Source organism: Podarcis tiliguerta, assembly GCF_965153285.1.
Source record: "Podarcis tiliguerta genome assembly, chromosome: 4".
Taxonomy (NCBI): domain Eukaryota; kingdom Metazoa; phylum Chordata; class Lepidosauria; order Squamata; family Lacertidae; genus Podarcis; species Podarcis tiliguerta.
The window spans coordinates 11,477,425-11,620,605 of record NC_139537.1 but is presented as its reverse complement, the minus strand read 5'-3'; the positions used below and the strand labels follow the sequence as shown (position 1 = coordinate 11,620,605).

General features: G+C 45.2%; 4 protein-coding genes across 7 annotated transcripts in view; 2 read left to right on the top strand and 2 right to left on the bottom strand.

Moving 5' to 3' along the window:
• The window catches only part of PCF11 (PCF11 cleavage and polyadenylation factor subunit), a 20,989-nt gene extending 3,358 nt beyond the window's left edge, over positions 1 to 17,631 (bottom strand). Inside the window, exons 1-12 of one of the 2 annotated variants that reach the window (XM_083438842.1) lie at positions 16,965 to 17,631; positions 12,320 to 12,445; positions 10,442 to 10,630; positions 9,926 to 10,135; positions 7,396 to 8,453; positions 7,029 to 7,221; positions 6,491 to 6,941; positions 4,532 to 6,249; positions 3,423 to 3,531; positions 2,324 to 2,443; positions 1,351 to 1,465; positions 450 to 633 (exon numbers count right to left, since the gene is read on the bottom strand). In XM_083438842.1, the coding sequence (XP_083294968.1) occupies positions 450 to 633; positions 1,351 to 1,465; positions 2,324 to 2,443; positions 3,423 to 3,531; positions 4,532 to 6,249; positions 6,491 to 6,941; positions 7,029 to 7,221; positions 7,396 to 8,453; positions 9,926 to 10,135; positions 10,442 to 10,630; positions 12,320 to 12,445; positions 16,965 to 17,204 (4,713 nt within the window). In that variant the 5' untranslated portion in view covers positions 17,205 to 17,631. Of the gene's footprint in view, positions 1 to 449; positions 634 to 1,350; positions 1,466 to 2,323; positions 2,444 to 3,407; positions 3,532 to 4,531; positions 6,250 to 6,490; positions 6,942 to 7,028; positions 7,222 to 7,395; positions 8,454 to 9,925; positions 10,136 to 10,441; positions 10,631 to 12,319; positions 12,446 to 16,964 lie in introns of both variants that reach the window. The other variant, XM_083438841.1, reaches the window with a different exon arrangement.
• A 26,104-nt stretch (positions 17,632 to 43,735) lies between these two features.
• On the top strand, positions 43,736 to 86,675 carry RAB30 (RAB30, member RAS oncogene family). The gene is made up of 5 exons (XM_083436910.1): positions 43,736 to 44,554; positions 76,251 to 76,351; positions 79,160 to 79,243; positions 81,506 to 81,689; positions 84,159 to 86,675. The coding sequence occupies exons 2-5, from the start codon at positions 76,259 to 76,261 to the stop codon at positions 84,407 to 84,409; spliced, it is 612 nt and encodes a 203-aa protein (XP_083293036.1). The 5' UTR covers positions 43,736 to 44,554; positions 76,251 to 76,258; the 3' UTR covers positions 84,410 to 86,675.
• DDIAS (DNA damage induced apoptosis suppressor) lies at positions 85,763 to 105,460 on the bottom strand. Of its 3 annotated transcripts, none has more exons than XM_083436254.1 (7): positions 105,135 to 105,460; positions 99,822 to 99,956; positions 98,192 to 98,317; positions 96,479 to 96,640; positions 94,236 to 94,353; positions 88,948 to 91,492; positions 85,763 to 86,350 (listed from the first exon to the last, which is right to left on the bottom strand). In XM_083436254.1, the coding sequence occupies exons 3-6, from the start codon at positions 98,299 to 98,301 to the stop codon at positions 89,006 to 89,008; spliced, it is 2,877 nt and encodes a 958-aa protein (XP_083292380.1). In that variant the 5' UTR covers positions 98,302 to 98,317; positions 99,822 to 99,956; positions 105,135 to 105,460; the 3' UTR covers positions 85,763 to 86,350; positions 88,948 to 89,005. The 3 variants fall into 3 exon arrangements, with proteins under 3 accessions (XP_083292380.1, XP_083292381.1, XP_083292382.1); XM_083436255.1 differs by having other exon boundaries at positions 88,952 to 91,492; XM_083436256.1 differs by lacking the exon at positions 99,822 to 99,956.
• A 138-nt stretch (positions 105,461 to 105,598) lies between these two features.
• Positions 105,599 to 133,954, top strand: PRCP (prolylcarboxypeptidase). The gene is made up of 9 exons (XM_083436592.1): positions 105,599 to 105,892; positions 121,895 to 122,035; positions 123,230 to 123,331; positions 124,009 to 124,190; positions 125,099 to 125,256; positions 126,681 to 126,853; positions 129,298 to 129,462; positions 131,631 to 131,818; positions 132,564 to 133,954. The coding sequence occupies exons 1-9, from the start codon at positions 105,731 to 105,733 to the stop codon at positions 132,772 to 132,774; spliced, it is 1,482 nt and encodes a 493-aa protein (XP_083292718.1). The 5' UTR covers positions 105,599 to 105,730; the 3' UTR covers positions 132,775 to 133,954.
• Positions 133,955 to 143,181: the final 9,227 nt, after the last annotated feature.

Sequence of the window (143,181 nt, the reverse complement as noted above, 5' to 3'; positions counted from 1 at the left end):
ACACTTTAAGAAGCAGACACTGTGACATCTGACCACCAGAGGGCAAACTTGTGACGCTGCTCCCACACTAGCCAATATAGGGAAAAAAGTGTGTGAAGCCAAGCAGGAAGCTACAGAGGCAGAACACAGGCAGCCAACTATTATAAAACAGGAAGTAGGTGCCCTCAAGGATCTAAGAGGGGAAGGTTTATAAAAAGGATCGAAATAGATCTGGTGACATTTTGAGGCAGAGGCACTGCCCAAATGGAACTTGGTGCCTCCAGAAAGCTGAGCTTTCAGAAGCAGAAAAGTAATTTAAGATGGTGTTTGAAGGCTCATGCTGTTTTAAGTGCATATTATCTTGGTAGTTTGTTTTACTGTTATGTACCTGAATCCTTTGGAACAGGGCAGGCAATAAATTTAACATTAATTCTCTACCCTGAGGTGAAACAGACTGAGCCGCCACTTACCGTTAAGCTGTAGTACCATCTTCTGTGAGTGACTTTCCGGCTGACATCCTTTTCCGTGCGGTTCTGACGATAGTGCCAATCCAAATGGTCTGCATACACATCTGTCTGTGAAGTTGTGAACCTCATCCCACAAGAGTAACACTGAATGCCAGTATAGAGCCGGTTTATAATGCTATCGTATCGCCTGAAAACAAGTCGGAAACTAGTTAGCAGCAGATTATGGCAATTAGTTTATGGAGAAAAAGCCATGCAAGCTTCAAATAATTCTGTTAAGCAAATACAAGACAAAACACGTTTCAAGTTGGAAGATTGCTAAAATAATTTCTAGTTTAACAAGCACCAATCAGTAACTTGCACTCTAAGGAACAGGCTCTAGGGCAGGAGGACTAGAACTCTGCCACCTAAGAAAAAACTGGGGACACCTTTCCCATCCAAGAATTAGAGGTCTTGTTCATTTAGCTGGGGCAGGGAGGCTCATGAATACAAGGCAGGTTATGCACGCCCATGAATGAGAGAATAAATGTGCCAGGAAGAAGCCAGCCAGCACTTTCAGTATATGGAACTGCATTGGGAATCAAGACACTGTCACATAACTTTAAAAAAGCCCACAATAATCCATGAAACGTTTTTATCTAGATCAGAGACCTATAAATCCCAAGATACTATCAGTGGTTAATTCTGAATTCTTTGCTTGACGTACCAAAGTGATATTTAATACTTATCACACACATAAATATAGCACTCTCACTGTCCTTAAAACAGCAATTATTTGACTTTCACAGTTAAATTCAAGTTTAGATCAACAGTTTTTGATCTAAAACTGTTAAATGGCTTACTTAAGTCAACATGACATGCCTAGGTACATTCTGTGTTACCCACCCGCCCCAACAAATATACTTACTGTTTTAGTTCTTCTATAACGAAGTTAGTTAGGTCTGGGACATCTTGATCCTCAGTCTGGTCTTGATCCTCCTCTTCCTCCTCTGCAGCTGGTTGGGCAGTAACTTCACTGACTTCTAAACAAATGAGGTACGTTATTAGTGTCCTTTCAAAACTGCATCATTGTCAAATTAAAGCAGGCAGGTCTAAAACACAACAGTACTCCTCTGTCCCTAGTGATTACTGTATTGTTAACAGGGGAGGAGGACGTGCAAAGTCCCACAGAAAACAACTATCAACTGACCTAACCAGACCCGCAAGTCAGAGGTTCTCCATCCCTGTATTATAGCAAGGTTCAGAGTCTCCACCCCCATCACTCAGCCCAGACACTGAGATCCAGCTCTGACGGCCTTCTGGCAGTTCCCACACTGCAAGAAGTGAAGCTACAGGGAATCAGGCAGAGAGCCATCTCAATAGTGGTGCCCACCCTGTGGAATGCCTTCCCATCAGATGTTAAGGAGATGAGTAATTATATAAAATTTAGGAAACCTCTGAAGGCAGGGAAGATTTTCAAGGTTTAATGTTTTACTATGCATTTATATATGCTGGACGCTGCCCAGAGTGGCTGGGACAACCCAGTCTGATGTGCGGGGTACAAATAAATTATTATTTTTATTAGTAACACACATCGCAAACTTCTTTCAATTCCTCCAACTTTGTATCTTGACTTTAGAAAGCAAAACACAAAAGCTATTCCCACTTATATGCCTTTAAAACAGGATACACTGGATCTATTTCTCAATCTAGCCAGTTCTGAATAGCAAAGGAGGAGGTCAATACTGCTGATTTTGAACAGCAGCTGCTATTAAACCCATTAACTGTTGCAAAATGCTTAGACAAAACATATGTAGTATCATACATACCAGCTTCTGTCATAACAGCCTTTAACATTTTAACTATTCCTCACAGAACAAAAAGGTAAAAGTTATACTTACGAGCTGAAGTTGAATCAGTCTGTAAAACTTTGAGAATCCCTGTAGAAAGTAGTTTTGAGAATAATTCATTTACATCAAGTTGTCCAAGATGATTATCAGGATAGGAAAGCGGAGCGTTCCCTAAAAATGGGGCAAAAAATGACACTACTTTCAAATAGCTCTAAGACTTAAACAAGATCATATGGTTCACAGTCCAAAACATTTTACGTTCCCTTTCCTTATCTTCACTCTTCCTTTATTCTAAACCTCATTTTCAATTTCAGTTGCTTCTATCCTGCTCACAGTTCTCTGTACAGTGGTACCTCTACCCTGACCACTAGGTCCAGTCGCGGACAACTCTGGGATTGTGGTGCTCATCTCGCTCTAGAGGAGCCAGCATTTGTCCACAAACAGCTTCTGAGTCATGTGGCAGCGCACGGAAACGCTGTTTACCTTCCAGCCGGAGCAATGTCTATTTATGTACTTGCACTTTTGACGTGCTTTCGAACTGCTAGGTGGGCAGGAGCTGGGAACGAGCAACAGGAGCTCACCCCATCACAGGGATTTGAACCACCGACCTTCTGATCGGCAAGCCGTAGGCTCAGTGGTTTAGACCACAGCGCCACCCACGTCAAATTGTTGTTTTATAGCAACAATTAAAAGAGTTCTTTTCTTGCTAAATGGGAGTGCATAATTTTTGCTTGAGGGTTTTTGCTTGCATATCCATTATTTCAGGATATAGCTCATGAGATACAGTAGATAACAGTCCCTGCCCAAGTGGCAACTGTTCTGCACCTGGCTCCTCTTCCTCAACTCCAACCATTATTTTGACATGGCTCCAGTTGGGTAACTTTGGGGTTATAGTAAAGAGGGAAGTAGCTCTGGCAAATCTGATGTTTGTTCAGTATTGATGCAAAATCTCCTTTATTTGGCTCTCCAGATATTGGTGGACTACAGCATTCATTAGCCCCGGCAAGCATGGCCAATGGTCAGGAATGATGGGAGTTGTAGCTCAGGAACATCTGGAATGTCAAAGGTTCTTCATAGCTGCCTCGCTGGCATCTGATAAAACGTTTTAGTAAAAGGACAAAAAACAACAACACGCCCTTTAAATACTGACCTGGTTGATTTTGGACAAAGCTTCCAGGATTTTGTGCATGAGCTGCTAAGAGAGGCTGCCCTGGATTGTAAGGTACAGGTTGAGTAGATGCTACCGACATAACAGGAACCTGCCGAAAGGCAAATGCTGTCTTAGTCAGAATGTTCAGCTATTTCACTGTTAAATTCCAAATCAATAAATGGTGTTTGGTTTTGCATTCAGTTACAACTCAGCACGACTCAATTTTACAGAAGTAAAATATCAATGAAGTGAACAGTATAAAAATAAAACTTTAAGCATTAACACTAAAACCAGATTAAATCAACCCACTTTCTGGGACAAAGTGCTCCATCTATATTAATATTATGTATTTCTTTCAAAACTGCTTGTTTTATCTTTATCTGGTTAATTTTAGTACATCTACTTATTTTTAAAGTTTGATTTGACCTGTATTTTTAATTAAAACTTTGTATTATTTTATATAAACCATTTAACAGTTTTTTCTATTAAGTGGTATATTCTATTATATACATATATTGTATATGTTATTATATACATATTGTTAAATATCTTATCAAAATATTGGCTTTCGTTGTGCTTCCAAGAAGTACCTCAAATTCCAAGAGCATGCTGGTGCTCAAGAGTGTTGGACTAGGGCCTGGGAGACCATGATTCAAATTCCCAGTCTACTATGAAGATCACTGGGCGACTTAGGTTAAGCTGAGCGTAAGTGTCAGGCCCATCCCACAAAAGTTGCTTGTGAGGATAAAATGGCAAGGGGGATTATGCCACCCATAGCTCCTTAGAGAAACTGTAAGGTATACATGTAATAATAACTAATTTGTCTATCATTATTTGATTCCCCCTTACACACACACTCTCAAAAACTTCGGCCAAAAACAACAAAAACTCAACTCCCCCCCCCAACCCCCCCCCAACTTTTGAGTCCACATTTTCACTTTCTAAAATATGGCAACCCTAACTTAGCCCTACCTGCCATGAACAAATATCTATATCTACACACACATATACACGAGACACTCTCCTGTTGCTGAGAATGCAGAAAAGAACAAGAATATGATTATATATGAACAAGTATATCATCAATTTAAGTCTTGAAAGCCCCTTACCTGCTGAGGCTGCTGAACATTTCCCGTCATACCACTGAAGTTTCCATACTGAAGATTCTTGTCATCATAGTAAGGTCCAGGTGCCCTGTTAATAGTGTTAGGAAAGTTCTGTGCTCCAGAACCAGGTGGCCCATTGAAGTTTGGTCCTTGTGGGTTATCAAATATTTGCTCAGTTCTCTGGAATTGCATTCCTTGTGATGGCGCATTATAGGGTGGCTGATTGGGAGGTTCATTGTAAGGGCCAGTTTGTCCATAAGGTGGTGTTTCGAGTCTTGAGGCAGGATGATTAGCTACATTTTCAATTCTTGGACCTTGATGACCAAGAGGCATATCAAATCGTGTTGCCTGCTGGTGTTTAGGATCTTCAAACCGTTGAGGTATTGGTGCATCAAATCTTGGGGGTATCTGCTGACCCGGAGGACCATCAAACCGAGGTTGTGTCTGCTGAGCAGGTCCCATTTCAAACCTTGGACCAGGTTGCACATGTAATCCATCCAGTCTTTGCATAAGTGATGGCTGACCAGGTTGACCATCAAATCTTGAATGACAGCCATCAAACCTTGGCCCTGTTTGGTTAATAGGTCCTTCAAACCTAAGTCCACCTCCAGCCTGGCCTGAAGGCCCCTCAAACCTGGGACCAATCCCAGACTGACCATGAGGCCCCTCAAATCTGGGACCAACACCTGGTTGACCATGTGGCCCTAAAGGCTGCCCATGTGGCCCCATAGGCTGTCCATGAGGACCTTCAAATCTTGCTGGCTGCCCATGCGGACCCATAGGCTGTCCATGTGGACCTTCAAAGCGCAAATTGCCTCCTGGCTGGCCAAGAGGTCCCATTGGCTGCATATGAGGTCCTTCAAATCGCATGCCAGCTGCTGGCTGACCATGAGGCCCCATAGGTTGGCCATGGGGGCCTTCAAACCTCATTCCACCTCCTGGGGGACCATGAGGCCCCACAGGACGGTCATGAGGCCCTTCAAACCTTATCCCACTTGAAGGTTGGCCATGTGGACCTTCAAACCTCATTCCACCAGAAGGCTGGCCATCAAACCTCATAGTACCTGAAGGCTGATCGTGTGGTCCCTCGAACCTGATCCCAGATGACTGTCCATGTGGTCCCTCAAACCTAATCCCAGCAGATTGCTGACCATGAGGTCCTTCAAACCTTATCCCACCTGAGGGCTGACCATGGTTCCCTTCAAATCTTATACCACTCATGGACTGGCCTGCGGGCCCCTCAAATCTCAATGCTCCCCCTGGCTGTCCCATAGGATTCTCAAACCGTATAGCAGTCCCTGCACCAACTTGCCCTGAGGGCCCTTCAAACCTCAAGGGACCACCACCCATCTGTGCTGGTCCATCGAACAGAGAACCTTTCCCTCCAGATTGTCCTGGGGGCCCGTCAAACTGAGATGCTGGCTGGCCTAGGGACCCCTCAAACCTTAAATTAGTCTGTGGTTGTGGTCCTTCAATTCTAGAACTTGCATTAGCCAGCCCTTCAAAGTGAGTTCCTTGTCCGTCTCCACCTGCCCTTGTTCCAGGATGTCTAGGGGAGTCCTCAAAATGAGATCTTTCCTCCATCAGTGAACTAAATCTTTGCTTTCCATCCGAAACCCCAAATCGTGATCCTGTATTCTCAGTAAATTGTTTCTCTGGTTCTTCGTATCTTGCTCTCTTATAATGTTCATTGAACGGAGACCTCCGCTCATCTCGAATACCTTTAAAACAAAACAAAACAGCACTGTTACTGCCTGAAGACAGTAGTATAGTATAGAAAGCGTAGTATACAAAGCAAATCTACAGCACTGTGAGAAGTATTTCCCCAAAATTATCAAACCTGAAAACTCCAGTATATTTTTGCTGCACTTCTACTGATAACCAAGAAAATATTTACAGTCTCTTGATTTTCCCTAACTATAATACAAATAATGGAGGTATTTTCCCCAAAGCTCCTTGTACCTTTGGAGGAGTTGGACTCATCGTGTCTTCTCCGGCTGTCATGAGGTGAATTTTCAGAATATGGTCTGTTACTACCAACAGGGGAATGCCGCCTTGATCTTTCACTGAATTGACTCCCCGATTTGCTTTTTGTTTGTTCGCAATCCATTCCAGAAAGAAATGTCTCATTCAAGTGTCTCTCGAGTAAAATATCTTCAGGATCCATCATGTTGAGTCTCTGAAATGAATGCTGAACTTGCGTTCTTTTTAGCTTAGCTTTATGCTCATGATATATTAAATCCGCATCAGACAACAGGGGCTTCTTTTTCGAAATTCCCTTTTCGCCTGTGGGACTATCCCACACATTGCACCTGTGTTTTCCTTCCTGATACTGGATAATTTGGCGAATCTGATGGCACAGAACAAGAAACTCATCTTGCGTTATTTCTCCAGATGACAGTTGTTCATTAGCCTGTGACAAGAGAAAACGTTAAAGAGTTAAATTTGGAAGGCTGTTAGGAAAGAATATGTGAATCTATAAAAAGTTAATACATGTTACCTTCTTAAGTAACTCTCTCTTGTTCGCCAAGTCCAGTTCTTTCGGAATCTGCAAATTCGCATCCACACTTAATCTATGTTGCTGCTTTGGTGTGCGAGGTGATGTAACTCCTTTACTACTGGTTGCCCAGGTGTCCCTGTGCCTCTGATGAGGCAGTTTAGAAAGTCCTTGGTGTTCTTCAGTCGGCTGGGGGCTGAAATCCACAGAAGCAAGAATGTTAACTTGACACAATCTCCCAACATAGTGTGATAAAAACAACTATTTCACTTTTGCTTTAGCATCATACCAACACGGTTATTCTTTGGCAGCAACTTCAGATCTATATCTACAATGGCAAATTAAATTTGCCTCATAAATGCCAACTTACTTTTTATTTTCTTGCCAACCAGATTTCCACCTTTTATTTGACTTGGAACTTGACCAGTTCTCCACATTCTCCTTAGGTTCCGAGTTTGCTTTTGAAGAATGCAAGTTCATTCCTTCCTGCGGTCGGTCTTCATGAGTTTTCTTCGGCCTCCTTGAATCTCTCACTTCCTGCTTCCTTTTGTTAGAGCTCCTTTCTTCCCGTATTCCCTGCCCAAAGTCCTCTGCGTGGGATTGCTTTGGTCCTGACACACGAGACTTTGCAGTTTTAGGTCCAGGAGAGAGACTTCTGAGCCGTCGTTTGGGTGACCTCCTGTCTCTTCGTTTTGGAGAATGGGAAGATGGTGACCGAGATCTAGGGGAACGTGACCTTTTCCTGGTACCCGACCTTCCTAGCTTTCCAACCTGTTTCTCTGACTCTTCAGTATTGGGATCTTGCTTTTGGACAATGCCATTAATTATTTTGGTTCTTCCACTGACTGGTCTATGCTCTTCTTTGTCTTTTCTCTCCATGCATCTCCTCTTTTCTTTCAGATCATCATCTTTACCATCTGGCTTCTCTAGAAGATGTTTTTTCAATCTTGGATCTCTCTTGCTTATTTCAGATACCCTGGTGTTCTCACTTTCTTGGTTTCTAGTATCTTTAGCATGAAGCAGCTTGTTCTGCAAGGGAGATGGAGACTTCAATTTTGAATCAAATTGATCAAACTCTTTCTTTTGAGATTTCTCATTCTGCTTTTGTCTTTCTTGCTTTGATGTACTTTGTTTTTCAGCCTGTAGTGTTTTGCTGACCTTTGGATCAGCCTGATTGACTGGACTAACTGTAAAGTCTTTCCTATGACTTTGATCTTTAGAATGGGAAGAATGTTGACTTGTTCTATTAAGACGAGGATCTCGGTTGGCCGTTTTGACATCATGGAGTGGAGAGAGACGGGTTTTTTCAGGTGGCAGACAAACTTGATGAGGAGCTTTAACTGGCATGTGAGATGGTTGTGGAACATGTGGCTTCACAGATGCTTGACTCAAGCTGGATCCACTTTGCTGACCACTAAGAGAAACCGCCTGAAACAAAAGGTAATAAAAAGCAAGTATTTAACAACACTAGCACTTTAAAAACCTTAAGTGTTTCTCTTACCTATTTTACAGCATAAAAATTGAAGGATAGGTTTGAAAGTATGGACTAATTCTTGAGTTCAAATTATATATAAGAATCCACCTACATATTAGAAAAGAGAACTTGCAATAAAAGGCATATAAGTTACTAGCTTTTTGGATAAGCCTCTCTATTTTAGAATTTTCTTGGAATACTCATGATGTCTGTGAATGTGTCAAAGAATATATTAATCATTTCCTATCTCAGATTGTAAGGGAATTTTAGGTTCCTTTACTGAAGGTCAATAATTACAAGGTATGTCAATAAACGTTCATTGCCTTATAAGATCATGGAAAATTATGCAGTATTTCCAATATACGTATTTTTGTAAACCATTTTAGTTTTTTGATAAATTATACTTACAGGGCATAAATGGTATTTCTGTAGCCGACATAAACATAGTATAGAAACCTCTTGACGACATTAGAACATGCTCTGCAATCCTGTCTTCAAAACAGGGATGGCAGGGAACATGTGGCCCTCCAGATATTGAGACTACAACTCCTAACATTCCTGAGCATTGGCCATGCTGGCTTGAGGCTGATGAGACTTGGAGTCCAACAACATCTGGAGGGCTGCAGGTTTACACCACAAGCAAACCATGAAAGATTAACACATCACAAAATATGACACCACACACAAATTGATTCCGGAAGAAAACCCTTTGTGGTTACTTGTGAGCTAGTCTATACATGACACTTGCTATGGTAATAAATACCTGTGGGGTATCAAACCTCTCCCTTGGTCATGTATTTGATGTCAATGCCTTTCACTTGCATGGAAGAAAACTCACAATGTGATGGTCCCAATCTCAAGCCCTGGGTTCTACTAAACAACAGCCAGGGGTGTGGAATTTGCTATACATGGATGTGCGATTCACGGACCAAGTGCAACATATAGGTTTTACCATGACACTAGAGGTAGTAAACATTGTGCCCTCAAGGTTGAATGGCTATCTGTCATGGATGCTTTAACTGAGATTCCTGAATTGCAGGGAGTTGGACTAGATGACCCTTGGGTACCTTCCAACCCTTATGATTCCATGAAGGTGTTGCTACACTACAACTCTTAGCCTCCCTTGCCATTGGCTATGCTGGCTGGGACTGATGTGAATTTTGTGGAGGGCGCTAAACCATGTGTCCAAATTAATGATAACCTCAAAACATGGTAGAAAAACCTATTCCTATTTTTATTAACTTGTTGAGCGTATGAAAGAAAGGTTACAATCTGTATTGCGGCTTGCCCCACCGGTCAATCAAATTTAATAGTCTTAACAAAGGCTCCACCAAATAAAGACAACGGAAATGGGCTAGTGACAAACACTGGTCATGTTTTGCTTTGCTTGCCGACATGCTACAGCAGTCATTTCTATCCTACTCACCAGCTGTGCTTTAGTCTGCTCTAGTTCCAGTTCTAATTTTTTCTGTTGAAGTTCTAACAACTGTTTTTGTTTTGCTAGTAGCTGTTGTCTTATTAGCTGCTCTTGAGTCAAATTCTTTTGTATTTCAGGAACAACTGGAGTAGAGGACACAGCAGAACAGGACACAGGAGGAGGACAGACTGCAGGGCTAGGTGCAGGTGGTTCCTCAGGCTACCAAGAAAATGGTAAAGAACACGATTCTTATTTGTGGGGCAAAGCAACCAGCAGTTAACTCAAAGCTAAAAATGTTCCATTGTTTTAAAATTCTTCATTTTTGTACATTTAAATTAGAATGCATAAGCAACGTCAGACTTTTAACATAAGTTTAATGCTTTCACCTCATTTATGTTTTGAAAGTACAATCCCTATTATAACTACCAGTCCTTTCTTGTCACCTCAAAGCATGCGAAATTCAAAGGCCTGAACACAAACTCATATAAACATAGTTTAAAGCAGCATTTAGTTGTCGAAACTTACCGATTTATTTAAAAACTTAGGATTCACATGGATGCTAGAAGTATTCACATTAGGGGGTAGCGGTTTAATTGGCCAAGCAGGGTCTACTGAATTCACCCGGACATCAAGGGCATAGAGTTTCTTCAAAGGGAAAATTTCATCCCACGTGGAACGCAATTTAAATAAACTTTTCCTAGTATTTTCATCCACCTAAGAAGAACAGAACAATTCTATGGCTTGTTAAGTTAATAAAACATTTGTTATGCTTCTTTCTACAACTCAAGGCCAGATACTGTGTTCTAAAGCTGTACTTCTGCTCATTTGTGTGTACTGAAGTGCCACTGAAATTAGTAGAAATCAGGTGCACACAGCTGAACGATGGACTGTGGGCCTCCATGTAACGGGATGGATTGAGAGATAAGCACACATAACAGAACTAGCAGCAGCCGATTTCCCTAAAATGCTATGGGTTAGGGAATCACGCTGAATGAGGTGGGCTTCACCATATTTCTTCAATCCCCTGTGCACAACCTATCCCATTCAGCAGGGTTCCTTGACCCTCATTGGAGTATTTTCTCGACATAGAAGTCAGCTTCTGCCAGTACCGTGATGTACTTGCCCCCAGGTCCAACATATTGTGATTTGCACAGTACCATATACATTTTAAAACAGTAAACCCTCCACATGTGTTATAGACACAGCCATGGTATCTTTTTATTTTTACATTTTATATTATCCCAACTCAACCATCAAGGCAGTTCACAGAACAAGTTCAATATCGTAATATGCAGATAATTTTCATTTCCCAATGTTTTCATACTGCATCTACTATTCCTGGTAAAGATATAAACCCAATACAGGCAATTCAGTGACTATTGCATTGATACTACAATCTTATGCACTTACTCCCAAGCAAATCCTGAAGCTGAGATATACTGAGCAAAAATGCCTAAGATTAGGCTGTTAAATAGCTCAATCTCGTCTCAAAATATATTAATTCTTCTCCAGCTAAAGCTCCATACTACCAGTCAGAAAGTATGTATGGCTTAAACAGGCTCACAAGGGTTTGTCTCAATTTTTATTAATATCATTAAGAGATGTAAGATTAAACAAAACTTGATAAAGGGAAGCAAGCACTAATTCAATTGTTTTGAGCAATTCCAACCCTTTATTAAACAGCACTGGGGAACGCTAATTAATTCAAGTAGCATATTCTTATTTCCTTTAATGATTTATGTAAAACTGTTCACATAAAAATTATAAATATGCATTCTGGGTTTTTGTTTTTAAAAAACACCCCAATCCTCTGGCCAACCCAGTTTGAGAAATCCCAGCCACAAGCAATTGCTCAGAAATTAAAGTGAAACATAAAAAGACTGCAGAAGTGAAAAGGTTGGGAGTCAGATAATGAAAGGTGCTCATTATCAAAATATAAACTTTCAGAATTCTTGGCAGGCAGGTTCCATTTAGGTATCTAATGTTTGCATACACTACTATAAATGAATGAAAGCACAACTTATTGTATAATCAAAACGAGAAGTGTTAAGAGTGTATGCAAACACACACAAGGTCACTGATTTCTCTGCAAGGCTAAAATATCTTATGCATGAAAAGTTCAGCATTATAATAAATGGCAAAGCTAAAGATCAAACAGTTTTCTAATACAGGCCTTCTCACTCTGGATATGCTCTACACATTTCCAACTATGTACTGCTACACTTTTTAAAATCCTCGTTTTCTTAATATAACTGAAGTGTGAATACAGTCTAAATATGAAAGATCCTACTGCATTCTTTGCACTTAGTACCCAAGAAAACCCAAGACTGAGTGTCAAGTTATTTATTTATACAGCAACAAGTTTGAAAACGACTGTGAAAGCACATATATATGTATATATACCTTTTCAAACACATTAACAAATGTTGCAACTAGGTTTTTAGTAAACGCAGCAAGATATTCTCTCCCAACATTCTTGACAATGGAGTCCATTAGGTACATTACAGGAAGTTTCTCATTAGAAGGAGCCTGGAGTAATAAGAAGAAAACTTGAGACTTTTAGTTATAACAAAAACATGTTGATTTCTCTTTTAATTTAGAAGTTACCATTCCCCAACCCACCATCTCTTTATTTTGGAACAATTATTATGTAAAAGGTTGTTTTCGTACGCTAACAAGCTCAACACCGCCCACCCCCAAAGAGTTTAGGTCTATTTGGTAGAGTGTTTTTCTTTAAGAGGGGGGGATACTCAACCTCTGCAATGGCAGAAAGAACTGGCCCATGTTATGGTTAGGGGTGTCCAAACCAACCACACTATTTAAACACACACTAGCTTCTGCTGGGATCTCTAGAAGAAAGGACATGGGACAACTTAAAAGATTTGCAAGTCCCATAAAATAAGAGGGGGGATTCCAAGTGCATGGACCAATGGTGAATACCGATGTCTGAGTGCGCCATATTTGGAAGAGTTACTTTGCTGCAATCCAGAAAAAATGCTATGTCACCAAGTCTGACCAGTTGAAGCAATTCGACTCAGATGCTCTCAAAGCTATATTCAAACCATCCAACCCGAGCCAAAAAAAGAAGAGTATAAATCCATAATGAAGCTATGGTGTTGAATAGTCGAGATTATAACTGGAACCAAAGACTGGCACGGAAGGCAGTCTTCAAGTCTGGACACTCTTCAATGCCCAAGGAGCAAAGTTGGATTTTTTTCGCCATACATAAGACGGGCCCCAAGTCCGTGCAGCGCAAACTGTGTGCCGTTGTGGCTGCATGTCCAAAGAAAATGGAAGCCTTCTCAAGTTCTGTTCAAAATGAATGTTAATGTCTCATCCATATCAGGAAATGGCAGCAAGCTTCCAGAAAGCATCAACGTGTATTTATAAAGACTTGTTGGGAAGGATAATTGCTTATTAACTGTCTTCCGTTTCAAAAGGGGTTAACTTAATTCCCATTTACCACCCAACAACTCTTAAGAAAAAAAAAGCTAGTATTTCTGTGCAGTTTAACATCTGGCAACTCACAGGGTCTGCAATAACTGTAAAAATTCCGTTGTCCAAATGATATTGTCCTTGACTGTCCTTAAAACTAGTATTTTCCCCACTAAATTGTGAAGAAATTTGCAGAAAACTCTGGCAACTTATTTTTTAAATTGTGAGAAAACCTGAACCACCCTTGATTTATCTGCACCCTTAAAATGTGTGGCTTTGAGTTTTTTCTGCACAAAGATATGCAAACCATTTCATCTGAAATTTGCTTCAAGGGAGAATTATACCAGTAAGTCTTCAACCAGGTGGGGCCTCTACCAAATTGCATATAGTGACAAAATAATAATGGAGGGAAGTATGCCTTCATATGAAACACAAGACCACCAGACAAGGCATACAGGGCATGTAAGGATTAACTCCCCAACAGCTTGGAAATGAAAACTGGGCTATGTACATAGAGATCTGATTTTACGCGCTACAATAGGGCTTGGGAAAGCACATGGGACAGCTGTATCCTTTTTTAAACCCCGTATGTGTTATCCTCAGACTTCCAAGGACAGCTGGCAAGGAAACACAGCTGGCTTTAAAGTTCTTATTCCCAAAAGTTATGTTCTATTTTCCATCTTTAAATATGAACAGCAAAACTGCTGCATCTGTATAATATGTCATCATATGCTCACACGTGGTGTGAAAACAACATGTGAAGCTATAGTGAAATAAGGCAGCAAGCCTGTAACAGGATCTGGTTTTAGGAATTAGGAAGCAACCCCCACCTTTTAACGAATTGAATACCACTTTTGCGAACCATACTTCAGTTACCATACTTCCCCATTAGTCTCTAAAAGAAAGGACAGTGGGATGTTGGAGGTCCACCCCTCAAGTAGAGACAAACCCAAGTTAGAGATTATCCAGCAGTTGCAGAAGGCAGGAAGGCAACACAAACCACTAAGAAACTGAAGGTAAATTAACCTCAAGCCTATCTGCAGTGAAACCATGCCCAGAGTTTGCAACAGAATGCTTGCTGCACTCCTCCAAACGTCATAAATGAGTGTTGATAATGTGTGGGTCTGTGTATTTTTGATGGACTTCACCAAAGGTTGAGCCTTCCTCATAACTCCATTGTACCCAGGCCGTGGAATAATTTAACACTTGGAAACAGATTCTGCACTACACCCGGTAAATAAAAAGACAAATACATATTTCATACATTTTATTTACATTTTAGGAATACCAGTCACACATTTCAAAATCATTTATTTAAAAATGTAATAAAAACCACTCTGGTTTACACTAAATAGAAACTGTCCCCAGACAACACTTTCCTTCAAAAGTGGTTTTCAGAGAACTCAAATCTCTTGTTTCATCCTGGCCACTAATGACAGCTAGGCAAATCTAATTAGAAGCACAGGTTGTAGATATCTTTAAATACACTTAAGGGGTATATAACCACCCTCACCCCACTCTAAGATAACAGTACTGGAATTGATAGTGTGTTACGTAGTTCCAGTCATGAACAGAGAAACTGAAAACATTAAGAATAAGTATGGGAAAGTGTCTGGAGAATATGATGTAGTTAACCAACCTACATTTTAAACAGCCTTCCCTATTAGACCTTTAAATTTTACTTTACTTTTAAATCATCTTAAACCCCTGATTAAATTAGCAATTAAAAAGCCCAGTAACCTAGAAGAAGCCAAGGGAGGTGGGAGGGAGAGGAAGATGAGCAATAACTGAGATTATTAACTGGAATAGGGATGTTACTCTATCACTATTTAAAATAAGGTTTGAAAGGGCCCCCCCCAGGGGAAAAGGTGTTATAAAACCTAAACCACATGTAGCCAGCTGACTTCTATCAGAAAATGACTGGATTGGGAGTCTACTCTTTCTTTTTGTATCATATGGCTCACCGGCGCCATGTTGGGATTGTACAGGCAGCTGCGGTTCCTTCAGACAGGGTGGAACGCTTGTTTCCCTGCCTTAATGAATGGGCTGCTCTAACAAGGAGTGGATCATACACACAGGCACATGCATCCTTCTAATTTGGTACACCTCTATTACTCAGAGCAATTCAGGAGCACCCCAACATCTTCTATTTCACAGAATAAAATAAAGAAGGGGGCTTATGTGATATAAAGGAATCCTTGTTTGTAAAGCCTTATCTCCTTTAGCCTGATTACTGCTAAACGATTAAGAAAAATGACAAAATATTATGGTACAGCTAACTTGAACTAAGGTTGAAACATGTTACTTGTGGAGGCATAAACTGCAGGGCAAAGCACGGCTATTGCTGCACAGTCACTGCCAGGCCGCCATGTTGTACGCCTCGTTTATGCATGCTTGTGAAACCCAACAAACATTTCCTGAATTGCTTGAGGTGGATAGGGAAGGGAATCAGGCCTTACATTCAAATTTGCTGTGCTCTTCCAGATTTCCTTGCACTCTCTGCTACTGCCAATAAACAGCTGGCACTCCCCCCCCCCCACACACACCTGACTTCCCTCTACCAGACTGTTTCATTTCCCCATATTCCGAAGAAGGCTATACCTTATGCTTCGCTGTCTTTTCACATCCCATCCCCCCATTTATCAATATTCCTCTTTACGTTCAGCTAACTTATTTCCTTCTGTTTCAATCCACCTCCACCTAGATCTTTTCCTACCTCTCTTTAATGCTGCCTTCCTCAAAACCCATGCCCTATCTTTATTCCCAAAGCTGGGAGGGATTCCCCTTGCCACAATTTCAAAATGCCCAGACTGTCCACTATCTGTTCCTAATCCCAAAGCCACCTTCATGTTACCCCCAAGCACTTTCTTGCAGCTCCCCCAATCCGACTAGACCGAGCACTCTCCACCGTAACCCATCTCCCAAGAGCTACGGCTGACACGTTCACCTGCTTTTAGCCTATACTAGCGTGGGTTTTCCCCTTCCCACTCCGACTTTCCAGCATGAAGCTTTCTCTATTGGCTTTTTAATTTGTAAAAAATTTCGAGCCGGTTTTTTTATTTACCGCAGCCTCTTTTCGAGGGAGGTACTTGGGCTAAAGTAAACACCACGGGATCGTCATATGCTTTTAAAATGCGCGTGAGTAAATAAACTCACCCTCCCGCAAAAAAACCCCTTCCTCTGACCTTTCCTTCTCAGTCTAAGGTATAATAAATAATACTATTAAGGTTGGCTGTACCCCCCCCAACCGCCAAAGGCCGTCGCCTTCCTTCCCCTCCCGCAACATACCCAACCACCCCTTCCCCCACTGCTTTTCCTTCCTAGGCCTGATCCCTAGTATGCCTTCCCCTTCCCATTTTCGCCACTAACCCCGGGGGGTGGGGAAATCCCTGAACTCTTTCCTCTCATACACACGACACACACACACACGAGGTCTAGAAAAATAATATGGCGGTGTGTTTGTTTGCGGGGTGGGGGGGGGGTTGGGTTTTTTTGCTGAGATCTGGCCCTAGAGCTATGGCAGGAGCCTGGGTGGGTAGGTTAAGTAGCTAGGTAGGTAGAGGGGGTGGGGGGTAGGTAGAGAGAGCGTATTCGGCGTAGAGTGTATAAAAACCTTGGCGACTTGCGCCTCGATCAGCGAGACGATGTCCTTGGCGTGTTGCACGTTCTCCTCGGCCAGGATGGTCAGCATGTTGATGTGCGGCTTGCTGTTGAAGGTCAGGTCCTCGAGCGAAGACTGGTAGTCGCGGCAGGCGTCTTCCCCGCTGCTGCCGCCGCCGCCCACGGGCCCCTCCGAGGCCGCGCTGGAGCTGCTGCTGGAGCTGCTGCTACTGGAGCCGCCGCCGCCCGACATTATTCTCTCGTCCCCCACACGCCAGAGGCCGCGCGGGGGGGAACGGCCGAGCCCCTCCGGAGAAGAGAAAAAGGAAGGGGGGGACACAGGCCGAGCCCCTCACTCTCTCTTTGCTTTTTCTCCCCCCCTCACACACACACACTAAGCGCCTCTCTCCCGCCCCTGCGGCTGTCGACGTCGCCGGTGCCCGCTGCTACTCCCTTGCCGGCCTCTTCTGGCTCATCCTCCGCGCCGCCGCGTCCTCGTCAAGCAGGAAGCTTCGCAGGCCGCCGCCGTTTTCCTCCGTCTAGTTCTCTCTCAGCCCACCCGCTTCGCCTCACAAACGCACGCACAAAATGGCGGCGGCTCCCGCGGCTCGCGAACGCCTTCTTCCTCCGGCTCCAACCGTTGCGTCATGCGAAAAACTGCGCCGGAGGGGGGCGGGGGCGGGCAAAAGCGCCGGGGAAGCGCCTTTTGTTCGCTGGCCGAGCCGCCATTGGCCGCCGCTGCCTCCCGAGCCTAATCCTGATTGGAGCAGGAGGGACTCTCCCTTCTGATTGGGCCCCGCCTCCCTCGGCTCGCCGCTTGATTGAGCGGCGTCCAGGCGAGACGCGATTGGCCCGGCTCTCCACGCGCGCTGCGGATTCGCTGAGGGCGCGGCGGTCCCGCCTCTCTTTATCTCTTTTGACGTCTGGTTGGGCCTTCCGAATACAGCCCCCGCCTCCTCGTAGTAGTGTGACGTTGGGAATGGTTTGTTCTTCTCCGCCTGGATGTCGGCGGGGTCGCTCTCCCCCTCCCGCTCGGCGTCCCTTAAACTTGTTTGGTCAAAGGCCGCGCAGGAGACCTCGTTTCCTATTGGTCCGTTCGGTTGCTCAACTGTTGCTATGGGAATGAAGGCCTTTTGGGGCCTACCTAAAAGTCACAAGGCCACATTCCGCACTACTGTATAGAAAACACCACACTAGGGACCGTTACTGGCATTTGCTGAGGTTTTGTCAGTGCTGCTTAATATTTTGGATGCCTTTCGCTGATAGCCAATGTAAATTCATTACACATACAAATGCAAAACCAGTGAATTAAAGTAATTTCAAATAGGCCCAAGTAGGCTTTCAATAAACTCCAAATTATTTCAAGGAATATTGATCTCTGAATTAGATTAACGCTGCCATCTTACTGTTGACATTCATACGTCCTGGTAATGTGATAACTCCCTTGGATACAGAAATACATTTCATTTTCCCCTAAGGACAAACGGTTTCGTCTCTGTGGCATGGCATGTGATGAAACCTCCAGGAATACGTCTAGCTAGGCAGACCAATCTTTATTTAAAATTCAACCAAAACAAACTAATGACCTTTCCCAGACACGATGAAAACCCACACGGGACCCATCTTGAAGTTGTGTGGGGAAAAACAGGGTCATTTCTGTTGTCTGGTTAAAGGTGGATGTGCTCCACTTTTTTCAATGCCATACACTCACAGTCCTTAACCATTTATATAATATTTATTTTATAATGTATTATTTACATCGTGCTTTTTTTAAATAGGCAAACAGTTTCACAATCCATATTTACAATCCGTCTTTATCATTCTTCCCCACTCCCTCAGTAGTTGGGCCACCTTTGTTTTTATAATGTGTCTGTTTGGTGGAGGGCGTCACCTGAAGTCCCTCAGGCATTGAAAGTGTGCTTTGTTTGTTTGTGAGCCTCTGTCAGGAGGCATTTCACAAAGGGTCACCACTGATAAGACCCTATCTTGGTTCACCACCCACCTTGCCTCCAATCTGGCCTTAATGTGGTTGTTTATTATATCCAATGTATTTATTCTAGCTGCAGTTTCTTCTCTAACCCACTCCCTTTGTAAATAACCCTGGCCACCATTTTTAAAAGGGGCAGAAAACCTACACCAGACACTACCACCATTTTATTTATTTAGAAGAATTTATAAACCACTTAAATGTAATTCCTAAGAGGTGTACATAAAGTGATTTGAAACAATGGTCTGTATTCAAAAAATTGGGGAGGGGACACATGTACAGTATATACAACTTGCTGGGAGGCTTTAAAAAAATCATTTTAGCAGGTAGCAGAAACAGCACAATTAACTAATGTCAATAATCTGGGAATTTCAGAACACAGGAACTATGATGCGTGCAAAAGTGCAAGTTCCACACCTTGAAGGAGTTGAGCAAGGTGATCCCTCAGGTAAATTGGTCCCAAGCTACTAAAAGCAGCACCTTGAACTTGGCCAGGTAGGAAGTCAGGAACCAGTGCAGATTATTCAGCAAAGGTGTAACATGCTGGCAGCATCTCCTGTTCCGTCAGCAATCATGATGTAGTCTTCTGCACTGACTACACCTTCTGGAGGAACTACAAGAGAAATCCCACACAGAACGTACAGTATTGCAATAATTCAATCTGGAGGTTACCAACGCCCAAACAAACAGATTTAGGAGGCACGCAGGGAGAGGAGAAGAAGGGGAAGTGGCAGTGTGAAGCCACAAATCACCACACTTGCGGAAACTGCTCTGAAAAGAATGGCATGTCACTTGGAGACTCTCTATGCGGCAAGTGGCTAATACGTTGAATAATCCAGGAGCACTCTCAGACTGGGGTCTTGCTCTTTCAGAAAGAGTGTAACCCCATGCAGATAAGGCAATGGGCCAACCAGCCTGGTGGTTGAATTTGACTTTTAACATTGGCGACATGACAGTACAGTGGTACCTCTGGTTAAGAACATAATTCGTTTCGGAGGTCTATTCTTAACCTGAAACTGTTCTTAACCTGAGGTACCTCTTTAGCTAATGGGGCCTTCCGCTGCCGCCACGCGATTTCTGTTCTCATCCTGAAGCAAAGTTCTTAACCCGAGGTACTATTTCTGGGTTAGCAGAGTCTGTAACCTGAAGAGTCTGTAACCTGAAGCGTCTGTAACCCGAGGTACCACTGTATCGTCTCCTCTGGGCGTGAGGGCATCAGGCTTGTTTGGGGCATGAGACAGGCTGTTTGGCATTCGACAACGGCGGCAAGAGTCTTAATAGCACAAGGATGGAAGAATGAGGAAATCCCAACCAAAGAACTGTGGCAAGAAAAACTGATGGACTATGCGGAATTGGCGGAATTGACACACAAACTACGTGCTAAGGACAACTGTGACTTTAAAGAAGAATGGGAACCTTTTGCAAAGTGCTTAAAGAAACAACAAAATGAACTGGATTCCTTGGCAGGTTTTGAATAAACATACACAAACTTTTTATTGGTAACATATTGATAGATTAATTAAGGATCTTTACAATTTTGTAATATGCAGAGAATAACATGTGCTGAGAAACCAGAGAGAGGAGCTGAGGGAAGTCTGGGGGGAAGGGAGGGTGGGTCTTTTTTTGCTGAGACACTGCAGAGCAGTGAACTTGGACGTTTGCAGGAGAATGAAGAGGGGGCTCATGGCCCCAAGAGTACCTCTACCTGCAAGCATCACCTCTTCCAGGATATGAGCATGACCCACATTATGGGTTGGCATCACTTGGCACCTTCAGAGGCCCATGCCTCAGCAAGGAGTCCACTGTGAACCCCAGGTACCCCCTTGTTCTGCTGCTGTTTCTTCTTGCTGTCAGCGCCTATTCACCTTCCCCAAGAAACAGGAACCAAAAGGGGAACTGCTCTCTCCTTCTGGGAGGCTGAATGGATTGGGCACAGAGGAAGAGGCAAAGCAAGTTGGACAGTGGGAATGGTGCAGGATGATGTGGGCCTGTCAGGGTGCATAGATAGATGGGAAGCTCACTTAAGGTCACTTGTTCAAGGACTCTCCCTGCGTGCTCCCCCCCACGCCGCCCAAAAAAATAATTCCTGGAGCATTCACTCAGAGCTATTTGGAACACAGTTTGAAAACCATCATCTCAATGCAAAGGTGGGGAACTTCAGGCCAAGGGGTCAAAATTCACCCTCCGGGCATGTTCCATATGGCTTTCAGGACACTCCCAAAGGCCACACCCCTTATCTTTCACACAATCCATTAGTGGTTTTGCCTAGATAAGGTGCTGATGACATTATCCCTCTCAAATTACATCCACATTGGTGACCATCACTGCCTCCCTAAGTTTAACTACATGCTGTGTGCATATAGAGGACAAATAAAGCTCATGACCCACAAGTACCTCAGTCCCACGCCATAATATGTGTGCAGGTATTCATCAGCTGTCTAAACCAGTGGTCAGCAAACTTTTTCAGCAGGGGGCCAGTCCACTGTCCCTCAGACCTTGTGGGGGCCTGGACTATATTTTGGGGAGGAAAATGAACGAATTCCTATGCCCCACAAATAACCCAGAGATGCATTTTAAATAAAAGCACACATTCTACTCATGTAAAAACACCAGGCAGGCCCCACAAATAACCCAGAAATGCATTTTAAATAAAAGCACACATTCTACTCATGTAAAAACATGCTGATTTCCGGACTGCCCACGGGCCAGATTTAGAAGGCAATTGGGCTGGATCCGGCCCCTGGGCCTTAGTTTGTCTACCCATGGTCTAAACCACTGAGCCTAGGGCTTGCCGATCGGAAGGTCGGTGACTCGAATCCCCACTATGGGGTGAGCTCCCGTTGCTTGGTCCCAGCTCCTGTCAACCTAGCAGCTCGAAAGCACATCAAAGTGCAAGTAGATAAATAGGTACCGCTCTGGCGGGAAGGTAAACAGTGTTTCTGTGCGCTGCTCTGGTTCGCCAGAAGCGGCTTAGTCATGCTGGCCACATGACCTGGAAAAACATTCTGCGGACAAATGTCAGCTCCCTTGGCCAGTAAAGCGAGATGTGCGCCGCAACCCTGAGACGTCTGTGACTGGACTTAACTGACAGGGGTCCTTTACCTTTTATTCATCAGCTCTCTGTTTTGTCCAGGGCTGTTCATCCTGGCTTTTGCCTTAGCCGTGTGACTATTTGGGCAACCGTTTATCCCTAGACGAGATTCTAGATTGTTATGGAAAACCTGTAAATCCAATCACTCCAGATTCCCTGATATCACTCATGCTTTCAGCAGGGATCTGGCCATAAAAAATTCACTGGCTCTGCAGTCCTGTGATCTTTGCTCTGAGATTAAAGGGTTGAAGGAAAGCAAGAGTGATTAGATTAGATGCCATCCCTACAATATTGAACAAAAGGTGACACATTGTGTTGTAATGTCTGTTTTCAAAGTTAGTGCTATTGAAATTGGTTTGTTTTTTTTCAGCTGCATGTGTTTATTTAAAAATGCACAATGTGTGTGTGTGTGTGTGTGTGTGTGTGTGTTCTATAGCTGCCTTCCTCACCCTTGTACCCTCCAGATATTTGGGGCTTCAACTCCTATAACCCAGGATGATGACAGCTGCAGTCTAAAACATCTGGATGGCCCCAGGCTGCAGCAGGAGACTTTTGGAACCTGAGCCATTTGGAGCTCTTACTCTTTTATTTTATTTTAAATCAGATATGAGCTGCCTGTACAATTGTACATAAAAATATTTCCGAACTGAGATGTTTGGGGCATTTTTATTTTTTTACAAAGACCAGCCCTTTCAGCGCCCGTTGTTTGGGTGCATGTGTGAATCTCTGCAATGCAGCCTTGGAGGGCAGGAATCCAGCTAATTCAACTGACATTCTCGCTTTCAGCCCTCAGGCTCTTTGTGTCTTGTCTCTAAACAGACCCGCGCTTCTTGCAGTGTGTGGCTGGTATGCTCCATCTGCTGTGATGCTCACAAAGCCATTTACTTTCCAGAAAAGCTAGGTCAGTGCCAACTCTGGGCTTGAGAGGATCCTTGGCAAAATGCCCTCCCTCTGAGCCCTCTCCTGTCTTGGTGAGTCTCTGCAGCTCCCACAATGCCCTGGAGCAACGCTATGCTAGGGCATTGTGGGAAGTTTAAATGATGGCTCTCAACCTTCCTTTGTTTGAAGTGGGGAGGGGACAGAGAAAGTGTGAGGGATGGGTCCTGCCAGGGCACTGGGGCCCCAGGAGTAGTCCAGGGATGCTGCATGTTGTGTACTGGATAGAATGTTGGACCTGAGACACCAGGGTTCAAATCCCCGCACAGCACCAGATGCCCTTGGGCCAGCCACTGATTCTCCGCCTAACCTACCTCACAAGGTTGTTGTGATGATAAAATGGGAGGGGGAGAAGATGGGAACACCTTGAGCTCCTTAGAGAAAAGATGGGATAAGGTAAAGGTAAAGAGAGCCCTGACCATTAGGTCTAGTCATGACCGACTCTGGGGTTGCGGCGCTCATCTCGCTCTATTGGCAGAGGGAGCCGGCGTACAGCTTCCAGGTCATGTGGCCAGCATGACTAAGCCGCCTCTGGCGAACCAGAGCAGCTCAAGGAAACGTCGTTTACCTTCCCGCCGGAGCGGTACCTCTTTATCTACTTGCACTTTGATGTGCTTTCGAACTGCTAGGTTGGCAGGAGCAGGGACCAAGCAACGGGAGCTCACCCTGCTGCGGGGATTCGAACCACCAACCTTCTGATCAGCAACCTAGGCTCTGTGGTTTAACCCATAGCGCCACCCGCGTCCCTAAAAGATGGGATATGCATATAATAATAAAGAAATTAGTCTGCCTGCCTGCCTACTGTGACCTTCCCAGAGATCCTGCCAATTCTTCCACAGCCATTCTTTGCAAATTCTGGACCCGTTCCACTGCGACTTATAACAGAGCTTGTCGCCGTCAGCCAAAGGCCACAACCCGCAAGAACCTGCTGGTCCTGTTCCTTCTGTTCCTCCCTGCTCACCTGCCCTCTTGCACAGGGCCGGCTCAAGGTATTTTGCCACCTGAGGTAAAGGACAAGATGGCACCTCCCTCATTCCATGCACACAAGCCACTCATGACGGCAGTTGTACCTTACCTCATCTCTCTCTGCATCACCTACCCATCCCTCAGCACCCTCAGCCTAATGCAGACATGGGGAACTTCGGGACCAGGGGTCAAAGGTGGCTCTCGAGGCCTTTCTGGCTGGCCCTTGGGACTCTCCTCAGGCCGCACCCCCTCTCCCCAGATCACGTCTCTCCCCAGCTCTGCTTTGCACCCTCCTGGAGTGTTTTTGTGTGGCTGGAATGCACCCTTCAACTTCCTGCTTCCCTGGATGGATGATACACAACTATGCAAATTTATGATCTACATCCATTGCTCATAGGGACATAGGAAGCTGCCTCATGTCAAGTCAGACTGTTGGTCCATCTAGCTCAGTGCTGCCTACTCTGACTGGCAGTGCCTCTCCAGGATTTCAGGCAGAAATCTCTCCCGGCCCCGCTGGAGATATCAGGGATTGAACTTGGGACCTTCCGCTTGCAAGGGAGACGTTCTGCCATTGAGCCCAGACCCTCCAAGTGCCCCTGTTTTGCAGGGACGTCCCTGATTTAGAGAAGCCGTCCCGGTTTCTGATTTGATTCTGGAATGTCCCACTTTTCCTTATGAAATATGCTCAGAGTCACAAAGTGATTTCATGCTCTTTATTCAGCGCATAGTGGTGAGGAGGAATGAATGAAAGTCCCCTCAAAGTATCTGCTTTATATACATTATTTACACAATGGGCTGCACATGATTGGCTAATTCCGGGATTCTACTGTAAGCCAATCAGGTTGTGGATTCACTTATATCTGGAGCATGATTGGATGGTTCCTGCCAACCAATCATACTGCTGCATTGTTCTAGGACCAATCAGACTGCTGCAATTTGGATCCTATTGTTCTAGGACCAATCGGACTGCTGCAATTTGGATCCTATTGTTCTAGGACCAATCAGACTGCTGCAGTTTGGATCCTATTCAACTCAGTACATAACACCTTAGGATGTCCCTATTTTCACTGGAGAAATGTTGGAGGGTATGGAGTTATCCAACCCCCAAGCCAACACCGGTCCTGAGAGATCTGCATTGGCTCCCAGTACGTTTCCGAGCACAATTCAAAGTGTTGGTGCTGACCTTGAAAGCCCTAAACAGCCTCGGTCCTGTATACCTGAAGGAGTATCTCCACCCCCATTGTTCAGCCCGGACACTGAGATCCAGTGCCGAGGGCCTTCTGGTGGTTCCCTCATTGTGAGAAGTGAGGTTACAGGGAACCAGACGGAGGGACTTCTCGATAGTGGCGCCCGCCCTGTGGAATGCCCTCCCTTCAGATGTGAAGGTAATAAGCAGCTATCTTATCTTTAAAAGACAGCCCTGTTTAGGGAAGTTTTTAATATTTAACACTTGATTGGGAGCCACCCAGAGTGGCTGGGGAAACTGAGTCAGATGGGTGGGGTATAAATAATAGTAATTATTATTATTATTATTATTATTATTATTATTATTATTATCTGAAGGCAATCCTGTATAGGGAAAGTTTGTTATGTTTAATGTTTCATTATGTTTTTATATACAATTGTACCTTGAAAGCTGAACGGAATCTGTTCGACTTCCAAAACATTCGATAACCAAGGCACAGCTTCTGATTGGCTGCAGGAGCTTCCTGCACACAAACGGAAGCCGTGTTGGACATTTGGCTTCCAAAGAACATCTGCAAACAAAGAACACTCACCTCCAGGTTTGCAGTGTTCAGGAGCCAAAATATTTGATTCACAAGGCGTTTGGCTTCCAAGGTACGACTGTATATTGAAAGCTGCCCAGAGTGGCTGGGGCAACCCAGTAAGACGTGTGGGGTATAAAATAGTAAAATTATTATTATGGAATGGGGCGTTCCTATTTTCATCAGAGAAATGTTTGAGGGTATGTGAGCAGTGGCTCTTCCCACTTTTCCTTCTGGCCCTACCCTCCACTGGCAGAATGCTGGCCAGATAGGAGTGCCTGCCTCAGGCAAAAAAAATTTTCACCAGCCCTGACTTACTGCCAGAGCCGGCCCTATCTTTTCAAGTATGTGAGCAGTAACAAGAGCAAGGAGGAAGAACAGGAACAACCTCCTCTGTGCAGTGGTGAGGAACTGGGCCATGTGAAGCACATGATCTGGACCCACTCAAAGAAGGCATCTTTTTTAGCCCTTCCCCACAAACCCGGAACCTACACAGTGACCCAACTGCCCACACCCTAGAACTTAAAACAGAAAGACTGCCGAGTGTCTCCTAAGAGATCCTTCAAAACAGGTTCTGCCTGTCAGCCAGGAGGACCAAGAAGTTCAAACGCAGCTTGACTCTCCCACGTTGCTCAACTTACGCTCAGCAACTGAACTGTAACACACTCTGCTGACGTGAGGAATAACTTTTTCCTTCTGGACTTGCTATGGGCTCTAACCAATGTTAGTCCTGCTCAGCGTAGAACGATTGAATAAATAGACCTGACTTAGGTCCATTGATTTCAATGGGCCTACTCGAGAGTAGCCTAGTTGGATACAACCATGAGTTTTAAAACAAAATGTACATATCATTTTTTTATACCAAGCATAAAGAATGATGACCTAATATCAAAAATTGGGGGGGGGGGAACCTATATTCATTTCTTATTTTCTAAAATGTGAAGTGGGGCTGGGACAGTTGGGACCACCATAGACTGGGGGGTGGTAGCAATATTTTATGGGGAATCTGATGTACATAAACTTAAGTCCACTCAGTGACGTCCAACTTAGACTCAGAAGACCCCTTGAAATCAATGTAATTAAAGACCATTGAATTCACTCATCTCCTCTGAATACTAGTAACATTGGATTCCACCAATTTCAGTGGGTCTTCTTTGAGTATGACTTTATTGGACACAATCCTCATTCCACATTTGTAAGAAATCAATTTATTAGTGTGGCAGCACCTAGACATTGAACTCCCTGTCTATTGACAGCAGGCAGGTGCTTTCACTATACAGTGGTGCCTCGCAAGACGAAATTAATTCGTTCTGCGAGTTTTTTCGTTCTACGAATTTTTTCGTCTTGCGAAGCACCAATGTGTATTGATGGTTTCCCATAGGAATGCATTGGTGGTTTTAAAAAAAAAGGCGCAAGACGTTTCGTCATGCGAAGAAAGCCCATAGGGAAATCCGTCTTGCGAAGCACCTCAGAAAACGAAAAACTCTTTCGTCTTGCGAGTTTTTCGTCTTCCGAGGCATTCGTCTTGCGAGGTACCACTGCACTCTTTTCATCAACTGCTAAAACACTTTTGCTAAGACAAGCTTACACAAATATGTAGAACATTGACACGTATTTCCATCTATTTTTTGCTTATTGTTGATTTCAATCATGTCTGAATGCTTCAAAGAGCGGTTTATAATTGCTTTTACTGATAAATTTATTGTTTTATTATTTTCGTAAAATGCATTGGCGTGTGTGGGTTTTTTTTACAATCAAGCGGTATACAAATTTTATGAAATAAAAACACAATCTTTTTTTTTACTGTTATGATGTGGCACAGTTCTGCAAACCTTTTTGAATTCACTCGGTGGGTAAAGGCAAGTGATATTGAAAGGAGGAAAGAAATGCGAATTGTGCTCTTAATTCCCCCCCCCCAAGTTTCTTTCTTTCTTTCCTTCTTTTTAAAGGATTTGGAAGGGTTAGATCACTGGATCTACAAGTCAAAAAATATGCAAAGCCTTTGCTCGTTTTCTCACACACAAACGTTATGTAGTAGCCAAAGCAAAACATTGCTTGTAATTACATTATCTCCTGATGCCATCATCAAATTGCTGAAAAGTCGCCTTTTGTCTCTGATGTACTCATTAATCTAATCATGAGAGCCTGCTCTACCTCTGGTTCACCTGTCTGAACAAGAAATGTGTAAAAGTTTATTAAACATATTGCACAAATGGTTCCATAAAGCAACATGTCATAGAACAAGAACCTTGAAAACACCTTTTTTTGAACCAGAAGAATGTACACACATGGCTAACATCCAAAACAGTTCAAAGGAAATGAAATGTCGATTTCTGTACGTCAGTTAAAAAAGCAGTGACTGCAAGCTGCATGGTGTTAGAAATTTGGGACTCTGCTTTGGATTTGTGTAGGGTTTACTACTTAGGTAGCCGGGTTGGCCTGCTGTAGTCAAAACAAAATAAAAAAAAATCCTTCCAGTAGCACCTTAGAGACCATCTAAGTTTGTTATTAGTATGAGCTTTCGTGTTTCTGAAGAAGTGTGCATGCACATGAAAGCTCATACCAATACATTGGTACCTTGGGTTTATTCGTTCCGGAGGTCCATACTTAACCTGAAACTGTTCTTAACCTGAAGCACCACTTTAGCTAATAGGGCCTCCTGCTGCCGCCGGAGCATGATTTCTGTTCTCATCCTGAAGCAAAGTTCTTAACCTGAAGCACTATTTCTGGGTTAGCGGAGTCTGTAACCTGAAGCGTATGTAACCTGAAGGGTATGTAACCCAAGGTACCACTGTAACAAACTTAGTTGGCCTCTAAAGTGCTGCTGGAAGGAATTTTTTTATTAGGTCCTTCATAGTTCTCTAGTTCTGACTTGATCCATAGTTCCGCTCTCCCATGACTCTTCGCAGTCAGATCTTTGTGCGGAAAAATATCAAAACCTGCTGTCCCTAAGCGAACTCTCAGGAATTCTTACAGCTGCATAGTGCAGCTGGGGAAACTCCATTCCATGGGGCATCCTGCCGCAGCCACACAAAGAGAACGCCCTAAATCTCCAAGAGCTGTCATTGACAGCCAAGCTTGAAATGAGTTCTGAACTATATAGGCAATTAAAATGCCCAGGCCCAGGAGATGAGAAAAGAAGCCCAACGGAAGCATTGTGCAGGGAGCATTGTCTTTCAGGGAACAGAGAGTGCAAGATTCCAAGTCACTGGGCACCACCAAACAGATCTGTGATCTATTGGTTGTGAGTGCTCTGTGCTCCCAGACACTGCAACAATTGTTCTGCTTTTTGCATTTCTTTCTACAAATGTGGCATGCAGTTCTGGACTTCTGTTTTGATTCAGGGAAACAAGTCACTGTGGTTTGGTTGCAGGGTTTTGTTTCTCTTGCAAAGGCAGCCCTGAATCGGGAAGTTTGTAATGTTTGACATTTTATTATGTTTTCTCTGTTTTTCTGGAAGCCGCCCAGAGCAGCTGGGGAAACCCAGCAAGATGGGTGGGGTATAAATAAAATAAAATATAGTAACAGTGCAGAGACATCACCTTGCCAACAAAGGTCTGTATAGTTAAAGCTATGGTTTTCCCAGTAGTGATGTATGGAAGTGAGAGCTGGACCATAAAGAAGGCTGATCGCCGAAGAATTGATGCTTTTGAATTATGGTGCTGGAGGAGACTCTTGAGAGTCCCATGGACTGCAAGATGATCAACCCTATCCATTCTGAAGGAAATCAGCCCCGAGTGCTCACTGGAAGGACAGATCCTGAAGTTGAGGCTCCAATACTTTGGCTACCTCATGGGAAGAGAAGACTCCCTGGAAAAGACCCTGATGTTGGGAAAGATTGAGGGCACAAGTAGAAGGGGACGACAGAGGACGAGATGATTGGACAGTGTTCTTGAAGCTACCAGCATGAGTTTGACCAAACTGCAGGAGACAGTGGAAGACAGGAGTGCCTGGCGTGCTCTGGTCCATGGGGTCACGATGAGTCGGACATGACTAAACGACTAAACAATAAAACAACAGTAACAGTAACACTATGGTGGGTTGTTGATGTTTAGTCGTTCAGCCGTGTCCGACTCTTCGTGACCCGACTAAACAACCCAACATAGTATCACTCCCTGAATTAGGAAAATCCACAGTAGGACCAACCAAAATGTCATCCTACTGTGGCTTTTTCTTTTTTCGAGGGACCAGCTTCTTAAATTAGAAGCATTTACATAGCTGACTCAAGACACGTTGCTGAGATGAAGAACCAGATGTCTACACAATGCCTTCACCCCCATGCAAAATCCTGAAAAACCTGACTGTTGACCCATCTGTACTATGCATTTAAAGTGCTCTCGTTATCAGTCATGCTTTAACAACCCACCGTTCCTCCCAAGGAACTCTGGGAATTGTAGCTCTGTGAGGGAAATTGGTGCTTCCTAACAACTCTCAGCACCCTTAACTACAGCTCCTAAGATTTTGAGGGGGAAGCCATGACTGTTAAGATGGTACAATGCTGCTTCAAATATATGGTGCACATGTCCAAACTTCAGCAGTAGTGATGGGGCAACCTCTGCTGCTGAGCTTGAGATCAGCAGGGAGATCTTTTGCCTGAGAGAACCACCTCACTCAAACTATAGGATTAGCCCTAGTAAAAGCTGGCTATTCCTGAAATCTCTATTTGTTCTTTTCTCTTTTACTGAGAAGCATCAAACTAGTGCAAAGGTTTTCAATGCGCAATCTCAATTTCAGAATAATGCCAATATTCCTATTCCTATTATTCTGGGGGATCACTTCTGTGTAACACACTTTCAAATTGCAAGCAAACTTTTCAGCATAATCCTTTTGGGCTGGGTAATTAATCCCATCCGTGTTTCTCTCAGGAATTAGAAGCTTCGCAAAGAAGCAAGCCATCTAAGTGGTGAACCAGAGGCCCAGGTCCCATTTCGCACAGACGTAAGATCTTCTGGGAGTCAGCGTCTGGATTTTGAAAATTATTGTTTACGGAGTGGAGGGATGAGTCAGATTGGCTAATGGCCCTGGTGCGTATGTTCCTGAGTCAAGCCAGAGAGGGCATGAAGGGAACAAAATCTTGATAATGCAGACAGTCAAAATGTACCAATTTGGTATTCTGAACCGATCTGGTGAGAAGAAAGATGCAGAATATTAAAACCTAGGATTTTATCCACATTCCATCGCCAGACCTGAAGCAAGATCTAAATGGATAAGCAGACACGGATCATCCGGCGGGGGGGGGGGTCCAGTGTAACGAGGGCTATAATGGTAGAAATGTAGAGTTGGAAGAGACCACAAGGGTCATCTAGTCCAACCTCCTGCAATGCTGGAATCATTTGCCCAACGTGGGGCTGGAACCCACAACCCTAAGATTAAGAGTCCTATGCTCTACCAACTGAGCTATCCCAGCAGTCAAACTGCCAGGGTGACTTAACTCTGTCTCAGCCTAATCTACCTCCCAAGGTTGTTGCAAGGTCAGAATGGGAAGAATGAGGTATGATTCATGAATTCCATGGGGAAAGGATGTCCTTAAGCAGGGATATAACATTGTGTGGCAGTGATGACAGCAAAGAGGACCACTATTGCATCCCCCAATAGAGCTTTTCTGAGTGGTGCAAGGATTGCCAAAATCTAGCCCAAGTGGAGCTGCTGGAGCCCTCAGAGGTGTATTGGGACAGGTTTGCAAGGAACTTTGGGAGCAAGGTGGCTCACTCTCATTCTGGACTTGATGTCACTATTGGCGAGGATCCTATGGAGATGTCCAGTGCACCACCTAGTGCAATTGTGGAAGATCAGTTTTAGTTATTGAAGTCTGAGGATGCCAATAAGGGTCTAGGAAGAATCCAACTGACCACGTCCATATTTGACTCTTGCCCTTTGTGGTTATTAACATCTACTTGGAGGGGACTGACTGGCTAGGCCAGGGGGTAGGTAATTCATCATTGCGGGAGGGGCGTTAGCCACTGCCCTGCCTAGTTTTGGCACAGAAAAGGCCCATGTCACCATAATGAATGACTTCTGTTGGGAGAGGGACATTTGGGAATGTGTCCCCGCCAGCTTTCCTTGATCTCTCAGCAGCATGTGATGCCATTGGACCTGGTATCTTGCTGGACCAGGTTGTTGGGTTGGGAGCAAATGCACAGCGATATATTGGTTCCAATCCTACTTGAAGGCGGATCCAGTTTAAGGATATTGACAAGCTGGAATGTGTGCAGAGGAGGGCGAGCAAGATGATCAAGGCCTAGAAACCAAGCCTTCTGAGGAACAGTTGAGGGAGTTGGGTATGTTTAGCCTAGATAACAGAAGATTGAGAGGCGACATGGTAGCCATCTTCAAATATCTAAAGGGCTGTCACATGGAAAATAGAACAAGCTTGTTTTCTACTGCTCCAGAGGTCAGGGCCAGAACCAATAGATTCAAATGATAAGAAAGGAGATCCAGAGTAAACATCAGGAAATTTCTAACACTAAGAGCTGCTTGCAAGTGGAATGGGCTACCTTGGAAGGTGGTGGGCTTTCCTTCACTGCAGGTTATCATTTCATATCCCACCTTTTTCTTCAAGTTCAATGTAATGTTCATGGTTCACCTCATTTAACGCCCACAACCATGTTAGGTAGGTTAAGCAGAGATTAAGCAATTGGCCAAAGTTCACCCAGTGAGCTTCATGGCGATTTGAACCCAGATCTTCCAGGTGCTAGCCGAACACTTTTAACTTAGGCACATCCAGGCAAAAGGATTGTTTTATCATTGATCTTATTGGGTTAGATCCAAAGAAAGGTGCATGGGAGAAGGCCAGCAGAAGCAGATGTCCTTGTTCCCTGCTCTCCAAGGGTCGGGGATCCTACTGAATGGGAATGTAGTTAGCTGTCTTATAGAGTCAGAAGAGTAGCCCATCTAGCTCTATACTATCTCCACCAGATGTAGGGATCCTTTGACCTTACAGAAGTCACTGAGCTACAAGTCCCATCAAGCATGGCCAATGACCAGGGATGGTGACAGCTCTAAGTCAACAACATCTGGAGGGCCAAGTACACAGAGGGCTTGTGTACACAGACTGGCACCTGCTGCCCAGGGCTTCAGGAGCAGGAAAGTGTTGAATCAAAACCTCTGGCTTTTGAGATTCAACAAGACATTATTCACCGTTGGGCATGTCCTTGTGGTCCAGCATCTTGCTAAAGAGCGAGCGAGGAAGCAAAGTTTCTCAGGAAGCTTAGTTCCACATTCTGTGCCCTTTCAACATGCACAGGCCAGAATTAAAGTTGATGGGAGGTGTGGTTTGGCAACATTTGTATGGATAAATGTTCCCCCACCCATGCTGTATGTAATGGTGTAATCAGCAAAAACACTTTGTTTTTTTGTGGGAGGGGGGGGGAAGGCTGTGATAAGAGGTATCAGCTAATTTAACAGCCTAAGCTTTTGGATTTGCACAAATGCATCAAGCCAAGTGGAACTGTGCCTAGTGTGTAGAATGTGCAAAGGATAAGAGATCCGGTTATGGCAAATGCTACGTTTCTTCTTAAGATGTCATAGCAGGTGGCTGCTGGGAGAGACGTAATCTCATTTGCAGCACCTCCCGGATGGTTTCCAATTGGCACTGGAAGGAACATGATGATCTGATGCCATCAAGCAGGCAGCAAAGTGGATAGCATGAGTCACAGCAGGTGAGGCCATCGAGAGCAGAACTCAGACAATAGACAGAAACTACACTTTTCATATATAGCATAGGCTGGGTATATGAGCTAATGCTATTTAAATGAGCTCATGCTATTTAACTGGGGTACCACAGAGGCAAAGCTAGCAAGAGCAGAAAAACCCCCATCTTTCAGTCCTACATCTTGCAGGAGGAGAGTGATGATACTGGCCTACTTTACAGTGTTGTTGTAAGACACTGAAGGGACACTGCATGTAGTTTATAGCACTTGGGACCCATGCTAGATAAATGCTGAAAGTCCCAACCATCTCTCCTATCTGCAGGAAAAGCTGGGGGGAAGGAAGAGAAAAGAGCCACACCCCACATCCTCCGCCAACCTGCAAGTTTTGGACCACAACTCCTATCAGGCCCATCCAAGCTTTGCCATGCTGGAGCAGGGATCATGGAAGTTGTAGTCCAAAGCACACAGGATAAAGAGGGGAAAACACCTGTATTGCTTTTGCTTCCGTGGGGGCTGTTAACAGCCACTATACGACCAGCTGAGCTACTCAGGTTAGCTTTTTTGTTAGTAGTGAAGCACCACCTTCCTCCACACTTTATCACCAACTTTTAATCCTTGCATCCAGCGATTTAGCATTTCTGTCATGACCTGTGGCCTCCAGATGTTGCTGGACTACAAATCCCACAATCCTTGCTTGCTGGAGGGCCACAGCCCCCGCCACTTCATTTATAAGGGTGCTTTGATGTTCCAGTTCCTCTGTGCAGTAACACTACCTGCACAGTTGGGTCTGCACAGAGCGGATGCCATCATCTCTCCTCCACTGCTAGGGCACCTGTATCTTGACCCTTACGCAAGCAACATGTGTTTGCCTGACGAAAGGGTGTGACGTATTTGGAAGACTGGAGCCTTTAACAGCATTTGCCGACTTGTGACTAAGTGCACTAGCCAGCTCCTTTGCTCCAAAAACAACAGCCTGGGGTGTGTGACTGTTTTCCTGCCATGCACGCAGAAAAACGATCTTTCTGACACTGGTGCATTTTCGATTCACTGTGCCTGGCGTCTCTTTCTCCCCCTACTGGATGAAGAACGGTGCTGAACCTCAGCTCTGCACATGTCCTATTAACAAGCGCAGATCTAGGTTTCTGCTAAGCAGCTTACGATCCACCGAACAATTAATGAACTTTCCAAAGTGACAACCTCAGGCCTGCACTGGTGGCAGCTCTGAAAAGCAAGTCAGCCGATTTAGGTTTATCTTGACTTCCCAGTCCTGTTTTGCCATTTGCATTGCAAGAAGCGGCTCCTGGGCCTCCATCAAAGCACCGACTGACTGTGGCCTTTTAGGCTGAAAAGACAAAAGATTAGCTTGAGTGTAGTTCTAGAAGCCTATGGAGAAAAGAAAGAGTTGGTTACACAGGCTTGTTGTAAGAGAAAAGAGCTCTCTTCCCAGCTGAGTCATGGTTTTCTAATTTCCTGCACAAGTTGTTAAAGCCTGTGTGAGTCACTTAAAAATGTATTAAGAAATGCTGTTTCAATTCGACACAGAAGCAAATGCATCTTAGCTGTGCAGATAATTGGGTCACGTTTTCCTGATTAACGCTTTGCCTGCTCCCATCAACCGACGCAAAATGCCATGACACACCCATATTCAGTTTTCACCCATCCCCGTTTCCTTGGAAAGTTTCGTCTTTCAACAAAACGACCCTAAGGAAAGGGAACAGGCAGGCAAGATTTTTTGCCTACAGAGAAACAAAACTGAGAAGCAGATGGCACTCCTTTTGAATGGATGAGAGTGCAGCTCTTAAAACACAAAGCCCTGCAGGGAAACAGGCCCTAACCCCACTTCCAGGATATATTTACCTATATACACCTGGAATGTGAAAGGGAGCCCAACTCAGTGCCAAAGCATCTGATATGCACACAGGAAGGCCCAGGACCACTGCCAGCTTAAAAAGGATCAGGGGGCTGGCAGAGAGATTTTTTTCCCCTTTGTCCAAGGCTCAGGAGAGCTGACCACACCGGTTTAACAGACAAAATAGCACGACCTGCTGTTAAGGTGCACGCAGGTGTTAAATATTTCGCACTGGAATGTTGTTAAGCCAGCAAATGCGGGTCACTATTGCATCTGTAGGAGTGCTGGGAGGATCCTTAGGCACGCAAGCTCTCTACAGGCAATTCCAGTTAAATGCTGTTCTCAACTTGCTTGTGATTAGTGAACCTCCCTCGCTCCATAAGCACCAGAACCAAGGACCCCTTCTTGGTTGGATGGTGACATGTAGCACCTGTCCATTCATGGCCCAAGCCAAACGTATCGGACTACAGTATTACACAAACATTCAATGGCCCATTTAATTTTTGCACAAATATGGGGCAAAGGAGCAGGAAGAGGGGCGCTCAACCCTTTTGCAGATCCTACTCGTAATCCGCCTGCAGCAGCCTTGGGGGGCAGCCAATCTTCTCTCGTTCAAACATACCAGTGGTACCTCAGGTTGCATACGCTTCAGGTTACAGACTCCGCTGACCCAGAAATAGTGCTTCAGGTTAAGAACTTTGCTTCAGGATGAGAACAGAAATGGTGCTCCGGCAGCATGGCAGCAGCGGGAGGCCCCATTAGCTAAAGTGGTGCTTCAGGTTAAGAACAGCTTCAGGTTAAGTACGGACCTCTGGAATGAATTAAGTACTTAACCCGAGGTACTACTGTATTTAGAACATGACTTTGAGGGTGAAGAAGAAAAGCATTCCTAAAAGCTTGAGCAGTGAAGGCTGGCTCACTAAGCCGGTTAACCAGGCCCGGCCCACTGATGAAGCAGGGTGAGGCACTCAGCTCAAGTGGTGGAAGTCCAAAAGAGGGCACCTACCTTGCCTCTGCTGGCAGCCGTTTCCATCAAGACCTTGCCAAAATCTCGTGAGATCTCATGGAGAGCATGAATCTCATGAGATTTCACTGGAAACTGCTGCCACTGAGCAGCCGAGGTAAGAGACACAGCGATGAGGTGGCAGCAACACCTGTCATCAACTCTTCCAAGGTGCCACAGAGTTATGTTTTTTGCTGCCAGAGGCCAACAGGGCCAATGTTCTGGAAACTGCCCATTCGTATTGGTTTTCTATGCAATATATAATGGTATGGTTCACTTGTTCCTGCCATCTCCTCCTAGGCTTTTTCATTCTCTTGCAAAACTGGCAATGTGGAGCCGTGGTTAGAATGTTGGACTAAGACCTCGGAGACCAGAGTTCAAATCCCCTGCTAAGTCAGGAAGTTCGCTGGGACAGCTTGGGTTGTGAGGGAAGAACCATGCAAACCCTTAAGCCACTTGGGATAAAAATGGGGTTAGCAATGTTTAGCTACTTCACTTTGCACTCACACCTGTGATGACAGTCTCTCCGCCTACCATTGGCTCAGTCGTTCCAACACATCTGCCAGCCTTGGGTCGGGAAGAAAACATCAACATCTTGATTTGATGGTCCACAAACACAGGGCAGGCTAAAGTCATTTTGGCACCTGAGGCAAAACACCCAATGCCCACCCCATCAGGGAAGGGGCGAGTGAAGATCTACATCAGGAACAAGGCCGCTAGAGGCCACATTCCCAGCCTTCCTTGCAGGTCGGATCTGCTAACCCTATGGATCCTGCTGCCCCAGGCAGCTGCCTTTAACTTGCCCCATGGGTGGGTCGGCCCTTCATGACCATCTTACCAAAACCAGACTCCCTCCTCTGCCAGAGCGTGACATGCTTTTTAAAGCCAATCTGTGGCTTATCCCCATTTTGTCAGGCCAAGACTCCCATCGATCTCTGAACACTGTCCATGCTTGCAAAGGCCGACTGGAACGAAAGACTTCCAAACATGTCGGAAGGCACCAGGTTAGGGGAGACTGCCATGCACTGAAATCAGCAAGGAGCCTTCAAAGGACATTCCAGATTTCCTCAAGAAAAGGTTACTACTGTATCTGCTTCTACGGCAGGAGGATGGCATCAGGCTTTCTAAGAGGACTGTGGTAAGGAGCATCCAGCATATGGAAAACTGTGGAAAGAAAGCATCATTACCTGATAGTTATCTGTTTTCTGCACATTAAAATCAAACCCTTCTAGTATCAAATTGTTGAGCATTAAAGTAGACACCAGGTTAAAATCTATCTTGTGTGTCAAGGAAGGGGAACTTATTGCCCCCCAGACTTCAGAGGGAAGCCAAATCCCATTGGACCAAGCCAGCATGGTCCATCAGCAGGGATGCTGGCAACTGTAGCTGACTAAAGTCTGCAGGGACAAAGCCTTTCACTCCTGCTGTGCATAATGGGTGCAATGAAGCCTCTCTCTAGCAGTGTCAAACCCTTGTAAGTGGATAGGTCAGCAGCAGCACTGAATTGCTCCATTCTAAAAAAAGCAGCATCAGTGGCATGGATAGTGCTAAGCAAAAGTATTGCTTTGGAAACCTGAAGGAGAGACTGAAAGAAGGTCCACCTGGAAATTAAATTCAACACATATTTGGTTCCAAAGGATAAAATAGTAAAAGGTATGTGTAAACGTAGCTTAAGAAAAGAAATCAAAGTCATTTGACTAGGCTGTTTATAAGATCTGGCCACAAAGGCCATTTGAATTGTCTAATAAAATAGACCCAAGGAAATAGTAACTGGCCACTTCCTTGTACCTGGTAAACAGACCACCTGCATTATCTTTAGTAGCAGGAACCAAGTCCCACTGTGCAACCATCTGGATTTAGTTCTACGTAAGCTTGTTATGATCACCGCATGAGGCTGCAGCTCTTAACTACGCCTGGGCTTAAACGATTCCAAGTAGAGAATGAGTTGAAAGTATGAAGCGTGCAAAAAAAAAAAAATTCAATCTCCAGTATGTCAGCCCCTCTTGATATAACCTTGCTGATCCACATACTATGTAGGTGGTTTACACAGTACTGAGAGACCAAAGTGCAACCAGACTCATTTTTACCTGGTTCCTGCTGCCTCCTCTTGTAGAAGTAATTTTAAAAGAAGTCCCGTCTATAGGTCACAGACAATTGCTGTGCAATTGGGTCGGCAGTTCACACACTCCACTGTGCTCCTGTCCAAGCCAGAGCTTTAGTAATTGAGGTTGGAGGGCCATCTCTCCAAGCTGATGCCCCTATTCTGTGTAGAAAGACCTGAACTCGTGGCCTGCAACTTACTGTGGGCTCAAATTGGTGGCCTTCAAGTTGCCGATTCCTAGCCCAATCCTTCCCCTCTTTAGATTTTTTGCCTTTCCTCCAAACCCACCCACAGCTGAAATTTCCTTGCAAACTCTTCAGGGGTAAGCATCTGGCTGTTCTTTTTTGCAAAGCCTCCTTTATAGTGCATCACTCTGCAGCAGACCGATGGGACTATTTATAACAATAGCACCATCCCAAAAATGTCGGAACAAAGTAACTCGGTTGTACAGGACATGCTTTGCATGCCCGAGGGTCCTGAGTTCATCTCTGGCATCCCCATTTCAAAGATCTCACACTGAAGGGTTTGTCAATACCTCTTAACCTGAGACCCTGGAGAACGACTGGCAGCCAGAGCAAACAATACATAGATCAAGGTTTGACTCTATAGAAGGCAGCAAAAAGCACCTAATTTGTCTGTAATAACATTTTGGCCAGCGTTCAGTGAAACCTCTGTCAGATGCCGCTTTACAGAAACAAGATCCTGGCAGGGCTTTTCAAAATACTTACTGCCTTTACCTATGAATGGATTTGTTGCTGTGGAGGAGATTCAATTTGACAAGTCTTAAAAAACAGGATGTTCTGACACCCAGAAGAGAACATCCTGAGCCTACTCAGATTTTAAAGCCCTTTTCTTCAGGTGCTACAGATCTACCTGCTGTGAAGGGAAAGAGATTGAGGAGGAACGAATAAGGTTTGAGTGAAGTGTTCGCAGAAGGAAGAACTTTGAATAAATTACCTCCACCCTCCCCTCCCAACTAGCCATGATAAAATGAATGCACTGTTGCTTCAATTCTTGCTGGGTCATGGGATAAGCAGCACGCCCTTGTCTTTCAAAGACATTGCCCAGAAACGGCAGATAAAGCCCAGATCACAGAAATCTCTAGTATGACCCCATTAAGAGACGAAGAGGCGGCGTAGAAGTCACATTCTCTGCGCTGGCAGCTCCTGAAAGAGAACGCAGAACTGAGCATTAAGCACTTTGCATTTCTCATTAGTTGCTTACTTTACAAGGGATGGGGAGACCGTGGCCTACTACCAGCCATCATCCCTATGGTCCATTCTGGCTGGGGATGATTGGAGCTAGAGTCCAGCTTTGTCAGGGGTCAGGAAACTTGCTGCGCCTCGGGCTGGTGTCTCCAGCGCCGATCACACGGCAGGCAGGAGTGCGTGCCCACACAATATTTCCGGCGCACTTCAGGGTTGGAGGAGCACTGGAAATAGCTTGTGCGCATGTGCATGTGCCTCCTCTGACCTGGATGTACACTGGAAATAATGCTTGCGCATACGCAAATAACATTTGTGCATGCTCACAAGCTATTTCTGGTGCTCCTCCGACCCGGAAGTGGACAGCAGCGCAGGTAAGAGCGGGCGGCAGCAGTGGGAGTTGCCTCGGGCTGGATAAACGAGTCCTTTGGGCGTTATCCAGCCCGCGGGCCTTAGTTTGGGGACCCCTGCTTTATGTCCTCCCCAAGCCACTCACCTGGAAAGAAGCTTTTGCAAGTCGAAGCACTCCACTCTGTCCCCCGACAGTGTCTGCCAACGTGCTGCAGCTAAATATTCCTAGATCGGCTGACTAGTAATTTTGGTGGGCTTAAGCTCAGTGCACCAACCCAGTGTCAATTCACCACTACACTTTTACTCAGAAGTAAGCCTCACTGTCTAAGGGAGCTTTTAGCATAAAGCTGAAACCCCAAGAACATCGATTTAGGAGTAAAGTCCCTTGGGACACAGCAGCGATTACTTCTGAGCAGTGCTTTTTTCTGGGGGTATGCATACCCCTAAACATTTTGTGAATCTAAGTTTGGCTTCATTGCGGGGAAATATTTCAATACGAGTAGGAAAATGAGAGTACCCCTAAACATTTTTTTAAGGAAAAAAAACACTGCTTCTGAGTAAACACACATAAGACTGTGCTGCATTTCTGCTTTTAAGTTTAGAACTAGGGTTTCCAACATGGCACCTGTGGGCACCAAGCAAAGGCTTTCAGCTGGGCACATGCCCCACACTTCACGCTTTCGTTCTTCTTTTTAGGCGAGTCTCCAAGCCTCCTAGAAATGATGTTATGGAGCAAAATGTTCAGCAGCAGGATCAGCGTACAGTATGTTTAAAGTCAGTGCTGTTTGCATGGAGGTAGCCAGGATTCTTGTTGTGGGGGGGAGAACCGATGTGATTGGTCAGTTAGTTAAGTATTCCTTTTGTTTTACTTGATCCAGGCCGGGGGTGGGGTGGGGGGGTGGAGTCCCCCCTCCTGGTTACACCCATGGATGTGTATCTCCACAATCGGGACAGGTAAGACTTCCCATGGAAAGCATAAAGTTGTTGGGGGTGGCTGTGTCTCTAATTTTGCATGTCGCCACACTCCCTGTGGCAGCCATTTCGGGTTATCCTCCACCATCACCTCCCCCTCCCCAATAGCAGCTATTTTGTGACTGGTGGTCTCCAATGTTAGAAATGGGCCCACTGGTCCAAAAGGAAAGCAACCCCTGGTGTAGAATGACCGTAACAAATGTTTATGTGACCAGATCACAAGCTTTCCCCCTGCCCCCATTTACTGGCTCAGCCTGTGTATTAATATAATCTCAAACCCCAAATGTACGTTCAGGTGAGACTGCTTGGTGTGAACAAGGAACAGCTAGTCTTTTCTGGTCTGAGGGCCACACTGACGACCAACCACTTTTCTGAAGGCCACATGCCAGTGGTGAAAGTGGTCAGTGTACACATGCATGGACACACACACACACAGCACAAACACTAGACACACTCTTACATAAATTATCACACACAAAAGACAGGTGCTGATGCACACACAACCAGCATTTCCAGCCCCGTCCCCACTACCCAGCACTTTGGAGGGCTATATCTGTGAAAGGTAAAATGCAAACTTTCTGATCTCAGCACTGTGGTGCTTAGCGCTAAGATCAGAGATAAAATAGCCCCCTGCCTGCTCTTTATAGAGGCCCTTTCTTAAGATAATGCAGAATGCTTTAGGAATATGAAAGGAATTAAAAAGTGGTCAAGCAGTGAGTTTTTCCCTTCTCTAAAATATACATGTTTGGGCAAAGCTGATTTTTCATACACACACACTTATATTTCACAATACTATAGATGAAGAGTGAGTTTAACAATCCTTTTTTCCAGGCAACTCTGGGAATTGTAGTTCTGCAAAGCAAAGCAGAGCAGCGGCCTAAATGTAGCATTTTGTAGTTCCACAGCAGCAATAGGAAAGCCAATGGACTCAAACTCTCTGAAGGATACACCGAACATGGTTAACACCAAAACTGGTAAGAGAACACAGCATGGAAATGCTTCTGAAGAGGCCCCTGTCCATTTATTTATCTTCTGTTCAACAGCCCAGTCCTTCTGGTCTAGACAAACACCCACCTGCCCCAGGTAGCATGGCCATTGGTGAGGAATGATGGGAACTGAAGCCCAGCAAGATCTGCAGGGCCAAACGTCCCCCATTCCTGTTCTGGAAGAAGTATTCACCAAACAAAAGGGAACTCGTTTAACATCCACACATTGAGCTCTTTCACATCCATCAATGATGCTCCATTTTAAGCCAACAATTCCCACAGAATGAGACCAGTATCATAGAATCGTAGACTTGGGAGACCAAGAGTCATCTAATTCCTGCAACGCAAGAATATCTTCGGGGCTTGATGGTTAAAGATGTGATTCTGCGGAATGCAAAACGAGGATGACCCTTATCGTTAATTTGTCCTTATACTTTCAGCTACTTGTGATATCTGTTTCCACTAGGCTTTTATAACGCTTTGTAAATAAACTTTTCAGCCACCTGGAATGTTTGTTGTAGAACAAACAAACAGGCAGGATACTAGCATAATAGTATGTAGCAGATTAAAACAGGATCGTTGAAACCTCACCATTTTAGGACTATGCAACCACAAGAACTTACAAACTACCACAATGGAGCTCCATTAATACTGCTCTGAAATTCCAACACAATGTAAACTATCATAGGTATGATTTATTTGTTACAGGGATTTCTACCTCACCTTTCAAATAAGATCCCAGAAATCTTGTCAAGAAGGAGAAAATTATTTTTAAAGCTGCTGTCCTATACCCACTTACCTGCAAGTAAGCCCCACTGAACTCAGTGGGACCTTTTGAGTAAAGATGTACAGAGTTGCACTGTTAAGATATATCTTGAGTAGAGCACAAAGTGCTTGGAAACAAGGGAAATCTGTAGTAGGAATTTTGGGGGCAGGGGCGGGGGAAGGAATTCCCAAAGTTAAAACTATTATAATTCTGCTGTCTTTCATCAACTTTATTGGGGAATTTGTCTAGATTAGGAAGCTGCCTTACCCTGAACTGCAATATTGGTTCTTCTAGCTTAGCACTGTCTACAGGGACTGGCAGCAGATCCCCTGGGGATTCGACCTGGGGACTCCCTGCACGCAAGTAAGTGCTCTACCACTTCGCTGTAATATTACAGCCGCAAGCTGGACAGATTCTCAGTACTACACGCCACTAGGACCAGCTCTCCTAGTTTTACAAAAAGCAGAATTTCCAGGCAGTGTGATGATTTTGCAAGCGGGAGGGTTTGCAGGCTGCATTAGGGGAGAAGAAGGGGGGGGGGGAAACCTGGTCATTCCGTAAACTCAGTGAAACTGTAGTCCACCCACCCCAAACAAAGCCACTCAACTCAACGGTAAAATCCCATTAAATTCAAGGGCTGAAAGCTCAGTCCTGGCCCGCTGCCAGCCAGTGCAGACAACACTGAGCTAGATGGACCTAAGTGTCTGGGGCAGCTTCCTATCCGTGCCCAGGTTAAGTAGCAGGCGCCACTAATCACAATGGGATTTCCTGGCTCAGGGCTTGCGCTCTGCACTGGCGCCGCAGCAACCGATTGTTTCGGTGTTCAAACTACCATTAGGGGAACCCGGCCCGAGAGAGGCGCCCGGGAACCGAACGCGGGGCTCCCGGGGACGCCCGCAACGAGCGCTCTAACCTCTGCGCCACCCGCGGCAAAGCGCGGAACGCTGCGGTCTGGGGACACCTATGAAGGGGCGGGGAAGGCGCAGCCGCGCTCCCGTCGGGGGTTCCCACGGCAACACGCCGCCCCCCCCCCGCCCGTCACTTATCACGAAGGGGAGGGGAGAGGGAGAGAGAGACTCGCCAAACGCACCCGAGGACTTTTGACCTCCTCGCGCCCACCGTCGCTTCTCCCCCCTCCCCCGCCCCACCTCAGGTTGAAAAGCTCTCCTGAACCGCTCCGGTTCGCTTTATCCCCCCCCCCACTCGCTCCCCCACCCCCTCCCCTCCCACCGCACCGCCACTTTAAACCCGGCTTCCTTAGGGCCGCTCCTCCTCTCCGCAGGGCGCCCGTCGAGAACCGCACTGCCGCCGCCGCCGTCATCACCGCCGCCAATATGGCCGCTCTGAGGGAGCGAGCGGGCTCGGCTCCCGAAGCCTTAAGGCCCTCCCTCTCTCTCCTCAGCTCCTTTCTGAGACCGCGCCGCGCGGGGCTTCACGGGAGTTGTAGTGCCGCGAACGACCAGACGCGCCTGTTGTAGCCCGGGGCGGAACCGCGCCCCGGGACTACGTTTCCCAGGGACCCAAGGGACGCTTGCCCGGAGGGGCCAATGGGAAGGCTCTGTCTTTCCTTTTTCCCCGCCCACCCTCCGCCTCCGCCCCCTACCGAGCCACAGAAGGATGATGTAATTGCAAAGCGGCTGAAGGGCGGGGCGGTCCTTCTGCGCTGCAATTCATTGTGCCAGACCCAGATCGGTGTGCAGCCTCCTCCTCCCTCCCCCTGCTGTTGCTGCTTCCAGCAACCAGAGCAGCAGCAGCAGCACCAGTGACTGAATCCCAAGCAAAAGGGGGCGGGAGTGGGTGGCTTGGTTGGTTGGGGAGGAAGCGGCGCACACACACGACCTTCTACAGTTTGCATCCCAAGGGAACTGCTTCGCAAGCTTTGCCCCGCTCATGTCTAATTAAGTGACTTGGTTTCCAACCTGGCCTCTTGGCTTATGTTCTTTGTAAAGGGCAGGGAGCAGCCGTCCCAAACCAGGTGAGTTGCGCGATGCTTTTTTTAATTTTATTTAAAGCATTATTTCTCCTTCATATATATCAGCTTGCTAGTCTGTCTAAAATCCGGAACGTGTTGTGGATGTATGCATTGGCGGCGGCGTGGGGAAGGGTTGGGGGGGGGGGGTTGGAAACACGCTTTGTCTCCTGGTTTCTCCCCCCTCCCTGCTGTTTGGATGCAACATCGCCCAAAGCAAAGTGATAATGATAATGAGCCGCCTCCTAACTCCGAAGATTATTGATGAGCCCCAGCAACAAAGCCTTGGAGTTGTCTGCAAACCCGGTGTTTCCCCACCCTCCTCCTTTTTTCTTTTTGGGCAAGGAAAGGTTACATGTGCGGAATCCCTACAGAGACGGGCTTGCTTGCTGAATGCTTATCAGACAGTGTTTCTCTGCCTGCCTTTCTCCTCTTTCTTCCCCTTTCCAGATGTTGGGGTGTGAGTGCCTGGGACCGTTGAAGCACCTAATTGTGGCATAGCCGGGTGTGTTCGTGTTTTGGGGGGCTGCGGTGGAGAGTCTTTCGCACGTTGAACAATTACAGGGTGCGAAAGAGATGATTTAATGCAAGCTTCGAAGACTTGACTCAGCTCCTTCCCCATCGCTCTTTCTGCCTCCTTTTTTTTTTGCAACATCAGTAGAGGATATAAATGTGTGTGTAAATGTCAGAAATGTTTACTATTGGAAATGGCTCTCGTCTTTTTTTTTAAAAAAAGATGACATAAGCAATAGTCATAGGGGTAGGCGAGTGGTGTTTAAAATAGAGAAAAGATAATAGTCCTCCAGGAACCCCACGCCTTGGGTACATTTACTCAGAAGTAAGCTCCTCTGAGTTTGGTGGGGCTTAGGCTGCAGTCCTAAGCACCCTTGGACTTAGTGGAATTTACTTCTGAGCAAAGTGCATAGGATCACACTTTAATTTCCTATAGGGAGGGTGCTGTCCTACTCTCATTTGGAAGTTTGTCCTGTTGAATAAAATGGGACTTGCTTCCACCAAGAGTATTTGAAAAGATTGGTCTATAAGACATACTTTTGCATGCATGTATGGTAAGGCTGAGTGAGATCCTAAGCCTGCTTACTAAGAAGTAAGTTTCGTTCAGCTTGGTGGGACTTGTTTCCGAGGAAGCCTGCATCCTATCCCGCTACATAACCAATATGTTGCAATGACTATTTCCACCTCACCCAAAAACTCACTCCTGTTTTTCCTTTTCTTTCTGATGGTTGCTAACAGGTTTGGAATCTCTCTCTCTCTCTCTCTCTCTGTGTGTGTGTTTTCAACTCTGTAAAAACTTTGGCCACACACTAACGACAAATTCCAAATGACCATATGCAAGCCATAAATTGTCAGGGAAGCGGCTGTACTGGTCCAGTTTTATTCTCTTGGCAACCAGAACCAGTCACTCTGCTGTTCTTAATGCTGCCAAGATGCTCAGAGAGATGGAAGGCCCTGGGAATGTCGGGAGAAATGCCTGATTGGCGAGGAGAAAAGCAAACATTGACACAGCACGGACTTGGGCTGTTCTGCTCTTTCTCCTAGGATGACTGGCGTCTTAAAATAGTCTGAAGGATTCCTATTGGCCCTCTTCATTTTTTTCAGGAGCCATCCTCAGTTTTGCGAAGGTGGGTCTATGTAGCCTGAGCCTCTGAATGTCAACTTGGGAAGTAAGCATCACTGAGTTCAGCAAGTTTGCATAGCTTGCAGCTGTGTTTCGGATGCTTGGGCACCCTGATGAATAAAGTCTTGTCAAAAGCCATACAAGTTGCAATGCATGCGTTTCTGATAAGGCTGAATTTTAGTTGAAGGGTCATCGTTGCTTAGTCCCCCATTGATTTTGCGGACTGTGTGGGAATCTGCAAAACTAAAGCTGACAGCTCTTTCTCTTCTTGTGGATTTAGAATCCAGTGGGTGGGGAGGAGATTAGAAGAGGCAAGTCACCTTCCCCCCACCCCCCAACATGAAGTTGTGTGTGGGTAAGGGAGAATGAGTTAGGTCTGTTCAGCCCAGCAGCTTAGCATATGACAAATCAGTGTCTTGGTCCCAGTCCCACTGCATTATAGAGATTGCGAGGGTTTATTATTCTAACTTGCAAGAACTCCTGACTGCACATTCTGTGCTACCACCGGCAGAAATATGCTGCGCCGCAGGCGGATAAATGCTCCATGCACTGGGAAGGAGCTTTGAAAACATTGCATTCCCTGCTTACAGCGTTGTTCCTTAGGGAAGGGCTTTTCTACAGCCTACGTGCAGGGAGAGTAGCACCTCTATCAGCCCCATCACCTGTTGTTCCAGTGCAATCCGAAGGGGCTTATTTTCAAATAAACCTGCTTCGGATTGAGCCGTCCGTGCATTTGAGATGCGCTGGCTGCAATGGGATTCTGCAGAACTGGCTCCAGGTTTCAGGGAGCTCTTGGCACAGTGCCCTCTGGTGGAATGCTCATGTGTCATTATCTTCCCCCTCACCTGGAGTGCTTTCCTGGCAGGGGTGGGCAGCCATGGCAATTTGGGCTGCTGCTTTTGAATTTCCCACAATGCTCCTGATGCAGCATCAGTCATAGGCAGTGTGGGAAATTAAAATGGCAGCTCCCCACATGCAGTTGTCCAGCTGGGATCAAAGGCGTCCTGCTGGGGCGCTAGGACCTGCCCAGGACGCTGCATCTTGTCACTGGCTCTGGAGCCCTTATCCTAACTTGAGCGCTCACAATTTATTTGGGAGCAATCATAGGTTTTTTGGGGGGGTTATATGCTGCCAGGGTATATGTTTCTTACGCAAACATATAACCTGGCAGCATAAAATCCCCAATAAACCAAAGGATTGCTCTCAGATAAGGATAGCTCAGCATGAGACTCTTAATCTCAGGGTTGTGGGTTTGAGCCTTACGTTGGGCGAAAGATTCCTGCAGTGCGGGGGGTTGGACTAGATGACCCTCAGGGTCCCTTCCAATTCTGCAGTACTGTGGTTCCATGGTTTAAGTGTATTCTGGACTGTGGTTGGAAGAAAGCTCATTGACAAGCAGCAGGATTTTCTATTCAGTGCCCCACCCCAATAGCTACTGGGTTTACAATGCCTTTGGGGAGGGTGTTATGGGATTTGGCTAAAGAGTCAGGCAGTGGGGCTTATGGCTTTTATTAAGAGACCCTTCCCTCCCCATCGCCTATAATTAATGCAATTGATGAAAGCACTATGTGGAAGAACAGTGGGATCCCAAGTTAAATCCCACTGATTTCAGCAGCTTGTCCAAGTAAAAGCATACAGAGGAGAAAAACTGGTGTGTGAGTGTGTGTGTGTGTGTGTGAGAGAGAGAGAGAGAGAGAGAGAGAGAGAGACAGATAGTGTGAGTGTGATGTGTCTTAAGTGGTTTGTGGATTATAGGCCTGGCGTCATTGTGTTGGTTCCTATACAGAGTTCCTTCCCTGGAAGGGAACGGCTCGAATTGAATCCATATGGCCGGCTAGCTGGCTCTCCTCCGCCGCTACTGCATAGATTTGTTCCTGCGCTTCCCTTGTGTAACTGACACTGTTTTGTCCTCTGGCAAACTTTCATTGGAATCGCATTGCCCTGCGTGACATGAGTTCGGGATGAACAATGAAACCCCCTGTTCCTTGAGATCAACGCGTTTGTAAACACTGACACAATGGCCACAAAAGCCGATATTGCAGCACATCCCATTTGATATCATTTTCTTTAATCTTGCGAGGGCCATTCCCTTCCTGAGGGATCGACATTCCTCAGCTCAACCGCCTTGCATTTATATTTTATCTGATCTCTTTTCCTTCCTTCCTTATTGTTGTCAAAGGAGAGCAACAACGCAGCGACAGCCCAGGTCCCTTCTGCTTGCCATAGATTTCTTTATTTCTTTTGTGCCTGGAATTGCTTCTTTTACTTTACCCTCCTCATCTTCTCCACCCCCACCCCTTTTTCTTGGCAAGTTTGGGGTAAAGAAATATGCAGTTTCCTGCAATGGGCTATAAAAGCAGAGGATTTTCTAGGAGCGGTTTGCCTTGGCCCAGAAGGACGAGCTTTGAAAGTTCAGCCTGATAAGTTTGTGCTGGGGGCTTCCTTGGTGAACTGGTGATATGTGAGCTATGAGAAAACTATGCAAGGACTTTAGGAAAAAGGGCGTGTTGGAGTCTCCAATCCAAACATAGCGCTTTTGGAGCATATGTTGTTCATATAGTTGTTAAAGTCCTTTGTGTTACTGTGGGCTTGTTCATTGTTGTTGCTGTTTTTATTTTTAAATGCCCTACTAGCCATTGTTCCTAAGGTTTGGGATGGGTGGGGTAACAATGCCATTATCCAAAATACAAATTGTAAACAATAACAACAACTCTTCATAGTTTCAGTTCTGTGCACACTTACCGTGTTTTTCGCTTCATAGGACGCATCCGACCATAGGACGCACCTTGTTTTAGAGGGGGAGAGCAAGAAAAAAAAAATTCTTCCCCTCTCTGCTCAGCGCCCCTTCAGCGAAGCAGCAGGAGAAATGGAGCCCCTTCCATTTCTCCTCCCGCTTCGCTGAAGGGGCGTTGCGTAGCTCTCCCTCTCTGCTGAAGCCAGGAGAGTCTTGCTCTCCTGGCTTCAGCAAAAGGAACCTGAAGCCTCCGGAGCATGGAGGGAGTGCTCCCTCTGTGCTTCGGAGGCTTCACGTTGCTATCGCTGAAGCCAAGGAGCCTGCATTTGCTCCATAGGATGCACACACATTTCCCCTTAATTTTTGGAGGGGGAAAAGTGCATCCTATAGAGTGAAAAATGTGGTAATTGGGGCAAATTACTTTTGGCCCCACCAAGTTCAATGTGATTTACCCCAAGTATAAGCATGCAAACTTAATTTTAATGATGGTGTTGTCACCCACCCACTGTAGCACTTTTCTGAGCTTTGCAGTCTAGTCCAATGCCCGTTTGTTCCAAACAGCCATTGGACTGGACTGCAAAGTTAAGCAAAGCACTGTGTTGCTGTAGGTAGTGCTTTATTCCAAGTGGAAAATCCACCCACTTAGATTCTGTAGAGAAGAAGAACCTTTGCGGAAATAAGCTTTTGCAAGTGCACCTGCCGTGGAGATACTTCTGGATGCTCATTTGGGCCCCATTGAATGGCACTTTGGGGTGTAGATGTGCTTCTCCATCTGGGCCTGCTGTTTATTGCAAGCTCATAGAGCTTGGTCAGAGACATGGGATTGCTGGTGATCTCCTTTATCTTAGGGCCATCTCAGTGATTTCAAGTGGACAGCCGATTTGCAGAATGGACCCTTTCCAAGCTGCTTCAGAAGTCAGTTGAGCTGACCCACTGGGATTCAAACTAGCATGCCCACCCTGACATCTCAAAGACCAGACTCAGATAGCCTGATTCAATTATTTGTGGAACGGCCTATTAGTCTTTTATTTTCTACCACTAAATAATTAGTATGGCAGTATTTGCTCCTTTTGGAGGGCCTTTAAAGCAGGCATAGGCAAACTCGGCCCTCCAGATGTTTTAGGACTACAACTCCCATCATCCCTGACCACTGGTCCTGTTAGCTAAGGATGATGGGAGTTGTAGTCCCCAAAACACCTGGAGGGCCGAGTTTGCCTATGCCTGCTTTAAAGCGTTTGAGCAAAATGCAAAATATGTTATAAAGGATGGGTGGGGTGGGGTGAGAGCCTTTGCACTTCCTAAAGGTAGAGAGAGCTGTAACTACAGACCCCCCAACTGTCCCTATTTCCCCAGGACAGTCCCGGATTTACAGAAGCTGTCCTAGTTTCCGATTTGATTCTGAAAGGTCCCACTTTTCCTTAGAACGTCCCTATTTTCGTCAAAGAAATATTGGAAGGTATGGTGTTAGGCAATCACCAAGCCAAGGAGATAAGTAATTATACATACAACCTTTAGAAGACATCTGTATAGGAAAGTTTTTTAATGTTTAATATTTTATTTTGTTTTTATACGTGTTGGAAGCCGCCCAGATTGGCTGGGGCAACCCAGTCAGATGGACGGGGTATGATGATGATGATTATTATGAAATAGGACGTCCCTATGTTCATCAAAGAAATGTTGGAGGGTATGTAACTATAGCCAGCAAAAAATACATGCAAGTCATAGAGCAAATATGTTTATAGTTTGCGTTTAAAAGATATCCCAGAAACTGAGTTGCCTAGGCATCTAAATGTGTTATTTTTCTTCTTCCTTGCACAGCACTAGCATATTGATTTTTGGTTATGAGACTGGGGAATAAAAGTTTTTTTTTTATTTTTTAAATCAGTTCTTATCATCTTATGTGCAAAATAAGATGGCTAGCCCTGATTAAAAAGCAGCCAGGAGATCCAGGACTGAATTCACTTTCAGTGAAACTAGAATGTTTGTGACATGGAACTATTTGGCCAGCTAGGTTTAGATCGGGGAGGCCCTTTCCTATACAGCTGCCTGCTGGGTTGGTGGAACGTAGGTAGCAATCACACCATTGGTCCATCTAGATTAGTGTCGTCTACAGCACTAACTGTGGGACGTGGGTGGCGCTGTGGGTTAAACCACAGAGCCTAGGACTTGCCGATCAGAAGGTTGGCGGTTCGAATCCCCGTGACGGGGTGAGCTCCCATTCAAAAGCACGTCAAAGTGCAAGTAGATAAATAGGTACTGCTCCGGCAGGAAGGTAAACGGCGCTTCCGTGCACTGCTCTGGTTCGCCAGAAGCGGCTTAGTCATGCTGGCCACATGACCCGGAAGCTGTACGTCGGCTCCCTCGGCCAATAAAGTGAGATGAGCGCCGCAACCCCAGAATCGGTCACAACTGGACCTAATGGTCAGGGGTCCCTTTACCTTTACCGTTACAGCACTGTCAGCAGATCTCCAAAGTTTCAGGCAGGGATCTCTTCCAGCTTGTTCCTGGAGATGCTGGGGACTGAATCTGAGGCCTTTCTGCATGCAATGCCAATGTTCTACTGCTGAACTACATCTGTTCCCCGGCAGTTCTAAGGCTTGCTTCATCTTCTGAGATGATTGTTGGGTAGGGTGGAAGCTGTATGTTGATCTATATCATAGAATCATAGAGTTGGGAGAGATCATCTAGTCCAACCCCCTGCAATGCAGTTGTCCCATACAGGGATTGAACTTGCAACCTTGGCGTTATCAGCACCACGCTCTTACCAACTGAGCTATCCAGGCTGATATAAGCCCCTGCACGTGAAGCCAGAGATTCTAGCCCTGTAGGCTTCTGTACCTGACTAACACATCAACTACTCACACTGTAAGCAAATTAACAGACAAGCAGTTTGGAAATAAATGTGGGAATTAGCAGCACCCTGGAGGATTCGGCGGTGGCCTTTCTTGAAGAAGAAGGAGTCTTCTTTGTTGTGCTGCCTCCTTTTAGTGCGATGATTTAAATGGCGAAACGATCCCTTTGCAGTAACTGTACCTTGTTGACAATCCTATGTAATTTTAACTGAAAGAGGGGTTACGGACTGCCTGTTTTGTTCAAGTGGCATAATGGGAAAGTTAAGCTATATGTAAGGTCTAATTTTGTCACTCACTGCCAGCACTGGGTTGTAGGCTTCAGCAGCAGGAGCTAACACTGGCAGCTGCTGGATTTTGGGGTGACATCGCTGGCATTGGAGCTGTTGGCCTGAGGTTCATGCAGAACATTCATGGTTTGGGGTCTATGCTGCAGTGAGCAGGAGGCAGCTGCATGGAGATGGTCAGTCAGACAGGCATGGCTTAAAATAGGCCATTGGCACAGGCAACACCGCAGCCGTGACCCGGGAGTATTTATGGCTCAGCTAGGTTAGGGAAGGCCGTAGGCTGTCCGGTGAGGACCTGAGTAGGATAGTCCCACCCCTATTTATTCACTTGTCTGAGAAAACGTTTGGTCTGCTTAATACTAGGAGGGAAAGACTCTTAAGCAGTGTACATATAAACTATAGAAATAGCATAAAATCATTAAAAACGTCAGGAGAATATTGGAAACGCAGAGGCACAGAATCCAGGGGATCAGGGAGGTCTGAGCACAGACATGTTTTCAAGAGGAGGTAAGTAGTCTTCAAGAACTTACTGTAAGGAATGCCAAAATGCAGTCCATACACAACCTGCTTCAAATCCTATTGCTAGCCGTAAGGGCCGTATTGACCTCCAGGCTTGGGTAGTTTAAAATGTGTGCCATCTGTCCTTGATATACCCGCCTAAACATTTCACCCTCCAGAGGTTGTCGAGCTACAGTTCCCACCAGCCCCTGCAAGCATGGCCGATGGCTTGGGTTGATGGGAGTCCAGCAACATCTGGCGGACCAAAGCTTCCCCACACATGTCCTGAAAGGACCTGGGGCTTTAGAGGTCGGCACCAGCGTTGGCTGCAAGTTTGTTTCTGAAGATGCCAACAGTTTTGCTCCTACGCAGCAGACACCGTTTGAGCTGATTGCACTTGGTGAACTGTGTTTAAAGGCACTTCCAAGTGAAGCGCTGTAAGTGGATGTAGCAAGTTTGTGAGTCACTGATGGAATTTGCCTCCGATGGGAGAGAAATGGTGTGTGTGTGTGTGTAAGGGAGTGGGTGATGTGTATGGGGGGGTGTTGGTTGGGCAAAGGGGTAGGTGGGCCCAACGAGCGGAGCCCTTAGCGTGGGGCATGCGTGTAAAATCTTGGTGCAGTGGTTAACCACTGCTGCTTTCAAGGGGCCTTTAAATATGATGAACTTTATGATTAGTTGTGTTCAGTGCCTTGGGAAACCATCTGAAGCAGAGAACAAAGGACAAAGTACTTGCAGAGCGCCATCTTTTTTGCATTAGCATTGGAAAGGGTGACCCGAGTTCATTTTTTCCTCTCATCCTTCTCAACAGTTCATGAAATTTCATCCTGCAGTAAATAAGCTGTTCAGTTAGTGGCGCAACTGTGTTGACACGAACTGAACACTTTAGTTTTATTTGTAGCAACGCCTGCAGTTCTAATAGCTGAGCTTTCTGCTTTAACACTTTCTTTAGACATCATTTCTCCCTAACAAGCTTGGCGTTATTAACCAACTGAGCTATCCCTGGCCATTCAAAGTAAGAAGAGTCTTTCTGGTAGTTCTCCCATCCTGTGGGTCAGGGGTAGGGAATCTGCAACCCATGGGCCAGATCAGGCCCATCAAGGTGTTTGGGATGGCCTGCCAGCCCCCTTGCAGTTGTGCCTCTTCCTTACTTTGCAAAGAGACCTCCTCTTCCTCTTGTGCCCTGGCATCGCTAACAGATTGACATGCTCTGGAAACAGAAAGGGCAAGGATGGTAAGCAAGAGGAGGAAGAGGAGATTTTGCAAGGTTAGAATGGAAGAGGTGGTTCCCTGAAATTTACACCCATTGGTTCCACTCCTACACCGTGGAGCAACAATGCAAATCTGCCTCCTCTTCTATGTGGAATCCTTTTAGGTATTTGGAGGTAGCTATCTCGCCTCTCCTGAATCTTCTCTTCTCCCTGCTAAATGTACTCTTTCAGCTGTGCTTTGTAGGACTTGGTTTGCAGACCCCTTACCATTCTGGTACCCCTCCTTTGAACACACTCCAGTTTGTCAATCTCCTCCTAAAAATGTGGCATCTAGAACGAGACACAGTACCCAGAGTGTCTCAGGAACTGTAGTTTGTGAAATGGTGTGCTGCTTCGTGTCCTAGGGCTCACTGATGCCAGTGTTTGAAATTAGACAGTGTTTGAAATTAGCCACGCGCCAGGCGCATTTTGCACCCTGGCTATCGTCCCCTTGCAGCCAAGTGAAGATGCCCGGGCACCATCCCTGCATGCCTAGGGATCACTGGATCTTGATTGTTTTAACACACCAATACCACATCCTGTAGAATTCTATCAGTTATATTTTATCTGCACAATCAGTATGAATTTCAGGGACCAAAAACCTTTTTCCTGTACATTCTGAGCAGGAGCAGTCACCATTAAGAAAAAGAGGCTGGAATATATATGTGGACTGTCCTGCTATCAAGTGACCTTTCTTTTTTAAGTTCCCAAAGTTCTTAACCTAGCTCATGGTTGTCATCAGAACTAGCCAACTGCTTTTAACTGATAATCACAGTCGGTCCATCATTGCAGTTAAGTCTGCAACAGGGAAATGCATGTATTGGGTCCTCCTGATGGCATTTGAGATTGAATTCATTTTCTTCTCCTTCCACCATGCTGTTCCTGTGGCCTCCCTGCTGCTTCTTCTTTTTAAATAGTCTTTTTAAAGAACCCAAACTTTTTGTGGTGCTTGCAGTCAGCAATTGCGACCACGCTTCAGCAGAGCAAATCTGTTGAGTAAGGCTGTGCTGTTTGTACATAGTTACCCCCCGCTGTGCTTTTTCAAACAGAACAGGTGAGGGAGGTCACACTTTTGACAGTTGTGGTTCCTTGTCATGAATTGCTTGAGTGCCCTGTGAAACGTTTTTTTTTGGCAGCAGAACCAGGAGGCCTAACTGCACCTCTGTTACATACAGCAGAGCTGCAGCTGGGCACCTTATGAAGTGGAAGACCTGGTTTTGTTTACTTTTTGTTTCTGGCACATCCGCTATCTGGCTCCAAGTTATGGTACATGAACTTGCCTATTACTTACAGGCCAGGAAACAGCAGACATGCCCCCAGGGAGCCGTCTCGCACCCATCAGACCCAATCCACTTCCTAATGAACCAGCCATCTGATAAGTGTCCATCTAAATGGATGTCATTAACAAACTTCCCTCTCCTGATAGAACCATTTGCCTTGAGTCATTAACAACTCTTACCATCCCCATTGGCTGGGCCAGGAGCAGCTTGTGATGTGGAAACCCCAGTTAAAAAGCAAAGGAAGCCAGATTGCCCCCCCCCCCAATGACCATATTATTGCAATATTTTGACCAGCTGAATATTCACAAAATTATGTGCAAGCTTTTGAGTTCTCCAGAACTCTTCGCATAGCTGTCCACTTTCGGATTTGAAAATAAGGGATCAGCAGCCTCACCTGTCCCGGGGACAGTCTACCGCAGCATTTCCCAACCTTGGGCCTCCAGCTGTTTTTGGACTACAACTCCCATAATCCTCAGCTAGCAAGACCAGTGGTCAGGGATGATGGGAATTGTAGTTCAAAAACAGCTGGAGGCCCAAGGTTGGGAAACACTGGTCTACGGGATATCTAACAATCCGGGATAGCAGCAGGAAGCAGCGGGAAACGGCGCTGGAATAAGGGAATTTCCCACAAAAAAAAGGGAAGGTTGACAGCTATGTCTTCGTCAGGCTAGGCAGTAAACAAAGGGGGGGGGGGGGGAGAGAAGTTTATTAGTGCTTGTATGCCTATCATATTTACACGATGGCACAAGTGACTACCTGCCAGACTAGCTGGTATGTGTCATATTTGCGTGGTGCAATAGATATCTGTCCTCTCCCCTCTTTTCTTGGTGAAGAGTTCTGGAGAACTCAAAAGCTTGCGCATGATTTAGTGACCTTTTAATTAGCCAAATAACACTATTGCACTGATATAAATGTTTAAACCCCAGTTGGTAATGCCTGAGGGCAGAGTCAGAAATTGGTCAACCTAAGAAGATGTTGTCCACCATGATCCAGGTTTAAATAAGCGCATGATGATAGTATAATGATTTTTAATATAAAAAATCTAGTCACTTCTATAGATCGTGTACAGCTACAATCAGTGCAGAGCCACTGTAGAGCTAGATGGACCAACGGTTTGAGACAGCTTTGTAGACTCGAAATCGGAAGAAGTCCGGCTGCCAATTAGCTACCAGGCTAAGTTTAGGGTGCCGGTTTTGGCATATAAAGCCCTATGTTTGGGACCAGGATACCCGAAAGACCATCTCGTACATCCCATTGATCACTGCACCCTGCAGGTGAGGGCTTCCCTCAGGTACCATCTTACCTAGAGGACCCTTTAGTGTTGTGATATACCTACCCTTTGAAATTCTGCTCCCCTTGAATATTAGCCAAGGGCCGTCTCTGTTGCTGTTTCGGTGCCCCACTAAAGACCTTCCTCTTTTCCACAAGCCTTTTCGGTCGAGATTTATCCCAGTCTGCAGCTGCCTTGGAATTGTTTTTGGATGTTTTAAACCAGGGGTCAGCAACCTTTTTCAGCTATGGGCCGGTCCACCATCCCTCAGACCATGTGGTGGGCAAGGCTATATTTTGGGAGGGAAATAATGAACAAATTCTTATGCCCTACAAATAAGCCAGAGATGCATTTTCAATAAAAGGACACATTCTACTCATGCAAAAACACCAGGCAGGCCCCACAAATAACCCAGAGATGCATTTTCAATAAAAGGACACATTCTACTCATGTAAAAACACGCTGATTCCCGGACCGTCCGTGGGCCGGATTGAGAAGGCAATTGGGCCGCATCCGGCCCAGGGGCCTTAGGTTGCCTGCCCCTATTTTAAACGGTTTTTAATAATTGAATTTATACCATGCCCTTCCTCCCAGAGGAGTCCAGGGCAGCATTTGTGTGTCTGCCTTCCTAGACCCCTTTTCAGAAGGGAAGGTGGGGGATATAAAATAAGTTAAGTAAGTAGTTTTTGCCTGGCAAGGGTTTGAAGGAACAGAAGCAACCGGGAGGGTGAAAGAATTGGGATTCCACATGTGTCTCATCCTGCCCATTTCTTCTCTCCCCCTAAACCCATCCTGCCAATGGAAGATGACAGCTCTCAATTTTGATGCGCGAGGCAGGCAGCTGGGAGAGGCCCGGTGTTCGCAGGGCTCCCTGGTTCTGGCTCTGGGGGCCGGAGTAGCAGCTCTCTGGCCAGATCTTTGATTCTCTGTTCTCTGGGGTTGCAATTTAGCTGCTGCAGGAGCCGTCACGTGGTCCTGCTCCGTGTGGAATATATCAGTGTGCCGGTCTCCTGCCCCTTGAGCGGCAGGCGAAAGATGGGGAGCGGAGAGTTGATTGTGTTTGCAGCACAAAGAGGGAAATCAAGAAATGGGCCGAGGAGCAGGGAGGACGTGGGAGAAAAGCTAACAAGCAGCAAGCTGCACCCAGCTCCAGGGTTTTGTTTTGTGGAGTGGCGGGCTGTATTTATTTAAGAAATTTATATGCTTCCCATTGTTCCAGAGGCCGCAAAAGGCAGTTTGCAGTATGGTGATTTAGTAAAACATGAGTTGCTTTGGGAGCAGAGGCAGGATATAAATTCTGCTAATAATGGGAATGATAAACATAGGCTTGTGTTATACGTAAATTCAGCTCAGAGTAGACCCATTGAAATAAAAGGATGTGAGTTCATCCTGCTGATTCATTTCGACAGCTATCTTGTGACTGGAGGCAACTCTCCATAACTCAAATAAAATTCAAACATTTAAAACACTTTTCATAAATACAGTTTGTAATAACGTGCAACACATAATAAGCACTTTTGGCAAGGTGTTGTTGGGGAACCTTTGCCCCCTGATTTTCTACTGTCAAGATTGTTACTAGTATATTCATATCCTGCTTTCCCCCCAGATGGAGACTCAAGGGGGCTTTAGCTGGGGCGGGGGCAGATTCTGTGGGACGTGTCTTTTATTTGTATAGATACGGTTCTTGGGTTTTATTTTTCATCTGTATTGCAGTTGGCATTAGTGTTGGCAGTTGTGTTTGTAAAGTCACTTTAGGTCACTTTGTTGTGAGCTGTCCCTCCAAAGGGGAGGCCAACAAATTCTGAAAAGAAATATTCTCCCTCATGTGTTGCATAGCTTGGGAAGCACAAGTCTGGTTTCTAGTAGAAGGAATAGGATCTTGCAGCCTGGTGTGTGGGTTTATTTTTATTTTTTTTTAAAGAAAAATTGGTTTTCCATTCACATGCTTCTAGCACTGTGGGTTCTTGTAAGCCTCTTCTGATTATTCAGCAATATTGTCCCATTACGGCTTTGAAACCTCATTTCAGCACAATCTTTTCAGCCTCGGGGTTTTCACATGCCATGAAAGCACAAGACAGTTTATTACATGTTTCTGTGCATCTGGGGAAGGTGCCCCCCCCCCTATTTTTTTCCTTTCCGGGACAGGCTGTAGCTATTGAATTTCAAGCAGTCCTGCATGAAGTCTAACTGATCCAGGAGAAAGAAGAGAAGCCTCTGTGTGTGTGTGTGTGTGTGTGTGTGTAACTATTTAGGAAGGAGAGGTTTAGAGCCTTGACGATCACCTTTCAGCATGAAGCCAGATTTTATTTGTTTATTGATGTCTTATCCCTCTCTGCCAGGCATGTATGGGGTGTTAGGGGAGGGGCAGTACCTCTGATGAGGGACATGTGTGCTCCTTCTGGGGTAGTTTGCCGGGTCCCCATGCTGCACACAGCTCTCTTGCGGGTCCTGGAAGCTGTCAGCGTGTGACAGCGGCCGTACCCCAGGAACAGCTTCTAAAAAAGGTAAAGGAACCCTGACCGTTAAGTCCAGTCGCGGACGACTCTGGGGTTGCGGCGCTCATCTCGCTTTACTGACCGAGGGAGCCGACGTTTGTCCGCAGACAGTTTTTCTGGGTCATGTGGCCAACATGACTAAGCTGCTTCTGGCGAACCAGAGCAGTGCACGGAAACGCCGTTTACCTTCCCGCCAGAGCTGTATCTATTTATCTACTTGCACTTTGACGTGCTTTCGAACTGCTAGGTTGGCAGGAGCAGGGACCAAACAATGGGAGCTCACCCCGTTGTGGGGATTCAAACCGCGACCTCCTGATTGGCAAGTCCTAGGCTCTGTGGTTTAGACCCCAGCTAAACTAGGTGAGGGTAGCCGAAGGGTCTCAAACCCTTAGTGAGTTAGGGGCTTCCCTTGCTTGTGAAGACAGGCTTCATTGGATGGAGCAGATGAGATCTGTAGTGGGTCCAATGGTCAAGAAGACAGTTTCTGCAAACTGTGGCAAGAGAAACTGATGGACTATGTGGAATTCGCGAAACTGACACACAAACTACGTGACAAGGACAACTGTGACTTCAAAGAAGAATGAGAACCTTTTACAAAGTATTTAAAGAAACAACAAAATGAACTGGACTCCTTGGCAGGTTTTGAATAAACATTCACAAATTTTTCTTTATTGGCAATATATAGATAGATAAATCAATACATTTTTATAGTATGCAGAGAACAATATTGTTGAGAAACCAGAAAGAGGAGCTGAGGGAAGTCTAGGGGGTGGGCCTTTCTTTCTTTGGGGAGGGGGAAGGGGGAAAAGGAGGGGGGAAAGAGGATGATGATGTATTTTTGATAAATTCTTATGTTGAAATTCCTAATAATATTTTTTTCTAAAAAAAAAAAAAAGACTGTTTCTGCACATGCTGTAGAAGGAAGTGGGGGGCAGATGCAGCTCGCCCGCCTGGCATGGGAGCCCATTTTAGAGAAGGGAAACTCTGACCCTAAACCTCCACTGCCTTGCGGGATATCTTTGGTAGAAGTAAAGGCCAAGGTGTAAACCCTACACAAATGCGGTGGAGTCCATAAGATGGTTGGGTGGCGTCTTGTACGCCTCCTTCCAGCAACTCCTGCAGCCAGGACCTCCATACGCACTGCCCAAGGAGGTCACTTCCGTGCTGCTAATACAGCAGTTTGACTTCACCCCCAGAGGCACACTCCGTTGTCTCTTGAGACAGATACCAACAGTCCCTCTCTGCCTCCTCTCAGGGCAGTGCCCCTGGGTCTCTTGAGGTCTAGATTCAGGTTTCCAGAACCCCCTTGCTAAAGTGTCCACTAGTGGGCTGCCTGGCCTCTGCCTCACCTGGCAGCAGCAGGCCTCTGTTTAAATTTCCCCCTATGCCCTAAGCTCAGCTGATTTCAAACCTTGCGCTGTTGTGAAGTCAGGCCATTGACAAGTTGGCAGCCCTGCCTGCCTCTCAGATTTTGTCAGCAGAGGCGATGGGCGTGAGGAGGGGAAAGAGAAGCATCTGGCCAGCAGGCAGGATTCAAATTCCCACAATGCCCCAGAGCAACACTATGCCCACGGCATTGTGGGAAATCAAAATGGCCATGCGCTGCTGCTGCTGCTGCCATCAGGTTGCAGGAAGGTGCAAGGGACTGATATCAAGCACAGCTGGTTGGCTGGAGTGCTGCACAGGAGCACTGCAAAATTTTGTTGCAGGCCCTACTGGTCACTACAGCTGCCAGGAACAGTGACCATTAGGTTGGCTGAAAACAAAATGCTGGTTTAGGTGGACTGTGTATCTGAACCAGCAAAGCAGGCTCTCTCACCCAGATTCTTAAACCCACAAAACCATTTTTATTTTTTTTACCGAAGAGAGATTGTGGTATCTATCTCCAAGGCAGTGCCTGTTTTTTCCCCTTTTTTATCAGAAGGACTCCTTCCAAGTCCCTTAAAACTTATGGTCTGTAGCAGAGCTGGGATTAGACGTTGATGCCAGCCTTGATTTCCGCTTCCTAGAGCAGCGTGTGAGCCATGAAATGCTGCACGTTCTCTGTGTGCCAGAATGCAGTTGCATTAACACCTGTGCGTTTAATAGAGCTCTGCGGAGAAAAATTCCCCAGGGGGGTTGTCCTGCTTGAGGAGGCTTGCTTGCTCTGTGCTGGGCAGAGGCATAAAATAAGCTCCGCCATGCATCCTAATTAAAGGGCCCGAGTCTGCTGCTTTTGAAGCCAGCGACATAATCAGACCAAGGACACTGAGCTAACACCTGCCACCCTATATTGCTGCCTATAAAATGCAACTCGCACCCACAGGATTGGTAATGTGCTGGGTTTTGCCATCGAGGCATCAATTTTGTATGTCTTGGAAGGAGGGGAAAATCCATTTTTCTTACCTTCCCAATCTCTCACCCCACCCCCTCTTGTTCTCATTCTTTCTTCCTCGTTTTAGTATCTGTTTGCATTGCAAGTCTGCACGAAGGAACTTTGGCTTTGAAATGAAAATACAGCCATTTATTTCAATTCAAAGGAAGTGACCACAAAATCCCTTCCTTCACTCATTCACCACAGGCAAGCCTCTTTCCCTTCTCTTTTGTCTGCTGTCTGGGGATAAAACTGACCTTCCTCACAGGGCTGTTGTGAAAGATTGATGGGTTAAAAAGTAGGTGGGGGGGTTGTCTAGGCGGCATGGGGGCACACATGCAATTGTCCCTTCTAACATCCCTGCCCTGCAAGCAAACTCCTAACCTTCTTGGCCCGAAAGGGTCTTCTCAGAATGTTCATCTGAGTTCATTTGGAAGCTCCTTTCCAACCTTCATGATTCCATGTGCCAATATCTTCTGTGAGAGTAATGTGTGCCTGACTCCACAGCTGCCTTCACACATTCACTTTGAACATGTATGTGCGTGTAGAGGGCTTTGCTTCTCTGCATAAAGGTAAAGGTAAAGTTACCCCTGCCCGTACGGGCCAGTCTTGACAGACCCTAGGGTTGTGCGCTCATCTCACTCTATAGGCCGGGAGCCAGCGCTGTCCGAAGACACTTCCGGGTCACGTGGCCAGCGTGACATCGCTGCTCTGGCAAGCCAGAGCCGCACACGGAAACGCCGTTTACCTTCCCGCTAGTAAGCGGTCCCTATTTATCTACTTGCACCCGGGAGTGCTTTCGAACTGCTAGGTTGGCAGGCGCTGGGACCGAATGACGGGAGCGCACCCCGCCGCGGGGATTCAAACCGTCGACCTTCTGATCGGCAAGCCCAAGAGGCTCAGTGGTTTAGACCACAGCGCCACCCGCGTCCCTGCTTCTCTGCATATCTGCTCACAATTAAGCCTCCTTTCCAGCTGTTGGCTGGGAGGTCCTGTTGAGCAAGAATGCCTGGAGGGGAATTCTAAGCACATTGGGCTGGATGCACTTATGAGCCTCTCTCTGTACCTGAGCACCTCCGTCATGCTGGTTTCCTGATTGCGGGGAACGTTCAGACTTTTCTGCTCAATCTGGGGAGGTTGGTAGTGCAGGGGGCAGGCTGGCATGTGTGTGGGGACATTTGGGGGTAGGGCTGGTGTCTGGGGTCCTACACCACATGATTTGACATACCACCATAGCTCTGTTCCTGAGCAGAGCATTGCCGTAGTGTGTGCTGCCAAATACAGCAGTTCTTTCCAAGGATATCAGGACAAAAAGATTGAGGAGGTGGAAGGGGAACCAAAATAGTTTTATTAACAAATAAACAGCCGGCATACAAAGCATAACATAAAACATACCCAACAGGGGCTACCCAATCTTCCCTTCAGCTGCCTGGAGCCCCAGGTAGAGCAGCAGGAGAAAGACCCTGCCGTCAGTCTCCCAGCATCAGGTCCTTTGATCTGGGCAGAAGCTCCCCAGGCCCCTCCCACCTATGGTTTTTATAGCCTGTCTTGATGTAATCAAGGGCACCTGGCATTACTCATGATTAGCCCAGGACCCTGAGATGGAACTAATACGGAGCGGCTGAGAGTCTCCCACTACCTGCAGCCGGGCATCCAGCCAGCACTTGCAACACGGAAGAACCCAAGAAACTCCCGACAGGTGTGCGAAACACAAGAATCAAACTGGGGGCGTTAAAGGGAAAGGGACATGCCACCTAACGCCTCGAAATACAGTTGTCTTCCGCATTTCCACTACATTATGTCACTTGTATCTTGAAGCTGATGCTGGAGAACGTGGATTCAGCATTTAAGTTGAAATGTGACTTTATTTGCTTGCACTCTTCCATAGCTACTCTTGCCCCTCCTGTTCCTTTCTGCTCTTTGTTGTTTTCCCCTAAGATTGTAAACTCCTTGAGGGCAGACAGCTTTTTGTATGCACACAAAACTTTGCCAACAACCCAGAATGCTTTGCATATTGACTGCGAGTGAGATTTGTATGTCAATAGTTCTGGCACTACCTTGTCCACAAAGATGCAGATGTTTTCTTGCTTTGGCTTTGCCCGCTAACAAGGAACATCTGCACAGCTTGCGGCCCACCAAGCGAGACAAGTCCACCACCCACAAATGGTGACCCAGAGGCTGTTTTTCCTGTCTGCTTTGGATTTCTAAAATCAGGATTGCAAGGGAGGAGGTGTTGGCAAGCACCTGGCCAGTGAAAACTGTGTGCACGCTTTGGTGCATCACAAATTATGGTAGCCCACTTTAAGAGTCTAGCATTCAGCAGCACAATCCTATATTACATTACTTTCTGAAGACATCACACATTGAAAACATCCCGATACAGGGCTGCCTTCAGATGTCTTCGGAAGGTAATGTAATTGGTTATCACTTGTGACATCTCTTTGCATGCTTATGTGGAAGCAAGTCCATTGAGATCGTTGCGTCTTCCTTCCAGGTATCGCACTGCAGGCTTGAGCATGGTTTTTTGGCTGGTGGGTGGTGACCCATAACAGGGTCCAGCGGCCCCCAACCCAAGATGGGTCAGGCCACTAGCTCCAGGACCATTTTCATTCTTGCTTTCTTCAAATTGTTCCAAGTAGTAGGGGGGTTGCAGAAGGAGAGGGATGCAGAGGATGAGTTAAAAAGGTCTGGGAGTGGATTGGAAGAGATGAGAGAAAGACAAACATACAACTTAAATGGGTCCCTTTTTGAATGTTAGGGGTAAAGATGAGGTCTTTGCCTGAAAAGGTTGAAGATGGCTATAACTGCATTCCTCAGTCTTTTACAGTGCAGTCTTGGGTTTACTTTTCAGTAAGCCTTTCATCTCTCTCTCCTTTGAGAGCTAAAGACAGCCACAGAGCCAGACTACATTTAGGATCCAAGTCGGGAGATATGGCGACTACAGAGAGAGTAGCTATCTCGATGTTTTAAGTTAATGGCTAGACCGTGTAATGGGTGGTTGCAGACATCTCATCTCTGATGTCCTTGGCTATGAGAGAACACATCTAGGCAGCATCTGTATCTGCTTGGCTGCCTTCTTGCTCCTGGCAAGGCTCCTGAGCTCAAGTAGAACAGCATCTGCATTTTGAGAAAGGGACTATATTGCTCTTTGAGGAGGTGGGGGGGGGGCATGCAGGAGCACAGCTAGATGATGAACAAACAGAGAGAAGAGCCACAGAGTCCTTGCAGGTTTGGAACCTGCAAATGCTGGGCTGGGTGGCTGCGCAAGCAGGCTGGGACTTGTATATTGGGGGCGACTGAGGAGGAGGAAGAGGCAGGTGCCCAAACTCAAAGCAAAGCCTGACTTGACAGTGAAGCTCACAAGGTGACTTTGGACTATCCTAGTCTACCTCCCGGACGCGGGTGGCGCTGTGGGTTAAAGCCTCAGCGCCTAGGGCTTGCCGATCGAAAGGTCGGCGGTTCAAATCCCCGCGGCGGGGTGAGCTCCCGCTGTTTGGTCCCAGCGCCTGCCAACCTAGCAGTTCGAAAGCACTCTCGGGTGCAAGTAGATAAATAGGGACCGCTTACTAGCGGGAAGGTAAACGGCATTTCCGTGTGCGGCTCTGGCTCGCCAGAGCAGCGATGTCACGCTGGCCACGTGACCCGGAAGTGTCTTCGGACAGCGCTGGCCCCCGGCCTCTTTGAGTGAGATGGGCGCACAACCCTAGAGTCTGTCAAGACTGGCCCGTACGGGCAGGGGTACCTTTACCTTTACCTTTAGTCTACCTCCCAGGACTGTTGTGAGGATAAAATGGGGGGGGGGGCAGATGGAAAGGACATAACCTCTTGGATATATTGGATATACATCATGCAAACTGGGCAACTTTCCATCATTTCTCTTATTTTTGCATAAATTATGCTTTAATTTTTAACTAGTTTCCATGATTTATTCTGCATAACTTTGAACTCTCTTTCCCCTGCCTGTTGGAAAGCGCCACCAGTTACTTTAGACATCTTTGAAGATGCAACTTCATGGGTTTCCTTGATTATTAAGCTGTGCCCTGTCTTTTTATATAACAATGCTTTATTGCATTTTTGTATTTTGTCCTACAGTTTCTGTAGTTTGCACAGATGGTTTATATATAGCCAAGGCTGTGGCAATGAGTGAATCAAGACCCTCTTGGGGTACTAATGCTGTGAACCTCTCCATTGTAAGCTCAGGTTGTATATATGTGTAAATAAACCATATATCCTAAAGACACCGCAGTCTCTACTGTCCCTTATTCTAATGGAAATACGAACCCTGGGTAAAAGTGCCTGGAACCCCTGGAATTTTGCACCGCTTGGAGATTGGGATGGCATGCAGTAATATAAATCTCTAGTGTCAAAGGCCACAATAAAGATAAAGTGTCTTCAGCTGAAAGCTGTGTAGTGACGAAACCAGAATTCCACAACTTTGGGGCTGCCACAGAGAATGCCCTCTCTCTGCAGATGCCAAGGTTAAGAGGGTCTAAGAGGGTCCATAGGGAAGGAGATGCTTTTTTTCAGATACTTGGGGGTCTTAGTTGTTTAAGGCTTTAAACGCTAATGTGAGCGTATTGAATTGGCCCCAGGAACAAGCTGGGTTTCACTGCTGCTGTTTCTAAAATTGGGGTTATGCAAATTCCCCAGCCAGGAATCTGGCTGCTCCATTTTGGACCCGTTGAAGTTTCTCGTTCTTAGGCTTCTCCCAATACAAACTCAGCCCGGCCATCGCTTCCAACAGACGACAGTCCTCTCTAAAGTTGGACATGTGGCCTCTCCTTGGCCCATGCCCAACTCTAACCACTGCACTGTGTTGGCTCTGTAAATAATCACTACCGTACGGGAGGAGATATGGGTCAGTGGTGACCGTGTACTGCCCCCCCTTTCCTGGACGTGTGTAGTTGGCCTTTAGCCTTGTGTTGGAACCAGGCCTGAGCTTATGATGCTCAGAAGCCAAGTTTGAGGCTTGCAGTTTGCATTTTTCATTTTTCTGGCGGCTCAGACTGTGGAAGTGCCTACTGTCACAGTATTTTTTTTTTCATTTTACTTTAAGACAGCAATGCACTCTTGGCTTCTCTTTCTGTGTGAAAAGGGCAAGATGGTTTTAGCTTTCACCTGGCTCTCTCTTCCCCTCTGTGCCGAGGCTAAATTGTCCTTCTGGGGCTTAAAAGAGGTTTCCTCCTGTGGTTTTCTGCTGCTTCAGGAAATGGCTCCTCTGAGGCGTCTGTGGGTTGTCTCAAGCCACCCAGAGGAGGGGTCTGGCAACACTTCTCTCCTTTCAAGAAGTGAGTAGCAACTTTGCAAGTGATGCTTGTGAAGATGCAGGTGAGAATCAGGAATCCTGGAGACTGATGGAATTGTAGCATCATTTTGCCGTCCAGATGTTATCCGTCATTCAGTCTTCACACCAGCAAAATAATACTTTATTAGCTTAACTTAGGGTGTTGCAGAGCATTCACAGTGCTTCATCCTAGGGGTGTGGAGAAGATTTGGAGGGGTCCCAAATAAAGAACGGAAGCAGACAATCTTTGGACACAGATTCAGCGCTTGTCCCGGCCAAAGCACCATCTCTCCACGGGGCTTTGAACTGAAACAGAGACCTCCAAAGCGCTTGCGACACTTGGAAATTCAGGTGCTGAAGAAACCCACACGCACTACCTGTCTGCAAAACCTGGAACTTTTCTCCCCAAGCTTGCTGCACAGGCATCTCCCCATTTAAAGCGGTAAAGAGACCCCTGACCATTAGGTCCAGTCGTGGCCGACTCTGGGGTTGCGACGCTCATCTCACTTTATTGGCCGAGGGAGCCAGTGTACAGCTTCCGGGTCACGTGGCCAGCATGACTAAGCCACTTCTGGCGAACCAGAGCAGCGCACGGAAACGCCGTTTACCTCCCCGCCGGAGCGGTACCTATTTATCTACTTGCACTTTGAGGTGCTTTCAAACTGCTAGGTTGGCAGGAGCAGGGACCGAGCAACGGGAGCTCACCCCGTTGCAGGGATTCGAACCGCCGACCTTCTGTTCGTCAAGTCCTAGGCTCTGTGGTTTAACCCACAGCGCCACCCATGTCCCTAACTCCCCATTTACGTTCACCCAATTGACGCACAACCCATGCATGCGTGCATCACGTCAAAGCCAGAAGTGACTTTTAAAATGGTAGAAACTGCCCTAAAAGAGCCCAGAAAGGGCAATAATAAAAAAATCATGTGTGTGTTGGGGAGAACCCTGTGTTCTGAGCGGAGCTCTTTGGAGTAAGTGTTGGGAGAGATGTAATAAATGAGTAAAAAAAGTTAAAGCCTGGCTAGTGTGTAGCCATAAAACCCCCCACAATTCTGCAAGAGATGTCCTCCCTCAGCAAAAAGAGCCACAAGCCCATGGTGCTGCCGGCCCCCTTCCCTCTTTCTCTCACACACATAGTGAGTTAGCATTGCAGGCTCTATTACAGTGGTACCTCAGGTTAAGTACTTAATTCATTCCGGAGGTCCGTACTTAACCTGAAATTGTTCTTAACCTGAAGCACCACTTTAACTAATGGGGCCTCCTGCTGCCACCGCGCCGCCGGAGCACGATTTCTGTTCTCATCCTGAAGCAAAGTTCTTAACTTTGGGAGCTCTCTGTGGTCTGCTTGGATCTTCGCAGTTTCATATAATTTAGGGCTATCCACAAACCAAAAAAACCTCACTGCTCTTTCCTGTCTCCACTTCCAGTCCGCTTTAACAAATAAAAACAATAGGGTCTTGCACACTTGGGAAATGATCTAATTCAGCGTGGTCTGGGATTTCAAAAAATAAACACAGGTAACATTCGTGAGTCCATCAACTATAGTGAAGATGATTCAATCATGTGCGAGGAAAAGCTTTTACAGTGGTACCTCGGGTTAAGTACTTAATTCGTTCCGGAGGTCCGTACTTAACCTGAAACTGTTCTTAATCTGAAGTACCACTTTAGCTAATGGGGCCTCCTGCTGCTGCCGCGCTGCCGGAGCACAATTTCTGTTCTCATCCTGAAGCAAAGTTCTTAACCTGAAGCACTATCTCTGGGTTAGCGGAGTCTGTAACCTGAAGCGTATGTAACCTGAAGCGTATGTAACCTGAGGTACCACTGTACATCTGAAAACTTTTATTTTCTACATTTCCCCCTCTCCTCCCTTTTCTGCAGCCAGCCACCTCAGAGCGGAATCAGAGATACTCTGGTGCTGCCTTTTCTCCACAAGCAGCATGCATGCTCTGGCTGACCGACAGCCTGGCTGCTCCCTCTGACTCCTCCTCTTTGCGTTCCTGTTCCTGGGCAGATATTCTGCACGCCGGCGTGTAGGCTGGTGGGGGACACGGAGCCCAGGTTCCTTCCTTCCCTGTACACGCCTGGGGTGCAAAGAGAGAGGGGAGGCATTCAGTTCCTTTGTCTAGACAACATCCTGGAGTAAGTCTGCCCAAACCGGGGAAATGTTTTGAGACGTGCTTTTTCTGACACCCTTGAGCCTCGGAGCTGCGGTGGTGGTTTGGAAGAGGCAGGACTGCTCTGTTGTGTCCTGTCAGCAGCGGTTCATAGCCAAACATCTGGCCTCCTGACAGCAGCAACATTCCAGGTGAACGCTAGAAGAGATGGGGTTAGTCACTGCAGAGATCTCTGCAGCGTAAGATCCCAGGGTGTGGTCTGAAGGCAGAGGAGGTGAACACCTTGCAGATGCTAAGAAGGTCCGGGTTGGGTCAGTGCCTGGATGGGAGACTGCATGGGAGAAACATGTACGTTGCCTTGCGTTCTTTGCTGGGAGAAACACGGGTTGCAAATGCAACAAAACGTACACAATCATCAATAGAGAGTGATGCTTACACTTTTCTGCAAGCACAGAATTTGACAGAGAGCGAGAGGGCACAAGTTCCTGGTCCTCACGACTGAAAACAAACGAATGAAAATCGAATGCTGAATCTGACCCCCAGCACTCAACAGGTGGGATTCTATTGCTCTGCATAGCCAAACAGGTAGCAATAGCAGAATAATGGATTTCTGGAACAGCACATAATTTGGCTCTTATTGCAGAACTTTATGGCCATGTGATAGGGCTTATATTTATATAGCTTGAATTCGTCTAGTCCCTGACTTGCTTTGTAGGGGAGAAGAAATCTAAACCTGGCGGGGCCTTGCTCTTTCTTGCCCTCCCACCCCCGTTTTCTGAAGCAGTGCTTCAGCTGTTTTCATAGTATTCCCAAAAGCCAGTCTTTTCATCAGTATGCTTTGTAGCAATTGTCCAGCTGGGTCAAAGGGCCTGTTGGTTTTCTATTTGCCCTGGACCTTTGGCCATCTTTTCCAAGGGAGCTGATTGTTCTGGCCAGCTGTGAGCGTTTGTAACAACCCTGACACCACATTCCAGAGGCCAGAAATGCATCTGCAGCAGCCAGAAAGATTTCCAAGAAATATTTAGACTTTGCAGATGGGTGTTTCCATCTCTCTCTCTCTCTCTCTCCCCTCCCTTCTCCTATTCAGAATGTGTTTTGGCTGCTCTTTGCCTTCTGCTTCCAATAAAACCAGCTTAGTCCTCCCACACCCCCTTAGTATTTTTGTTCTGGGTGTCCTTCCCCCCTGTGTCTGCACAGACAGGGACAAAGGATCATCCTTATCTGTGTGGCCCTGACACATGCAATAGCTGAAGAGAAGTCAGTCACGCACAGTCAAGGGGAAGGGTGGGAAAAAGCGCAAAGAGGCTCACGCGCAGCTGATGTAACATCCACATCAGATGTAAATCGTTGCCTGCATGCCATTCCTGTTCACCTTTGGCTACCGGTGCTGATAACGCCAAGGTTGCAAGTTCAATCCCTGTATGGGACAACTGCATTGCAGGGGGTTGGACTAGATGATCTGTCCCAACTCTATGATTCTATGATATAGATCAACATACAGCCTCCATCCCACCCAACAATCATCTCAGAAGATGAAGCAAGCCTTAGAACTGCCGGGGAATAGACGTAGTTCAGCAGTAGAACATCTACATTGCATGCAGAAAGACCTCAGATTCAGTCCCCAGCATCTCCAGGAACAAGCTGGAAGAGATCCCTGCCTGAAACTCTGGAGATCTGCTGACAGTTAGTGCTGTAAAGGTAAAGGGACCCCTGACCATTAGGTCCAGTCATGGCCGACTCTGGGGTTGTGGCGCTCATCTCGCTTTATTGGCCAAGGGAGCCGGCGTACAGCTTCCAGGTCATGTGGCCAGCATGACTAAGCCGCTTCTGAAGAACCAGAGCAGCGCACGGAAACGCCGTTTACCTTCCCGCCAGAGCGGTACCTATTTATCTACTTGCACTTTGACGTGCTTTCGAACTGCTAGATTGGCAGCAGCAGGGACCGAGCAATGGGAGCTCACCCCGTCGCGGGGATTCGAACCACTGACCTTCTGATCGGCAAGTCCTAGGCTCTGTGCCACCCGCGTCCCATTTGGCTACCAGGCTAGTGCTTAAATGCAAGGCAAATTCACAGAGGACAAGGCTCTCAATGGCTACTAAACATGGATGGCTGTGCTCTGCCCACTTGGCTGGAGGTAGTAATGCTTCTGAATGCAAGTTGCTGGAAACCACAGGAGGAGAGAGGGCTTTGGTGGGGCATCTGGTTGACCACCGTGAGAACAGGACGCTGGAGTAGCTGGGCCATTGGTCCGATCCAGCAGGCTCTTCTTACCTTCTTAAGGCTTCTGCAAGCTATAATGATCTCTAATGTGATGCCCTGCAAATCCAGCTTTTGGCTTCAAAGGGTTGGGATTTTGCTGTACCCTAAGGACTTCTCCACCCTTGCTAATTTAATCTTGTTTACTGCAGTTGATTAACTCAGGCACAGCGCTGCTGCTAGCAGTATGCTTCCACAGTGGTACCTTGGGTTACATATGCTTCAGGTTACAGATGCTTCAGGTTACAGACTCCGCTAACCCAGAACAGTACCTCGGGTTAAGAACTTTGCTTCAGGATGAGAACAGAAATTGTGATCCGGTGGCGCAGCGGCAGCATGAGGCCCCATGAGCTAAAGTGGTGCTTCAGGTTAAGAACAGTTTCAGGTTAAGTACGGACCTCCGGAACGAATTAAGTACTTAACCCGAGGTACCACTGTAAAAGCTTTTCCTCGCACATGATTGAATCTTCTTCACTATAGTTGATGGACTCACGAATGTTACCTGTGTTTATTTTTTGAAATCCCAGACCACGCTGAATTAGATCATTTCCCAAGTGCGCAAGACCCTATTGTTTTTATTTGTTAAAGCGGACTGGAAGTGGAGACAGGAAAGAGCAGTGAGGTTTTTTTGGTTTGTGGATAGCCCTAAATTATATGAAACTGCGAAGATCCAAGCAGACCACAGAGAGCTCCCAAAGGATCTCTCCAAAGTGGGCAAACGGGCCACGAAATGTCAAATGAGATTCGTTCTGTGTTCCGAGTGATTGTTTTTACTAAAATAAAACAAATCCCTAATTTCACATGGCATTGATGGGGGGTCTGACCAGGAAAGAGATTTTGGCATCATGGTAGATTGCTCAATGAAAAAGTTGATCCAGTATGCAGGAACCGTGTGATGTCTTTCTATACATCTGTGGTTCTGACCTATTTGGAATATTGTGTCGTTCTGGTTCCCGCTTTTCCGATATATGCAGTGTTGGAAAAGGTGAAGAGAAGAGCAACCGAAATTCAGTTTAATTTATTGCATTTATGTTCCATGTTTTTCTCCAAAGATCTCAAAGCGGTCTGCATCGTTCTCCCCCATCCCATTTAAAGTTCTCAAGGGGTCAGAGCACATCATCCCAGAGCTATGGTTCCCAATTGGTGGTCTGCGGAGGCACATCCCCATCAATGGGGACATCCTGTTTTGGGGGGCTGTGATCTCGCACGAGTCATGTGACTCGCATGGGAGCACGGCCCAGTTTTGCACTGGGGAATGTTGGAAGGTATGGTGGCACCATTCACATGATAAAAACTGGCAAAGAGATGTCAAGATTTTCAAAAGTAGGGGGTCCATAACTTGGCTTTTGAAAAACAGGGGGGTCCACAGTGCTTAGCTAATTGAGAGCCGTTACCCTAGAGGAAACACTAAAGGCATTTGGTTTTTTCTGGTTTTGGGCTGACTAAGGCAGGGTTCACAGAGGGTTGGTATACAGTATATTGATATTTTACAAGATTTATTTACCATTTTTTTAACACTCTGAGTGGTTTACATATTCATAATCTTTCTTATTTTTTTTATTCATTCATAAAAGCATTCCTTTACTGCTGTATCATGAATTATCGGGGTGGTGTACAACAAATAATAATAATAATAATAATAATAATAATAATAATAATAATAATAATAATATAAATAATCATTAAAGTGATTGGCTAATTAAACAGCCACAAAGGCCTGCTGCCATTTAAATAAAAAATATTCAGCAGATGCCTGAAAGTCAAAAGTGATGTTGACTTCTGGTTGAGGCTGTTATGACTGCAATACCAATAAAATCAAACAAGTAGACATAATAAAACAGAACATTCAAGATAATGGGCAGAGTGGATGAAGCGAACAGAGAGAGATTTCTTTTACAATATTAGAGCCCAGGGTCATTCAGTGACACTGAACGTTGGCGGGAGTTCGGGATAGACCAAGAAGGAGGTGATCTTCACGCAGCCCATATGGAATTTACTACCACAAGGTATGTGTGAACATCTCTGGGCTGCTTTGAACAGGGATTTAAGACATATTCATGGAAGATAAGGAGCTCTAGATGGTGTATGTGGTTCTCACAATAACCCTGCAAGGTACCGTATTTTTTGCTCTATAAGACTCACTTTTTCCCTCCTAAAAAGTAAGGGGAAATGTGTGTGCGTCTTATGGAGCAAATGCAGGCTGCGCAGCTATAACAGAAGCCAAAACAGCAAGAGGGATTACTGCTTTCACTGCGCAGCGATCCCTCTTGCTGTTCTGGCTTCTGAGATTCAGAATATTTTTTTTCTTGTTTTCCTCCTCCAAAAACTAGGTGTGTCTTGCGGTCTGGTGCGTTTTATAGAGCGAAAAATACGGTAGTTTAGGCTGAGAGACAGTGGATGGCCCAAGGTCACCCAGGGAGCTTCATGGTTGAGTGGGGATTCGAACCCTAATCTCCCAGGTCATAGCCAAACATTCTAACCATAATACCTTGCTATTACTTCCAGAATCAGAGGTAGCATGCCTCCAAGTACTAGATGCTGGAGAAGAACAGCGAGAGAGGGCTTTGCACCACTTCCTTTTGCAGGTCTTCCTGGAGGCATCTGGTTGGGGGCTGCTGTGGGAAGCAGACTAGATAGACCTTCAGTCTGAGCCACCAGGGCTCTTCTTACCGCTTTAAACACTGAATTCACTGCCTGTGTTTAGAAGAGGGAAACCAAAGGCCTTCTTCCAAAACCATCCCGTGGCTTCTGTGCAATTATAGACAGAAAGTTGAACGGCACCCAGGAGCTGCCGCCTGAGGTTTTATACCTCGAGCTGCCTGAGGGTCACTGAGCACCGAGTGTGACACAGGGCTGCATCTGTATTGCAGCACTGTTACTGAAGGATAGAAACAGCAACAGGCGAGAAGTGAGTTGGCTGTAGCCAAAGTCCAGTTGCAGTCATGTTCCTATGACGAGGTTGAGATGACAAAGTTGGCTCCAGAGGGCGGCTACCACGTGCTTTCCACATCCACCCCAGGGTTCGAAATTAGCAGGGCGCCAGGCGCATTTCACACCTAAAGATTCTTCATTTGCGAGCACCTCAAAAAGCCTGGGTGCCATTTTTCTGCACCTGACTGACAGTCAAGGATTACTGAAACGTATGTGCTTTGAAGCCTCAAAGTACCGTGGTACCTCGGGTTAAGAACTTAATTTGTTCTGGAGGTCCGTTCTTAACCTGAAACTGTTCTTAACCTGAAGCACCACTTTAGCTAATGGGGCCTCCCACTGCCGCCACGTCGCCACTGTGTGATTTCTGTTACCATCCTGAAGCAAAGTTCTTAACCTGAGGTACTATTTCTGGGTTAGTGGAGTCTGTAACCTGAAGTGTCTGTAACCTGAAGCGTCTGTAACCCAAGGTACCACTGTATATGTTAAGGAGTTTAACAACAGAGAGTAGAGTGTTTTGGAAACTAAAGCACGGTACCAATATTTTTTGTGGTAAACACATTAAACATGTATTAACAATTTCTGTTAAAAATGTGATATTAACAATGTGTCACTTAGGTGAATTGCGTATTAGTTCATGCTTATCAAAATAATAAATAAAGTGTTGCTGACTCTCTCCCCCCTCCCAAAATGGCAACTAGACATTCAGTTTTGGCACCCACAACCCAGGTCCCAGGAGCCATTTGGCTCCTAGCTTTTCTATTCCGATTTCTAATACTGATCCATCCATGGGAACCTTTATAAATGTGTGATATGGCCCTTCGTAACACCTTCTCTCCCAGCATCTCTAGGTAAAAAGATCTCTGGTACCCTTGTACGCCTCCTTCTGGGAAATCCTGCATCCCAGCTGGTGCCAGACATCTTGCTCTGCTTTCCTTTGGCCCATATCAGCAAGTCTGGGGTGGGTGGGGTCTTGTCATCCGGGCTGCCCAGGACCTCCATATTCAATGCCCAGGCTTGTGCCCCGGGGAGATCACTTAGATGCTGCTAACGCAGTGGTTTGACTTCACCTCTGGAGGCGGACTCCATTGTCTCTTGAGGCAGTTGGAGGCCAACATAACCAGAGCTGCCAAAGACCTCTCTCTCCCTGAGAACCTGGGGCAGATTGAGGAGCCATTGCTGGCTAGGTGGCCCAGTGGTCTGAATCAATGGTTCTCAAAGTGGGTGGGTGGGGATTACCTAGGGGGACGCTGGAGTTGTAAATGACTATCAGGCTTTGAAAAACTGGTATCAATGGATCAAGTTCACCAGTGTTGTTGAATTAATTAAACTTAGTAGTTTTAATTGGATTTTGAATAAAATGTGCAATCGCTTGTTACTGTTTTGATTTTAAAAAAATTGTGTTATCATCTTCCTTAGCAGGTTGTTCAGACTGCTATTCTGAATAATGCTTTTTACAGGCTAGGGGGAACTGGGAATAGGTTCGTGAAACCAAAGGGCTGGTGGCCCAAAGGAGTTTGGGAACTGTTGCTCTGATTGCTGTATAAGGGAACTATATTATTGTTTATTAGATTTGCATACCATCCCTCATCCACAGATCTCAGGGCAGTTCAAAATATAAAATTACAATACAGAAACCACGAAATTCGTAGTGAAAATAAGAACAACAAACAGCAATCCCTGCTCCCAGAACACATTTAAAAGAGCATCGAATGTCATTTACTCAAGGCCATGTTGAAGAGGAACGTTTTCACCTGGAGCCTAAAGGTGTATAATGAAGGCTGCAGACGAACCTCCCTTGGGAGCCACCACAGAAAAGACCCCGTTCTTGTGTTGCCACCCTCTGGACCTCATGTGGAGGAGACACACAAAGAAGGGTCTCAGAGGATGATAACACAATCTGGGTCGCTTTATATGGGGAGAGGCAGTTCTTGAGGTATTGCAGTCCTGAGCCCTTTAAGGCTTTATAGGTCAAAACCAGCACTTTGAATTGGGCCTGGAAGCTAATTGGCAGCCAGTGCAGTCAGGCCAAGATTAGTGTGGTATTCTCAAACCATTTTGGCCCAGTGAGCCAACCTGGTTGCCAAATTCAGGTGCAGTCCAATGTACAAGACGTTGTAGTAATCTAACCTAGAGGTTACCAGATCACAGGCAACAGTAGTTCCTGGGTTCGTGTGCTGCCATGACTTCTGTGTTCTGGTGAGAAATTGCCAATACCGCAGTGACCTTTGCCTTGAATACCTGGAGGATCAAAGTCCGTCAATAATGAAATAAGTCACTGGGTCTTCTAACGTCCCTCCTTTATGTATTTTGCTTCTGACTCTGTGTCGCCGGTGGATTCCAGGGAGCTTAACTGGAAACCTGGTGCTCTTTTAACCAGCAGGAGCTAAAGCCCTTTGGAGAAGACTGGCTGCAACAGAAGCCCTTTGGGGATTTCTTTTTTAATTCCTTGTTTTCCTTTCCCTTGCAGCTGTGTAAATGAGTATGGAAGATTATGACTTTCTCTTCAAGATAGTTTTAATTGGGAACGCTGGCGTGGGGAAGACCTGCTTAGTGCGGCGGTTTACTCAGGTAAGGTGGCATTTCAGGGTTGTTGATGCTTTGGGCGTACGAGAAGGACAGGACAGATGTGTACACAGCACATTCATATATGTGTTAGTGCACAGGAGGAAGGAGCTAGGACCCAGGAGAACCTCGGCCATCTTCTCCTGGTATGAGACAGGACTGTACCATCATATAGTAAGAGAGGGCATCAGCCAACGCAGGAGTGGCTTGCCTGTGACCTTCCGGGTGTTCCCATATTCTTGTATCAGGGTGGCCAGTCTGGCGATCTCCATATGTTTCTGGATTCCAACTCCCATCATCCCCAGCCAGATTGGCCTCTTGTCCGGGATGATGGGAGTTGGAGTCCAACAGCATTTGAAGGGCTGCAGGCTCTCCATCTTTGAACTGCAGTCTCTGCTGCTGCTTGTGCTGCTGCTGCTGGGTTTTGGGGCAGGATGAACTTCATGGGTGAAGACAGGCTGGGGAAATCCTGTTGGACCATGCACCTCATTTGAGGATTGCAGCATCAAACAGGAACTTGGAGGTTGTTAAACAGAGGATGGATTGGGATCCACTGGAGATTCTTTAGCTGTGGTTCCTGCATCGCAGAGAGCCAGTGTGGTGTAGTGGTTAAGAGCGGTAGTCTCGTAATCTGGGGAACCGGGTTCGCGTCTCTGCTCCTCCACATGCAGCTGCTGGGTGACCTTGGGCCAGTCACACTTCTCTGAAGTCTCTCAGCCCCACTCACCTCACAGAGTGTTTGTTGTGGGGGAGGAAGGGAAAGGAGAATGTTAACCGCTTTGAGACTCCTTAAAGGGTGTGAAAGGCAGGATATCAAATCCAAACTCTTCATCGCTGGGGGGTTGCAGGGGCTTGCAGAGCCAGGCAGAGGCCCGGGCCAGGTAGATAATGTGCCCCCCTTTTTTTACCCTGGGGATAGCTGAAGTCTTATAAATAAGTAAGTACAGTGGTATCTTGCGATGCAAACAGGATCCGTTCCAGAGCCCCGTTCGCATCCAGAAGCAAACGTAACTGGTGACGGCACATTTGCGCACATGCGCGTCTCTTTTCTGCGCATGGATGTGACGTCATTTTGAGTGTCTGCGCATGGCGAGCGGCGAAACCCGGAAGTAACGCGCCCCGTTACTTCCGGGTTGCCGCGGAGCGCAACTCGAGCATGCTCAACATGAAGCGTATTCAACCCAAGGTATGACTGTATATACATAATTTTCACAAAAATTATGCTGACAAATAATTTTATTTCAAGGCTTTAACCATATCTGCATATAAAGACAAAATGGAAAATATAGTTATTGCGATTGTGAATATGCTGACTAAGGCCCCCTTTGGAATCGGAGGCCGGGCCAAGTGGCCCATATGGCCCCCCCCCTCTGTCTGGGCCTGGGGGGTGGGACTAGATGACCAAGTTGCAGGGGAGTGTTCTGTTGTGCTGCAGACTTCCTATAGGATGCAGACCCAGATGGGCTCTTGTTAAATTTCTATGAGCAGGTGATGCCACTTTGGTGGAAGGAAAGCAATAACAGAAAACTGGCTTTCCCCTTCCCTTTCTGTGCAAGAAGACATTGAAAGGGTCAGCGGCGACGTTGCATTTGCCTGGTAGAAAGGAAGCTCTTGCCGAGTGGTTGCGTAACGCACGGAATGCTTCTTGGCAGTTCTGCATCTTAAACAGTCAGCACTTCTTCCCCGTGGAGACCTTTCAAAGAATGTGCCTGGAAATATTCTCTTTTCTATGGGCAGCCTGCCATGGGGGGTGGAGCGAAGTTGACCCCCCACCCCTGGGGAAGTGGGGGGTGGGGAATCAAAACACCAGCTTATCCACTCCACAGCCCGTCCCTGTAAGTGTTCTGAGGGGTGGAGGTGTCCAGCAAAACAAGAGGAACAAGTTGTGGTGCAGAGCTAACAAAAGAGGCAGCTGGTGCTTTGCTTGCTTGCTTGCTCTGTTCCAACAGCGCCGACTTAAAATTCTGCTGGGAGCACTGCAGACTGACCGAACTCGCTGTGATTTGGTGGTTTCTGGGAGACATCTCCAGGTGATTTGTGTTCCTTTGCAAGGAACATAAATCTTGCTTGCTGCGCACATGGGGGGGGGGGGACAAAACCACCCAAACATCTCTTCTGTATAAAAAGTTGCGGGGAGGTGAGAGAGAATCTGCACATATTTCACTTTTGAGAAATACTGGGCTTTTCAGCTACCTCTCATAGCTTCCAAACATTATTATTTTTTTGCTCCATTGGGCTGGTCCTCCATGTCAGATGGGATTTGCACAACTTGGTCCCCCATCTTCTGAAAAACCGGCCGCAGAACAGTAGCTTGGAGGGGGGGTTGTGAAGTGGTTTCTCTGAGCTGGACGAGGGAAAACAGTGTACGAGAAATCCAAATGAAATCCAAAGTGTGCAGCTCAGGAGAGTATTGGCCATGCGTTTTACGAAGGGAGGACAGTGTCCCCAAGGGACTCTGGAGACCATCTGTGCACGGAATTGCAGATGTCAATTCCTTGGCCACGTTCCCCAGCCACTGAATGATGCCTGCAAAAAACCTAGAATTGGACCTGTTGGTGGTGCCTCATTGATTGCCATTGTGCTGCAGGGCTGTTGCCTTGAGCAAAATTCTACTGTTGCAGGAAATCTGAAAATTTCCCTCTAGCCTTCTGTAAAGAAGAGATTCAGAAGAGGCATGTAATGACACAGAGCCTCAAGTCAGAACATTGATCGGTGTTCACAAGATTCTTCCACTAGGACAACGGCAGTGTGAAATGTCCAACATTCCTTATGCTGAAAATGTTTTATGAACAATGTTTGTTTTCCCTTCTCAAGGGTCTTTTCCCACCAGGGCAAGGTGCCACAATCGGCGTTGACTTTATGATTAAGACAGTGGAGATCAATGGTGAAAAAGTAAAGGTAAGGGTTTGCTTGGTTTTTTCCCTCCACTTTGAGTTGATTTGACATAAGGAAAATCAGTTTTCTCTGTTAAAATATATGACCACTCAGGGAAATACCTGGGATCTTGGGATTGGAACTCTCATATTGGCGCCATGTTGTGTGATGTATGAAAACTCTGCATCCTATGAGTTTCCCCTTCATATGGAACTTCCCTGTGGCAGCAGTGTGGATTCCCATAGAAGGATCTCATTTCCCCTGTCTTTCACTCTGTCTCATCCTCTGCCCCCCACCTCCTATGAACCAAAGATCAGGTTTCCCAATCAATTGGGAGAAAGCAACTAAGAAAGAGATTGTAGAGGAAAGTGGCTGGGAGGCTAGGGGTTAAGCATCTCACTCTCCCACCTGTGGCTTCTCTCTACTGAAAATCCCTCCTGGCGCTTGCTTTGCATGTTGGAGGTGAAGGTTGGCGATCCAGAGTCTAACAAATGGCCTCTACTACTGGGCTTAGCTGGCAGCCTATAAGTATATTTGGAAGGGGTATTGTGAATGGTTGCTATAGCATGGCAAGTGCAGATTGCCTAAGGGCCCCTCCAGGCACTCTTTTTATTGTGAGTTCAATATTATTTGTGCCTATTATGCTATTAGGTTGGCTATACATGCTCTCACTTTCAGCAATATTTGCACCTGCAAAGGTTTTCAGAAGGACGCCCTGCTTTGCTTCAGATTGGTGCATGTCCCTTAACTTCCTGCTGAAATATCTTATATTCTAGGGTTGCCATGTTTAAAACACTGTAACTGTGGACAGAAAAGTTGTTAAGCTTTTTGGGAGGGGAGGGGGCCAAAGTCGTTGAGCTTTTTGGGCAAAATTGCTTTATGGGCTCCCATACGTCTTAAGACATTTTCCCGATTTCCGTACGGACGTATGGCAAGTTTTCTGGGGGAGCATTGTAGAGCAACTAATAGAGTAGAGTGATATGTGGACTGTGCAGTATAAATCCAGCACTAATGCAATATTGTTGGATTCAATGACATGTTGCAGAATACACCTGGGGGGGGGGGACACCTACCAGTCTGGAGGGGCCCTAAGTTGTTGTAGGGCAAGGGTAGGGAACCTTTTCTGGTGGGCAGCCCGTTCCTTATCCCAGTCCCGGAAGGGCTGCCCACCTGACCAGTTACATTCCCCCATCACTTTGCATGCATATGCAGTATCCACATGAGGCTGGTTCCAAGGAGAATCACCCGGGATGCCATGCATACATACATAATTTTATTTGTATGTCGCTTTTCCATAGATGAAACCATGCTCAAGGTGGCTTTAAAAGAATTACATAATTACAGACATAACAAAAGTAGTAATAAACAATAAAGAATCAAAAATACACAACCAAAATTAAACAATTTCCCCATAAAATTCAGAAGATCTAAAATAAAGATACAGTGGTGCCTCGCAAGACGAAAAGAATCCGTTCTGCTAGTCTCCTCGTCTAGCGGTTTTTTCGTCTTGTGAAGCAACCCTATTAGCGGATTAGCGCTATTAGCGGTTTAGCGGCTATTAGCGGCTATTAAAGGCTTAAGGGATTAGCGGATTAGCTGCTAAAAGGCTATTAGCAGCTTAGTGCCTTAGAAAAAGGGGGTGGGGAGCGAAAAAAAATTGCAAGAATCGCAAGACATTTTCGTCTTGCGAAGCAAGCCCATAGAGAAATGCGAAGTGCATTGAAAAACGGAAAACCCTTTCGTCTAGCGGGTTTTCCGTCTTGCGAGGCATTCGTCTTGCGGGGCACCACTGTACAAAAATTTGTATCATTAACAGCGACAGCCCCCCTCTCAACAACCCCCCCAAAATACCCCAGCCCAAGAGTCATCTCAGCTTCATGCCTCCTGTTGTAAATCTCAAAAGGCAGAAAGGGTTGTGTCTGTGTCATAAAGTAGACAGGGCACGAGAGAAGTTTATATCATCACGAATCATGGAAGGAGCTAAGAGAGAGCGATCCATCCCTTCCGTTTCTCCTAATAAAATTCAGGGTGAAGCTGTGGGCCTTTTGACATGTAATACAACCTTGTTTTAAACAGATCCAGCAAGGCACTTTTCGACATTTTTAAAACGGGGTTGGGTTTATCGGGTGGCATACGGAAGAAATATTGCCTGCGTTGAGACATTCTTGGGAAGGAAATTAGGGTCAATGAGACATTCTAATTGAGGATTTTGTACTAATGCAGTCGCTTTCTCCTTCCCACCCACCCACCCCAATCATTTTTCCTCCCTTGTTATGGGAAAAAAAGCTGCAGATCTGGGACACGGCAGGACAAGAGCGATTTCGGTCCATTACTCAAAGTTACTATCGCAGTGCTAATGCATTAATACTGACCTATGACATCACCTGCGAAGAGTCCTTCCGATGCCTCCCAGAGTGGCTGCGGGAGATAGAGCAGTACGCCAGCAATAAGGTCATCACCGTCCTAGTGGGTAAGAGGCATTGATGCAAAGGGAGCCTTAATAGCAAATCCATGGGTGGCAGAGTTGGGCAGGGGGAGTTGGAGCACAGGGCCATTGGAAGCATTGGCGGGAGGGAGATATGTGTGGCCTGCCTTCTTTGGACACAGCTATGCGCTGCGCTAGGCTTAATGCCAGCGATTTTTAGCAAGGATATGGAGGCCCAAGGTCTCGAAACGGCTCCCGGAGCAGTTTTATAGAGCTGTTGATTGCCGTTGGCAGATTTTATTGGAGTAGTAAAGAGGCTGCATGCAGACAGGGCTGGTCACTTCCAAGGAGAGCAGGGAAGGAAGGAGAAAGAGAGTCCAGACTTTCATGTTTCACCTCTCTTATGAGTTTTGTATGTCATGTTGGCAAGCCCACAAATTGCAGCGTTTTCTTAACTTAACTGAGCAGCCTGCTCCCCAAGCCCATTTCCAGTGTTCAGAGGTGACTGACGTTGCTTATGCAGGCAAAACACCAGTATCTGTGCACAGGAAGGAAGCATCTGCAGGCTCAGGGAAACCCCAAGATTTGCCCGTACCCAAAAAGCACCACACACCACCCTTTAGGGAAACAGTGCAAAAGGGGAAGGGAGAAACAGCTTCCCCAAAAACATAGCCGAATGAGAAATGCATTAGCTTAGTGGCCATGGAATGCTTTTCTTTGTGAGGACCGAGGGAGCAAATGGCGAGGGAGGATCAAATGGAGTCTCCAGAACTGGAGTATCCTGCAAGGCAATATTTTGTTGCAGCCCCCACTAGTAGCTCAGAAACCCATGGTTGCATCTACATGCTCTTTTTGCACTGAAATTTTATTCTGAATACCCAGAAAAGTAATGTGGTTCTCCCACACACACGCATACCCCCCCCCCTGCTCCTAGGAGGGCTTACTGGCTAGACAATTCCCCATGCTGGGTTGCATCTTTTCCTCTGGCTCCTTTTCAAATGGAAACTCTTCCAGTCATTGAAGTGTGTTGGGACAGGGGTACAAAATGGGCACCAGGGATTGTACAGATATATTGAGCACTTTGTTATTAAAAACAAACTACAACTGTGTCCAGTTCTGGGCACCACAGTTCAAGAAGGACACTGACAAACTGGAACGTGTCCAGAGGAGGGCAACCAAAATGGTCAAAGGCCTGGAAACGATGCCTTATGAGGAACGGCTAAAGGAACTGGGCATGTTTAGCCTGGAGAAGAGGAGGTTAAGGGGTGATATGATACCCATGTTCAAATATATAAAAGGATGTCACATAGAGGAGGGAGAAAGGTTGTTTTCTGCTGCTCCAGACAAGCGGACACGGAGCAATGGATCCAAACTACAAGAAAGAAGATTCCACCTAAACATTAGGAAGAACTTCCTGACAGTAAGAGCTGTTTGACAGTGGAATTTGCTGCCAAGGAGTGTGGTGGAGTCTCCTTCTTTGGAGGTCTTTAAGCAGAGGCTTGACAACCATATGTCAGGAGTGCTCTGATGGTGTTTCCTGCTTGGCAGGGGGTTGGACTCGATGGCCCTTGTGGTCTCTTCCAACTCTATGATTCTATGATTCTATGAAAACTTAAGGCTTTCCTTCCTGTTTGAAATAATTGGACTTGATGATAGAAGGCAGATGCTTTAGTTGAGATTCCTGCATTGCAGAGGGTGGTACTAACTGACCCTCGGGGTCCCTTCCAACTGTACAGTTCTACCATTCCAAGATGAGCTAGTTATCAACTTTTGGGGTTTAGTTAGGGCAGCTGGCCAGCTGCACTGGCACTGCGGCTGCTTCTCATTGGCTTTGTGCTTGCAGCCTAACAGTATGAAACACATTGACCCCTTGAATACGGACAAGGGACAGGGAGAGAAAATGGGAGGTGTGCAGAGCTGCTGCTCACCCGCTTTAGGTTGCAGTAGTGCCCATACCTGGGAATGTGGGGTGAGGATGACAAATCTGGAAGTGGGAGATATAAATTCTGGTTTTGTGCCCCTCCTCCTTCCTGCTGAGTTCTGCAAAGGCGATGCTGAGAGGGGTCAGCAAACTTTTTCAGCAGGGGTCTGGTCCACTATCCCTTAGACCTTGTGGGTGCCGGACTATATTTTGGAAAAATAAATAAATGAACGGATTCCTGTGCTCCACAAATAACCCAGAGATGCATTTTAAATAAAAGGACACATTCTACTCATGTAAAAACATGTTGATTCCTGGACCGTCCGTGGGTCGGATTTAGAAGGTGATTAGGCGAGATCCGGCCCCTGGGCCTTAGTTTGCCAACCCATGGCTGAGACTAAGGAGGAAGCCAGAAGCCTGAGCTGGTTATAAGAAGGCAAGCAAGGTGGGGAGTAGTTGAGGGTTGGTGGGTCATTGCCCCATTCATCCTAATGGACCAGCCTCCACTGCTCTGTAGGGTGGGGTTTTTAGTTTCCGTTGGCTTCTGCTGCCTGCAGCCAAGCTAATCTCCTCCGTCTGCTTTGTTTACGCAGGGAACAAGATTGATTTAGCGGATAAAAGAGAAGTCTCCCAACAGAGAGCGGAGGAATTTTCCGAAGCCCAAGACATGTACTATCTGGAGACTTCGGCTAAAGAATCGGATAACGTGGAAAAACTCTTTCTCGACTTGGCTTGCCGGCTGATCAGCGAAGCGCGGCAAAACACGCTTGTGAACAATGTGGAGTCCCCGTTGCCCGGGGAAGGGAAAAGTATCAGCTATTTGACTTGCTGCAATTTCAACTGATAACCAGTCGAGCCCCCGAGGGTTATGACTCTTCTTTCTCGCCAAGGCCTGTCTTGACAAAGGCCTCTCCTGCCACCTCAACCCAATCTGACTGGCGGATGTCGTCAGGTTCACAACCTTGAAGCATGGCAGGCTGGCCACTTCGCCTGCGGGGTCAGCGTAGCAGAAATATAACCTGGTTTAATTTTTTTAAGATATATACACACACAAATATATATTAAAAAATGTAATTCCCCTGTAATCTGGAGGTGGTGAGGATTCACAAGGGTGCTCTAGGTATCCGACGGCAAGCGGAAGCCAGGTCTTCGTTTCACTTCCAGGAAGCAACTAGGGAAACTTCCTTGGAATTACTGAATAATGCAAGTTCTCTCTTGCACCATTTCTCCCCCCCCCCCGACCTTTTAATAAGTGTAATGCACATTAGCCATCATTCAGCTGTCATGGCCTGCCAGCTAAGCAATGACCTGTGTATATAGATATGGCCCAAATCATTTGGTTTCTAGGGCACAGCCCCTGAAAATATGTTTCTTTTGGGGGGTGGGGGTGGGAAATAAATGTTAATGCCTCTCATGTCCATACACTTTCATCGACATGGAAGTTAAAAATAGAAATGCCAATATTTTGAAACCAACAAGAGTGGAGATTGGCTCTCGCACTTCTTTGGGTACTAATAGTTTGGCTAACTTTTCCCCCAGGCGAAATTTTAGATGCGATCCATAACTGCCCGCTCTGTTTTGTACAGAAGCCAGGAACTGTTCACTAGGAGGCATCAATTGTAAAAACAAACAAACAAAAAACCCCTTTTTGCTGGTAGAAACAAATGCACCACAGGCCTCATTTTGCCTGGATGCCGTTTCTGTGGGTTGAAAGAGTTGGTTTTAGCTTATTAAAGAGGAGTATTAAAAATCCTCTGTGAACTTGACCTGAACAAATAAGTGTTCTGAAGTTAGCAATTAAAATCTTGCACCGTCCTGGCATATAGTGGAGCTTTCTGTTCCCACTTTCCATCATACGGAAGTGACCCGATGAAGGTGTTTTGAATATAGTTAATTATTTTGGGAGTTAGCAGAAATAGTTCCAGGACTGGTTCATTGGAATGCTGGGTAACTTGGGAATTTGGACAGCAATATAGAATTGTCTGTTTAAAGGCATATTACAACACAAGGATTCTGAGATTTTTGGGGGGCTGGCCAAATGTATCCATGTGTTCACTTTAAGCACAGATGCCACTCGTGGTGTGCACTGCTAAATGTAAAAAAGAAAGTGTGAGGAAGACCTTACCAAAGGAGTAAAACCCCAAGATCAGTCCTGATAATAGCTGTCCAGAACAGCAGTACAGTCTGCAGAAGGATCGATACTGAGCGTGCTTTTAATTAAAGCAGCCGCCGCCACGGTACTGGACTCAAATCCATTTGTGGAAATGTATTTCTCATTGGGAAGCGAGCGCACAATTTCATAGGGTTTTTATATGCTTTAGGAATAAAACAGAAAATGGCAGCGCATGTTCTGATCTTTACTGAGGCTGCGACCATCTTGCAAAGCTGTAGCTCCTGAGAAGCGAATTCAAATTGCAGCGTCAAAAAGCCTTCCTTTATAACGTAGTCGCTTGCAGGCTCACGATTGTAGTTCATCTAATTTGTCCGCTGCGCTCTCCTGGGCTCAACTGTGTGCGTGCGTGTGTATCTGTATGTAAAACTCTTGGCTTGGGCATTCCCCTCAGTCCCAAACCACGAAAGTTGGAAGCAGTGTGAAATGTGCCCTGCCCTCATCTCCATTGTTACTGCACCTCTTGTGCCATGCTCAAAGAACGCACCCAGATTCTGCCAATTGGATGCTGGAAGAAGAATCACAGGGGCAGAGATGGCCAGCTTTTTCCCTGAGATCTTGGTGTCGACTCGCTTACCCTGCAAGGAAGGGCGAACTGTCTGGTTCACGATGGACCTGCAATGGATTGTAATTTTAGTATTAATTCGCTGGTTATTCTGTATTTAGTATTAATTAGTTCAATTATGTGCAGAAGAAGAATGGGCACTGTTTGCTGGGGACTGGATGGGTGCATCTCCCCTGGTGAAAGGGGAACATGTGAAAAGGCATGGATACATGATGCGCTCTGTGTATCAACCCTTTGTTTAAAGAGGGCTTGCTTTTACTCGAGGTGCTTCTAGGAGGCTGTGCCCGATCACCGACAAGGCGATCTCTTCTGCATTGAAAAAGAAGCTGCTAAAGTTTTAGCCTTTTTTTGAGAATAAAGTCAACATTTTAAAAAGTGTGTGTCTTCCCTCTGCCCCCTACAAGGTTTTATCAAAATTAAAGGAGTGGACTGCAGTTTACTGATAAATCACAGGCAAGAGGTTCATTCTGTGGTATCTCCCGTGAGAAAGAGCAGGTAGCAAGTGATGGAAAAGACCTCTGTGTTGAGACCCTGCATGGCTACTGCCAGCCAGAAACTAGACGGAAGGCAATTTCCTATTTTCCTTTATCAATGCAGCAGAAACACACAAGAGATGAGATTTTAAAAGAATGTTACATGGTCAAACTACATGTGACATGATCAAATATACCCCTAGGGTTTTTATTTTTATGTGGAGAGTTGCATAATACAGACAGACAATGAGAGTAGCCATGAAATGAATGCATAGGGTGGTATTCAACTCAGAGTAGACCTATTTATATTAATGAACATGTCCAAGTTAAACTTGACTGGGTAAAACTTTAGTTTGGCCCTTAACTCAGCTTTCTAAACTTTTCATGGCTGTGACACACTTTTAGATATGCATTATTTCATGTCACAGTAATTCATTTTTACTACCAAACTTGAGGTTAAACTAACCCCTTTCCAGCCCTGGGAGGATCGTGGAGCGTGCTCGTACGACACACCTACACACTGCAGCTGACACGCTAATGTGTCGTGACACACTGTTTGGACACACTGTTAACTCTTCCTCTTCCTCTACTGCTCCTCTCGAGCTGTACACATGCAGAACCCATGGTAAAAAGTATTTGCAAACAGTCAGAGTACTTGCAGGAATACTAATAAAGCTTTCTGGACACATTTGGATACCCAAAAGATGTGCTTTTGGAATGCCACAAGGCAAACTGGAAGCAAGTAGCCCATTGTGTCAAGGCATCCATTTTTAACCATACGCATTGGATGGATTAATCAGCGGTGTATTGTTCCATATTCCTGGGTTTTTATAAGAGCTGCATTCCAGATGTTGCTTTCATTTCCCACAGCTGCACACGAAGGCCCAAAAATCTCCTATCTGGTAGAGCAGAGCAGAGCAGCTACAATTATTTCCATTTTAGTAGTTTCCCTTCGATTGTTCAAAGCAGCTTTTCTCTCCCCACTCCCCCAATTTTGTACAGAAAATCCTGTACAAGTTAGTGGCACGCTACAGAAACTTGTGCATACTGTAAATGGTCATCCTGAAACCTGTGTATACTATAAATGGGCATCCTAGATTTCATCCCCAATAAACAATCTGTATATTCATGACTAAGTACACAAAACCCTAATGCTCATAGGAAGCAGTGCTGATGGGAGATACAGCTCAGTTCACAAGGATTTTGTGAACCCTCTTCCTTTGGACAGAAATGAAGGGAATGCTTCTACATTCTCTCAAACAAGGATGAGAAATCTGTGGGCCTCCAGGTCTTGTTGGACTATCAACTCCCATCGGCCCCCAAAAGCATAGCCAGTGTTCCAAGATGATGGGGAATGTATCCCCAAAACATCAGGAAGTGGCACAGGTTCCCTACCACTCATTTACACGACCAGGTTGCATAGAAAAACAACTTGTGGAATTGATTTCAGGTGTCGGTTCAGATGTACATCTGAGTTCAATGGCACAGGACCTATTTCCATGTAAGTGGGTGCAGAAGGGCAGCCTTATTCACCAATCCTCTAGAACAGCTATACTTCCCAACAGGGCAAAGCCTATCTTCTGCCATATTCGCTGCAAGCAGCATTTAGAGCATGAGATTCTTAATCTCGTAATTGTGGGTTCAAGCCTCAGGTTGGGCAAAAGATTAGGGTTGGACTAGATGACCCTGTGGACCCTTCCAGCCCTACAATTCAATGATTCTGTCGCAGGGGTGTAAATAAAGGTTCTGGTGGAGCAGCCACTGAAGGTGGACCCCAGAGTGAACGCAGCTTAGCATAAGCTTGCCTGTAAGCACTGGAGGGGCTACCCAAATCACGTCTCCTTTGTGTGCCACGCAGGCACTCTGTACCCTTATGCTGCCCTCTATATTACATAGCAATAGAGCAGTCACCAGTTCAAAGCTACTGATAAAAAAATACCCAGAGATAGAGGCAACATTTTATTTTGTCTTCTAGCAAATAGTCACTTAATGCTCAGTCCAACAGACATAATTCATTGTTTAAACGTGCCAAGAGGAATAACAAACAATAGTGTTTTCCCCCCTTCAAAATAGCCCTTTCCCATTTCACAATCACTTCAGAAAACTACTCATAATTGAGAACATGTCAAAAAGCACAACGGTGACCAAAAAGGATGTTTTGATAGGAAACTTACGTACAAGCAGATGAATTTGACAAAGTGGCCTCCAAACCACTCCAAGCTGGCTGTTTTATTACACGAACAGTTCAGAAGACCAATCTGCAGTGTTATGCATGCTGCCAGGCGTGGAAGAAGGGCCTGGCCTGTTGACATCTGCAGAAGCAGAGGAGCTGAGGGATTCATTCATGAGCTGTCTGAGATGAACACCATCTTCAGGAACAGGTCCATCCTCAAATCTAGTCTCTGTCGGCTGTTGCCTTTTATGAATGAATTCTACCTTCCTTAAGCTAACATTAGACTTTGGTATCACAAACCTTACTTTGTTTTCAGAAAGAGGAGACTTCTCTGCAACTTGGCAACTGGCATCGCTCCTCAAAGTTTTTCCGTTCTGGAAAGCAAGTGGATGTATCCGTTTTTTATCCGACGGAGGAATCCATTCCTCATTATCGTTTTCAGACAGCCTCTGGGCTGGACTTACTTTGATAGATAGCTGCTGAGGACCAGATGCATTGATGCTAACAGAATTTGCATCGCTCGACCTTCTAGATTGCGGGAACTTGCTGACAAGCTGTTTCGCTAAATAATTTTTCAAGGAAGGCCTGGGTCTTCTGCATCTGGCATTGATCCAAGACAATTTATTCCGTGGCAATTTGGTAAGAATGGATTCTCTCCCGCTAGGGAGGCTTACTTGTCGACAAGGTCTGGAAAGGGGAGTCGACTGGGAATCAGGCACAAAGCCTGGAGTACCTGCAGGGCTGTGCTCAAACTCAGATATGGAACCAGCAACTGGGGTGCTTGTTTTCTGATGAGGTGTAGTGAACATTTTATGTAAGGACAGTCCATGCCAAGAAGTATTCCAGCTAGCATCTTGCTCACTCAGCATGGCTTCAGATCGTATACACTTCTTGTTCAGTGTGCCCTCCTGTGGAGAGAAAGCTTGTGCCAAGTTGAACATTCGTTCGGTGGCTTCTGCCTGTCTGGTACTAGCATCAAAGAGATCAGCTGAAGCATTGTAACTACCCTCAGGGCAATCGGAACCGCTGACCTCAGCCTCTCTAAAATTATAATTTTGCACTTCTGAGAGCAACGCTCTCTCTTTTTCACAAATTTTGTCTGTTTTTTCACAAGTTGCCAGGGTGAAACCCTCTTCCTGGGTGTTTGTGAGATCAGCCATTTGGTTTAGCTGATCGCTAACACTGCCTTTATTTTCCCATTTGTCTAAATTACTATCACCTTTACAGTTTAAGTGGGTAGTCTTCCTGGTTTGTAAACAAGGGCTTTTGAGACAGTTGTTGGTAGATGAGCAGAAATTGAGACTCTTACAACTACTGACATCCTGGCCAACTCCTTCCTTGGATGACAGACAGCTTCCCTTTGAATGAGAGCGTTTAATTCCAGTTGGGGTGGACCGAGGTGAAAGATCTGGGTGCTGGTTGGACCAACACCCCAAATTTTCCTTTTCTTCAGTGGGTAAAGAGGTGTAAGAGGCTTCTTGGTGATTTCTGTTGCTAATGAAGCATGGAAGATTCAGCTGGTGGCAAGGGAAATTATCTTCTTTGCACATTTCCATCTTCCCAGCTAGCTTCTTCAGTTTCTCATCTGACTCTTCAGTAATGAAATTGGCACTGCAAATGCCTGGCTTGGGAGACGACTGCTTAAAAGGTCCATGGAATTCATCAGCCTCCTGCCTGGGGAAATGCTCCAAAACATCAGCTTTTGTTGGCAACACCATGGCTTTGTCATTTTCAATTTTGGCAATGAATTCATTGAAACTTTCGGATGACGGCAGCTCATCCCAAAGCCATGGAGCTTCTTGAGTGTTTTCACCTGCTCTAATGCGACTGGAAGATGGAGCAAGGAAGGAAAGAGATCCATCGTATGTCTGGGGTGGAAATGAGGTCCATGATTTTTCCAGTCCATAGCTGCACTGGATGCTAATTTTTCTCAGCGGAGAGTCTCTCTCCTCTAATTCTAAGGGGCTCAGCAATGATCTGCAGTCTTTTCTTCTTAATGAGGAATAGTCTTCTGCTTCACTCTTTTCAGTGACATTGTGCAAATGACATTTCTTATCTTTCTGTTCTTTTTTCGTATTCAAAGTCAGGTTACGTTCATGGGGCTTGAAGACTGACAGGCTATGCAAAGAAACTGGACTATCATCAGAGTTTGGCTCATCCTGGGCAGCCTTGCTTGTACTTAGAGCTCCAAGATCAGCGGTTGTTCCTGAAGAAACACAGGAGGAAGTCAGTCCAAATGATTGAGGCCAGAGGCTTGAAAGAACATCTATGCAACTTGATGGAACTGTACCCAAGGTGCCAGAGCCATGCAGGCCACTGAGTTCTCTGCTTGGTTGATCAACAGCTGCAAAGCAGTCAGGAGGCCAGAAGCCCCCATGGCTATGCTTGGAGTAAGAACTTTGCAGCTCCTTGAGGTATTGTATAACAGTGCAGCCCACAAGTCCAGAGTTTGGTACAACCATCTGACAGGCAGTGAGAGCTCTGGAGTTCTTGTCAATTTGGCAGCCATTTTGCATGGAGCCGGTGCCATCCTGCTTATCAGAATCCTGCAAGATAATAGAAGGTGCTCTATCAGCTAGCATACTTTACAAGAAGGTACTTCTATTTCATAGCTCAAAACCTTAAGAGGTTTACCTGGACCAATCACTTTCATGAAGCTGATTACTTTAGATCAGGAACCTATGGACCTCTAGATGTTGCTGGATTATAACTCCCATCAGCCTCAGCCAGTATTTCCAATAGCCAAGGATGATGAGAGTTGTAGTCCAGCAGAATTGCACCAAGACGAAATGCTTCAGTTCTGAAGCAAACATTCCCATTTTCATCATCACCTATGGCAGTTGTACACTGGGTTCTGCATATGCACGTCTATCAGCAAGGTACACATGGGTACACCTGGGTTTCCTTTAAAGTTATGTTATTGGGGAACAACATTATAGTTTTATTTGGTATACGCATGTCAGTAAGGAGGATATTTATTGTTGTAGACAGATTGCACTGGAAACTGAGTTGCAGGACTGTGATTGAGTAAGGACTTGGGCTAGATCTGTGGGGTTGCATGCATAGCCAGTTAGACAAGAACAGGTGAAACCTATTAGGATTTCAGGTAAGTAGGACAAAGAGGAAGGCCCGAAAGCTACTCTTGCATATTAGCAAGCAGAGTTGAGGAAATGGTCAGGAACAGCAAAAGGGGTGTCTAAACTGAGACAAGACCACAATCTGTGCAGGAAGACACTGCTGTTCTCCCTTGGGAACCTACAGCTACTCTTTGATATTGGACTTTTGCTTCTTAAGACAGACAAGGTTCTCATTAACTTCAATTTCTATCACAAATTTTGCACAGATCATTGCACCCATGGGACCACGGGAAACAATCCCTTGCTCCAAAACTCCAGATACACAGAATTGAAATTTCAAGTTCCTGTAACTCCATACTATAAGTTATCTAGTAAGCATCTGTTAAGCACTCAAGGGCCAAGAGGTAGTTTATACAGAAACACTTTCTCCTAACTACAATCAGTGGACGGTTCTTTTCAACCACAGAATAGCAGGAGAGGCTAGCTGGCTGGATTCACTTGGAAGTTGTACTGTAAGGCAGAGGTGCCGTCTTGTGCCCGATATTAGGGGGACCTGGCATGCGACATACATCTGATGTCATGTGTGCGATGTCATGTGCACGATGCTCGACAATGTTGCAGAGCGGCTTCCTCTCTTGTGCTCAGGAGGAGTCAAACACAAAAGCACTCTGCACTCAGCCTCCACCGCCCCTTAACATGGAGGGAGCCCGGCCCCATCAGGAGATTTTGAGGAGTCTGAAGACACCTACGCCCTTTGGAGTGGGTGTGCCTGCTGTAAGGGGATTCCATGTTTTGAACCCAAATGCTTCAGTTTACAAGGCAGGACTCTCTCCTGTCTATAATACAAGGAGAGTCAATCCAAACAGCAAACTGATGAGGGCACTGAAGCAAGCCCAGCACCAAATCTCTTCAACCACAACAAGGGGCAAATTCAGTTCAAAACGACTCCTCCCTCATATTGAAAAGTCTCTGCGTATAGGAAACTAGCATGTTAGGAAAACAATTATGTAGAACCCCCCCCCCCAGTCACATGAGCACACATCTGCACCCTTCGGTGGTGTACCCCAGACACAGATTTACTTCGGTGAGAAGGAAGCCTTGGTTTTGTGCTCTTCCTGGAATCTAACAGTCACAAAATAGATATTCTGAGGAAGAGACCCTTCCTCATAAGCAGCTTTATTCTCATTAATACTGCTCATTATAATTCCTCACATGTACGGCGTCTGGAGGCAGATGCCCAAACTCAGAGGATATCTGTGCAAACTGACAGTAATCTCTCTCTCTCTCTGATCACAAACAGTCTACCTATTTCCAACTCTAGGTTGTTGAACAGAGAGACTGAAAATGAAAAAAATAAAATCAGCAAGCCTAGAGTAGGATTATTGTTGAAGTGATTTGATTTTGTATCTCTCCCGGGAGCTGTGCCTTTGATTGAAGGGGGAGCGGGAAAATATCCAAACATGCTTCAAGGAGCTGTTGATGGCACGTGTTTACTTTTAGGAGTTGGAACTGGATGGTCTCATAGCCATCACTTGGAAAAGTCAGAATGCTGGAGGCATATATATTATTAGTTTGCACCTTATGGATCGAGAAATTCAAGCTTGATTCTTGGTAACTGCCTCTACGTTCCTGCTTGGAGGCAAAGTGATCTGTACACAAATTCCCACTCCTCTTCTAATTTTGAAATGCAGCCAGACTGATTTCCTGGCGCAGACGTTAATGTTTTGCCGTAGGAAATACTAGTCATGTTTGGTGTCTTAATTTTAGTTAAAATACCAATTGTGAAGTAACTAGCGCAGAACGAAAAAATGTTCACCAATTCTTCACCCCGTTCACATGTGGACATTTTTTGGGAGTGTGTGTGGATTTTGGTGACGAGTGATTTTTTCTGGGAGGGTGATAGGGTGGGGCTTGCCACTGATATAATGCAGAAGAAAGTTATTTCTCTCTCTACATTTCAAACAATTCAGGTTCTTAGGGCAGCTATTCCACACCCTCTAGAATGCCCCAGATGCTAAAAATGTTCCAGGGCATCTGAGGGGTGGTGTGTGTGTGTGTGTGCGTGTGTGTGTGTGTGTGTAATATAGAAATAAGGCAGTCATGCACAAAATTTGGCAGCTTTCATCCCCCCCCCCCGAATGATGCTCATCTCCCCCAAGAATAAGTTGTGCATTCTTTGAACAAAACATGCTGGTGGGGTGGGGTGAGTTACCTTAACTCCAAAGACAAATTTCTTCCCAAGGAAGCATGTTTCAACTGCTTGAAATACCAAACCCGGAACTGCATCCCTATCTGGTTCTCTTGCTTCTTGTTTCAGTTCTTCAATGTACCTTGAATAAAAGTGTTACAAAAAATTACTGACTGGCTACTGCTTGGCTTCTGAGACCTATAAGGAATTTAAGGTCCAAGTGTCAAAATAATATTGCTGCGTTACACTTTGCAGCAAGCTGCGAAGAGAGAATTTAGCAAAATGCACTTCCATTCAAATAGCCAGGACATCACCAACTGTGCTACGGGGTGCAACCTTACCTGGGAGTAAGCCTTAATGAACACAGTGGGACTTACTTCGCAGTAAACACACCCAGGATTGTTTGCGCACATGTATTAGCAAGTTGAAAATGTGATGTGGAAATGTCTGCCTGCGTATCAGAAAAGGACAGCACCCATCGTATTCAAATTTTAATGCCTCCCTCAATCCCTGTACTTGTATAATAGAAGATGCTGAACTCAGGTTTTCCAGACCTGCCGTGAAAAAGGAAACAGATTCCCTCCTTCCTTCCATCTCCTTTGTATGTATCATGTTTCTTGGGACAGTCTCCCAGGTTTATCAAAGATCTTTACCTGGGGTCTTTAAGAGCTGTTCTCAGTTACAGCAGATACAGTGGTACCTCAGGTTAAGTACTTAATTTGTTCCGGAGGTCCGTTCTTAACCTGAAGCACCACTTTAGCTAATGGGGTCTCTCGCTGCTGTCGTGCCGCCGGAGCACAATTTCTGTTCTCATCCTGAAGCAAAGTTCTTAACCTGAAGCACTATTTCTGGGTTAGCGGAGTATGTAACCTGAAGCGTATGTAACCCGAGGTACCACTGTACTCGTAAATACTGGACAAGATGAACCAAAAGCCTGAATACACTGAAACCTGAAAAAGGCTTGAAAATTATGAATTAGGGAGCTGCTGTTGTTGGCATCCGTCCATCTTGAGAGACGATGGAGGATTCTGCCTTTGGGGGTGAACTCAAGCTTTTGGAAGGTCGCAGCGCCTACTGTGCTGTAGAGACTGATATAGGAGAGACATGTTTTGTTGCAGCTGGGGCAGATGACGGTGTCTGGTTGTGCTGCTGCAGATGCAGCATAGCGTTTGTTCTCCCTGCGTTTCTCCCAGCGAAGGGCGGAGTGTTACCATGTCTATCCCCATATGAAGAGGATCTTTTTGAATTGCATAGAGAGAGAATTCTGCAAGTTGTTGCTTCTGTTATAATCTGGCTACCTTTAATGAGTACTGGAATAAGGTACCAAAGTTCACATATGAATTTGAGCAACTCAGTCAATTCTTTGGTTATCATTTCTTTCACTTGCACCCTGCTCTTCCCCAAAAGAGCTCAGAGGAGCTTTAAATGGCTCCCAGGTGGCTAAAAAGGCTGGATTAGTATCAGAAATAGAAGTGAGTCATATGACAACAGACTGCTATCTGAGCCTAGTTAGCATCAATCAGGGCTCCTGAGAATCTTTACTTTGCTTCTTTTTTTAAAATAAAGTTTTTGCCCCCCGGCCACTGTTTCAAACCTTGGTCCAAATCATCATTCTCTTATAAAGCATAGAAGTTTGAGAACACAAAAGCATTTTCTCATGGCCTCTGACTGTTATCAGAGCCCTTCATTTTTGTCCATCAGCAGCTTATCTCCTTCTGCAAATCCTGCAAGACAGTTTAACTTAAGTATGCTACATTATGCTGTACCTGCTTTGGTGTTACTCACTCAGTGTTACTCACTGGCACACATGAAGTGGAGAGCACGAATTTTCTGGACGAAGACTGATTATTGCCATTTTTTAAAATGCAGGGCATGAAGCAATCATGCTCCCTTTTTCTTAGAAACTGAAATCAGGGTTAGGTGGCAAGATTGTTTGCTCTTCTTTCATCTTACAGATGGATGTTTATATACACAAACATCAATTTAAAAAATGTTTTAAGGAAAGCTGAGAGGGGATTTGAGTCCATATTTGTCCAGGGATCCACCCCACTAGAATATGCTGGATTTCCTGAATGTCCACAAATTTCATAGCTGCACAGATTTAATTGCCCGTATTAATAAATACCAGCTTGGTATCCAAGCAGCAAAATGTGCCGCAACTGTTTTTAGAGACATAATTACATCACATGCAGTCTGGGATGTACTGGGTGAGGGGGGTGAGGGGGAAACACTCATTTTCAGCAGAGAAATGATATTGCATTCCTTACCTCTGCAGTCCCTTTGCTGTCACTCCAAAGAAAGTGTCCAAACAGCTTCCAAATACTGTCACCTCAAATACATCACGAGTGTCAGCTACCTCTAGTGAGAGTCGATACCTGTAGTTCGCTTCCCTAGGGTCACCTGAGCAGCCACACTTCAGGCAACTGTACCTGTTAAAAGACCAGATGAAAAAGCTACTGGAAGCTGACAAATATTGCAGGTGCATACCAGCTTCCCAACCTAAGTCTTTAATCACCTGTCATCTTAATAATCTAACAGCACAATCCTTTGCATATTTGCTCGGAAGCAAGTTCCACTGAGTCCCATTAGATTTACTCCCTAGGAAGTGTACTTGGGATTGTTGCCTTAGGAAAAAATGAATGAAAATGGCAAAAGCCACCTGCTTTCACAGGTTCTGAGCGGAGGATTCAAACCTCAGCTCAGATTTGAACTCACAGAGCGGGTTAGGAAAAGGCAGTCCCCATCTGCAACAGACAATTTAATTTCATAAGTGAGAAGCGGTGGGAAACAATCCTGTATGGGAGACTCACTCTGTGACTTCCTGGGGGACAGAACTGGTTGCAGTTATATACTCTTTGTGCACTCTTTGTCATTTTATATGTTCTAAAAGAGAGAGCTGACCCTTTAGAGGCCAGAACTATGCCCTGCTTCAGATTAAGCCCTAAAGGGGGAATTAAACCTGCAATGCATCACAATGAAAGGTGAGCTACACTTTAGAGTGTAAATGTTAACAGATTTATTAAAGAAAAGGCTTTACTGGACTAGGCTTCACTTATCACATACTGCTGAGCCACGCAGCACCCCCGTGTGGTGAATCTTCCAACTGCAGTTCCAAATACTCAAGCTTTTCACCGAAGTTTAAACTATGGCATTTGCCTTCTGCTGCCCATGTGATGAACTTCCAAGCCTGAGGATCGAATAAGGCCCTGCTATCTGGCCCTTAGGACTTTCTCTATTCTACTCTCTCAAGGCCAGCCCCCCCCCCACTGACCCCGCTCCATGTCCTTGGATGCTTTGCCTGTCTGGAAGGTGTCCTTGAACTGTGACAAGTCCTCTTACTTGCCTGCTTGAAGGTTGTGCGTGTGGCCATTTAAAGGAAAATCTCTGGCTTTTGTATGGCTGGAATGTAGCCCCCGGCTGAGAATGCCCATCCAACTTTAGAGAATGCCCACAAACTGCCATTTACTTAACATGGCCAGATAAATTTATCTCAGATAAATAAATGTCTTAAAATGATAAACTATCACTACATGGTGTCAGCCTCATAGTGCATAATGCTCAAATTGCTGATGGAAGTCTTGTACTTCTGTAATGCCATGGCCTGGTCTCCACTACAGCAAAGCAAGCCTCAGTCGCATGACAAGCAGACTGAGACCTCCGGGTATAGGGTGGTATATAAATTCAATCAATCAGTCAATCAATAATAAAAGTTCATGTGAATTTTGTATGCAAATTACCCATTGCCATATAGCGCCAAATGTCATGCAAGTGGGGAAACAATGTTGTTTCACACTGACCCCAGGCCTAGAGAATTCATTGCACTTTTTGAACTGTGACTCCCCAGGTGTTATTAGACTACAACTCCCATAATCTGTGATCACTAGCTATGCTGGCTGGATTTTATGGGAGGGCCACAGCTTTCCTATTTGTGCTGTGCTAGATGATAGTCCATATTTATCAGTGCTCTGGAGTGGACTTACCTCTTCAAATCCAGGAGTAGCCTGGAAAAGCAGTTTTGACATGAAGGATATACAAAGTTGGAGTTTTGGACAGAAATTACAGAAGCAGCCAGGAGATGTCTGCCATTCATGTGCTCCCAGGGTTAGCTACCAAGAGACAACATAGTTTCTTGTTAGTCATACCAAGTCTGCTCACATTCCTACAGTGTGAATGTTTCTTAACCGAGACATGCATCACTCAATGCGATTTGTAGTATAGCAGCCACCAATTCTGACTCTCTGTTATTTTAATTGACAAAAAACTTTATTGTTTGCACTTTACCCTGGCCTTTGGCACTTGATACACACACACACACACACACATTTTTACATATATTAGGACCATATTCTCTTGAACATAATTTATTTCAAACTGAGTTTTTTATTGCTGTAATCCCGGGCTCTCATGGTGGAAGGTTAGTAAGAAATAAAAAATAAAAACTATTTGGACTGTTAAGAGTCCCTGATATGTAGTAATTCAGGGTGTAGATTTGTAGTTACATATACAGATCATCCTACAGTGTGGACCATGGAGTGCAACAGGTAATTAGCTCCACTGCCAAAGCCAGAGGTTGGCAACTTCCAGCTCATAGGCCTAATTAGGTCCAGCACTGGTTCAAATTTGGCCCCTCACCTGACATAAGATGTGATGTGAGATGCGAAGCAGGTAAGGACATGACTACAAAGGGGTAATCAGAGTTAGCTCTACAGTGGTACCCCGCAAGACGAATGCCTCGGAAGACGAAATGCCTCGGAAGACGAAAAACTCGGAAGACGAAAAACTCGCTAGACGAAAGGGTTTTTCGTTTTCTGAGGTGCTTCGCAAGACGGATTTTCCTAAGGGCTTGCTTCACTAGACGAAACGGCCCTGCCTCTCCTGTCATGGCGACGGTCACTGCACGCATGCACGCTCGCTTCTCCGCTCCTCCGGCTCCCTCCCACCTTCCGGCTGACGGTTAGTGCCTCGTGCCGCTGCCCACCCCCCTCGTGCGCTCCCCTCAGAGAGCCGTTGCCGCCAGCAGCCAGCGTTGCAGCCAGAGTCGCGCTCCTGAGCCCCACCGCCCTCCAGCAGCAGCGTCGCACGGTGGCCACAAGGCGCGGGTGAGTCTGAGGTACCGGCTGCGGCAGCTGTCCTGCTTCTCCCCGCCCCTCCCCGCCGTTGTTAGTGATTAAATGCAGTGGTGTTTCGCAAGACAAAAAAACTCGCACAATGAAAAAACTCGCGGAACGAATTAATTTCGTCTTGCGAGGCACCACTGTATATTGTTCCTTTGCAAACTAGAGCTTGCTGACATCAATGGCCGGCTGATCAACATTGACAGCAAACATGGATGGGACTGGCTTCACTAGAGCTCCCTATCGAAATTCTCTAGTGAATTGTGGCAGCTCATTCACCAATAACATTATCCATTGCATCTCTGCATAACTCATTGTTCAGAACTTGCTTCCTTCCAGTGAGGAGGTGAATACAGAAAGCATACTTCTCTGAGGGTAGGTATTATTATTGGGATTCTTTAAAAATGGGGAAGTTTTTCAGATACAAGAGTAAAGGTTCCGATTTTAAATTATGGAATTGGGGAGAGCAGGGGTCTGAAGTTGGGAAAGCACTAACCAAAACATTTCAGCAAGATATGCTCTTGGGTTTCAAAGCAGAAGGCAAAACAAACTGGCACATGTATTTACTCATCTACAGGACTGGCTAATGCCTTAGTGACTCATTTGCTGGAGCACAATGCAAGATCAGCACCTGCAGTGTAGAAATGCAAAAGAAAAGCAGTTTTGGTTAGAAAGGGCCTCTGTACAGCAATAACCTAGGGAAGATATAACAGTTAGCCTTAATATCTACTTTCTGACTACTTTCATTGCTCTTCAGGGTAACCTAAATTTTCAGCAATCGTGCTGCACATTTACATTTACCAGGAAAGTTTCCCCACTCTATTTTGTTGATCTCATCTCTCTTCCCCACTCTTGCTTCTACATATTTTGTATTCTCTGCCTTCTTTTCCTTTTCCCTGGTTTTTTATTTATAAAAAAAGACTTAAGTGACTAATTCATGCATCGTGGTGGAAGTGGGTTCTGAACACAAAACATTGTTGGCACAGATCTGTATCAATGGACAATGGAATGTGCCTCTGGGGGTGAAGTCAAACCACTGTGCCAGCAGCACTGAAGTGACCTCTCTGGGCACAAGGCTGGCCAGTGTGTATGGAGGTCCTAGGTTGCCCAGATGACAATACTCCCCTTTTGGCCTTGCTGATAAGGCCCAAAGGAAAGCAGAGCAATATGTCTGGCACCAGCTTGGCTACAGGAGTTGCTGGAAGGAGGTGTACAAGATGCCATCCATCTTAGGAACTCCATTCTGGATTTGTGTAGGGTTTACTTTTTAGTCTTTTCTTCTGAAGACATCACACAGGGCAGAGGAGGTTTAGGATCAGAGATTCAACGCTATGCTAAAAGTGTTAGTTCTTACAATGGCACTAGAATCTTCCTTGGTTTTGTCTTGTTGGTTTCTGCATTTACATGTTCCCCATACAAATCTCAGTGAAGTATGGAATTTTCAGCTGCTGGAGCAGTAGAGAGATTTCAGCCCTCTAGTTTTGAAGCAGACTTACTTAATTCAAATACCACATCACAAGGAGGATTTCCTCCTCAAAATATTCCACAGAAGTATATATGAACACAAGAAAAATCCTGCAGGTGGATCAATGACCAGGTTCTCCCTTCACTGACAGAGACTGTAAGTTTCTGAGTACCAGTTGCTGGAAACTGCAGAGGTGAAGAGTGCTGCTGCGTTCATAAATCTGGATACTGTACTACATGGGCCTTTAGCTTGATTCAGGAGGTTCCTTTTATGTTCTTACCAGGCCAAATTTCCATCAAGCCCAGAATCCTGTTCTCACAGTGGCAAACCAGGTGCCTATGGTAAATCCACAGACAGGACATGAGCGCAACATTGTCCCACTTGTGTTTCTCATAAACTAGTCTTCAAAGATGTACAGTGCTGCTATCATGGCTAGTAGCATTCTCCATAAATGTATTCATTTCTTTTATTTAGAAAAATGTATGGGCTGCTTAACAAAAAAAAAATCTAAGTATACAAAATTATAAAAAATAATTATCAATGATTCGCACATAGACTGAACTGAACTAATATATATGGCTAAATTATTTGTATGGGTAGGCTGGCTGGAAGCTTTTTCTTTTTTGTCTAACCCTATTTTAATATGAACAATCACCTTCACCCATTTTGCTTACAACTGGGGCCCTGGGAATGATACTAGCATTCTAGCACCTGGTTTGTTATGAAAGGCAACATATCAATACAATACAATAAAAATGAGGGTTGCAACTCAAATACTTTAACCCTGGACTGTACAGCAGCAAAGATTACCAAAGGACCAATACCACTTCAGCTCGGGACAAGAGCAAAATTAAACCTGATTTTAATGTTACAGGAATAAAGCTAATGAGAGTCCTGGGCGCAAGCAGCTGCTAAGATGTAGCTTGCAGGTGCAGCAAGTTAAATCTAGTACTTCTGGAGCAATCATATTTCTGCCTAATTTACCTCAGGGTGCTAATGCACCTTATTGCTTGTGACTGCACAACAAGATGTGTTTGAGTAATTTTGGATTAATTAACACTCAATAAACTAGTACGGTGACTTGTAAGTAATATGTGGATTGGGAGATGTTATGAGGAAAGTGCACACAAGAACAGCAGAGAAGCAAAATGTTAGGCAAGAAATTACTCTTTTCTTTTTTCCTGACATGGCTTCTACATTTTTATAAACTGCTCAATACTGTGTGTTTTAAAGAGACAGTATGGTGGAGTGGACAGAATAGCGCACAACTTGGAACACAGAGACCTGGGTTCAAATCCTTATTCAGCCATGAAGCTCTCTGGGTATTTTTTGACAAGTTGCTATTCCTCAACTTATGGGAAGAAGGAAAAGATTATGTATGCCAGTCATTCTGAGCTCCTTGGAAGAAAGGTGCGATATAAATATAAAAATAAGTTTTGGGACCCACCACAACCATCAAGTCAGTGTGGGATAAAAAGCATTCATACTAAACAGACATTCTGGCCCCTAAGCTACAAAATCCATTTCAAAATAAAAATACAATAATATGTTGATTGTTTGCAATACATTCCAATAAACCATAGTTCGTAAGAGGTTCCCTGAAAGAAAGCTTGTACACTTCCACTGTGTGTACAACCACAAGATGGTGTTGTGTATGCTTTAATGAGCATGCAGTGAGGTCCAACAGCTATACCTTAAAACACAGGCAGAGGGAATATAGATTTGGATGCACTGGTGGATTGCTACATGATTTTCAGCTGAGGTACAATGGTTTCAAATTTCCAGTTATTTCACAGCAGCACTTTAGCATAGCCTCCAACATTTCTCTGACAAAAATAGAGATGTCCTACCATACCCTCCACTTCCCTGATGAAAAGCAGGGACATTCTGGGATCAAATCAGAAACTGGGATGGTTTCTGTCCCTGGAAAATAGACACTTGGAGAGTCTGCCTTAAGCTATTGGAATCCTTCGTCTGTGGTAATGCAGGTGCCGATTGTAGCTATACTGCAAATTTCCTAGTGTATAAAACCCATGGGGTTTTAAGCCAGATGCCTGCCTTAAAACATGTCGTAGAATCCTTTGCAATGAGTCAAGGGATCCATAGCAGAATGTGCACATCAGGAGTTCCTTGGCCAGAGGAGTCAATCTGGAAAAGGGTGCCTGGAGGCTAACACATTAAAGAAGGGGGTAAGCTCTGTGCTTTATACATTTTTAACTAGTACAACTTAATCTTTGCCCTTTTAAATAGCAGGCAAGCACTAGTGGTTGTAAAATTTTTTGATTTACAGTAAGCTCACAACGTACGCGCATTTAGCTTGTGTACATTCTGCTTTGCCTGCTTGGCAATTAAAAAAAAATATTAAAGGGTGAAAAAAGAGCAGGCATCCAGGAAAAAATCCCAATGGCCATGATGCCTGGAATGTAACCTCACATATACTCCAGGCTTACTGTATTTAGCTACTGGTTTTGTTACTTTACATTTTACACATTTTGAAAAATAATAATAATGAACGCCATCATGGGAGAATGACAGAATACAAATACATTAAAGAAACAAAATGAAACCATGTGGCTAAATGAAGGGCAAAGCCCCTTGTATCTTACATGAGACAGGAAGAGCAAACAAGGACTCCTGCCATTCCCAGTCTCATGGTGGACTATTGGAGAGTTCTCCTTGAGTAGAGTACTGTACAGTGGTGCCCCGCAAGACGAATGCCTCGCAAGACGGAAAACCCGCAAGACGAAAGGGTTTTCCGTTTGCAGAGGCGCTTCGCAAGACGAATTTCCCTATGGGCTTGCTTTGCAAGACGAAAATTGACGAAAATTTTTGAGGTTTTTTTCCGCTCCAAAACCCCTTTTTCTGAAGCGCTAAGCTGCTAAAAGCCTTTTAGCAGCAAAACCGCTAATCCCTTAAGCCTTAAAAAGCCGTTTTTAGCCCTTAAACTGCCAATAGCGCTAATAGCGCTAATCCGCTAATGGGCTTGCTTCGCAAGACGAAAAAACCGCAAGACGAAAAGACTCGCGGAATGGATTCTTTTCGTCTTGCGAGGCACCACTGTATATACGCTTTCTTTGTATGCCATTTGTGTGGTGTGATAATGTATTCCAAGATGTATGCAAACCAAGGTACCACTGTATCCTGAAAGCTCTTATGGGTGAATAATGCAAAGGCATTCAAGATGTCTGCAACAGTCCTCCTTTGCTGCATGTTGCAAAATTAAATTAAAACTTTTAAAAAGAAATAAATAGAATAAAATGGTAAAGCGGGGCTTTGGGAGCTGCCTAGTGACAAGGGAGGGTGGCAACAAGAGTGGTGGCTCCCCGATTGTGGAATGCTCTCCGCAGAGAGGCTTGCCTGGCGCCTTCATTACATGTCTTTAGGCGCCAGGCAAAAACATTCCTCTTTACCCATGGCTATGGCTATTAAATAATCTATGGCCTGTGAAAGTGTAGGGGAGAGGACTGTTATTATGATGACTATTTTATTATCTGTCAGTATGCTTTTTATGTTTTTATCATTGATGCTCCGTAATTTTTTTTAATGTTGTATACCACCCTGGGGTCTTTTGATAAAGGGTGGTATATAAATTGAATTAAGGGTAGTAACAATGGCAGTAGTAGGCCAACCACTGCCACTGGTTTTGATCTCTAAAGCCTTAAATGGCTCGGGACCACAATACCTCAAGGATCGCCTCTCTCCATATGAACTGACCTGGAGCCTGAAATCATCCCAAGGCCCTTCTTTGTGTGCCTCCTCTACCTGAGGTCTGGAGGGTGGCACCACAAGAACGGGGTCTTTTCTGTGGTGGCTCCCTATTTGGGAAATGCTCTCCCCAGGGAGGCTCACCTGGCGCCTTCATTGTGTATATATTTAGGAGAAAATATTCCTCTTCTCTCAGGCATTTGGCTGATTAAACCAGGGTTTCCCAAACTTGGGCCTCTTCCTGTTTTTGAACTACAATTCCCATCATCCCTAGCTAGAAGCACCAGTGGTGAGGGATGATGGGAAATGTAGTCCCAAAAAACAGGAAGTAACCCAAGTTTGGGAAACTATAGATTTAAGAATTTATGGATTTTTAAATTGTTTTTTGTCTGTTACAACGGTATGTATGTCTAGGTTTTTATAGTTTAAACCGCCCTGTGAACCCCAGATTAAAGGCGGCACAGAAATTTAATAATATTTTCCGGTAATAATATTTTGGTAAAACCAGTTTTACCAAAAATTTTGGGCGGAGCATTAAGGGGCCAGTGGGACACGAAGGAAGATTTACAAAGAGGAAAAAAGAGACATTGGTTAGAAAAATGGGTAGGGAAACGGGGGAGGGGGAAGCGCCTCACTCACCACAGACTTTCAAGTTCCCTCACGCCCCCTACCACACATTCTCCTCACGCTCCAGAGGAAGTGACGACACCAGAGTCGCGCACCAATCAGAGAGGGGGAGAGAGAGCCCCCGCGCGAGACCCAAGACACCGCCGGCAATGCCAACAAGTTCTGTTTTTCCCGCCTCGGCCGAAGGCAGCCAATCGCCGCTCAAGCCCCGCCCGGCCTCCCCGCCCTACCGCGCCCACCGACCAATCGGCGGCGCTCTTCGCGTCTTCCAACCGTCAGACTCGCGCGCCTGCATCCACAGCCGGTCTTGACAAGCTAGCCAATCGCGGAAAGCCTCGGCAGCCGGCCTCCCGCTCTTCAATAAGGGGGGCCTCCTCCGCCAGCCAATCGCCTTGGAGGAGGGCGGGGTTTAGAGCGAGCTGGGACCTCCCGCCCCTCCTCCTACTCCTCCCCTCACCGCCCAACGGATTTGGTTTTGGTTTCCCTCGCGGCAATGGGCGGAGCCAGGAGCCGCCTCGCGCCCTACTCCCTCCGTTCCCCCGGCCCCGCCCTCACGATGCTCAGCTATAAAAAGGGCGGTGCGCGGCTACGGCTAAGGTAGTCTTATCATGAGGCTTCCGGCGATACTTGGGTTGTTGTTGGAGGCTGTGTGCCTGGTTTCAGGGGGCGTCGTCGTTCCCGGACCTCCTTCTCTCCACACGGCGTCCCGCCCCGACCCCGGTCTCCTGTATGACTCCCGCACTTACCGCACCTGCTATGTGACCCAGAAGGTAAGGCGGGGAAGAGCGGGTTCGCCTCAGCGGAGGGGAAAAAGCTGATAGGCATATATCTAAAAGTAGTCATTGGCAAAGGTGTTCTCGCTTCAGGTGGGGCAAGTGTCCCTGTCCCCCCCAGTGCAACAAAGCCACGTTTCAATTTGGAAAGTGACAGGAAATAAGGACAAAAGTTTACATTATTTGTTGTTGTTGTTGTTGTTGTTGTTTAGTTGTTTAGTCGTGTCCGACTCTTCGTGACCCCATGGACCAGAGCACGCCAGGCACTCCTGCCTTCCACTGCCTCCCACAATTTGGTCAAACTCATGCTGGTAGCTTCGAGAACACTGTCCCACCATCTCATCCTCTGTCGTCCCCTTCTCCTTGTGCCCTCCATCTTTCCCAACATCAGGGTCTTTTCCAGGGAGTTTTCTCTTCTCATGAGGTGGCCAAAGTATTGGAGCCTCAGCTTCATGATCTGTCCCTCCAGTGAGCACTCAGGGCTGATTTCCTTAAGAATGGGTCGGTTTGATCTTCTTGCAGTCCATGGGACTCTCAAGAGTCTCCTCCAGCACCATAATTCAAAAGCATCAATTCTTCAGCGATCAGCCTTCTTGATGGTCTAGCTCTCACTTTCATACATCATGACACAACCTTGATGGCAGAAAGTAAGGAGGAATTAAAGAACCTTTTAATGAGGGTGAAAGAGGAGAGCGCAAAATATGGTCTGAAGCTCAACATCAAAAAAACAAAGATCATGGCCACTGGTCCCATCACCTCCTGGCAAATAGAAGGGGAAGAAATGGAGGCAGTGAGAGATTTTACTTTCTTGGGCTCCATGATCACTGCAGATGGTGACAGCAGTCACAAAATTAAAAGACGCCTGCTCCTTGGGAGAAAGGCGATGGCAAACCTAGACAGCATCTTAAAAAGCAGAGACATCACCTTGCCATCAAAGGTTAGTATAGTTAAAGTTTACATGCATATATTTAAAAGTAATAATAATACTAGCCATAATTTTCTTATTAATAGTCATTCATTAATAATAATTAGTAACTTATTGATAGTTTGCTATTGGTAATAAATGAACTGATATTAAATCAATGACAATAGTTTCTGAATAATTTGTTAATAAGTTTCCCATTAACAATAAATTAATGTTAAATTAAATATTAAACTATTAAATTTATTATTGGTAATTTATTAATAGGAATTTACAATATAACTGCAGTTCAGGTGGGTCAATGGTCCCTTCCTCCCTAGTGCAACAAAGCCATGTTTAAAAGTAAGTTTGGAAAGTGACAAGCATTGAAAAGTTTGGGGCAAATGAGTGAGCCATGGGAAAACATAAAAATCAGGATGGAGATGTGTTGAATGCTCAGTAGTGTCTAATTGCCCCATAAACGAATTGGAATATAAGCTCAGCAAAGATGGAAGACTCGGTGAAAATGGGATATAATCTAAGCTCTGCGACAACGTTTGTGCAAGGAGGTCAGGATGAGTGTGACTGGAGGGGCCCAGTGTCAAGTCAAGTATTCTTACATACTTAAAAAGTACTGGTACAGTGGTACCTCGGGTTACATATGCTTCAGGTTACAGACGCTTCAGGGTACAGACTCCGCTAACCCAGAAATAGTACCTCGGGTTAAGAACTTTGCTTCAGGATGAGAACAGAAATCGCGCAGCCGCGGCAGTGGGAGGCTCCATTAGCTAAAGTGGTGCTTCAGGTTAAGAACAGTTTCAGGTTAAGAACAGACCTCAGGAACGAATTAAGTACTTAACCCGAGGTACCACTGTACTTGCATTTTTAAGAAGACTCCCAGAGTGACTCTCAAGGATCAGTAATAAGACTGCTCGTGTCTTCAAGTTCACAGTCCTAAAAAAAGAGATACAGTACGTAAGAGGAAAAAGATTTGGAGGGAGGAGGAAAAATGCATACATACTCTTGACACTAGTGTTTCGTTTGGAAGGTGCTTAATAAATTTCATTTCTGGCAGGGAGGGGTTGAAGCAAGCTTCTTGCAACTGCTCATCTTTGGGTGGCCAATGGAGCCACGTCGACTTCACCCTTGTGCATAATGTTCTTCCAGGAAAGCGGGTGGTGTAATCTCCCAGTGGTGCTTGGTCCCTGTCTGAATGACAGAATGTACTTTCTCACAACTGTCACCCCAGGCTGCTGCTTTCTTACATTAAACTTAGATGAACTCATGGTTATTCTGTTTTTCAGCAGTGATTAGACAAGTGCTCTCCAGAAACCCACAACTAGGACATGAAAGCAAAAGCCAGCAACTGGGTTTCAGCTAACTATGGTGTTTCTATTTGGCTAGGAGGTGTCTTCAGTTAGCCCAGCCAATTTTCCATGACACAACTGCCACCCTCTGCTAATGGAGCCTTATGCCCTTCTGCTCTTGTGCAAACTCTGGTTTCTCCCTTCTACTTAGTCAGTTGTCTTTGTAAGTACATAAGAGGGATCACACCACAGGCTTTCCTGGTCCGGCATTCTGTTTTCACTGTGTCCAGTTTGATGCACATGGCATATCGTAAGCACAATAGCGCACTCGTTGATTTTCCCAGCAACTGGTGTTTAGAGACAGAACCATTGTGCCTTATTAAACTTTTTGGCTATGAGTTCATCTAATTTTAACCTATCCTGTCATTATTAGTTTGCAGATTTCTTGGGCTTTTCCTATTAACTAACATCCTCTGGTTGTTGCTCTTATATACACTTGCAACCCAATTGAACATGTTGCATGCTTGCTTAGAAGAAAGTCCCAGAGAATTGTGCTGTAAACTGTTAGTTGATCCATAGGAGGGGGAGATTAAAAACTCAGTGCCAAAAACACTAAAATTTCATGAGTTTCATTAATAGTAGCCTTGTAAAGATTGATGAGATTATAATGTATGTGAAGTACTGGTACTTTTGAACATAAAACCTGGCTATTGGCTGTGACTGTTAAGTGAACTTTGGGTGCCAGGTGAAAGCTTTTTTTTTCCTGCCAGGTCGTTGGTATTTAATTATCTGTGGCCCTCGGTGGGATGTGCCTTTTTAGAAATGTGTTTTTAGCTTGTACTCTTTTAGTTCCGTGGTGGTTTTAATACACATGCTATTTTTTGTAAGTCACATTCAGATGCATTTTGTAAAACAAAACTAATAAGTTCATGGAAAAAATGAAGTTGGGGGGAATGACAGGTGGCTTAAGCTGCTCATTTGTCATAATTTGCCTGTAGAGTGGGATGAGAAGCTGCCCTAGAAAGATTGAGTTCCCTGTGCATCATTTCAGCATTTTTTTGGTGGGGGGATAACTTTTTTTCTCTTCCCCATGTGTCTGGTCTCGGGCAGGTGGGTGTGGCTTGGGGAAATGTTCTCATGAGCTGAATGAGGAGGGCTGGTGGGCCACATTTGGCCCCTTCCCCTGGGCTAAAACTCAATAATTTATGTCGGGAGGTCATGCAGAATCTGATTCATGTTTATCTTCATGGAAATCACATGCCACCGGAAAATGAGGATGTGATTTGGAGAAGTCATGGGAACAGCACATAACTTGAAACTTGGTATTTAAATGCATACTGCTTGCCTTGAGACAATCAGTGTAGTGACCTCTCCCATGATTGACAATTAAGGTATGTCTCTTGTCAGTATGGAAATCTGTTCATTTAACTAGTCTGAGGTGCTGAGATTCGAGTGAGCAAACTGATCAGAGGGTCAGGACAAAGTTTGAATTACGACTTGTACTTTTGTCTTAGAATGAAGCCGCACAAAGCCCCAAGCTATTGTAGCTGTGCCACAGGGGAGGTAATTGCGTGGCAGAATACCAGATGATCACCTGACTGAAGAGAGTTAATGTGTAAATTACATATAAATGTGCCGAGGCTGAGAGCCAGTGTGGCATAATGCTTAGTGTTGGACTTTGACCTGGGAGACATGGTGACCTTGGGCTAGTCACCATCTCTCAGCCTAACCTACCTCACAGGGTGGTTGTGAATATGAAATGGAGAGGAGGAGAACCATGTACACCACTTTGAGCTCCTTGGAAGAAAAGGTGGTATAGAAATGTAGCAAATAAATAAGGCTGCACATGTAGACTTGGAACAGACACACTCAGATGATGTATGCATATATTGGGAACCTTTGATTGCTGTGAGAAGAGTTGTATTATGAGTCAGTGTGGTGTAGTGGTTAAGTGCAATAGTAATCTGGGGAACCGGGTTCGCGTCTCCGCTTCTCCACATGCAGCTGCTGGGTGTCCTTGGGCCAGTCACACTTCTTTGAAGTCTCTCAGCCCCACTCACCTCACAGAGTGTTTGTTGTGGGGGAGGAAGGGAAAGGAGAATGTTAGCCGCTTTGAGACTCCTGAAAGGGAGTGAAAGGCGGGATATCAAATCCAAACTCTTCTTCTTCTTATAACCATATTGGCCTTGCAAATGAGCACTGAAGCTGTGTGTAGTTTCCCAACTCCCAAATCCAGTTGTGTGCAGTTCCTCTTCCTCATAGCTCCGAGAAGGGCTTGCATAGTAGCTGGAATTTATTATGGTGGCTGCCTGTTATGCACTAAGAGTATGTGACCAGCTCATCAGCAGTGGGTGGGATAGACCAGTTTGCTGTCTGGAGACAGTTGCTCCTTACTTCAAAAGTGCAGGAAGTTGTCATGGCTCTTCCATTAACAACATCTGAAGCAGACAGTGATCTTGGGTTGGTCTACCTTTCAGAGCTACTATTTATTAGTAGATTGGGACCTGCAAACATTTTTTCCTTTGGTTTTTAAGGTGTGTTCTGGGGTGGGGGGTGGATTTTGCATTTTAACAGTTCTTCAGATTATCCTTGCCTGACAACTTGTACTTAGCCAACATTTTCTCCCCTAGAGGTCCAGTAACATGCCCTCCTTTGTGTCTGGTTGCTTAGGAGAAAGCTTTACTATTTTAATAAGGCTAAAGGAAGTTACAGGTTTTAAGTAGAGGGGCAACTGTTTGGATCATGTGGAATTAGCCTTATAATAATTTTATTATTTGTACTCTGCCGATTTGACTGGGTGCCCCAGCTACTCTGGGCGGCTTCCAACAGATATAAAAAACATAATAAAACCCTAACCCTTCTTGTAATATAGCCCAACAAACTAAAAAAGCCTTTCAAGTAGAAACATGGATCTTTGTGTTTCTGTAGATATAGCAATGCCTTGTACCTGGGTGGCGCAGTAAAAATAACTCTAGGGTGGAAGGAAAGATGTTGCAAGCCAAATTGCTTATTGATTTAATAGGTGTCTTGGACTGCCTGCAGAAGGGAGGAGAGCACATGGCAGTTTCGCTTGCCATCAATTTGTTTTGACGGATGTGTAATTAGTGCTTTTCCTGGTTTCATACATGAAAGTAATTATGCACAGGTGCAAATGGAGTCTTCTGTTCTCCCAGGCAGTTAAAACAGACGGCGCAGATCACCTTCATCAGAATGCTGTAGACTCAACTGTGCAGTTCTTAAAAACTGCACCCATGAACCATGAAGAACCTTGAAATTTCATTGTGGATTTTTCAAAAGAAGAATAGTTATAGCAAGCATTGCCACATTAGTGTTGCCAGCTTTCCCTTGCAATGTTTTGCTGCAACTGTTTCTAAGGTAGTGCTCTTAATCCTTGAGTTCTTGGATGTTATTGGACTACAACTCCCAACATCCCCTGCTACCTTAGCCAAGCTTGAAGAACACTGTTCTAGGGCATGCATAAATGGCTAGGTCTGAATGGAGTATATCCTGGAGTATTACTTTTTAAAATTTCTGTATTGTATTTCACAACTCTCCTCTTACTTTTCAGTGCCATTGCCTCCATCATACACCAATTGAAAGAGGTGTCTGATTCTCTCTATCTTCTTCTTAAAATAAGTGATTGTCTCTTAGAGGTTGCTAGCCAGCATTGCTCACATGAGTCCTTTTTGGCAGATGTTTGCATAGTGAGGGACAAAAGAAACTGTGAGTGAAACAATAGGCCTGTGAACAATAGTCCTCGGAAATAGTGGAAGTAGTTGCTTGTGTTTTCTCAGTGAAACTTTATTTTTATGCACTTAATCTGTAGGTCAGACTGCAGACATGACTCTTTAAGGATGTCTGTAAATGAAGAGTTTCCTTTTCATAATTTCCAGCTTTTTCCTTCACTGCAGTGCTTAATGCAGTAACAAAGGCTTAGATATGTGCTTTCCCCCACTTCATCAACCCCCCCCCCCCCACATGCACACACAAAAAGCTTGGCATGGCAGGATCTCTTATACCCAGTGGAGGAAAACCTGTGGCTTTTCAGATGTAGGTAATCCTTGACCATTGGCCATGCTGACTGGGACTGATGGGAGTTGTAGTCTGAAACATCTGGAAGGTCACAGCTTCCCCACCATCTTTCTCTTTGGTAGACATGAGTTCTTGCTAGTTGTCAGCTGTACTATGATACTTGCACCCCACTTTTCTCCCTCTAAACCAGGCTTCCTCAACCTTGGCCCTCCAGATGTTTTTGGCCTACAACTCCCATGATCCCTAGCTAGCAGGACCAGTGGCCAGGGATGATGGGAATTGTAGTCTCAAAACATCTGGAGGGCCGAGGTTGAGGAAGCCTGCTCTAAACAATTGGTGGTTAGCATAAGATCGCCCCAACTTTATTCTTGCAGCTGAGGAAGTGACATACACAGGCCTACCCAATGAGCTGCATGGATGAACATGCGTTCAGTGTCCAATATCTTATTTTTATTAGAATGGTGTTACCTTTCCTTTTCCATTCCAAAGCACTTTGAAGGTTGTTACAGCATCAATAAAGCAATGCAGTAAACATCCAAAATTACACATGGCTACATAGCAAACCATTTAATTATTTAAGCTAAAGCCCCAGATAAATAAATTTGTCTATTGGTTGATGAAGCACTATCAAAGAAAGTTCAGTTGCATTAGGGCGTTCTCAAATCCAGGTGCCATAATGAAGAGTTCTCTCCTGCATACCCATCAGCTGCACTTCTGCCAGTGGTGAGATAGAGCAAACTACCCCTCTTTTCATTTCCCTCCATCTGAGTAGACAAGTAGAATCCTGCAGCTGAAGATAATGTGTTCCCTAGTTAAGAACCCATGAAGCTAGGGCATCAGCAGACAATTGCAGGATCATAAATTTTTTGATTATAACCAAATTTTCATTACTTCTAATGATCCTCAGCATCACTGGCATGCAAGATAATAATATATTTCTAGTGGGGAGTTGATTCCCACCCCCACCCCCCACAAAAACGTATTTTCCCTGGTATTCCCCTGTGGCTTGATCTGCTCAGCTGACTTGTGAATTTGTAACTGCCCTGTGAGTCCTCTTCAATTGTTTTTCTTTGAAGCATTTCATGGTGTTCCATTTTGGCTTGCCTAGATAGACCTGTGGAGAAAGGAGCTGTCTTCTTACCACTGGGTTTTACTACATAGCCTTCATAATCTTAGTATAAGCGCCTCACAGGGCAAAGAATGCAAGCCTTCATTTAAAACAACTGTAGCTTCAAGCAAGCTATACTGTGTAAGATTACAGGTCTTTGGCAATCACTCTACGTTGCTTTCTAGTTGAGGTTCAGTCAGGTATATAATCGCCTTTCCAAAAGCCACAAGGTCTAGAATCTGTTAACTTTTCGGGAGCCAAGCAAACCTTTGAAGGATCAAGATTGTGAAATAGTTGTACCTTGGTTCTCGAACGCTTTGGTATTTGGACGTTTTGGCCCCCGAACACCGCAAACCCGGCAGCTTCCAATTGGGTGCAGGAAGTTCCTGCAGCCAATCGGAAGTCATGCCTTAGTTTTTGAACTGTTTCGGAAGTCAAACGGACTCCCTGAATGGATTAAGTTCAACGAAGGTACGACTGTAAACTCTGTAGGGCAAAAGCATGTGTCTGGGCACTCAACACATAAGTGTGTCACTAATGTGACTGACAAGCTAGTGCTTTGAAAACACGTCCTTTAAGTGTATCTCTTAAAAGAGCAAAGGGTGACTGCAACTTCCTGCTGAATGTATGCTTGGAAGCAAGCCCATGCTGGTTATTGTATAACTTGTGGAATGGTCCCCCAATAGTGAAGAAGTCACAATATGGGCAAGTTAACTAGTGGTTTTTTATTTTTTTGGAAAAAAGGTTTATTGAAGTTTTCACAATACAATAAAAGAAACAAACTAATCTACAGGAAATATAGAAAATAAAGAAACGAAAGAAAGAAGGAACAGATAAAGAAACCACAAGATCTCCCTCTTCACTGTATCTTAACTTTCATCCTCTACAGAGGAGGGTGTGCCCTCCTAGCTCTACCTGGGGTCATTTTACTCCTATGCAGTGGTATTTTAGTAAGTAAAGGGTCAAAACAGCAAGTAGCATTTTAGGATAATTAACAGGGTAAGAGTAGCAATGGAGGGAGAGCTTTGCTGTTCTTTCCTCTACTGTAGTTCCGAGGGAAGCTCTCCTCTGAAGCTGGAATGGGGAGGAAATCCTGCCACACATTGGTGCCAATACAGGGATGCATATGTCTATTTCAGCCCTAATCATATCTACTTTGACCCTAATTCAACATGAGCTGAACTTACTGGAATTATTTCAGTCAGCTTTCATATCCATATATTGAATTGGGATTGTTTCTGTCTGGTTTATATAATACAGGATTATCTATCCTTATTATCCTATCCTTATTAAGCATCTGACATTCCAAGAGGAAGGCTGTCATATCACATTGACTAAGCAATACCTTCTTAACAATAGAGTATCATGGTTGCTTAAATGTTGTGGAGCCCTAAAACTCATTAGAATGGAAAGGTGTGACTAGTTGTTTTGTGTGGTATGATGGCTTTCCACCACACCCAAGGATGGAACTCCCGAAGACACCCATTTTCAGTTTGGTTGGAACTGCCCTATGAATCTGACTCTCGAAGAGCTGCCCTTGTAGAGATATCCTACTAGATAATAGCTTCTTTGGGTGGCAGAACTAAAAACAACATTAAAGGATAGTAAACTTTTTGAATGTACATTGTCAAATGTTGAAATCAAACTGCACAAAAGCAAAATTTAGCCGGTGTTTGAAACTCCCATTGTCCTAGGCACATTTTGCGACAGGGAATGTCATTAGCGTGAGCAGTTTCTGAGATCAGAAACATTAGTGAAATTCCCTGTTGCAAAATGCACCTAGAACAATGGGATTTTTGAACACTGGTTGTGTGTACCAGTCTGTCACAGGAAAGCGGTGTAGGAGTTCAGACACCTATTTTGAGGAGAGGAAGGCAAACATATGGTTTCTGAAGAAATTAATGATGTGAGGTCGCATCTTTTGACACTGCTGTGTAAAGAAGCTGTAACCTGAATAAAGTGAAAGCTTGTCTGTAGAACATGGTATGGAAGTGTACCTTGTGTTCCTCTGTGAGAACATCTGCTTGGACTTCTTGTTCAGAACAACAGCATGTATTTGCTAGCAAGCTCCTGGCCTATTGTTTATCTTTGAATGCACCTCTGTATTTTTCTATGAAAAATGATGATTGCATTAGGGTTGGCAGGAGGCTTCCACTTCGGATGAAATGAGTGCCTCTATAGACTCAGGCAGGCTTGATCATGTTTACGGCAACCTAATATAACTCTTTATATCTGGTCCTAGGTTATAATAGCCTTAATTTAAAGTCAAGATCTTGATGCCAGTGCTGCAATACTATGCAATAATTGACCTTGGAAGTATCAAGTGATGTGCTTCATGAAATACTGAATCATAAACAGTGGAACCTCGGTTGTTGGAACGCTTTGGAAGCCAAACAATTCGGAACCTGAACACCCACAACCCAGAAGTGAATGCTTCCATTTTTTAACATGCCTCGAAAGCCAAATGGCTTCCAAAGCACGTTTCTCCATTTTATTATTTTAAAATGTCAACCAGCAATTGTGCCTCGGTTGTCAAATGTTTTGGAAGTCAAACGGTCTTCCGGAATGGATTATGTTTGACAACCGAGGTTCCACTTTAGTAAAAAAAAATATATATATCAGGCAGGGGTAGGGATGGCTGCATTTGTAATTAAAATACAAGTGATCCCATCAAACGGAAACCAGTACCAAACTCTCATTGAAAAACATCCTTGGTTAATCAAAATTTTAGGATGGAAAGAGTTGGTATATTGTAAGAGTTGTTTAAAAATAGTCACGTATTGTGAACAAATCACTGGGGGATTTATTTGACAATAGGAGTCTTTATTATTGTCCTGTAGGGTCAAAGGACTTTGTAGAAGTTCCTATTGGACTTCCCTCTTCCCACTGCCATCTGGGTATCTTTATCAGTGGATTGTGTGCCAAGAACTCTGCATGACTTCATCAAAGCTTTGGAACTGATAAAGCAGCAAAATTATACCATAAAACTAGCAAAAGTAATTTTCCTGTCTTCTAATTCACTCTTTTCTCACACATCACCTTTTCTCACTAAAATTAAATTATGTAGGTAAGTGACATCAGTGGCAGACTCCTGTAAAAGAAAAAGAAAGGTGTTTTAGTTTTACTTAATTATTTTGGGGAAGTGACATATTCTCAAGCCTTATCAGGGCACAAAGAGTTTCATGAAGGTCACTCAGCTGCTAATGAGTCTTGCATCTTCTTCACCTGGCACATGATCTCAGTTCAGCTGAAGCCTTGCCAAGCCTTTTGTTCCTCATGTTCCACGAAGGGGTCAAGGTAGACATGGGATTTTCTGCCCTTAAAGCTTATAGCAGGCTTCCTCAACCTTGGCCCGCCAGATGTTTTGAGACTACAATTCCCATCATCCCTGACCACTTGTCCTGCTAGCTAGGGATCATGGGAGTTGTAGGCCAAAAACATCTGGAGGGATGAGGTTGAGGAAGCCTGGCTTATAGCATCCAAGCCTGCTTAAACCATGAGCCACAGTCTTATGATGACCAAAGTCTGCTTCAGTTCCACAGCTTCTGGCATGATCACTTTAGTCATGCACACAGATTCACACCCTGAAATGAGCTAATAACATACTCTGAGTGGCAGTAGCTGTCCAGGATTTGGGGCAGAAGTTTTCCCATCCCTTGCTACCTGATACTTTCAATTCCTGTGTTGAGTGTCTGGAGCACACACTTGCTGATGAAAATAAATCAAGCCATAAAATCTAATTACTCTGCTATCTATATAAAAGTGCTCACATTTTATGGTCAGTTTTAAGGTTATATATATTCTGGGAATAAGTTTCAAGCAAACATTAAGCTTGCAGTGTGTGGAATAAAGGGAAGTTATGATTGGGAAGATGCACAGGGAAACAAGAGTCAATTTGCATTTTGAATCCAATATAAACACCATGATGCAATATCTCCTTTAAAAAAAACATAGATTGAAGATTATCTTTGGAAAAGCAGAAGTAGAGCAAAATTTCCAAAGGTGAAGAGGCTTACCAAAGGTGAAAAGGGAGGAGGAAATATGAATGTCTTGGTTCTAGACAAGGATTTATTGAAAGATTGAATCACAGAATTGTAGAGTTGGAAGGGACCCTGAGGGTCATCTGGTCCTCAGGGGGCTGATCCTGTATGATTGAGGCAGAGGCTTGACAAATCATGTTTTACAAAATGGGAAGGATCCTGAAGAATTTATATTCCTCATCCCATTTTACCTATCCTTTGGACCAGATTCCCCCTCTTCCCCCAGTAGCTGTGACTTCACATGAGATGTATACAGACATAAATCTCAGTTCCCTTATAAATCTGAAATTGATGGGTTGGCAAACCAGGTTTTGTCCTAAAATATGACAAATATGGTTTAGGCCAGGGGTCTGCAACCTTTAAGACAAAAAGAGCCACTTGGACCGGTTTCCAAAGAAAAAAAAACCTAGGAGCCGCAAAACCATTGCGACATTTAAAACAAATATATCTCCGGAGCCGCGATCTGACAGCAGGCGGGAAGGTGACATCGGGACGGTGCGTGACTAACAGTACAGTGCCCGCCACAGTGGGGAGTGTTGGGGCACACAATGCGCCTCCTCCCCTTGCTAGTATCTGCCCCGGAGCCGCGGCAAAGGTGTAAAAGAGCCACATGTGGCTCTGGAGCCGCGAGTTGCAGACCCCTGGTTTAGGCCAAGATTGGAATAGATAATCCCTTTGGAGGATGGAGGGCACACAGTCTCAAAGCTTGTTTCCATCTTTCAAATTATGGATTGTAGGGAGCTGTTGCAATATCTTCATCCAGCCACACTAGGTGTCAGAGACACAGTTGAAATGGCATCTCTCAGACAGCTGAGAATATGTGGTGCCAGCATGAAGCATCTCCATGTATTGCAATAAAACATGGTGATTGAGTTTGCATCAGGGCTTGGCAACTTTTTTTATGGCCAGTGGGCACACTTGGCATTTTGGTAGATTGTTGTGGGTGCCAATCACGAAACAACTGCTGAGGGGCATGACATAATACATGCATACCTTGAATAAAACAATTAAATCTTTTGAAACACTGCAGTTTCATTCCCCACAACATTATTTTCACATGGTGCTTTGAAACATCTTGCTGACTCCTTTCTCTGTCAGCTTAACTATGAAGGTTGGTTCTGCCACGTGGTTATTCTGCATTCCTTAGTCACTGCAACAAGGGTGGATTGATTCCAAGTTTTCCCTCTACTGCACTGCCAGGGAGGGGTGGTAAGTTGTTCCTTGTGTTATTTAGGGGAGGTAGGGACTTTCCTGTCCGTAGGTGGTTCTTATATAGTAGAGAAGGGTGGTTGTATGTGTTTGTAGTTTATGTGGATACCTGAACACTGATCTTTTCCATTTCTTCAGTGAAAGGAAGCAAGCCTGGCCCATGTTCTTGAGCACCCTCTTCATTGCATGCCTGGGCTGGGGAGTTACCGCAGTTCTTTGAGTAAACCACTGTCCTCACCTGGGTGTGTGAGCTAAGATTAGGAGTGGTAGCTTGGAAAATCCTCTGCATGAGTTTCATGTTCCTCATGATGCTCAGTTGTTGTTTAGTCGTTTAGTTGTGTCCGACTCTTCGTGACCCCATGGACCAGAGCACGCCAGGCACTTCTGTCTTCCACTGCCTCCCGCAGCTTGGTCAAACTCATGCTGGTAGCTTCGAGAACACTGTCCAACCATGTTGTCCTCTGTCGTCCCCTTTTCCTTGTGCCCTCCATCTTTCCCAACATCAGGGTCTTTTCCAGGGAGTCTTCTCTTCTCATGAGGTGGCCAAAGTATTGGAGCCTCAGCTTCCCCTTCAGTACATCACTGATAAAGCAGAAGTTCTCCTGGGGTGAGGAGAATGCCTGTACAAAATAAGATTCTGAATAAAAACTACATGTGGAACAATCACCAGAATGGAATAAGTCTTCCCTTCAGTTAGTCATATTCTGTCTCTTCCATCCTTCCTTCTTGCCCCCCACTTCTGCTTTTTGAAACTTCCTGCTTTTACTTTAATGTGACTACAGTGACAAAGGTGTTGATATTTCTTCAGTATCTGGGCCAGGAACTAAAGATGCTTTGTGAAACTGCTTCCAGGCTGGCTTCCTTTTTTGTACGTGTTTTCACAATTTAACTTTCTTCCTCCTTAGCTTTTAAAAACTGGCATGTGGTAAAACTCCACTGATCTAATTCTAGCAAAGGAGTTACAACCATCTTAGTGTAGCAAACAGAACCAGCTGTTTTGAGACACTTTGAAGAAGAACTAACAAATAGCTTTCAGAATAAGGTTTGTTTCCCTAGTACCTGTGAGAGCTTGTGCCACAACATTTGCCTTTAGGGTGCCCTGGAACTATGTGTCACTTGATCCAATTTTGTTGCTGTGATGCAGAACGGACACAAATAAAGCAACCTTGCAAAGGTCTACCTAGTTAATACCCAGAGATCTGGTTGTCTCCAGGCTCTGAAATGTAACCTCCCCTTTCATCTTGCACTAATACTGTAGGCCATTAACAGGTAAAGGTGCATCTATATGTATTGCATTTTATGTAGGTAACTTACCTTAGGACCAATGAATGAAAGGCAGTGAACAAGCTTTCTTGGTAGATCCACATTTGATGAGTCTTGTGTATAAGGATCTTTGGACATTTGTAATAGTGTGTCTTGACCGACTTTCCCCGTAACTCTCGCTCACACATGTCTTTTCCCAAACAAAGTCTTGTTATGGGTTTGTGGGTGCCCTGACCCCCTCTAGGTTCCCGTGGGCTAGGGTTTGATCAATTCTTTGAGAATTATGATGAGCTGACAGACATTTGATTCAGCAGTGTAAAAATGCTGAATCAACCCTAAACATGCTTCCTAGGGAGTAGTCCTATTGAACACAGTGAGACTTCTGAATTAATATACATAGGATTGCTATGTTTAGCTTTGCCACTGTACCTACTCCTGCCCTTCTTGATGTTAAAAAACTTTGATTACATATTTTTAAAAGTAATACTTCATTTAAAACTGAGATTTAAGAAGGCTTGGCTTGTTGACATGGGCTTGTAGGCTGCAGGAGGATATCCTGTGACTTCCCTGATTCTTTTTACAAGGAGACAATAATATAGACAGGATGTGCCCTGTTGCCCTCTACCGTGTCTTGTTTGGGACCAGTGTGAATTCTTAAAGCTTTTCCCCATGATCAGAAAACTGTACTTGTTACATTTTGTCCATAGAGTGATACTCCTTTACGCTTGGTTCCAGCACCAGCACCTAAATTGCAGTGTGTGAGAGTAATACAGTGGTACCTCAGGTTACATACGCTTCAGGTTACAGACTCCTCTAACCCAGAAATAGTGCTTCAGGTTAAGAACTTTGCTTCAGGATGAGAACAGAAATCGTGCTCTGGCAGTGCGGCAGCAGGAGGCCCCATTAGCTAAAGTGGTGCTTCAGGTTAAGAACAGTTTCAGGTTAAGACCGGAACTTTGGAACGAATTAAGTACTTAACCCGAGGTACCACTGTATCCTATTTTGCTCTGGCTTTTGAAAAAAAGCAAGGGATGAAAGTTCCAACATTAGCTATGCTCCACAGAGGGATAATATAGCCACCAAGGGAAATTCAATAGAAACAACAAAATGGAGTGTTACATTCTGCAACCTTGGTTTGTTCTTTGCTTACCAAGAAAACAATCTGCATTGCTTGATTCAGTTTAAAACCTTGTATTGAGCAGGGGTCTGGACTCCTGCCTCAGACGTCCTGCCATTGCAGCACCACTGCTGTTCTACACAAGTAAGCCTGCAACTTACGCACAATTAACTTGTGTGTATTCAGGTTTACATGCCTGGCAAATAAATAAATAGGCAGAAAGGGGGTGAGCATCCATGAAAAAAGACTTTGGCAACCCCACCTGCCATTGAACCCAATGTGTTTTGACTATACAGGATTTTGGCTTTAGGTGTAACCGCTGCGTTAAGGGGCCGGCTTACTGTACTGAATAACTTCTCTGAGTATCTAGTACGGTTTAGTTTTGCTCATGTGAACATAGCCTAGAACTAAAAACAATAGGATCCTCAAAGGTGAACCACTTCCTCAGCACTGTTACTGTTTGTAGACTTTCTTGAAACATTTATGGGTTCCCACCTGAGTTGCCCAAATGCACAAAGCTTCAGATCACATATCACATCTTTTGCTTTGACTGGAAAAAGGTTTTAGTTTATGCAATAGCTCCATCTACTGTCTTTCTCCCATCCCAATCTTCTTTGCTGAGTTTGTTTACTTGAGTCTGCTTCTACTGTGACAGGTTCTGTATGTCTGAATAGCACATGAGCCAGTTGGTGTAGTGGTTATGGTGTCAGACTAGGACCAGGGAGACCAGGATTCAAATCCCCACTCAGCCATGAAGTTCACTGGGTAACCTAGGGCCAGTCACACTTTGCCTAACCTACCTCACAGGGTTATTTTCAGGATAAAATGAGGAGGAGAGCTATGTCTGCCACCCTGAGCTCCTTGTGGGTGAAAGGTGCGGTATGAAATGTAATAAATAAATTAGCTTGTGAATCTCATTACTCGGAGAGTTGCAGATAGAGTGTTCTAAAATTAGGAAATTCCTTATTGATGAGTTTTACCTGCTTTACATATCATGAGCTCCCTTCTGTCTGTTGCTGCAGATCGACCACTTTGGTTTTTCCGAAGATGGCACATTCAGGCAACGCTACCTCATTGCAGACCAGCACTGGAAGAGAAATATCGGATCGATGCTCTTCTATACTGGCAATGAAGGAGATATCACCTGGTTTGCCAATAATACGGTAAGGGAGATTCTGGGATTCTAGGTAGGAACTCTTGTCATTTATTATCTGTACAGCTCTTAGAAGAGGGTTGGCATTCTGATTTCCTACGTATATTTCAAGATTGCAGTATAATAATGGAAATGACTGGATAATCCCAGGAGCCAAAAATATTACATTTGTATTATTTAAAGAACTTTGTTCTAGATGACTTGGAAGTGGTGATAAATCTTGCTGCTGCAAAAATAGATAAAGCAAAAAACTGGGAAAAAATACTGCTCCATCAGTTTCAGAATGGTAGAACAGAAAATGTCTAACAGAACAATCCTAACTATAGGAAGCTGACAAAAGTTGCTTGAAATATGCCAGCGTAAATTTTGCTTATATCACCCTTTTTGCCAGCATATGCTCACACTGGTTGCCAGGTCATGTGACTGATCTGAATGGAGTTAGGATCCATTGCAAGGCACCCTGCCCAGTTCTGCCCACCCCACTTGAATGTCCGTTTTTTCCAGGGCTTATGCCAACATAATGTCCACTGGTCTCAGCTCAGGCAGAGCTTACCCTGGCTGATCTGGGACAAGGGAGTTAGGCTGGTATTTTTCCAGCTGAGCTGGGATGCGGTACTTTTGCCAGCATAGCCTTGGTGTGCTGGGAATTAACTAACTGAGCCAGAAATCCACTGGATCCCAGCTTGCTTATCCTGACTGCTCTTGAGTTTTCTTTGCTCCCTAAATTAACATTACAGAAGAGTAATCAGTAATATTAACTTCATTTGAGACTAACAACCTACTACCTGGTATTGCTCATGTATTCTGAGAATATGCCCCCCTCTCCCCCAAAACCCCCCGTGCTTAAATTCAGGACAGTTTTCAAAGGCTCAGTTTTCATGTTGATTCAAAAGGGCATCTGAGTGTATCCAAACATAGGCGGAAGCTTGGTCCTTGATCTCAGGAACCATTATGCAAAATTTGGGTATCATATCTTAAGAGATTTCCAAATGCATAGTGAACAAACAGCTTTACAAAATATATAGTAGATTAATTGGAATGATAAATTTCAGAATATACAACCTTACAACTCTTTTGCTTTATAGTAATTATATATGCATAGGATGTTCTATAACTCAAACTTATGTTTAAATGGTTTAGTGGTTGGCAGTTTGTAAATAGACAACATTTATTCTGCTGGGTTTTTCTCTTTACTTCCTCCCAGGGTCTTATGTGGAACATAGCGGAAGAGCTTGATGCCATATTGGTATTTGCTGAACACCGATACTATGGAGAGTCTCTGCCCTTTGGAAACAAATCATTCAGTGTAAGTAGCCCCTTGCATTCAGGTTAGTCATTGGTTCAATAGAGAATTTAGAATTTTAGAGGACAACTAGAATGGAAGATACGGGTGCAGTGATAGAAACAAACATGAGCAATTTATATGTAAATAATAGAGAGCTCTGGAGCAATTGCAGATTGGAAATTTGAGGTATAGGGATGAGTTGTTTCAGCAAGGGTAGCCAGTTAAATACAGCTAAAACTCAGTGTCTTCCCTCATAGTCCTGCTACATTGGAGGTGACACAGTCTTGTGTGACATTTGCAAGGGTTCCTTTGGTAAAAGTAGACAGGGTTTCACCCACTGTCGTAGCTTTATGCTACTAGGGCATAATCCCTCCCACAATACACAACTTCAGGGTGCAGTTGTATCACATGGTCATATAGGTGGAGCTTGTGCTACCCAAAGTGGGTAGGAACATCCCAGACACAGTCATGTTCCTTTGCAGTAGAAACCTGTGAGCTGCTGTGCAGTGAGTGGTCAATTCTGCTGCCGTGTGTGGATTCTTCTGTACCTTTTTGCTGAACTCCCACATTTTTTCCGGTGTTCTTTTCATTGTGCCATGCGAGAAATGAATATCATTTTCACCTCCTGCATTGGGGTAGCAAAAATTAAGAGCTGATTTTCTGTTGTTAAATGCAAATGTCATGCAATCTTGTTTCAGGATGCCAAGCATCTGAATTACCTGTCTTCAGAACAAGCTCTGGCTGATTTTGCAGTGCTCATTCAACACCTGAAGCATACTATCCCTGGGACCCAGGACACGCCTGTCATTGCCATAGGGGGATCTTACGGAGGGATGCTTGCTGCATGGTTTCGAATGAAATATCCTCATATAGTAATTGGGTGAGTGCAGTACCAAAAGAGTATCAAAAAATGATCTTGTCTGATAGGAAATCCTGCATATTTCACGGAGCACCAGCTATCACTAATTGGATTTAAATATCCAATATTCAAACACACACACACAGCAGATTTGTGTCTTCCCTCATAGTCCTGCTACATTGGAGGTGACACAGTCTTGCCATGTGACATTTGCAAGGGTTCCTTTGGTGTGTCTGTAGATGTGTTCATCTCATGGTTAAGGTTACACACACACACAAACTCCTTTATTACCAGAGCAAACTACTTCAGTTTTGGGGGACCAGCAGTTTACAGTGGGCACAGACTCTATCTAAGAAGGGCTAGCTCCAGGGAATGTTAGACAGGTTGGAGTGGGTCTGGATGAGATGGGGCATGGCACCTGAATTCTCTTGTACTGACTCTGACCAGCTGTTCTTGGTGCTTCAGGAAATTTCCACCTTTAGGAACCAACCCTGTGTTGAAGGCATCAGAAGTATTTGTTGGTGTTTCTGCATCTGCAATAACATCCATTAACTATATGCATCAGATGGCATGCACACCACAGCTTAAGACACATTTTAATTTTGTCTCGTGACCTTTCTTCACTACCCTTTCTCCTTTTTTAAAAACAGTGCTATTGCCGCTGTCAAGTCCTCACTTTTAAGATTGGCACAAGCAAGTCATGGGTTGCAACCCCCATGTTGAAGAACAACCAAGCAACAGCTCTGTAAGGAAGGCTATTAATTGAAGGGGAAAGCTTACAAATAACAAGCCAAGACTGAATGGCTTTGTGGGATGATTCAGTTGGCTCACTGCTAGATTTGGATCCATGGCAGAAGCTCTTGTTGCCACAAGTTCTCAGTTAGATCTCCTTATTCATTAATCTCCTCTTTTTTCCCCTTGGCTCACAGAGCTCTTGCGGCTTCAGCCCCCATCTGGCAGTTCGGCAACCTGGTTCCCTGTGGCAGCTTTTATCGTATTGTAACCGAAGATTTCAAAAAGAGTGGGAACTGTTGCTCAGAAAGCATCAGGAACTCCTGGGCAGCCATTGACCGTCTTGCTTCCACAGGTAGGCAGCTCATGAAGAGACTCGCCTAGAGCCTTCTCTAGGCCTTCGATCTCTGCTGTGATGTGCTCCTAGCAGTTCTATAAAGCCTGCCTGCCTTGGGGGTGGGGCTGCCCTGGTGGGGCCAACAGCGCTTTGGTGGTGGAATGAGGGCGTGGACCGGCCTCCTTGTTGTAAGATTAATGTATTTAAGGGATTTTCAGAATTAAGTGTGTTTTTTATTAGTTTGGAGAAATTGGTACAGTGGTACCTCGGTTTAAGTACTTAATTCGTTCCAGAGGTCCATTCTTAACCCGAAACTGTTCTTAACCTGAAGCACCACTTTAGCTAATGGGCCTCCTGCTGCTGCTGCTGCTGCGCCGCCGGAGCATGATTTCTGTTCTCATCCTGAAGCAAAGTTCTTAACCCGAGGTACTATTTCTGGGTTAGCGGCGTTTGCAACCTGAAGCGTATATAACCCGAGGTACCACTGTATTATTTCACGTTTTATGTATTTCATGCTTTTTTTTATATTGCAACTTTAGGTTGGGAGCTACCCTGAGACCTATGGGTGTAGGGTGGTATACAGATTTAATAAACATCCAGTCTACCACTTCATTCACTCTTCAGAGATTGCACTTTCCTTTATTCCCGTCCTTCGCACGTACCTCACACATTATAGTGACCAGGTACTTTCTTCCCAGCTTGGCTTTAAGAAGCACAGATGCTGGGGTTGGTGGGAGTTGTCATCCGTAGCCTATTGGGCCACAGGCAGTATCCAGTAGATGCTCATTATGCTGCCCAAATACATTTCACACACATACTTTTTGCTTGTGTAATCCCTGCTGGAAGTGGCCATAGGATCTCACTCAGGGCTCTCCCGAGATGTTAAGAGCCTCCTTTCTGCACTCTTTGTACTGACAGTGGGGAGGAGCCATATATAGGTGTTCAGAGGCTCCTCTATCTAGCACCTCACTAACCCTAATCTAGCTCACCTCACTAATCCTAATCGATGCCCACCCAGGTTTTCTGCCTGGGTGAAATGTGACCTTGAACCCGGGTAATGCCTCTTGCTTCCCTGAAGAGGGTTGTGTTGTGTGACTTTTGTATGGCTTGAATGTAACCTGGAAAAAGCATTGCATTTGTTCCCCTGCCCACTTTCTGTCTCTGGCCTCACCCACCAATATTAGTGCAGCCCCCAGGAAGTTGGCAGTGAGGAAATTTGCCCCTTGAGCTAAAAAAAGGTTTCCCACTCAGTATAGAAGTTCAGTTGCCAACATCTCCAGTTTTTTAAAAAAAGACTCCTGGATCGGAGAACTTGGAAAAGACCCCAAGAAGAGCCACTGCCCAGAGAGGAGAAAAAACTGGACTAGAGGAAGCAATGGTTTGACTTGGCATAATGCAGCTTAATATGTGTTAACTGAATCTCTGTATTTTCTCCTTTCTAGAGGAAGGCTTGCATTGGCTTTCGTGTACATTTCGCCTGTGTAGCCCACTGAAAACTGTGACAGATGCTGCTGCTTTCAAAGGATGGCTAAGTGAGACTTGGGTTAATTTGGCAATGGTTGACTACCCATATAAGGCTGACTTCTTGCAACCTCTCCCTGCCTGGCCTATTAAGGTAACTGAACAAAGGCATCTTTTCATTTCATTTCATCCCCATCCCCTCTTTTAGCCAACACTTTTTAAAGACTCTAGGAGGTCAAACATGAATAAACAGCAGTGACACAAGATGCCCAAGGATTCCATAATAAGAGAATTCTAAGCATAATTTGGTTGATCGCACAACCTCCAGATGATTTTCCTTTATTGATGAGGTTGTAGTTCAATAATAACTGAACACTAAATGGATTTTTATTCTGCCTCTTGGCTCCACAGTGGTACTCCCAAGGTAGCAAATAATTTCAGTTAAAAACATTAGTGTACAAAAGCAGCCAGCACATTAGGCATCAGACATAAATTGTGGCTTTCAGCATTGTGAGTTGTTTCTAAACAATTGATTTTAATTGATGCCTGAAGATAGAGGAGATGCATACTTTTTTAATAAGGGGGTTAGCAGAATTTCTCGTGCCAAGATGTGATGTAACCTAAGCAGGGAGAGGGGGAGCACCCATGCCCAAACACACACACCACAGAAGAGCAAAAGGAGTGAGCTACAAGCTAATAGTTGAAAACAGTAGCTTTATTGTAGGGGATATGTATTCTTAAGTGAGCTGTGTTTCCTATGCTAGAATATGGCACATAGCAGCAAAAGGCTTCCAGAAGGACCTACGGACATAGTTCAGGTACCACTACCAAGAAGGCCCTGCCCTTTGTACCTGCTAAGTCTACCTCCTATGGAGCAGTGACACATTAACCTCCCCAACAGATCCGACTGCATGAACACATTTTTATGGGCAGAGGTGACTCTTCAGGTACCTAAAAGTCCAGGGAGGACACAGATTGGTGGGGAGATGCTGCGTTGGTCACATCCCAGAGATTCTTCAAGCCCAGTCTAGGACTTTGGGACAGTTTAATGGCCTTTTATTGGGGGGTGGGGAGAGATGAGGGAATATATGTGGAAATCCAGGTTTGGTAAAACTTTGAAACCAAATTTGTTTTGTTCGTTACTGCTTGCTTTAGAGGGTTTTTTATGGCTAGAAGCCATTTAGGGAGGAGGCGGCTTTCTTTGAGAGCCTTTTGACAAGGCACTTCAGTTCCCCAACACCTAAAACCAAGAGATTTCCTTCTCTTTTGTTGCAAAACATTTTTTTAAAAGGGAAAAATGTATGCAGTCTCTCTGGGTGGCATAAGCTGTTCCAGTTTCCTCCCTTCCTTTCTTTTCAAACGGGGGGGGGGGGGACTTCAGTGACAAAACTAATGTGATTATCCTGAGTGAGACTTAGAGGTGTATTGAGAGCTTAGGGGAAAGAATCCGTTCGAACAGTTGAATGTATCTGCTTAATCCTCCTCTGTAATGGGGCCCATGGTCCTCTGGGGGAAGTGCAGGCTTTCCCTCTTTCCCCCAAACCTACCCCCTTTCCCCGCTGCCCTTCATAAAAGGTTGCCACCTCTTAAAGCCGCTCTTTAACTTCCGTATGGCACATCTGTGCTAGTAAAGGAGTTTTCAGGAATCCTTGGTCTTCCAGCCGAGAAGCTGCTCAGTAGGCTGGAAAAGGCTAGAAGTCGTCTTAATAAGTGATTAACTCCCCCCCACCCCTTCACCCTTCACTCAGCGAACCAGCTCCTGCCAAGAACTGAATACCGAAGCTGTTGGAACTCTCCACCTCCTCCCCTCGCACCTTACTAAGGCACCAGATCATCAGTGTCTCAAAGTAATGTAAAACAGATTGTTACCTTATCCTCAGCCTGTTTGCAGTAGCATCCACAGTTATGCTGCAAAGAAGCCATCTTAAACTAGAATGAATCTTCTTGGAGAGACCAAACTGCTCAGCAGGAACTGCACCTAAGATCATAAGGGGCTGCTTGATCTGCTCTAGCATCCTGCCCTCACAGTGGCCAGCCACACGCCTATGGGAAGCAGGATCTGAGCATAACAGTTCTCTTCCCATTTAGAATCCCCAGGAAACCTGTATTCAGTAACGTACTGCCTTCAACCGTAGATGATTTCCCTCTGTGAAAATCATTTGGGGTTAGTAAGCTTAAACTCTCAAAGTTCTTTGAAGCAAAGGTGGCTAACCTGTGACTCTCCAGATGTTGCTGGACTTTTAACTCCCGTCAGCCCTGGCCAAGGGATAATGGGAAATGAAGTCCAGCAACATTTTGAGGACCATAGGTCCATCGCCCCTATTTTTATTAAAGTATAATGAAGGAAATCCTCTCGCTGCAGATTTGTGGTAATGATTCTGTTTATTGGTAGAATAACAAATGTTTTGGCCATGCCAAGATTCAAAGTTAATTTGCTGATCTGTAGTTTAGAGGTTGCTTATCTGCTATCACTAACCAGAGTGGACAAACTGAGTCTACAGAAAATGCAGCATCTCCTGTCTGCAGGTTTAGTCTGTTGCTGATTTCTTTGCACTCTCTCTTTTAAAAAAAAACTTCCCCTTTTCTGTCTTTCTATAGGCAGTTTGTAAATACCTGAGGAATCCCAAACTGCCAGACAAATTGCTGCTGCAAAACATCTTACAGGCAGTAGACGTCTACTATAACTACACGGGACGTGCTTCATGCCTTAATTTAACTCAGACTGCCACAAAAAGCCTTGGGATTCAGGGCTGGTATTATCAGGTATGTATGCAGCATCATTTGCTCTGTGAAACTGTGGCACAAAGTGGGGCTCTTGAGACCCATATGTGAATGCAGAATGTCCTATGTTTGATCTCCAACAGCTACAATTTAAAAAATATAGGATCAGGAGGTCGCAGGTAATAGGAAAGATAAGGTTACAGGCGCAACTGGTCTAGCCTGGTATGAAACACATTAAATACCCGGTTATAGATCCAGCTACGTTTAAGTCCTTTTACAATATGTTCCATTTAATCCTGAGTCATTGGGAAAGGTATATCTACTCATTTCTGTGATCTAATTCATCATATTTAAATGTCTAGATTGTAATATCTTTTAAGTAAACATCAATTCTTTTTGTATTTCCTCTAACCATTCTGCTTTATCTTGTCATATGCAATTAAATTCCAGCTCGGTTTCACTGTCCCGAGTATCCTTAGCTATCATCTCCGTTTTCACATTTGAGAGTTCAATGAGCCATTGTGCTTCTATACAAATGGGCATCTATTCTGAACATACGTTCTACGGATTTAATGTTCTTCCTAACTGAACGTTCAAATGTGGAAACGGAAGACAGATAAAAACTACTCAGTATTGTGAAACCAAGCTGGAATTCGATAGTATATCACAAGATAAAGCACAGTATTTAGAGAAAATGCAAAACATTTTGGATGTTTTCTTAAAGGATTTAAAAGCTTATTAGAATTAAGAAATATCAACATGATTATGGGATTACAGAAATGTGAAAGCAAACCTTTGGTTGAGTCCTTTTAAAAAGCCCATTAGTTTTGAAGAACCATGGAGTCTCCATTCAGATCCTCAGAGTAGCAATAGTTATTGGGATACCTCAAATGGGGAGGAATATAACAGAGATAGAGAATGCTTTTTGAGGCATTGCCCCAAATTAAGACAGTTGAGGTGTTGGAGGGTTCAACATACTCCCCAGTATTCCTGAAGGAAGCTGATCTAATAGGCAAAATATCCCTTGAACTGAACATTGATGAGAACTCAGTTCTGAATAAAGGTTTGCCCATTTGTGCCCACTCCTAAACACAACTGCGAGGGGCAGAATTGATGGAGAGAAGGTGCAGTCCATCTTTCCTCTACATCTAGTGTAGAAATGGGAGAGGCAGTGTTTTCTACCCCTCCTCTGCCAGCCAAGCAGGCTAGTGAAAAACAAATTGTAATCTGGTAGCTTTTTGGGTGGTGGGTATATTTACAGTGCCAATTATTTATACAGAACACGGTTGGCAAACTAGCACAGCCTTTGGTCCTAGCCTGTGGCCTTCCCTACCCAAGCATAAAGGATACCTAGGATAAAGGTGGAAACCCTTTCACTTCAGGGGCAGGTGGCAGGTATGTGGGGGACTAAGCACATTTTTGCTTTGACCCCACTCATCTCTGGCATACACCTCCCAGAAGATTCTCCATGGAGAAATGTAGCTCTTGGGTGGGAAAGGGTTCTTCATCCATGATGTGATGCTATCAGTCTACCTGGTGCTTAACAGAGCACAGCAGGCCAGGTAGGTCCCTGCTCTTTAAGAAGAGTGTGCCGTCCCCCACTCTTTAAGAAGAGTGTGCCGTCCAAACTGCTGGAGGAGGCAGGGGTAAAACAGGGTCACATTATGAAAGTTGCTTTAGTTATACACACCTGAGGGTTGGTGAAAAGCTGCCAAGTTGCGACAGAATGTCTAGATGTTGATGTCAAATGAATGAACTGGACCTCCGTTGATGAACTGGACCTCCTGTAGCCTTGTGAAATATGTCCAGGGAATACAACAGTGAAGTTGGGCAACTTGGAAGAAAAAAGTTTAAAATACTGACCAGGGGCGGGGTGGGGGGTGGTGGGTTCAAATGCAATTTCAAGAAGAGTGCCCATTCCGGATATACACTGAGCCTCAGGAGTTTAGAACAATGAAGCAATTAAAGCTGAATAGTCACACTTTGGTATTGTCCTCATGTTATGGTGAACTTGTACTGTAAAAAAATGAAGTAGAAAACTCGATTGTTTTAGAAGTGGACTGGCTGCATTACTTATACAGCAGTCTTGATGTACCTGCCTGTTGCTTTACAGAGGATCATAAGTTGGTTCATTCCCCCCCCCCTTAAAAAAAGGCAGTCTACTTCTCTAAACTAATTTCATTGTTTTCTTCTTCACCCTTCTGCTCTAGGCTTGCACTGAAATGGTGATGCCCATGTGTTCAGATGGCATCAACGACATGTTTGAGCCCGAAAATTGGGACTTGAAAACCTACTCGGATGAATGCTTCAAAACCTGGGGGGTGAGACCTCGTCCTGACTGGATCGCCACTCTCTATGGGGGGAAGAACATCAGTGCTCACAGCAACATCATCTTCAGGTGAGGTGTTGGTGTGTCTGTCAATCATAAGTGGTGGGCATGGTTGGAATGTGAGCAATCACTAGCTGATGGCGTTTGGTGCTGTTCTGGAGCCGCATAGAATTCCACCCATGACTGTATTGTGACTCTCTGTCCGCCAACAGAAGCTACTCTAATAACAGACAGCTTCTCTCATCTACATTTTCCATTTTATGCAAGGTAGTAGTACTTGAATAGTCAGCAAATGATGCAAACCTGATGCCAAGCCAGTGGTGGGGATGATAACATAATTGCATATTGGAATTGCATGAGTAAGAGATTTATGTGGTCAGCCTTGCACTCAATTCTCATAGCTTGTTAAAAGTAGGAATGACTTTTGTGGGAACGGGTGTCTTAGACATGCACGCACAGAAGTAAACAGCAGGTGTCAGCTTGAATTTTTGCTGGAATCTTACATTCATGGCCCACTTTTCAGCCAAGATTACTTTCCACAATGGCTTGCAAGTAGAATTGGTGCAAATGTACAATATAATCAGGGGCATGTTGGTGTGATGGGGACACACACACACACACACGTGTGACCTTCGGGATCCCTGACAGTTGCTTTATAGTTGACACCCTGATCCAGTTTCCAGGGTGATAACACAAAACAAGCCTTTCCATTGACCTGCAGAGATTGCTGGGATGGGATGCAAACCTTTTGTTAATTGGGATGTTCCTAACCTGCAGGTAGATGTTCATTTCTCCCCCTCCCCTTCCCTTCCAGCAATGGTGAGCTCGACCCCTGGTCTGGGGGCGGAGTAACACGGAATATCACGGACACTCTAGTTGCGATATTGATCCCAGAAGGTGCTCATCACTTGGACCTGCGCTCCAACAGCCCTTATGATCCAGACTCCGTGTTGCAAGCCCGTCTTTTGGAAGTTCACTACATGAGACTCTGGTTGCAGAACTATCGTCGTAATGGTTCGAAGTAACCGAAAGAGCTGGTTTTTGTGGTTTCCGCTTTCTCCTGTCAACGCCGAGGGAGGATCTGCTGGCTGGATGGCTGGCTTCACACAAGTGTTTCCCCCCTCGTTGTTTCACGCCTGCTTTCCTCTTTCTCTCCTAACCAAAGCATCTTATTTGTATAGCAGATGTCTGGCTGTGCAAAGGATCTTTTGAGGTGGCAAACCTAAACCTTGCAGTGTATGGCTCCAGACTGGTGGCTCTTCCTTGATGTTCTTCTGGCGCTTCACAATTTTAGCAGAGTTCAAATGGCATTGTCCGCGTTTAGGTTTAGCCCACTCCACCATGTCTTATGGAAGAAAGCTGCTTGAGAGGAATTTCCCACTGCTCCTGGTTGAGCACTGGAACCCAAACTTGGGAGTGTAGGGTATCTTTGTGGGGGGTGGGGGGGAGAGGCTTTCCTTTCTTGTCCCACAAGCATCCCTCGTGTGTGGGAAGCTGGCCCATAAGTAACTTATAATATCCACTGGGTTTAAAGCTGTATCGTGTAAATTCACAGATGACAAATCAGTGGCTATAAGGCATTATGGCTCAAAGTTCCTGATCATGGAATTTCTATCTGAATTCCTGTTGCTGGGAATCACAAGAATGGCAGAAGGTTGGTGCTTTCAAGAAGCCCCCGAGCAGGGCATGAAAGCATCTCACTGGCTGTGGTTAGAAAACAGGACGCTGAACTAGATGGATCCTTGGCCTGATGCAGCAATGCACTTGTGTTAAGCTAAACAGTTTATGACATAGGTGTAAACTTTTTCAGGGGCGCTGTTGGGCTCAAGGTCCCCCCCCCCCCCCCCGGAATTCCCCCAGCAGACAGTGCCAGGCATATTGAAAGGCTCACCTGATAGACTCAGTTACAGTAGTAGCTGCTGCAGCACAGGACCGCCCCGTATCTCTGTGTTGTACCACATTTGCCATGATTCTTTGAGGCTTTGTTCCTATCTGCCAGTAATTTTGTTTGTGTGTTTTTTTTGCTAAGAATTTATACCCTGCCTTAAACAGGGTGGCTTAGGCTGGCTTCACCTTTTCATTGGACCATGAACTGCAAAGCCTCAGTCGGGCCCAACAGATTGCAAAGCTGTTAAGAAAAAAAAGGCCAGATAAGCTATGAGCCTCCATAATATTAAACAAAAATAAAACCTTCAACATATTTTACAGGGATAATAACTGTTTTGTTGCAGTTGGGTGTGAGTGTGTCTTAGTCACCATGAAAAACAACAGGAAAGAGTCTGTGGGATATGAATGACTGTTTTTATTATGGTATCAGTTTTTGTAGGCTAAAGCTTATATATGTGTGTGCGTGTGTTACTGAGTTTTAAATCATAGCAGATTTTACAACAAACAAAACTATAAACAATCATGGTTACTTATTTTAGTCTAGCATGAGTCATATGCCCTCTTGAGGTTGTTTTGAAGTTAAGATCTTGTGTTCCTGAGCTTAATGACCCTGTAATTGGATAGGTAAGAAGTTGAGTCGACTGTCTATCCACCCAGTCTGATTCTTCATGTATGCATCTGAGGAAGTAGGTGCTGGTCCATGAAAGTTTATGCCCTCTTAAAATAATTGCAGTTAGTCCATGGTATCAGGGGTGAAAAACCCAGTCTGTGGCACTTTGAAGACTAACACAACTACTCTCCTATTTCTTTATATGCCATTTAGACCAAAAGAAACAACGTCAAACTGCTTAAAAGAGTAGGTATGAGAGAGACTTTTTGTCCGCTAATGTGAACCGGCCAGCTTGAGGCAATATGACAAAGCCTTACCCCTCATCTTAAACTGGCAGATGTTTTAAATGAAGGGATATTCTGGGGTCTAGAGTGGTTGCAACACTGATGTTTTCCTTTGAATTGTGTTCCATTCACCATTCTCAACAATTTTCCATGCATGGATTTGTTATTAGAAGCATAAAGCCCATTCTAATGCTCCCAATATGGACAAGCACACCTGCAACATTCTGCAGTGGAGACCTGAATGCAGTGGTGGTAGGGATCTACTACTTATTCCTTAAAAAAAAGCACACCATCAATTTTTGTATTGGTTTTCAATGTAGCAAGTAACAATAAAAAAAGGAACAAATAATTCTGCAATAAATAAAGAGAAGAACTCTATACACAGAGAGGGTTCTAAACACATGCATATGCACAAAACATTAAAAAGGATATAGGGAATCTAGGTACAATGAGAAAAGAAAATATATTGGCCCACACAACAAAAGGAGGTACAACAGCTTAGGGTTGAGATAAACAGATCAGAAAGCCAAGTGGTAGCCTGGATGATGTCTTATACATTCTGGTTGCATAGGTTAACTAAAAAAGGGCGGCTGCATAATCTCATATTTGTTGGGTTTTATTGCTCTTCTGGGTGAGTCGTTCTGGTTGCACCAAATTCCAAACTTCACTGCACCATTTTTCCAGAGGTAATGTAAAATTATGTTTCAAGTGGCGAGCTTTTTGCATCTTGGCAGCCGCAGGTGGGATTAGAACCAAGTTTGGGTGGCCGCTGTGAGAGCTGGACCATTGGCCTGATAACACCAGGCTCTTCCCATTTATTTTATCATTAATTAGAAGGGAATTGTAAATGAATGAAGGAATGGAGGAAGCTCTTGCCAACAGCGCTAGTTTGTGCAGATCCAGAAATGTGACCCCCTAGAAACTTGTTATTCAAGGTGCTAACTGAAGAGGGTGCCGTTGTTTTTCAGATGCCATCCCATCTTCTGCATAACCGTCTCCCTCTGGTTTCCGTTGCCTCCTCTCTCCCACCCCAGCAGCCCCCAGTTTCCATTTGCAAGGGGGAAAAAAAATATTTTAGTTTCATCTCCTTGCTGTGAAAAAAAATAAAGGGCTGTCCTGAAACATGGAGCTGCAGGATGGCAAATCCCTTCCGTTTGTCTTGTTCCCCTAATCTATGCAACCCCTTTGGGTGGTGGGTAAGCAGTTTAGGTATTTGCCATAGAAGGGGAGGTGGTGTGCCCTCCTTTCTTAACGACAAAACTAATGTGATTATCCAAGTGAATGTGAGAGTGGGGTATTGAAGGCGTAAAGGAAATCTGTTAGAATAGCTGAATGTATCGGCTTAATCCTTTTCTCTAATGTGCTGGACAATGCTATTGGGAGGCGGTCGCTCTTTCTATACAGGAGCAAATGCTTAGTCTGCAGAGGTTATGAGTAGCTGGCAGCTTTTTAAAATACTTTTTCTAATGCCTCTCTTTTTTTAAAGAAAAGAAAAAGAAAAACACAACCACCAAAGCTGCTGGAAGTAGCTAAGGAGCACTCTAAAAAGCATTAAAAAAACACAAAACCAACTCCTCACAAAAGCTAAATAGTGGAACTTGGAGAAAGATGAGCATTTGTTTTGCCTCCAGCTGCCTAAAATGTTTTGGAACTAGATAAAATTCATCATTATTATATTTCCGCTTTTCACTTGAGTCACAAGGCGGCTTACATACTATAAATATAGTAGAACACCACAACATAACATTAACAAATCATCAGTAAAACAACCACCTTCCATAAAACACCAGTAACAAAACAACTTTACAAATAGGCTAAACAGCACAACTATGAGAAAAGTCATATTGCAAAATTCACAAAGCATTACAGCTCTTGTAACCCACAAAGCAATATTAGCAAAATTAGCAAACTAACAACCGAAAAAACAAACTAAGCATTGCTGAATTTTCTTTCATCATAGAAACAGATCCTTACCAGCCCATTCAGTGCATAATACTGAATGGGAAAGAGGGTTTGTCTTCAAGAACGTGTCATGTAAGACAGCAGCCAATTACCTAAAATATCCTGAGTGCTGTACATACCTGCATATATCAAAGCAGTGGTTCCCAGATGTTTTGGGGCCATTTCCCCCATAGTTCCATAAATTCATCCGTTGTGCCCCCCACCAAAAGCATTATTCAGAATAGCTGTCTTCAAGACCCACTAAGGGAGATAATAACACAATAAAATCCAAAGTGGGAACAATTAGTTGCACGTTTATTCAAAATCCAGTTAAAACCATTTAGCTGAATTAAGAATAGAATAGAAATTTATTTGTCATTGTCCGTATATACACAGTATACACAACAACGAAAATCAAACACCCACCCAAAGACCGGCTTCACATACACATTTGCACGTACCTCCAACACTCTCATCCCATTCAGACATAATCTATAAAACATACATAATCCAGAATATAACATGACCTATTAAAAGCATAACATGACCTAAACCCTATCTCATTCCTTCCTACTCCCTACTTGCTATTTCTTACAACTGGCCCTGAGATCATTATTTAGTGCAATCAGAGCTCTTGGATAGAAACTATTCAGAAGGCGTGTGGTTCGTGTTTTCATTGTCCTATATCTTCCGCCCGAAGGCAACAGTTCAAAGAAGTTGTGAGCAGGATGGGTGGGATCTCTCAGGATATTGTGTGACTTCTTCAAAGTGCGAGACGTGAAGATCTCATCCAGGGTTGGTAGCTGGAGCCCTATAACATTCTGGGCAATTTTTTGTTATTCTCAGTAAAGCTTTTTTATCCGTTTCAGAGCTGCTTCCATACCACGATAATATACGATAGGTTAAGACACTCTCGATGGTACTGTGATAATAGGACAGGAGTAGGTGCTGAGATAGTTTCAGTCCCCTGAGCATTCTCAGGAAATACAACAAAACTGCTGAACTTGATCCAGTGGTACCAGCTTTTCAAAGCCATTTGCACCTACAGAGTCCTCTGCTTGCTGCACTTCCCTCTAAGCACCCCAAGGTAATCCTACCCACCCCAGGGAGCAGTACCACCCACTTCAGGATCCACCGATTTATGCCATCATTATGGCTAAAGGGACATGGGTGGCACTGTGGGTTAAACCACAGAGCCTAGGACTTGCCGATCAGAAGGTTGGTGGTTCAAATCTCCGCGATGGGGTGAGCTCCCGTTGTTCAGTCCCTGCTCCTGCCAACCTAGCAGTTCGAAAGCACGTCAAAGTGCAAGTCGATAAATAGGTACTGCTCCAGTGGGAAGGTAAACGGCATTTCTGTGCGCTGTTCTGGTTTGCCAGAAGCGGCTCAGTCATGCTGGCCACATGACCCGGAAGCTGTATGGCTCCCTCGGCCTATAGAGCGAAATGAGCGCCGCAACCCCAGAGTCAGCCATGACTGCACCTAATGGTCAGGGGTCCCTTTACCTTTATGGCCCAGGCGTTGGGCAACCTTTTCTGGACTGAGGGCCACATTCCCTCGGCCAAATGTCTTGAGGCTGCATGCAAGCCCAGAAGTAAAAGGGGACAGAGCAATAGACAGGACTCTTCTGCATTCACACACATCTCTTAATCTGCTACCCAAGAAAGTAAGATGAATATTCACAACACAAGGATGCATTACAGCCAGATGGAGCCGGCCTGCCCGTGAGGCAGAATGAGACGACTGCCTCAGGCGGCACTCTCTAAGGGGCATCGCCCATGTTCTGCTGCCCAAATTTGCCACTGGTCACCCCAGCCTCTGCGGCAGAGAGGGACTTGGAACAAAGCTCTGTGGAACCCCTCCCCTTCTGCCAAGTTGGCATGAGAGGAGGTGTTCTACCACCCAACTTTGCTGCTGGGCAGGGGGCAGGGAGATTCCCCACCCTGGCAGTGTGGCAGGGCTTTGCTCCAGCTTTTCCTGAAGGGAGGAGCCACTGCAAAGCCATGTTGTCAGGTGGGGAAGGAGCTCCAGAAAGTATGCTGCTGCCTGTCCGGCGGGGAGGTGAGGTCAGGTAATCAATATGTTTGCTGCTGTGTGAAGTGAAGGACATGAGGCAGGAGTTGGTAATGCAGGTGAGCTGCGCACAGGTGAGCTGCAAGCAAGCAAGCTGCCGGCCAGCTCTGTGGAGGCTCCTTTTATTGACACAATATGCAAACCCAGGTAGATACATTTTGGGCTGTGAGCTTTACACATCTTCCAGTCCCAAGATCGTGGGGTGGTACAAAGTTATTTTGGCACCTGTTTCCACCATGTCATTTTCCTCTTGCACAATGTATGACAAAAGAGACAAAGGTCACAGACAGGACACGGCAGACTACTGAGATCGCAAAAGGTTAGACAGAGGGCAAGATGTTCAGACAGCTGTGGCTTTATCTGTGAGGGGTAGTGTGCTCCGCACCCCAAGGTCACACGTGCAGGCAGCTGAGGTTGCCCATGGGCGGGAGTGTGCTCTGCAACCCAGCGATCATTCCTACACTGTGTCACCTCAGGCAGCAAAGGTTCTTGGGCCAGCACATGCCAGGTGGAGATACCCAGAATTTCCAGCTCTGCAACTATCTAGGGCTACTAGCCATAATGGCTATGTTCTGCCACCACACTTGCAGGCAGCGATGCTTAATGCCAATTGCTGGAAGCCACAGAAGGGAAAAGCGTCCTTTTGCTTGAATCCTGCTTCCCAAAGATATCTGGTTGCCCGCCATGAGAATGGGATGCTGGCCTAGATGGCTTTTCTTGCGTTCTAATGCAGACACACCTCTTCCAAAAATGAACAGGCATGACTAGCCTCCTTTGAGTTGGGCAAAACCATTTCCACGAGAAGCGGCAGCTCTCGGTCTCATGCCCTCCCTTTAATTTCCTGAGCTCCGTGCTTGAGGCTTTTGTCGAAACAATGGCACAAGACCTTTGTGAGACGCCGCTTCCAAGGTCTCTCTCCCAAAGCGACGGGGCCTGCCACCTCCTCATGTCGAGAAGAGGCCAATAAGCGGGAAGGCAGCAGGAGGTAAACGCAATAACCGCAGGCCCTTGAGTTATGGCGGTAACCTGCCGAAATCCCAGGTCGCCGAGTAATTTACAGAGGCGGCCCGATGTCATCCGAGAACAATTCCCGCAGCCTAGGCCCCAAACGTCTACAGACTCCTGCTGCTCATATTATTAATACTATCAACAAACAGCAGGGTGTTTATACCGCAGAGAAAAGAAACCCGACTCAGGCAACTGAGCTAAAGGATCACCAGTGGCCCAGATTCAGTGGGAAACTTGAATTAGGGTTTAATAAGGGCGTGATGGGAAAATAGAGCTTTTCCTAACATTTTCTCCAATAGGGCTTTTTTGTGTGAGCTGCATCAGTGTGTGTGTGTGTGTGTGTGTGTTTGCAGGGTGGGGGGCTGACTATGGAGGAACAGGTGCTCAGCAGTGGCAACAGTGGAGGGGAGGAGTTATAGGCATGGGCGCAGAAGGGGCAAAGTATATTTCTAGGTGGGTGAGTTGCTTCTCACATGCAAAGATCTCTGAAAGAAAAATAACAGTACAGTGGTACCTCGGGATGCGAATGGGATCCGTTCCAGAGCCCCGTTCGCATCCTGAATAGAACGTAAGACGCGATGGCATGCGCAGGACACGTTTTGTCGCTTCCGCGCATGCGTGTGACGTCATTTTAGCGTCTGCGCATGCACGAGTGGCGAAACCCGGACGCAATGCACTCTGTTATTTCCGGGTTGACGCGGAGCGCAACCTGAAAGCGCTCAACCTGAAGCACATTCAACCTGAGGTATGACTGTAAACGTTAATGGGGGGGCAAGCTCCTTGTTCGCAGTTGTGAGGGGCGATTGTCCCTCCTGCCCCCACGCTGCTGCCACCCTTGTGCTCCAGACTGGCCTCTTAGCATTCCAAAAAGTCTCAGGTCGCTTCCATCCTTGCATGTTCCCAACCGTTAGAACCCGATCTATTAATATCTGTGAATTATTCATCTGATCAATATCTTATTGGTTAGTGAGAAAATCATCACATCTCTCACTTGGCTTAGATTTACAGAGGGGTGTCACATTTGGGCATGGTGCATGCCGGAATGAAGTTGTGAAACTAATGAAATCTCCACCCCACCCCCTGCAAAAAATGAACCAGTGTCTAAATTTGATGGCCCCTTTTGAGCTGAAGGCCAAATGGGGCCCCCCTTCTCATTGGTCCTGGTCTTGTCCATATATCATCCCGGCGATCTCCTCAATACCCACCTGTGGAGATGAGATGAGGTGGCAGCAAAGAGTTTTCCTGGCACCCCAGAATCATTTTAAATTAATAACCAGCAAGCAACGTAAACCTTTTCTGCTTTTTTTTTTTTACACTTACCACACACAGCGTGGGAATAAGCCGTCATGGCAATGTAACCGGGTCACTTGAAACAGAAAGGTGAAACCAAGTCCCTCTTGGATGAAATGGTCTTTTAAAACAAAACAAAACAAGCCAACCTCTTCTCTTTTGTTTTCTCTGGTGTCCCCCTTCCTTGCACTTTTCCTGCTTGGAATTTCTGTAGTTTTACCTTTCCTTCCCCCAGCTACCAGGACACATCTTTCTTGTGGTGGGCTCTGCTGAGATCTGGTACTTCCTTGAAGTTATTTTCTGCAAATGCCACTGCGCACAATAAGTATTAAAGAATCCCCGCTCCCAAATGACAAGTGCAAAATATGAAATCTTTGGAAGCAAGAGCTAAATACCTAGCATTAGTTAAGAATTCACTGTGGTACCTCGGGTTACATACGCTTCAGGTTACATATGCTTCAGGTTACAGACTCCGCTAACCCAGAAATAGTGCTTCAGGTTAAGAACTTTGCTTCAGGATGAGAACAGAAGTCGTGCTCCGGTGGCACGGCAGCAGCATGAGGCCCCATTAGCTAAAGTGGTGCTTCAGGTTAAGAACAATTTCAGGCTAAGTACGGACCTCCAGAACGAATTAAGTACTTAACCCGAGGTACCACTGTAATGATATACATGTCCGCTCAGAAGTCAGTCTCTTTGCTGCAGACTCTAGGACTGCAGTCCAGACTTTGTTTTTAGGGTTGGCATTAGAGAAAAGCCAGGGCTCTTGTGCCATTAGCAGCTGGGTTGCAGGCAGAAATCCAGCAGGTCAAGCCTTAATCCTTATCGAAATACCATTACAGGGAACGCTTCACCTGTTGACTGTCTGCCAGGCATTATATCAATTGTGATTAGGGACTATTGCTTTATTTGGGGGGGGCTCTCTGCTTGCAAAGAGGGATGCGGGTGGCGCTGTGGGTTAAAACCACAGAGCCTAGGACTTGCCGATCAGAAGGTTGACGGTTCAAATCCCCGCGACGGGGTGAGCTCCCGTGGCTCGGTCCCTGCTCCTGCCAACCTAGCAGTTCAAAAGCACGTCAAAGTGCAAGTAGATAAATAGGTACCGCTCTGGCAGGAAGGTAAACGGCATTTCCGTGCGCTGCTCTGGTTCGCCAGAAGCGGCTTAGTCATGCTGACCACGTGACCCCGAAGCTGTACGCCGGCTCCCTCGGCCAGTAAAACGAGATGAGCGTCGCAACCCCAGAGTCGGTCACGACTGGACCTAATGGTCAGGGGTCCCTTTACCTTTACCTGCTTGCAAAAGAGGACACAGATTTGCATGTGAGAAGAAGCACATGCAAATTTTCTGCATCCTCTTTTGCCAGTGGGTTGGAGGGCCCTATCCACTGGGCCAAAAGAAACCACCTATTGGCACCTATTGGGGAAAGGCAGGATTAAAACAAATATTAACAATGCTGCATCTGGTCGTCCCCCCCCCCCAGCACAAAAGAATTGGAAGGATAACTGGAGGCTTATCTTTTTCCTTTGCCTTCAGTTCCCAGCCAGATCGGCAGCAATGGAGCAACTGGGACTTGGCAAAAAGCTTCTCGGCTCCTCTCCCCCAGCACCAGGATAAATGTCCCAGTCATCTAAATGTTTTGACACTTCTCCTACTGCTCCCCTCACCCCACAACCATTGCTTTAACTGTGGCCCAAGTTATCTTCTAGAGCCACGTTTCCCCAGAAACCGGCGCTTTTGTTGCGTGTCCTTCCAGCCCCTATCTCCGCTTCTCCTTTTTGCAGTGATCACAGCAGAAAGCTGGCAAATTGGCTCGAAAGAGAGAAAAAGCTCTCCGTTGCCATGCCTGCCTCTTGTTCTGCCTTCATTTCCCCTCGCCTTCTCCAAAATAGGGGCAAGGCTTAAATCCTGCTGACAGCCACCTGATCCAGAAAGCATTTTAGTCAAAAGCAAGTCCTGCTGATTTCGGTGGGGCTTACTTCTAAGTAAGCAGACTGCATGCACACACTTACCTGGGAGTAGGAACGGACAGTTTCTCCTTTTTCCAATCTCATGCTCAGTTCTCCACATTCCCACATTAGGTTGTTGTTGTTGTTGTTATCCTCACTGAAATTCTTAGTGCAAATTTTTGTAATTTTGGTATGCGATTTTGTCTAATATATACATTTTCTTTTGCAAAGCAATTTTCCTGTGATGAATTTTGTATGTTAATTTCACAAACGTAGGCATTTCTGCGCACGCTTTATCCTATCCTAGTATGTGCGTTTTTGAGCACGATACAGTGGTACCTCTGGTTACAGACACTTTGTTACAGACGCTTCAGGTTACAGACTCCGCTAACCCA

Coding starts and splice junctions, on each gene's coding strand:
- RAB30 (XM_083436910.1), top strand. CDS start 76,259: ATGAGTATGGAAGATTATGACTTTCTCTTCAAGATAGTTTTAATTGGG. Junction 79,244..81,505: donor TCAATGGTGAAAAAGTAAAG/GTAAGGGTTTGC, acceptor TGGGAAAAAAAG/CTGCAGATCTGGGACACGGC. Junction 81,690..84,158: donor GGTCATCACCGTCCTAGTGG/GTAAGAGGCATT, acceptor TTGTTTACGCAG/GGAACAAGATTGATTTAGCG.
- DDIAS (XM_083436254.1), bottom strand. CDS start 98,301: ATGAATGGCAGACATCTCCTGGCTGCTTCTGTAATTTCTGTCCAAAAC. Junction 96,641..98,191: donor CTACTCCTGGATTTGAAGAG/GTAAGTCCACTC, acceptor GTCTTTTAACAG/GTACAGTTGCCTGAAGTGTG. Junction 91,493..94,235: donor AATTTGTCTTTGGAGTTAAG/GTAACTCACCCC, acceptor ATTATCTTGCAG/GATTCTGATAAGCAGGATGG.
- PRCP (XM_083436592.1), top strand. CDS start 105,731: ATGAGGCTTCCGGCGATACTTGGGTTGTTGTTGGAGGCTGTGTGCCTG. Junction 105,893..121,894: donor CCTGCTATGTGACCCAGAAG/GTAAGGCGGGGA, acceptor CTGTTGCTGCAG/ATCGACCACTTTGGTTTTTC. Junction 129,463..131,630: donor TTCAGGGCTGGTATTATCAG/GTATGTATGCAG, acceptor CTTCTGCTCTAG/GCTTGCACTGAAATGGTGAT.